Genomic DNA, 144,179 nt, shown 5'->3' on the forward strand with positions numbered 1-144,179 from the left:
TTTTTAACCGTTTTAAGTTTATGGGCGGGTCAACCCACAATCCGACTCAAGTATCCATTTACTCTCACATATATATCCAAACTAACCACAACTCTCGAACCGGCAATCCGGACACTTTAAAAATTAAGCATCATTATATATATATATATATTAGTTAGTTAAAAATTTAAACTTTTATTGTTAAAATGTCTCGCGTTCATCAAATTTGGTGTTGAATTTAAACTATAAAGTGTTGTTAGCCTAGTTGGTTAAAGGGTTATATTTGTTTTGTTAGGTTGCAAGTTCGAAACATACAAATAACATTTTTAAATTTATTTTTAACCGTTTTAAGTTTATGGGCGGGTCAACCCACAATCCGACCCAAGTATCCATTTACTCTCACATATATATCCAAATTAACCACAACTCTCGACCCGGCAATCCGAACACTTTAAAAATTAAGCATCATTATATATATATAGATTAGTTAGTTAAATATTTGAACTTGAATTGTTAAAATGTCTCGCGTTCATTAAATTTGGTGTTGAATCTAAAATATAAAGTGTTGTTAGCCTAGTTGGTTAAAGAGTTATACTTGTTTTGTTAGGTTGCAAGTTCGAAACATATAAATAACATTTTTAAATTTATTTTTAACCGTTTTAAGTTTATGGGCGGGTCAACTCACAATCCGACCCAAGTATCCATTTACTCTCACATATATATTCAAATTAACCACAACTCTCGACCCGACAATCCAGACACTTTAAAAATTAAGCATCATTATATATATATTTGAATATAATGTTTGAAATAGTAATATCAGTTTGAATGCTGAGAACGATCTACTTAAAATTGGGCTTTGTAAATCGAACACTAATCGAGGATGATACACCACTTATTACACAGATTGATTCAAAAAAAGCTCGCTTTCCATGCTGCCTCATGTGAACATCACTCCATGTCTTGTCTTGGTTGTTCAAGAGAAGTTGATGCTAAATAGATTTACACAAATGAGATCTGAACTCACCATCCTAATAAAATAGATGACCTTAAGTAAGCCCAAGTTTTTCGTGTTTGGGAGAAAATGTACAAAAAATATTTCAGGATTTGTATAGTTTGTTTAATTATTGATATGTTTAACTTTATTATCGAGACAGTTGGTAACATAAACAGAGAGTTTTGCAAGTTATTTACATCATATTTTATCCAATGTTTTAAAATACGCGGTTCAACCGCGAAACGGTCGATTAGGCGGTCCGGATTTAACTTCAATACGGTTACCTTTCGAACCGGTCAAAATCCGGTCCGACCGGACGGTTCAACCGGAAAATCAAACCGAATATTTCCGGTTCGTAAGGTTTTATTTTTCCTTTAGAAGGGGCTTTGATCTACAAGTTAAGGAGGTTGAAATCTTCTCAGGCCAGACAGATTGACTTTGAATACGTGTGCCTTCGGTGTCTCTTTCCAGTTGATCCTTGCATTGGGGAACGAGCAGAGGTCTTGAGGACGGAGGATGCAATATTATTGATTTGTGAACGGGGGAGAAACTAGAAAAGGAAACCTTGAAGATGTCATAGAGTGGAAAAGGAGTCGAAGATGTTTCTTCTTTGGCCGCTGAAAATGCTTGAAATTAACATTAATGTATTGGATTCGTTTGGATGATGGCAAGTAATGTGTTCAAATGTTGAGGAACCCATTAAAGAGATAAGGAGCTGGTAGATAGTTCTAGAGCTTTTCATTATTCTAATTTATTATAATCTTATTATAATCGGCCTAACCCTATATTATACGTATCCCTTTATTATATATTAAAACAAGATTTTTTTTTAATAATTTTCTAACGCTTCCTATTTCATTTTATTGATCTATCATTTCATTTTAAATTTGATCAAATTTTATAAAATTCCCATAAAGGTTGCTTCAGATAAAAGTTATGAATATGATCAATTATTAAGTTTAATTAGTATTTATTTAATTATTTTTCAGATGTCTAATGATTATATAATTTGTGTACTAATACATTTAAATTTATTTAAAATTAAAATAAAATTAAAATCCGGTCCAACCGGTGGTTCAACCGGTTCGACCGGTCGGACCGAAGTACTCCCAAAAAACCGGGTTGATGACCGAAACGGTTTTCAAAATCTTGATTTTATCCATGAACCTTGCACTAGAACCATTATCACTATTAAAAAAATATTCTATTTTTATTTTTTTCATTTTTTTGGAATTTTAAGAAAATAACATAAACTCACAATTATACTCTTAAAAAAGACACTATTATATAAGAATATCCTAACATCACCAATGGAGAAAAATGCTAAGAAACACAAATTAATTGCAATCTCATATGTATGATATAAATCATATTATATTTGATATAAATGTTATTAATTAAAGAAAACAAATGGCAATGGTCTGAATCATAAATAAATCTAGGATTTTGGTTGGGGTGGGCTTGAAATTTTTTGTGGTAAATTTAAAAAATAATGAGAAAATTTTGGATAAAATGAGTAGATAAAAGTAAATTTTACCATTTTTTTAATAATTATATAAACAAAAAGTGAATTATTGATTTTTTTTTAAAGAAAATAAGGGGTAATATCATATTTTTACCAAAAAAAATTGGGCTTCAATTATTTTGGGGTGGACCATAAATCCGTCCCTAGTCTGAATTCAATTATTGTTGAGTCCCTACCCAATATACAAAACAAAATTCAATGTTCTAAATAGCTTAATTAAATGAAACTTAAATAAGATACGAAACTATAAAACAAAAATATAATTAAAAAATGGAAAAAATATGGTTATAACTAGGGGTGGCCAAACCTACGGATCGGATCCGACTTGGTATTTCGGATCGGATATTTGACTTTTTTTTCTTCAAAAATTGCGATCCGTATCCGATCCGGTATCCGATCACTATCCGATTCAAAAACACCGGATCGGATCGAATCAGCTAGCCGGATACCCGCTGATCCGATTTTTTTTCATATGCTAGAAAGTTGAAATTGTTCATTAAGAATCTCAAAATTCAACTCATAAGTACAATACATAACAAAAATATAATTCAAATACCAAAATGAAATCAATATTTTTTTAAAACAAAAAAACATTGGTCCACCCAAGTGACTCAACATTTTATAATACTTGTAGGCTGCAATCTTGTAGGAAGTTCCATCTACTTTAGTGGCTTCTTCTTCAGTGAGTCCCAAAATTTATGAGCTTATACTAGACGTAGGATGCTTTAGTGATTTTTGACTTGTAGAAATAGGTGTTTCATTTCTCTCAGACATAGATTTCTCACTCATATTTGTAGATCTTGAATACTAGTAAGATCTACAAGTTACAGTAGCAGAAATGGAAAACATATACTTAAACACTAGGAACTGGAAAACATATACTTAAAGTCTTAAATAGATACTGGAAAACAAATACTTAAACACTACGAAGTAGGAACTGAAAAACAGATCTGGAAATGGAAGAAGCAGCAGAAATGAAAAACAAATTTGCAAGTTACAACAGCATAAATGGAAAACATGTTCTTACACGTTACTGCAGCAGCTCCAAGCCTCCAACTCCAACCTCCAAGCTCCAACTTCAGCAACGTCTAATGATGATTTAAAAAACCGTCTGGAAAATGTGAAGATGAAGAAACCGATCTGAAATGTCTAATAAAAAACCCGTTTGATATGGCTTTGTAAACAGACAGAGAAAGGAAAAGAAAAAGAAAAAGAAAGGTAGAGAGAGATATTTAATTATTTTATAATATTTTGTTTTTAAATTTATTTATTTAATAAATTTTAAATATCATCGGATTTGTTTCGGGTATCCAATTTTTTTGCACGATCCGTATCCGATCCGGAAATCCGGTAAAAATATCGGATCAGATCGATATCCGAATCCGATCCATCGGATACGGATTTTTTCGGATCGGATTGGCCGGATCAACGGATCGGATCTTTCAGATCGGATTTTTTTGCCACCCCTAGTTATAACAAAAACATTCGAATTTAATTGGATAACAGTTTCTTAATGAAAATATGACAAAAGTATTACAAATTCAAAGTCCAAAGATTTAATTTTGCTTAATAGCTACACAAAAAATCAAATTATGTTTGTAAATTCCAATGGGCATGCATGAAAATCTAAAGTAGAACACATGTCCAAGAAAAAGATATTGTTGATAGTAGTAATTCAAATAGAAGGTAGTCGTAAATCAAACTATACATACCTCACACATAATTTTAGAGAACACTAAAAATAATACTAGCACGCTTCTTTAGTTATCAGGATCGTGCTCCTAAACAATATAAAAAAAATAATTATTTTTATATAAGTAAAATTGTGACATCCATAGAGTTAAACACCATTAAAACATGTTTACACAAAATTTTTATTGTCTCAAACTTATGATAACTGCACTTTATCTCATGATTATGTTTGTTGAACATCACATGCCTAACTTTTGAGTTTTTATCATGAGATTTTTCTTTGATCTCGATTAAATCTCAATCATTACCAAAACAAGATGGTACTTCAACATATTTGTAATTCAATAATTGATATATGGTAAATATATAAACATCATCAACAATTAATGTTTTCTCAAAATTTGTGAAGGCTTACCATGACGACAACAAGTATCCTCGATCTTCTCTTTTACCCGCCAATTATCCTCAATCTTTAGATAATTCATCACAAATTCATACAAAGAACTCATTTTATTACCTGCTTTTTTAAAACCATATTTGCAATGTTTTAAAATACGTAGTCCGACCGCCGGTCCAATCGGTCGGACCGTGAAACGGGTGATTAACCGTACCGGTTGCTAGCTTCAATACGTGAACCTTATTAACCGGTCAAAATCCGGTTGGACCGGGCGGTTCGGACGAAAAAATGATCCCAAAATTCCCGGTTGGAAAGATTTTCTCTCTCCAAACAACAAAATTTCAATATGATTATGAATCTTTTTGAGAGATAGAATTCTTATATGTTTGGTTTTCCATTTTCCTCGCCTCTATCAACCAAACCGTGTAAACAATAACCGAATTAAAAGACAGGCATTCAGTTCCTTCGACCACGAATGAAACTTGGGGGTTTGAGGAACATACCGTAGAGGAGACATGACGCGGCGAGTCCAGCAGAGGCGTGAAGTCAACCGTCTCGACAAATCCATCATCTAAATAGGGGCAAACATCAGCAGTGCTGGACGAAATCTAACGAATCTAGTGCATCTGTAGCACTAGTAGGACACCATGGTAGGGTTTGGTCTTAAAACAAAGATCTAAAAAGTGAAACATGTTAGAAAGCAATTATCGTCAACAATTTCAATGGGTAGAGTTTGTGGCGGTAGATAGGGTTTATGGTGAATGAGAGTGTATAGTTGAATTTCAACATTTAATTTATTTAAATTTGGTAAGATACAAGATGTCTTGATGTATATTTGATTTTCCAACTCCTCCTCTTTTGAAATTGCTTTGAATTTTGATTGTTTCAGATCTTGATTGAAATTTGCAATTCATAATTCCCCCTTCATTAGTACTTAGCTTTCGAAGACCATTTGAAAGCAGTTTGTTTCTGCATTTTGTTGTTGGCGCTACTGCCAGCAATCCTTGCCCACGGTTCGAAACAATCAACAACGATTTATCGCATAAACCGGTTTGCCTGTTCAAACCTGAAATTTTATTATCATTTGATCGATAAAGTTTTCTCTTCTTATTCAAATAATAAATAATTTCTGCCTTGATGTATATTTGTACCGAGAAGAAAAGAGAAAGAGAAAGAGAAAGATGTGATAATGTACCCGGTTTGATCGGTAGTTCATCCGGTTAGACCCGTTGAACCGGAATTCATAAAAAAAAACTGGTTTGATCACCGGAACGGTTTTCAAAACCTTGCATATTTGTGACCTCACTCCTTGAAGTAGCCAAAAGTCTCGCACTGAAAGTAACCTATTTTCTCTTAAATTTGTATATTCCATTCAACAAATTATGATTATCCATATTATATTTATCAATCATATATTTTCATTTGATCTCAAATTCATCTTTAGATTTATAATATGTCATGCATTTATGCCACAAACTTTTAAAAGCTAGATCACCATTTAAACTCCCAAAGTGTGAGGGCGCATTTTGATTTATATGTCATTGACATAAACGATGATGTGAATATGAAAAAATTGTCTCAATGAAATTCATTATGGTTTGACATTGATTTGAAAATATTGTTTAAGTTTGTTTGTCATTCATAGAATCAAGAAATGTTCTAGACAACTATTCAAAAGAACTTTCAGTTTCATCTGACATAAATGCCAAGCCAAACAAAACATTTTGCATATGATGATTTATACCAAAAATGGAGCACATATCAAATTATACTTGTTTTTTTCTATATGTTATATCAATCGATAGAACATCACCAAAATATTCATAATCAACCGCACATCTATAGTCCCTAAAAAAAATTCATCATCCTCACATTTCAGTAAAAATAAGTCTTTTTATTCACTTTACTTATAAAATATTGAATAAGTGCAGTAGCATCTCCATTCTCAACTTTCATATGTTTTTTCAACCGACTCAAATGATCATATACATCCTTTCTAATAAAACCTAATTCTTTTGACCCACATGCTTTATTTTCCATAAAAGAAACAACACTAGAGATAAATATTTCAACATTTATCATAACTTCTAGTGTAGACTTTTTTGCATATGATATATTGCGTGCAGATATTAACAAATGAGCTTAATCATGTGCAAACATTTCATGGTTATGCTTTATAAAAATCTACTCACCCTCTTTTTCATTGTAATTTTTAGTTTGGCTCTACAGTTGTCTTCCAATGTATCATTTCTGGGTCCAATGGTTCTAATGACCGATTTTTGATAAATTACAATTTTTTACTATAACTTTTTTTGTCTTTCAAACCTTGACATGAACAATTAAATTCCTATGATTGAAACTCATTAGTACGGGAAAAACATCTTTGATCACCCTTTCTCACATTAAATCCATTGGCATGAGCATATTGACAATATAATTAATAAACATTTTCAAGATTCCGTACCAACTAATAGTTTACTATTCAAAACATCAACAACAGAGTTTTCAGTTTGTCCCTCAATATTTTCTAGAATAGATAAATTTAAGGCTTTTTGACTGTAGCGTCTCTCCAACTCTTCAAGAGACACTAAATTATCTTCCATTTTAAATCAAGAAATCAATTGATTTTATAAAACCATACAAAAATTTAAAGCAAAAGAACCTAAAATAAAATATTTTAATCACATGATAAACAAACTGTAAATCATACCTAACTCAATTTCTTACCAAATAAATATAACTTCATCTCTCAAACAAATCTAATGATATATAAATTAAATAAAATATATAAGCTAAATTTTGAACAAATAAGAATATAATTAGAATAATAAAATAAGTATGTCTGGTTGAACTTTGAGTCATTTGTCTCTCATCTAAGTTTTAACGACCACCTACATATTACATGGCCCTACTTTTTGTTTTACCAATACAATTAGAAACTTTTTAACTTCACATTATTCATAATAAAATATGAACAATCATTTATAATTTCGGTGAAAACCAATTTTCATGGATAAAGAGAAACAAAACAAGGAGGTAGTTCGGATTACCCGAATTAAACCCAACTCAATCTAACCTAAACCAAAATGTCTAGATCATGCAAGGCGATGGAGAGTTTAATAATTCTATTCCCAAGTGATAAGAGATAAAATAGTAGGTAACAAGAATGAATCGAGGATTTCTAATACTTATTGACCTCGAACTTTTAGGAGAAAACTATACGTGGGAGCAGATGGGTAAATGAAACATCAATCTAAAGAATATATATATATATATATATTCTTTAAACATAAATAAGTTTGAGAGGTGAAACCCTAGATATTGACAACAAATAGAGTTACAACTTGAATATGATTTTAGACCAATTTATGCAAATCAACTAAAATGAAGACTTTATAATTAATGCTGCAGATTTGGCAAAAAGATAGGGAAAATGTAATGTAAGCTCTTAGACCACTACTTTATAACCTCAATGAAATCAGTAACAAAATAGACTAACTAGTAATATTTGAGCTTTCTTCTTGGTTGTTTAAGTGCTCCCATAGAAGATCGTCAAGAAAATCAACGGACTACGATTCAAAGAAGGCGGGTGCGGTGGTGATTCGAAGACAATCGACAAAGGATCGGGGGACGACGATTCTAGGTGCAACGACGAAGAAGTCGAATGTAAGTGAAGAGGTGATTCAAAGAAGATCAACAAAGGATTGTGGACGACGATTCTGGTACATCAACGAAAAATCATGAATCCCGATGTAATTTTTCCATCATGGTTAAAAAGTGTACTATGTAAAACTTTAAATCCTAAAATGTATTTATGTCAAACAAAGAAATAAACCATGGTTAATTATTCTTTGGTTTAAGAAAGGTTAATGGTTAGAGATAATATGACACGTGGTAGTGAATGTATGGAGTGTGGGTAGGGGTGGCAATTTGAAACCGCCCGCTGAAACCGAGTCGAACCGAACCAATTGGTATGGTTTTTTCCCGCTTTGACTGGGGATTGGGGAAAACCCGAAATATGTTGATCGGGGTTCGGGGCGGGGATGGTATTTACATGCATCGAGCCGATCCCCGAACCGAACCGATAAAATATAATTATATTTATTTAATAAAAATATATTAATTAATGAAATTATTATTTAATGTCATCGTTACTTTTCTCTTTTTCATTGAAAACCTCTTTATCTTCCTTCCCTCCACACGCTATCTCCAATTTATCTTTTATTTTTTATCTCTCATTTTCCTCATTATCATTTCTTTCTCTCTAAGATTTATTATAATTTTAATTACATCTTCTTTCTTCTACATACATGATTCTCTCTTGAATCGTCAGAGTGTTTTCAATTTGGAGGTTAGTTGAACTCTTTGCTAATATTATTTTGTATATTAATTTACTGTTTTTTACTAATGAATATAAATAATATGACATCACATTTCTTTTTCTTCTGTAGGGTTTTTTCTATATTCGTCTTTGTGTTTCACAATCTTTATTACATATTCTCTCGACTTGACGACAATATTTTTGAGTTTAAGAAGAATGAAGATTTAGTCCATTAGAATTTATGTTATATTTTGAAACATTATTATTATTGAAAGTTTATTTGTTTTGGTATTTAATACTTTAAAAATATTATTATTGAATGTTGTTTTTGTTTGGTATTTAATATTTTGATAATTTATAACTCTAAATATATGAATTATTTTATTTTATTTTTATTTATATTTTAAATTTAAATTGTTATTTGGTTTCGGTGCACCGCGGGAAAACCCCATCCCCGATCGGGGCGGGGATGGTTTATATTTAAAAACCAAGTTGGGAATCGGGGCAGGGATGGTATTGTCATTCACCGAACTGAACCGCCCCATTGACATCCCTAAGTGTGGGCACTACGTATATGGGTAGCATTGAATTAACTCTCCTCTCGGCAGAGTTTCAGCCAGCGCAGGCACATATCTCCCCCTTTTTTCGTTGTTGTTAGCTACGTATATGTTTCCTTTTTCAGTCAATTATTTTTCAGCGCAGGCACATAGCGGCTTGACACGAACTTCACAATACCTATTTGGAAATATTTGATTTCTGACCTACTAGACCAAATCATCCGATACAAGCTATCTGGAAGGACTAAAAGAAATTAAGGATGATAATTTAAAACTTTCCCGAGAAAATCGAACCGAATTGTCCCGTTTGGGACGGTTTTCCCCCCAAAACCGAACGGGGATAGGACGGGGATGGTATTTATGTCCCCCGTCCGACCTTACCCTGATTCTGCCCCGAACACTATAAATATAATTAAATATATTAAATCACTAATATATTTATTTATTCATTATACTTTATAAGAGTCGTAAGTTTATTTTTTTATAATAATATAAAATTTCAATATATATATTATATTAAAAAAATCGTTTATATAATTTTTTTATTTTTTTAAATATTTTATTACCGGTGCCCCGCGGGATTCCCCAAAACCGAAAGAAACCAAACGGGACGGGGATAGTATTAAAAAAATCTCGAAATAAAAACGGTGCAGAGATGATAATTGTTTTTCCCGCTCCAAACCGCCCTATAACCATCTCTAGAAGGAAGTCATTTTAAAAAGAGAAGGGAAAAATAAAAAGCATTCACTAGTTTTGGAGGCTGTTCGAATCTTCAACTCTTATGCAAAAGGACTTAATTTATTGTAGGAACAATTACAACCTCCTTACTTTAATATTTGTAAGTATCATAAAGATCTATTTTTCTCAAGGAAGTAGTTTGTGGATTTTTCTTAGAACTATTGAATAATAAAAAATAACTATCTTTTATGACATTGTTTGTTCCAACTTTAGATCTAATAATACAATATGTTGTAGTTACAGTATATGATAATATTGAGTTAATTTGAATGATTGAGGAATAAAGGAAGAGGAAAGCCCCAATTTCAATTATGTTGCTTCAGATTTTAATTGTGCATGTTTTGTTTCTAAAAATTAATACCCATAAGTCATTCTAAACTAATTAGACATATTTTGACAAGATTTGAGAACATCTAGTGTACCTGAAATAAGACTGGAGTCTTGCTGTTCAAAAATCTTTTTGGTTTGTAGGAAATTTCATTACAAGTATTCTTGTTTGTCAGGATTCCATTTTTTTTTTATCATTATACATTAACATCTTTAGGTCTTTTATATAAAAAAAAATCTATCTTTTCAAAATCACCCATCAATATTTATTTAAATAAATTTTTACCGAACTTATATTATAATAAAAATTAAATAAAAATATACTTTTATTATTTAATTCAAGTATCTATTCTCATAAGCTCTAATCATTTTCTTTATTTTTTTATAATAACCCAAATAGGCAAAGATATAATAAAAAATGTGTTCTTTTTACAATTTTGATATTAGAATAGTTTTGAGATCCTAAATATAACATTTTTCTACAATTTTTTAAATTTGAAATGAAACTCATAATATATTAGAATTCTCATTAAACTATTAAGAATTTTAAATAAGATACTAGTAGCTTATACATTTTTTATTTTTACTCAAATCAATAACCATGTATGATAAATCTTTTAAGTAACATGTTCACCACTTGGATCTGTGGCGCAATGGTAGCGCGTCTGACTCCAGATCAGAAGGTTGCGTGTTCGATTCACGTCAGGTTCAATCCCTTTTGTTTTCGAATAAATACAATTTTCTGGTTTTTTTGAAAACCTAATATTGAGTTCTAAATAAGCCCTACTTTTAAAGAACCAAAGGAAAAGATTGAGTTTAAGAGAGAATCAGTGATTAAGAAAGGAACCCATTATTTCTTTGATGGCAGAGAAGCCCCAGCCAGCGCGAGTTCTGTACTGCGGCGTATGCGGATTACCAGCCGAATACTGTGAATTCGGGTCTGATTTCGAGAAATGCAAACCATGGTTGATTCAACATGCTCCTGAATTATATCCCGATCTTGTTAAAGGTTGAAAACCCATAAATTTATTCAGTTTTTTTTACTTCCTTTCACTTAATCTCTTGATAACAGTTGTGGGTTCATCGCAGATACAAACTCTAATGAAGCTGATAAAGTCTCTGACAAGCTCCAGGCTGCTTCAATCTCTGATGGTATTGTCTCCATTTTCATTTGCTGTAGACTTGGTTGAATCTTGTTCTGGATTTGTGAATATAATCTGTAGAAGTTGTTGGTAACCTTTGTATAAGAAGGTTCCCAAACTGAAGTAGAAATTTATAGGAAGCAACCTGTAACCAGTTTTAGGGTTAGGTATTATGAAGGGTTGAGTTGGAAGGAAATCTAATGCTTGGAGATGCAATTGGTATTGTTGATTAATAATGTGTATACAATAGACTTGTACAAGAATTGATATAGATTCTGTGATTTAGAAAGGGACCCGTTTCTTTGATGGTGGAGAAGCCCCAGCGGCTCGAGTCCTGTACTGCGATGTGTGCTGATTACCAGCAGAGTACTGTGAATTTGGGTCTGATTTCGAGAAATGCATTTTCATTTGCTGTAGACTTGGTAGAATCTTGTTCTGGATTTGTGAATAATCTGTAGAAGTTGTTGTTAACCTTTGTATAAAAAGGTGCCCAAACTGAAGTAAATATTTACCTGTAACCAGTTTTAGGGTTAGATATTATAAGGGGTTGAGTTGGAAGGAAATCTAATGCTTGGAGATGCAATTGGTATTATTGATTGATGATGTGTATACAATGGACTTGTACAAGAATTGATATAGTATAGAAAGTTAGTTTACTATACAACCCTGGACTTGGTTTTGAATCTTTTGGTCTCTGTTACATAACAAAACTCCTCCTGATCTTGTGTTGGTTGCAGGTGCAGGTGCTTCTTCCACTTCCAAGCCTGAAGAAGTAAAACGTCTTCCTGGTGGGAAGATAAAAAAGAAGGTTGTCGTCTGTTATGTGTTTCTAATACTTTTTATTAAGGCGCGATTGCCTTCTATCTTACCTTGCTTGTTAGTTATCAGTTACCGAGAATTAGTTCTCTTGGTCAAATCTCTACAAGGAACTTCTGTCTTATTGATGTATTTTTGCTATTGGATGTTTAATGAGGAACCGAGGAAGACATTCATATTCAAATCATTCCTTTTTTTCTTGCTTCAAACTGAATTTTCGATATTGGAGCAGGCCTGTATGGCAATTCGTGATCTGATCAAATAGTTGAATCTATACCTTTTTTTCTTAAGTACTCTTTCCCAAATTAGTTATCATAGTATACATGTTTCCTATAAAGGTCTGTGCTCGATTTGTTTTCTCACCAAATCATTGAGAATTTCTAAAACCGATGCTTGATAATTCTGTCGTGACATTCCATTCTGAATAAAGCATATTGTTGCAATCTGATTGGTATGGATCTTCCTTTTTTTCTTAACTAATAATCCCAAATTAGTTATCATAGTTGATGTCTCCTTTGAAGGTCTGTGCTCGATTTGTTTTCTCATCAAATCATTGAGGATTTCTAAAACTGATTCTTGATTAATTCTGTTGTGACATTCCTTTCTGAACAAAGCATATTGTTGCAATCTGATTGGTATGGATCTTCCTTTTATGTAGGATAAGCAAGAAGTTATAATTGAAAAGGTTGTACGCAACAAGAGAAAGTGCATTACCACTGTGAAAGGGTTGGAGCTGTTTGGTTAGTCTCACACTGCACTACATGGTTCCTTATATTTGAAGTCATTTGTGAGTTTAAGTTCTTTTTACCATGGCATATTTTGTTTCAGGTGTTAAGCTTAGCGATGCTTCAAAGAAGCTAGGGAAGAAGTTTGCTACTGGAGCCTCTGTTGTTAAGGTGCATTCCGATTTCCAGTGTCTATTTACATACGATAAGTCCTCTTTTATGTGATGTATTATTCTGTTCCAACAATTGTTGCTATGTTTTCTATTAGGGACCAACTGAAAAGGAGCAAATTGATGTTCAAGGAGACATTTCATTCGACATTGTGGACTTCATCACAGATACCTGGCATGATGTAAGTTTAAGTGTTTTCGACATTGTGGATTTGATCAAGTTGTCTTTTGCATGTTCTTACGATATTACCGAATCAAGCCAGATTTTCTTGATAACATTTTTCAAATAAAAACTTAATTATCAAGTGATAAGTTATATTATCAAAGAGGGCCCATGTTTTGAACAACTTAAGTTTTTTTTTTTTTGATGTTTAACTATTTTATGTCTTGTTATCATATGATGCCTTGACACATTAGTATAGTATGATTTTCTTTGAAATTAGAAGCTTACCGTTGTTTTGAATGGGTGGTGTTTCAGGTGCCTGAATCTGCGATTTTCTTTATTGAGGATGGGAAGAAAGTTTCAGCTGTTGACTGATAAATGAGTGGAATGAATAAATTTATGCATCTTACTCTGCCTGTTAAATAACAACATTGATTTTCGGGTTGAGCGTTTTTTTAAAGATTATATGACCTCTTGAGCAATGGCGCGATGTTTTAAGCCGGTTTTCCTTATTATTGCACAGTACCAAATTTATGACCCTAATGTTTAAAGACTTTTTATTTGATTTGAAATCTCATGTATACCAGTCTTGTGAAAACATGCTAGAGAATACAATTTATTTCAGCTGTTTAGGATATTGAAGTCCTATTCTTATCTCACATAGACATCAAAATCCAATTCATAATGAAGATGTCTTATACTTTAATAACATCATCACCCAATTATTGAACATGAGATTATTTGAAAAAGGATTTCATAGTCATATTTCATTGTCATAGACAATTATTTTTTATTTGAATTACTTAATGTGTTGCTAAACCTTCTTTTGTACAATCAACTATTGCTCTCCATGTGTTTTTCCTTCTACCAGACAATATATTTCTCACTTTCATAAATTTATTTGTATTCCTTTTAAATGTTACTTTTAAAACAATATTAATATTTTATATTCTAAATAATTAAGAAATACACTTTTAATATATTAAATTTTTAGGAGTTAATTCACATTCCTTATTAGAAACAATAATTTGTAAATAATATAAAATAATATTTAAAAATAAAAATAATTAAATGAGAATATAGATATTAATAATATAACAAATTGTCAAAACTAATAATATTGACAATTTATTAAGTGTGATTTTAAATACAAACTCGTTAGAGTCACGTAACAATAAGCGATTAAGTAAAACAAAATCGAACCAACCACGCAGTGCCAAAATTCGGTACAAATATATTAGCGGGAGTACTACAAAGTGTCCTTAACTAAAAAATTATAAATAAATGAGTATATTTGGAAACACTTAACCGCAGTGAAGTTAAATCTGAACGAACAAATGTTATTAAATTTGTTCATATATATACTTAATTAAAAAAAATTCATATCATTATTTCATCTAAATTAATATCTCAATAAAATTTAATTTATATATATATATATATATATTTATAAATTACAAAAACAATTGCAAACCCAACTCTGAGCTGGAATTTCGGATTTCCTAAGAAAATGATATTTATAAGAGGGTTTTTAAAAGAAAATGATATTTATAAGAGGGTTTTTAAATGGAAAATCAATTTCTTTTAGACAAATTAAAAACAACAATCAATTTCTTTTACTAGACAAATTAAAAACAACTTAAAGATTAGACAATTTCATCTTTTTCACTTTTATGAATTAGATGAACTAAAACTTGAAAAAATTATCCACGATAAATTAAGAGTATTGTATAGAAAATTTGATTTAACTAAAAACAAAAAAAAGAATTATTGAAAAAATAAAAAAATTACGTCAAATCAAATTTGAATTATGTTTTTTTAATAAAAATAAAATATATTTTGACCTCTCTCAAAACTTATAAAGAGAGATAAAATGATATTTTTTTTTAGGAAAAAAACTCACTTAGACGTATGTACTTGTACAACTAGCTCACTTAAACGTAGGTAATAATAAAAAGTTATTTAAACGTATGTATTATCAAAAATTGGCTCATTTAGCTTCTTTTAATAACCATAATTAACTTTTATTTTTAAATTTATATATTTATTAATTAAATATTAATATATTTTCTCTTTCTTTCCTTTTCATTTATTATTTCATTTATTACTAAACCCTCTATTTTTATCTTTTTTATTATTTTTATGTGAGTATTTATGATTGATTATTTTAATTTTATTATATATATATATATATATATGAGCATTCATCGTTAATTATTTTAACTCTATATTTCTTCTTCTTGTTTAAATATATTTTTTATATTCACAATAATTATTAGTTATTTTAAAATTGTTTGATCCCAATAATTGAATATAACAATGAAAATTCTTTCAACAATAAAAATTCTTCAACACAAAAATAAATTAATTAAGAATTAAGAATTGAATAATAATAACAACTCATTCATCAAACACTAAAATAGTAATAATCAAATATTAGATAAAACAATTCATTTACTACTAATATAAGTCGTGAATAAAAATTAAATAAAAAATTATTATTTTCATTTTTATTTATATTAAACTAAATAAGAAAAAACCCTTTTTCATTTTTATTATATTAAATTAAATAAGAAAAAATCTTTAAAAAAAATATTACAGTAAAACATAAAATTCATAAATAAGTTGTTAAATTTTTAAAAAAAATAAGAATTTAAGAAATATATGAAATAAAAACTAATAAAAAAAGATGAAATGTAAAAGAGAAATTAATATTAAAATAATAAAAAATTTAATAATAAAATAAATTACTTAGTTTAATTGATGAAAAAGAAAGAGAGAGAAAATATATTAATATTTAATTAATAAATATATAAATTTAAAAATAAAAGTTAACCATACTTATTAAAATAGGCTAAATGGGCCAATTTTTGATAGTACATATGTTTAAATGACTTTTTATTAGTACATACGTCTAAGTGAGCTAGCTAGTTGTACAAATACATACGTCTAAGTGAACTTTTTCCATTTTTTTTAAGAAAAATGATAGAGAAAGCGATTCTGGGAGCGACTCCCCATCTGACTGTCACCGTGAAAAAATACCACGGTGGATGGATGATAAAGAGAAATAAAAAAAAAAATTAATAATAATTTATTTTTTATTTTTTTTAATCCCTCTCCCTTTCTTTCTCATTTCGAATCTTTCGTCTTCTTCCCCTTCCTACGATTTCTTCTCCATTTACGAACACTTCTTCCGTGACTTGGAACATTGGCGAGTTCTTCTTCTTTTTTCTGCGACTTTGGAGTTCGACGATTTGTTCTTCCACGACTTTAAACTTCTTCCGTGACTTCGGACTTCAGCGATTTCTTCTTCCTTCCGAGTTTCAAAAATGGTAAACCTAAAATCAATGTCGAACAACAATGTTAGTGAACAACTAAAACCTTAAAATTGTTTTACTTTTAGTTTTCAGGAGAATCAAATTTCTTCAACTACATTCAAGTCCAAGAGTTACGGAAGGTAAGTTCCCGAACATGATCATCTTGTAGTTAGGATTTTTCCGAAATGTCCATGTTCAGGAACTTGATTTAATATTTGGAAACTGTACTTAATTGTGTTTCTGGTTTTTGTATCTAAGTTAGAAATTTTGAGTTATTAGTTTATTAGTTTATAGAAACTGTTAAGGATGAATTCAGAAAAGTTATCAATAATAGTTGTAGAAGATACATGACAAAACTAGAATTTTCATGTTAAGGAACTTGGTTAATATTTTGAGATTGTTTTTATTCTTGTTTCTATTTTCTATTTTTGAGTTAGAAGATTTGAGAACATGGTATAGTAAATACATAAAATAATGGAAATTCAAAAATTGAAAGCTTAGCTTAATTATGTTTAAAGATTAGAAACTTGAGCAATTGGTCCTTAACATGACCATGTACAAGACTAATTGGTACCGAACATCCCAAACATGGGCATGTACAAGACCAATTGGTTCCGAACATCTCGAACATAGGCATGTACACGACTAATTTGTCCAATACATGGCCATGTACAAGACCAATTGGTCCTGAACATCCCGAACATGGCCATGTACAAGACCAATTGGTCCAGTACATGGCCATGTTCGGGATGTCCTAGATCATTGTTCTTGTACATGCCCATGTTTGGGATGTTCAGGACCAATTGGTTTTATACATGGCCATGTACTAGACTATTGGTCTTACATATGACCATGTACTAGACTAATTCGTCTTTATACATGACCATGTACTAGACTAATTGGTCTTATACATGACCATGTACTAGACCAATGGGTCTTGTACATGCATATATTCAGGATGTTCGAGACTAATTGGTCTTGTACATGGCCATGTTAGGGATCAATTGGTCTTGTACATAGCCATGTAAAATACAAATTGATTCCAAACATCCTAAAAATGGCCATGTTCGGGACCATTTAATCTTGTACATGATAAATAAAACTTGAATTTTCAGTTTTAGCACTTTTACAAGACCAATTTGTATTGTACACAACATTTTACGATAATAATTGGTCTTGTATATGGCCATGTACAAAACCAATTTATATCTATATTGAACTGTAATTTCTTTTACATTAAAACATTAACGTTGAAGTTTGTCCCCACAAATATTATATTACAATATACAATATTTTCATACAATTACTACTTTCGTTGAATGTTGTCCTCACAAGTATTATCTTTTGGATATGTTTGAGAAGACAAAAGTGATGTGAAGGATTATTGAGTTGAGACTGGATCATTCCATTATTGTTGTTGTTGCTGTGTTGAATCCTGCACTATTTTTGTCGTTGCCTCATTTCCCTTATTTTGACCCCTTTTGTTCATAACTCTTTCAATTACAGATTATTTACGTTTAGTTGGTGGTCGACCTCTAACCTTTACTCTCACGGGATAGTGGATCAATTGTGTTGGTGCAGAAAGTATATGTGAAGAAGGTGTTGGTACAAAAATGTATTTGTAGAAACTATTGGTGTAGAAGCGTATGTTGTCGAATATGCAATGAACTTTTTCTTCATTTCTTAGACCACTTGAGCCAAAAAAGGTGTATTATGATCAGATTGCAGCTCAATCTGTTAGAGTTTTTACATCATTGGAGTTAGATTGTTATACCGATTTCTTTCAATGTCACTCATATCAGAATCATAAATGTTATTGATAATTTGATAACATTTTTTCAAATTTTTACGCCAGTAGTCCAAGATATAATTAGCCGGCACCATATTCACCTTCAATTTTCTCAAAACCGCCAAAATATGTCTGCATAGGAGTCCTCTGAACACAAATAGTTTATATTGACAGTTTACAGAAGCCCCCGTCTGGTTGAAGTTTACCTTTATATAAATATCTCTCTAATGTTCTCCATCATGACATTGTATGGTCTCCATCACTCCAAATGTAGTTGTTGTCCCATTGTCTTCAAGTATGGAGGTGTCGCAGAACATCAACCATTTTACCTCATTCTGGAAACAACTTAAAAATTTCGTTTGTATATACACTATGAAATTTCTTTTCCAATTAATACTCACTCACAATTGGAATAGTTGAATTATAAGAATGAAAATTCAATTTTTTTTCTTTCTCTATGTTCCTCTTAAGGGCCTTGTCATATTGCTCTACATAGTGTTTTAGGGATATTTTAGAATGAACAAAATCATAAAAAACAACATTCATATATTCACTTCTTCGAGATGTTGACATGTCTGTCTAGAAGTAGCATTTAACATACACAAGAATCTATTTTGTACGTTCTACGTGCAAGCAGTTCAGCCAACTATTGTCTTGCAACTAAAACTCATCTATCATTTTCAGCCAACTATCTACACACTTTTGGATTGTGATTGAGTTATAGACAATGTTCTTGAATGTATTTTTATACTTTTATAATGAGCATGTGCAGACAATTTGGTGGGGAGTTTCTTCATTATTTGTCAAAGACAAAATCGATGATGGGTGTTCAAAAATACATTTTTAATTGCAATGACCATTGATCGACATTGGTTAGTGATTATTGTCTTTGAAGCACGTCCGTTCGTACATGTCAACCATGCATTGAAAAGACAGATAAATGATTCTAAATCCTCACTATACAATAAGCCACATCCTAACAAAATTGATTTTCCATGATGATTAACACCGACAAAAAGAGCAAATGACATATCATAACGGTTTGTCAAATATGTTGTGTCAAATGTGATGACATCCGAGAAGTACTCGTATGCAACCATGCATCTTCCATCAGCCCAAAATACATTATTTATCCGATTTTCCTCGTCCACATCATATACATAAAAAATGTAAACATTTGCTTTGCATTCGGTAAAAATACTATCACAGCACTTTGGCATCACCATTTCATAACCGCAACTACTTAGCTTTTGAAATATAGTTTCTGCAGCTTCTCTCATCAAAAGTCATATTATCATATACACTAGCTTTAACTACAAGTGATTGATATGTTTGTGACAAAGTAATTACAGCTTCGTCGTTTAAATCCAATCTTCTCTTTGCACTTGGATCTAGAACCTTGTGAGGTATAAGATGTCTAGACTTTATAGGACTAAAGATATGGTTATGGTCATGGAAGACACTAGTTATATCAACAACACATTCATTCAAAACTGCAACATTTATCTTAGTCTTACAGTTCATCTTGATGGAAGGTCTGCATTGTAAAATGTTTTTTCCTTTTTAGAACATGCACCACTTTTGGCACAAACGATGGAGAACTACTTTTGTTTGTCATCTGGACCGTTCCTCGCTCCTAGCTTAGAAATGTTAAAACCCTTTGATTAGGCATATTCATTGTAAAATTCGCGAAGCTCATTTTCAGAAGGAAAAGTCATTCCAATACTAGGGATTTGAACATTGTGTATTTCAACTTCGGGATGCATGAATCTAAAGAATACAAAACAAACTGTATTAACAAAAAAAATAGTGACCAATCCATGTTGGCATCCGAAATGGTCTCTAACATGGCCATGTATAAGACCAATTGGTCATGTACATTACCATGTTCGGGACTAATTGGTCTTGTACATGGCAATGTTTGGGACCAATTGGTCTTTTACATGGATATGTACATGACAAATTAGTCTTGTACATGGCCATGTTTGAGATGTTCAGGAGCAATTGGTCTTGTACATGACCATGTACTAGACCAATTAGTCTTGTACATGGCCATATTCGAGATGTTCAGGACTAATTGGTCTTGTACTTGGCCATATTCAGGATGTTCAGGACTAATTGGTCTTGTACATGGCCATGTACTAGACCAATTGGTCTTATACATGGTCATGTTCGGGATGTTCAGGACCAATTGGTCTTGTACATAGCCATGTACTAGACCAATTGGTCTTATACATGGTCATGTTCGAGATGTTGAAGACCAATTGGTCTTATATATGGCTATGTCTTAGAAACAGACCTACAAATAGACTAATATTACTAAACAAACCAATATTACCAATATTTCACTTCGATTTATTAGACATTACACTTCACCTTAAAAGTTTAGACATTACATTACAGTTTAAGTTAAAAATAACATTATAGTTTAGTCCGATGGTCGTCTTTTTTGCGGTCATCTTGTTCGCAATAGTTGTCTTCTTCGCAATGGACTTCACGATGGTCTTCTTCTCAATGGTTCTCTTCATGGTAGCCGTCTCTAGGTCGTCGTCGTCGTCTGCTTCAAAATAGGTTTCTCATTGAGAGAGAAATCTAAAAGTTGTATTTTTAATCTCTTTTCAATAGGAGAAGACTATGATTCGATCATAGTCGGACTATGATTTTATCAAAACTATAAAATAGCGCGCCCTTTTAAATGTTTTTATTTTTTTCTCTTTCATCCATCCACCACTAGTAGAAAAAAGGGTATCAATAAGGGCGAAAATCGTTACGGAAAACCTCATAAGCCGCTACTGATAACTTTCTGTAACGGTGAATAAAACCGTTACCATTCGTTACAGAAATAAGCGTTACTGATACTTCTCTGGTATTAGTAACGGATTTCGAAAACCGTTACTAAAACTCGCCTAACAACAATAACGGTTTTAGCCGATGTTAAACCGTTATAGATAAAGTTACATTAGTAATGGTTTTCTTATGTATAAAACCGTTACTGTTGTTGGGCAAGTTTCAGTAACGGTTTTCGAAAGCCGTTACTGTTGTTGGGCGAGTTTCAGTAACGATTTTCTTATTTGTTATTTGTTAAACTGTTACAGATAAATTTATATTAGTAACATTTTTCGAATGTATAAAACTGTTACTAAATAACATAATCGTTTTATTTATTTATTTGAATATTTTATATTTGTACCTATATAAACAATAATAATAATTATTATTCATTTTGCAAAACCATTAATATATTCCAAAAACCATTATCATCAATCCAAAACAACAATCATCCAAAAACTACAATCATAAATCCACAATTCATCAATCCACAAAAACCATAAATTAACCTACTTCAAAAAGCAATTAAATCATTAACTAATTAGACTTCAAAACTACATAAACTTTAAACTAACCAGAATTCAAGTGGGAGGGGCATCATTTCTAGTGGGAGGGGCAGGGGGACGTGGAAGGAGAGAGTTAACGGGAATCAAGGATAATATGAAGGTCATCTGCTCCCTCATCTCAATCATCTCATCCTGCATTTGTTCAGGCTATTGTATTGATTTTGTGTCTCCCTTTGTGCTTCTTCACGCTCCATTTGACGTTGCCTTTATGCTTCTTCACGCTCCATTTTACGTTCAAATTTCTCCGTGACTGAAGTTTCTCAACTTCACGCTCCTCTCGTATTCTCTACATAATCTTAACAATGTTCCTTTCAATTCAAATAGACCAGATAATACAAAATAAACATTCATCATCTTCAATTTTATACAATTAACAATAGTCTCAAAATACAAAAAGAAAACAGAAAGAATCTGAATTCCAATTCCAATTCCAACCTAAGTCATCTAAGAAATTTCAATTTAGACAGGCAATCTAAACAATTTACCCTAAACAGAAAGAAAATAAGTCACCGGAAGAAAACAAGCAATCTAAACAATTTAGCAATTTCAATTCCAACTACACAATCTAACCTGGATTTGAACAACCTAAACAACTTCAATTAAAATTTAGCAATTTCGCAACCGGACTAACCTAAATTTGAAAGAGAATCGGCGGTAGGGGCAACTTCAAACAGGGCGGCGAAAACTAAAAAAATTGCTAATTTTGAAATAGAAATAATCTTGAAATAGAAAGAAGAGATGAAGAATCGAAAGAAGATGGCTTCGTTAATCTCCCAATCATGCGAAATAATCTTGAAGTTACCTATTTGGCTTCGTTAATCTCTTAGAGGAGAAGATGAAGCAGAACCAGCGGAGAAGAAGAGATTGGCAATGGAAGGACAGCGCTTGATCTCTCAGGCTTGATTTCTCAACGGACGAAGCAGAACCAGCGGCGAAAGAAGAAGAGAACGGAGCGCGGAGAAGAGAGAAGAAAGAAAGAAGGAAAAAAGAAAGAAGACGACGGACTTTCGGATTTTAATAGAGTATTAGTAACGGTTTTAGTATAAACCGTTACTGATGTTCATCTCACAAATTTTAAAGCGAAACCATATCAGTAACGGTTATACTAAAACCGTTAGTGATACATATAGAGAAGATGAAAAGACATGGGACTTATTAGTAACGATTATCCCCAAAACCGTTACCAATAAACTTTCAGTAATGATTTCCCTCTAAAACCGTTACTGATGTTCATCTCTCAAATTTTAAAGTGAATCCATATCAGTAACGGTTATACTAAAACCGTTATTGATACCTATAGAGAAGATGAAAAAACAAGGCACTTATTAGTAACGGTTATCCCCAAAACCGTTACCAATAAACTTTCAGTAACGGTTTTCCCTCTAAAATCGTTACTGATGTTCATCCCACAAATTTTAAAGTGAAGCCATATCAGTAACGGTTATACTAAAACCATTATTGATACCCTTAATTAGAAAAAGACAATTTAAGCCGCTATTATCTGTAACGGTGATTCTCTATATCCATTACTGAAGATTTATAATAGTAACAGTACTATATAGTCGTTATTGATATCTTCAATACAATAACAATTTGTTATAACTGTTACTGATAAAAAAGTATCAGTAAGGGCGTTCGAGCGTTGTTACTAAGCTTTGTTACGGAAGCCTATTTTTTTACTACCGTGGCTTTTTCTTTCAGGTGGCAGTCAGTTGGGGCGTCGCTAGGATTGCTACGCAGCCTCGCCCTCCTTATATTCTCCTTTTTTTAATATTCCTATCATATACGATTATTATTTTTTATTTTAATAGAGGCTTGTATTTATCTTAAAACATTCATCAAATCAACGCTTCTTAATTATATATTTTTTAATATATTATTATTATTTATATTTGTTTAGAGGGGATATGTATTATTGTTTGAATATTAAATTTAACAAATTTAAGAAATTATAAAAAAACAAAATATAAAATTATATAAATATTTAATTTACTAAATAATTTATATTATATATAATTTTGGCTTAAATAAGTTTATTCAAGATAAAATATACAAACACCAAATCCATTTACTTGGAGAAAATAGTAGGATGAATCATGATTTTATTCAACATTATAACATAAATCATAATTTGAGAAGTATAGACTAAACCATAATATTTTGGAATTATCTAAATAATATTAAATCATCTCTTCTCAATCACCATTTGAAAACATAAATTCCATATTTTTTCTTTACTAGTTTTTATTTTTAATTTTTAATCACTGGTGGTACTTAACTTTAATTTAGGATATTATTAATTATTTTATCTAACAATACAATTTAGAATGAATCCTTGAAGGTAAAAATGGTCTCTTAAAACCATGGATTTCAATTTCTAATAAACCAAATTATTTGTCTAAGCAAATGTATACATATTTAAAACTTGTTTGGTTGGAGTATGAATAATTAAATATATATTTTTGATAAAAATATTTATAGGATATTAATATATAATAATATATTTTTTAAAATATATAAAATACTTTAATTAATTAATCGTGTAATGTGATTTATATTAGTGGGTAGATGAAATATGTTTGATTATTGTTATATTTTTTTAAAAAATCAACATAACAATTTTATTAATTAAATTTAAAAAATTTGAAGATTAAATGAAAAATGTGAAATAAATATCATAACTAAATTATAGTATGTCAAAATGACATCATTTAATATAAGTTTCAATACATGACATCATTTTAATTGTTTTTTTATTGATTAATTTATAACAATATATTAGATCATTTGATTTAGCATTTAACACTTACCTAATATTTTTAAAGTAATTTTGCGTAGTAATAAGTTAATGTAAATAAATTATAATTAAACATATTTTGTATTTAAACGAAATTTTCTCTCAAACTTTCTACTTTGACGAATAAATTGAAACCTGATAATAAACTACTTTGACAAATAAATTGAAACCTGATAATAAACTAATAAAGTAAAATGATTAAGCTAAAGTGAATAAACTGAACCGTTATGTATTGACTTGAATCTATTATTTAGTTTTTTCCTATAAGATTTTCGTGTTTAACAAGAGTTCTTCTTCAAATAGAAAAAATAAAGAAAACCAAACAAGACATAATACCTAAGTGGTAGTCAAGTGACTAAGTCGGTCAACGGTTTATTTTGTCGGTGAATGAATTTTCTGTAATAGAAAGAGTTGAACAATAGTCCCACAGTTTCATTGTTTATTATTATTTTAAAAAAGGATTATCTGTTATCCGGTTCAATAAACATTCTTAGTTAAAATTGATTTTTTTTTAATTTAATTTATTTTATTTTATTTTAGTGAATTATTAATTAATAATTTTTCTTTTATCATTTTTCAAAATAATATAAAACTATTGTTCCTAATTCTTATAAAATTTTGTAGTTATGAAAACAACAATAGACTTTTTGTTCCATCTACCACAACTTGTCATATGAGTGCCAAAGAACCATTTGGAATTTGCCTTTCCAACGTTCAAACACATATGCCTTAGTTTTCTTTTGTTTATTTTAAAAATACACGCCAAATTAATTTTTTAATCAATTACTTCAAAACAATCGCATCATTAATTTCATTAACCAAAATATTAAAATGTCTTCTATTTTAAATTATTATTTTTTATTTTATTCATATATATCAATACATTTTAAGTCTTTCTACCAAAAATAATTATCACTTTCTCAAAATCATCCACCATCATTAATTTTTTTCCCTCTAAATTTTAAAAATATCTAGAGAACATATTCATGTTAAGATGTTAAGTGTCTATAAAATATCTATGGCCTTCTTCTCTTTGGATTTTTAAAATAATACATACAAAATTAAACATTATCTAACTCACTTCACATCTATCACATAATTCAAATCATTAATTAAAATACTAAAATATCTATCATTTTAAATTTTTATTTTTATTTTATTTATATATATCAATACATTTTAAGTATTTTTAACAAAAATAATCATTATCTTATCAAAATTATCAACGATCATTATTTTTTTCTCCTTTTAACATTTTTGAAAAAACCTCCATTCGAACCAGGATTATGTTGTTATGTCCAGGTGGATTTACGTACTAATATTATTAGGCCCGTCTTACTAGTTCAAATAGTAACATCCGTTCATCTGTAATCCCAGTTCTCTTCCTTTATTGAAATCGTATTTGTGATTTCAGTTATCTGTCCGTTGATTCGGACGACCTGAGAATTATGAAATTAAAAAAATATATATACTAATTATAATTTTAACAAAATTAAAATATATACATATACTAAATATATAATTATAATATTTACTATATAATTTTTTTCATAATATTAAATTTTATAATATTAATATAATTGAAAAGAAATATATTAATTGATTTATAAGATATATTCATTAGTTAATTGATTAACTAACAATATACTATGCATTTGCACATAAAAGTGTAGATAAGTCAACAAAATCGCTAAAATCAAACCGTATCGTATATACCGGATCGTATATCGGTTTGTCCTCACCATTTAAACCGACCAAATATTAAAAAAATATTATTAAAATAAAATAGAAATAAAAAATAACCTTAAATCGACAATAATAAATAATGTATTATAACTATTATATCATGACACACATTTAAAATAACAATGAAAGAATATCATAAATGTAAAGACTTGTTAATAGACTATCAAAGATATTATTATTTTTATTATTATAGTAAACAATTTAATTTTAAAATTATTCACTATTGTGATGTTTACTAAAAAAAAATTAGTATAATACAATTGTGTTTTAAAAATTATGCTAGTAATTTATGAATTATGTTATCGAATGTTGTTCATAATATTTGTATTTGTTTATATATATATATATATATATATATATATATATATATATATATATATATATATATATATATATATATATATATATATATATATATATATATATATATATATATATATATATATAAATAAATAGGTACAGCCTGTTATATATATAATTACTTATTTTAATAAATTTATCAATATATTAAACGATTAAACCGGTTTAATTTTTTAACAGTTCAAAATAAAACCGACAAACCAACGATTTGAAATTTAGTAAACCGACGTGACTTGAAATTTAGTAAACCGACGTGAACAGTTTGAATGTGCATTTCAATAATAAAAAAAATATCAAACCGAACAACTTACATTATTATTTGCAAATGTTGTTTTATAGGCCTTGGATCTGTGATAATTTTAAAGGGTTGAATATTTTTGTTAGGCTAGCTATTTCATTTATCTGAACTCGGATAAATTTTAAATAAAGTTGTTTGTTTGAGCATATTTCAAATCTTGGCACCGCTTTTAGTTATATTTAAATAATGAATGATTTATTAGGTTAAATGGGTCAATTATTTATGGTGTAGTCTTCTAACTCATATATTAAATATATACTTATTTATTAGTTCATTTAATTTAAATTAATTGATCATATTGCATCAATCATAATATGTCATGTATATTTTGAGTTACCATTTAGTTTTTCATTTAATATCAACCTCAATCAAGAATAATATCTAAAGATGCAAGTGAAATTCAAAAAAAAATTATTTTATTAGTCCTTTTTCGTTTCTCACTTAAATTATTAAATAAAATACTAAAATATTATTTATTTTAAATTATTATTTATTATTATATATATTAATATAACTTAAATCTTTTTATTAAAAATATTATTTACTTTCTCAAAATAATCACCCATCATTATTTTTAAATAATTCAGTTTATAATTTTAACCCAAATTCGAACAAGCTCTTAGTTTATATATTTTTTTTGTTTATTTTTTAAATTTAATTATAATTAAATATTATTTAATCATAATTATCATTAATTACACTCAATTCATTCATTCAAATATTAAAATATTTTTTATTTTAAAATATATATATCTTATTATATATTAATATCCTTAATCATTCAAAAAAAATACTCAAAATCATATGATAAAAACATTTTAAAAACAATTTATCTATTATTCAAAAAAACAAAATTATGCAAGGAGGAGTCACATGACTATCATGAGTCTTGTCAAAGTAAAAAATATAAATAAATAATTGACAGCTCATTATTATTTTGCTGAAATTAGTAAGAGGTACAAACATCGTATCGTACCTACCTACCGTTGCTGAATTTTGTTCATAAATTAATTGAGTAAGATGTGGTTGGATTATTAATTATTATCAAAGAGTCTATATACTATTTAATATTAAAATAATATTTTTTCTATTTTTCTTAATTACCCCTCCTTATTAATTGCAATTTTCTTTTTCTCAAATTTTTATCTTTTATCATATTATTTATTAAATATAATAAATAAAAACAAGATACATTTATAATAAAATAGTAAAATAAATGAAATTAGGTCTTACTACTAAGAATATAATAAAAACAAGATGTATTTATTAAACTAATGTTATAAAAATAAATAAAATGAAAAGAATAATTTTTTATTATAATTTAATATTAAAATATTTAATATTTAAAATATAATTTTAAAATGAAAAAAGGTATTTTAATATTTTTAGAAATTGTTTTAAGTGATTTGATGAATAAAAGGGAATTGATTTGAAAAGTGATTAAATGAAAATTAAAAAAAAAACTTACAAGCCTAACATTATTTTAATATTACAATTAAAACAGTTTCAAAAATTTTAAAAACCCATTTCAAACGTAATTTTATTTTATCAAATCAAACATTGACGAGAAACCATACAAAATATTATTTTCAATTTTAAGTGAGAATGGGACCAAATTCAAAATTTTCTGATCTAAAAATTTTCCCAACAAACTCTTTTTAGCTTTGATCTTTTTGTTTGTATTTTTTTTTGTTGCATCTCAATGTTTTTTTTTTATTATTATTATAGATTACTCTTATTACATACAAATAAAATGAAATAGAACATGATCTTTGCATTTTGATACAAAAGTATAAATTTATTTAATCATATATAAATTAATGTTTAAGATGTACTATTAAATTTAATGTAGAATTAAGTATTATGTAATAATTTATATTCAAATTTTAATTTCAGGATTATTTTTAAACATTAAAATGATATATATTTATATAAAAAAAAAAACAACTCTCAGAATCAAGGCGAGAGATTATAGAACTTTCTTAAAGTTAAGTTCTAATTCATAAGTGGATAATTTTTATTTTTATAAACCAAATTTAATGCTTTTTCATTGATAATAATAAAAGAAATTACAAAATAATAATAATAATTATTATGATTATTGTGCCGTGTGGGCCTGTGGGATTGGTGGGAAGAAAGTAACCGAAGTTTCCTACGTTTTTGAGGAGTGAAATCCTCTGCAATTTGCACCAATAATTTCTAATGTTCCCCATTTTGGTGAATACAATTAGTCAACAATTTGGCTTGTAATTATTATTATTATTATTATTATTTGTTTTGATGGTACGTAAAAAAAATCTCATTTAAGACAAAAATATAATTGGAAAATTGGAAAAATGATATGATTTTTTTTGAAAAAAAATAAAAATTGAGAAATTTAAGGTACTTTCTTGGAAGAAAAAGAGGTACTACATACACACACAAAAAAAAAAAATTATCTTCTAAGAGAATAATGAGATCACCTATTGAGTTCACATTTTTATCGGACCTCAATTTAAACAACATTATTATAATGGTGTTGTGAATGAACCTTGTCGATCGTTTATAGTTGTCAAAAATTCTTCAATTTTGTTACAACCAAATTGTTATATTAAGTTAAAGAAAAAAAAAATAATTAAAAAGAGAAATAATTGATTAAAGAAAAATGTTTTAATTGATTAAAATAAACTTATGCGAATAAAAATAAGTTTAATCAATATGACATAGTTTTATTCACAAATTTCATAAGTGAATAAAATTAAGTTGTGCTAATGTCTATGTGCAGATAGGTTTGAAGAAGCGCGAGTAGACATCTCTCTTGATCAGACGCCTTGGTCTGAAAAAGCGCGAGCAAAACGCCTCACTTCATCAGACGCATTGGTTTGAAGAAGCGCGAGTAGACGTCTCTCTTCATCAGACGTCTTTGTCTGAAAAAGCGTGAGTAGACGCCTTACTTCAGCAGTAGCCTGAAGAAGCGCGAGCAGACGCCTTGCTTCAGCAGCTGCCTGAAGAAGCGCAAACAGACGCCTTACTTCAGCAGCAGTCTGAAGAAGTGTGTGTTGACGCTTTGCTTCAACAGTCGTTTGAAGAAGCAACCGCTTATTTACATAGTTCCTCAGCATAGCGAACATCAGTGTTCGTTATTAGTAGTCTGTCAGTCAGCTTAATATGCCAAAACTGTATAACTTCCATTTACTCAATTATTCCACTAGCCCGCGTTGTACCTTCTAGTACACCACGTTCTACCGAATATTCCACAATATAATCCGGTATGCCACAATCCAACGAATATATTCTTGCGTACGATCTCATTCACCTGGCGTACATTTAACAAAAAATTGACACGTATCTAAGAGGCAAATTCGACCGTTGCTACACTTCAATATAAAAGGAATCAGAGTACAAGGGTGAATCTCTCTGGCTCTTTGGACTTTCTTCTGCATTACGAATTACGAAATTGCTAAGTTGTGTGTTTACGATCTCTCTAAAATTATTCTCTAATTCACTAAGCTAAGCTGAGCTATAATTTATTGTTCTACCTGAGTGTATTTTCATTATTGTAAGTTGAATAGAACGTCGTCTGTTCAATAGTGAGTGATAGTTAGGAGTTCAGAAACAGACAGTTGTTAAGTTCTGTGTTCTGACTGAGTTTGTGTAGTTGCTATACGAATCAAAGTCTTCTATAGAAAATCCTTCTGGAAACAGAAGAAGGGTGACGTATGAATTTTTATCTCCGAACATCCATACCTTCTATAGAAAATCCTTTTGGAAACAGAAGAAGGGTGACGTAAAAGTTTTATCTCCGAACATTCATAAATCACTTGTGTTATTTCATTTTTGCATATTTCTGTCTTGCGTCTGCCACTTCAAATCTAGCAAGCATTTCCGCACTTGAATCCGTTCAAGAGTTTGCGACGTTTTGTGAATAATATAAACAGATTTTCATCTTTAACAAGATTAAAATCGAATTAAAAGTAATGATTAACACAACAATATTCAACCCCTCTTCTATTATTGTCACCGATCTTAATACAAATAATTCATCAAAAATATAATGAGAATAAAAACCACTTATTTAGACCAACTACTTTTGTTGTCTCCAACAAAACCTCATAATCCATTAATCTTTGAGAAGCTTAACATATACAACTAGAGACACATATAATATATACAACCTAATTTATGTAGCCAATTATTTCATATATAATAAAAAAAAATAGTATTATACTCTCTTAGCTTCTATTTATTTATTAATCAAATAGTAAAATAAAATGTTTTCAATAACCATTTGGATCGTGTGGAATATAATTTTTTTTTTGAATGAAGGAGAACTAACATGACACTTCACATTCATGACTCTCGCTTAAACTTAAAACGTTTTCAGGTAGAATCGAACTCGTGACATTTTGTCTCTTAAGCCGACACTTACCACTAGGTTATCGTGTACAATATACTTAGAAGTTAACTTTGTATTATTAATGAAAAAGGTTTTTTCAAAAATTGAACTATAGCCAAAGATGAAAATTATTAATTTAACAAAATGCTCAATTCAAATTTATAGTCACGGAAATAAATTTGTATAAGCTCATATTGTGAACTTTGTTGTCAAACATCATTTTTCTAAACCTAGAACGATTGTTTGATGAGGAGAGCATGGGCAATGTGGTTTGAGTCTTAAAAGGAAATTGTTTCATGAGAAGGTATGGATTGAGTAACAATGAGAATTATAATATCGGTCTTTTTGTAGATAGCAATTAATTCATCTTGAATAAACTTGAAAATTGTATGGTAATAATTATGTTCCAACCAAACGATGAAAGGAAAGACAACAATACAAAACTCTTGATTCTCCCTGGAAGAATCAAGCGCCAACATTCCATAAAAATGTTCTCATTTATGAAGGGAGGATAACACAAGAAAGATTTACCGTCGTCAATTTCCAAACTTGTTCAAATTCTTCTCCTCTTTCAAACAAAAGATACATTCGGGTGGCCAAAAGGACCACTTTACCCTATAATTTAGCATTTTTAATCATTAAAAATTTACATGCCCAATTTATAAAATTAAAATTATTATTTTAATTTATTTTTCAAATAAATAAAATCAAAATAATTCACCCCAATACCAAATCCTAATTAAAATGATTAATTAGATTAATTATTGTGATAATTAATAAAACCTAAATAATTAAGGAAAATGGCCAAATAAAATAAATAAAATTATTTGGGATAAATGTTATACTCTCTTTATCTTAAAATAATTTTAGAAAAAATCAAAGAATTAAAATAAATAATTTAGAATGAAATGAGGTACCCATTTCATCCCCAAAAATTATTTATTTAACTCAATAATATATATATAAAAAACAGATAAATCGACAAAATATTTATCATATTTATGTTTAATATTTTGTGTATTTTAAAAGAAAAAATTAAAGCCAAAAGGGTGAAAGAAAAATCAATTTCAAACATATCCTTAAGGTTTTAAACAATAAAAAAACCGCAATCGGGTGTAGCAGATACTCAGAAAGAAAACTACAGCCGAAACCACATTCATTGGAAAGGCACTGGATTTTCATCTAACGCCTCAGGAGTGCCCGAGTAGCCCGTAGTAGCCGAAGGAGCGCACACTCACGCCTCACAGGATCAGCTAATGCCCGTTAGCTGAAACGCCAACAAAACGCTCAATCGCGGACGAAACGCAACAAAGCGCTAAGGAACGCTCCGCGTTCGTCTAATGCGCCTGAAACGACGTCGTTTCGCCCTGGTTCGTCGTCTTTCTCGCGTTTACCGGAGGATAAGAACAAGTCCCATCATTTGATTTCATAAAGATGGAACTTCGCCTACATTCAATCATTTCGGTTAATTCAAATACTGAAATGATCACCCTACTTCGGTGATCATTTCCCCTACATCCATAGACATTAATCATACATATATCGGCAAGTTGAATGAAGAACATCCAAAATACTATAAATGGATTTTGGTTGATTCGGTCCACTTGAAGCCCTCAACCGACTTCGGGAGGCTATAAATAGCCCCTTCAACAATTATGAAGACAATAGAATCCATCTCCAACTTTAAATCAAATAATTTCAAAAATCCGTCATTGAAGCTTAAAGCTTCTGATTTTTCAAATTTTTTGTGTAAGGCTTTAAAGCTTGGATCCAGGCATCCCAAAAGCTTCCCTAAGGTCTAAGAAGTGTTCTTTAATCCTTTGTATACTTTCAATCATCCTTTGATTAATACTTCCAGTTTGAATTTGAAAATTTTATATTTCAATATTCACAAGTTTGTATATTGTCTGGTTGTTGAATTTTAATATTGGAAATTGATCCTAAGATCATTTTCAAAGTCTGTGTTTATGTTAGAATCAATCAATCAACCTTAAATAGAAAAACCCAAATTTGAATTTTGAAAATCCAAAAATCGAGTTTGTTGTTCTTGGGCTAATCCTTAAGAACAGTTGCCAAAAAGCTTTCCAACATGTTTCTAATGATGTTAGGCAATTATTTTGATCATGTTTGATTAAAATCAAAATTTTCAAAATAATTGAAAATTTTGAGTTCTTAGTTTGGTCCAAATGAACAGTCATTGTTCATATTTTGGTATCAAACAAGTATATGAAGTATAAGAAAGCTATTGGGAAGCTCCTCGCACTTCAAAACAGCTTTAAAACCAAAAACCCGATTTTTGGCCATAAACTATTTTGAATGAATTGATCATCATCTAAGTCGATTGATACATTGAGATGATATTTTAAATGTTCCTGAAAGCTTTGTAAAGCTACCCATGCCCTTGGATCAAATAATCAAAGTCTCCATCAAAATTGCAAAACCTGCAATTTTAATGTTCTTAAGGACCGAGAGGTCCGACCGATGTTTTTCATTGAGGACCGAGAGGTCCGACCGATGTTCTTTATCTAGGACCGAGATGTCCAATCAAGGATTTTTTACATCCGACCGAGAAGTCAGACATAGAACTGAGAGGAGTCTTGCACCCAACCGAGAATTCCTGAATCTAGGACCGATGACTTCCACCTAGGACCGAGGAGTCTCGCACCCAACCGAGAACTCCTAGACCAATGACAAACAATTTCCACCTAGGATCGAGGTATCCGACCGAGAATTCTAGCTAAGGACTAATAAACCTTAAAAACCCAACTAAGGATCCCAAACCCACACCGAGGGGTTTCTAACTTAGAACCAAGGGATTTAAGCTCTCGACCGATAAAATGAACACAGGACCTAGGACACGGGTCGTCATAGGTCTGTTTGGTTCCTCTTTTAAAATTTCAAAATAATTTTATAATTTTGGAACATCAAACCATTTTCTAAAATTCCCGAAAAATTATAAAATGATTTCAAAATATTTTTAGAATATTTTCACACAAAAAAAATATTTTTAACAAAAGACTTATTTAAGTTTATTTTTAAACTCTTATGACTTCTAAACTAATGTTATTTAGATATTTTTTCTCTAGTCGTAATCAGCAACAAGTACCAGCATTTGAATAATAGTTGTTACAATTCTTTAAATATCGCTAAAACATATACATATTTAGGATCGAAAGAATAATCGATTAAAATTAAAACGTTAAAATATTTTATATTAATAATAGATCAAAATAAATATAGCTTTTACTTAATAACATCATGATATAATTTTTTTAATAATAATTTTATTAAAATATTTTATATTTAATTTTTCTAATGATTTTTAAATAACTTTTTTATATATAATTGTTATTTTAAATTTTAATTAATTTATTATAAAATATAAAATAAAAAATTAATTATATAAAAATGATTATATTTTTATTAGTATTTGTAGAGAATCAAATGCTTAGTATTTGCAAAGAATCAAATAATTTGTATATAGGTTTGAATGTTTGAAGATTTAAATGAAACACGATATCTAAAGTGTGAACTTCTACCACATGTACAAAGAGAAATTGTAAAATATGTGGATCACACAATTATATATATATATATATATATATATATATATATATATATATATATATATATATATATATATATATATATATATATATATATATATATATATATATATATATATATATATATATATATATATATATATATATATATATATATAATATCATTTAATGAAAGATTAATGAACTTATAAAATTAGGTAGGGTCATTAGTCATAGGTGGAGATAGAGTTAATAATCGTACCGAAATTTGGGATGTTGGATAAAAAATTTGTACATTATATTTATCAAAATTTGGTAGTGTGGAGGAGTTGGCCCTAAGCTTTTAAACAAAATTTCATTACTAAATTTAAATATATATATAATTTTTATAAAATTGAATATAGAGTAATGATGTGGAGGGAAAAAAATTATATGTAATTATACTAAGTATATATTTCTTTTTATTCTTTACTAACAATTTTGAATCAATTCTCAAATTAATATTGTTTTTTTTTATTTCTCAAACTAATATATTTTAGTGTTTAAACTAAGTTTTTTTTGTATTATTTTTATTTGTTTACATTTAAACTCAATATTAAAATTATAATTTTTATTAAAATATTAAAATTATAATTTTTATAAATTTGATTATTTATATTTTGATATATATATTTAAATTATAATTTTTATCAATTTAATTATTTATGTTTTAAATATAAATCTAGAATCTTTTAGATTATATTTAGATGAAAATGTTAAGCGTTTTAAATTATCTACAATTTCACATCATTACCTACAAATCTTCCATCATATCTTATGATTACATTATAATAGATTAACTATTCATATTATTGTGTAAAAATAATAAATAATATATTTATAATATTATATATATTTGTTTTTATTATTATTTGGGGTTTAGTGAGAATAGAGGAAACACTACGTTGGTTAACTACCATCAAATAAAAAAATATCAAATCCAATCCAATCAGAAAGTTTTAATTTAAAAGGCCAACAATATTATAATTTGTCATTTTACAGAAAATCTTTTAGTACACTCTAATTTTCAGAATATAAAAAGAAATATATTCATGAGCTTTTAAATAAATTATTAAGAAAAAAAAGCTTACTTTCATTCTAATTATTTTATTAATTAAAATATAAATATTTTACTTTAATTAATTTTAAATATAAATAAAATTTAATAATATTTTAACAAAATTTTAGGCGATATTCAAATAAGGGAATGAAATAGGAATGATAATGATGTAGATTGGAAATAAGTATGATTGAAAAAAAAAATATTCAAATAAGTGTTTCGTTATAAGTATTAATTATTCTCTTCCTTATTGGATTTTATAAGAAATAAATTATTAATATTATTTTTGTGGGATCGATTCCTCACCATTTATGAAAACCAAATAACTCATTTTATTTCCTTTCTCCTTCTCATGCTTAAATCAAGATTTTATCAATAACTTTTATATATATATAATTTCAAAAACTCAAACCCAAAATATTTATTATATATTAATACACTTAAATGTTATATTGTATTAAATATTTGTTCATAACCCAATTGAACAAGTTTATATAAATAATTTAAGTAATTTGATTAAGTTTATTTTAATTTATCAATAGGGACAACAACGTGTACATCAGATAGCATTATACCCAATTTTAATATAGTTAGAGATAAGAGATGTTGGAGAATAAGAAATTTATAAATATTGTGTAAGATAATTTTAATATATATATTAAGTTATTTTATATATGAATGGGGTATGGGTTTATAGATCATTATTAATAACTACTTATCTCCTAATCCAAACCGACAGTTTTATATTTTCTTTTTCTATCCTCAACCCAAATTCGAGAATTATTTATTGTGTTTACGAATAAATGTTATTAACTTTCTTAAAATATACTTAAAATAAAATAAATTTATAGCATTAATTTATCTAAATCAACACCAATAAGATAAGGTAAAAATTATAATGTAAAAAATCGTCTTAGCTCAGCAGCTGGTAGAGCGCATAAATTCTAAACATGTGGACGTGGGTTTGATTCTAAACGGCTTGATAACTTTTACCCTACTAAAGTAGTCAAGTGGTAAGAGTTGGCTTAAAAGACCAAAAGGTCACGATTTAATTGCATCTGAAATCGTTTTGAGTTTAAGTCAGAAACACGATAATTGTGACCCGTGGAGTTTTTTTTTAAATTTTAATAAGTTAAATAATAAAATCAGCCCAAACCCATATCCAAGAACAAACTACATTTTGAACCACTTAAAAAAAAAAATTGTTATTATTTCCTCATTAAAATATTAGAAATTAGAAAGCCGAGGAAGGAATAAGAGAAATGTCCCCTAAAATTTGACTATTCAAGAATACCTTTCTTCAATAGACCCGACTATTTCTTCTTTCTTATTTGGCTCCTATTCTGTAAATAAATAAATAAATAAATAAATAAATAAATAAATAAATATATATATATATATATATAAATAGATGAAAATATTATTATTCCTATCAAACTCTCTCTTTCTCTCTGGCATGGATGGTTCTTTGTCTCCAATTCCTGTTCATGATATGATCTTCGATGAATTATATTCACAATCTTTCTTTCAAATGGATGATCAGTAAGAATTATATATAATATTTAATCAAGAATATCATTAATGGGTTTTTAATTAATTAATTAATTGAATTTTCTGTAAATTTGTATAGGTTTTCTTTCATGAACAATATTCATCCATACATGTCTTCCAACCAATCTGTAAGAACAATCTTTAATTTCTTCATTGTGATTAATTATGAATTATGAATTCTGATCAGTTCTTAGTTAATTTACAGATGAATAAATCAATTCCTGATCTTGAAGACCCAGTTTGTCAAAATTGGTCATCTCCATCTTCTTCTTTATTAATGGATGGATCAGATCAAGTTCTGAGACAGATTCCATTGTCATCAACTTTGAATTATGATCATCTTGTTCTTCATGATCAAGCCATTGAAGCTTTTAGACAATCAAGAAATCCTCGATTCCCAAATCCTGAAGAGGAACATCAAGTTATGATGCAGGCTTTTCTTGCTGTTCTTTCTCCCAACCATAATTCTTCATCTTCTTCTCCTTCTCCTTCTTCTTCTCCGGCTCTGTTAATTGCTTCACAAAACAACTGCAGCCCTAGTTCATCAACTGCTTTCAGGTATTATTTGATGTAAATTATAATAATGTATCTACATTAATTAAATTATTATGTTTAAGAGTTATAAAAAAATTGTTATATTTCAAATTAATAATAGTTTTCATTTTATTAACTATTAAGACATTTTAAGACATGAATGGGAAGCGGAGGTTATGAATGTGGGGTTATGCTAGGGTTATTATTCGAGTTTTTGGAAAATTCGTGATTAAGGTGACGAGTTATTATTTTTTTCAGAACATTTGACTTTTCACGACAACGTCTAGATGATGAAATGCACGGTGGTGTCAACGTCGTATCAGCGAGCACTCAATTTCATCACACAATGTCGGAGAGGAGAAGAAGAGAGAAACTCAACGAAAACTTTCAAACACTTCTATCGTTGCTTCCACTTGGTACAAAGGTATTTATCGATAATTGTAGAATTGAAAACAATTACGGGTTTTTAATCCACTAGTTAAAAATAGTTTATAATTTATATTACTAACATTATATTGAATTATATGTTAATTTTGACTTTATTTAATTGTTTTAATAGAAGGATAAGGCTTCGGTACTTTCAACTAGCGTAGATCATTTAACATCATTGAAATCTCAAATATCGGAGCTTACGAGGATAAACCATAATTTGGAGGCGGAAGTACTACTACAACAATCGCATAATTTAAGACAACAAATAGGGCACAAAGAACTAATTATTAAGAATTGTGAAGTAGATATTCGTGTGTCAGACATAGTTGAATCGTCGACATCATCATCGTCGTCAAGATTTGAATCGAGAACGATTGATTTGGAGGTGACAACAAGGAGAGAATGTTGTCTCGTAGATTTGGTGATTCGCATATTAGAGTTGTTGGAACAAACTCCAAACATGAGATTGATGTCTCTCTATACAAAAACATTAACAATTGGATTAAATCCCATTAGTTCCGTAATGGTCAGATTAAACTTAACTAATAAGGTTAGTTTTGTGTTCAAAGAATGAATTTGTGCTAGCTTTTTAAATTCAAATAAAAAAGTAATATTAATTTTAATTTTTTTAAATTTTTTTTTTTCAGCATGGAGAATGGGACAAAGGCTCTTTCCAAGAAGCAGTTAGAAGAGCAGTTGTTGAGATCTAAAGATCAACCTACATGTCAATTTCTTGATTAAAATTATTAATTGATATTTTAATTATCTGAATACTAATTGCAAATTTGAATATCATGTATAGATGTTTTGTGGGACCAACCTTGACTGAAATTCTTGTTTATGACCGTTGGATCAAGGTTGATGATTAATCTACTATTCTTAGTGGCAATTATTTGTTATAAATCTAAATGTTTTATGACTTACACTAGGGGCTCTTGAGGAACTGAGTTTTCAGTTTTTTTATAAAAAAATGATGAAATGAAAGAAAAAACAGTTTTAAAATTATTATGACCAAAATACCCATAATCAAATATGGTTTTTTACTAATATTAATTTTTATTAATATAAAATGAAATATTTAAATAAAGGGTAATTTTGATATTTAAATTGATAAAATGATTGATTAGATAAGTGATATGATTGTTGGATTTTGAGATAAAAATTCGATATATTTCAATAACCAAATACCAAACAACAAACAAGCCTAAGGTTAATTATTAAAATTGACTTAGAAATTAATTAATAGCAACTTGGTTGTAAATAGAACACGTCAATTTATACATTTTTATTTTAAATGATTCTAATTAAACTATGATTATCGAAGTCGCTAGATAGGGGTGAGCCTTCAAACCGACATAAACCGCTCAATTATTCAAATATAATATTTTGGATATATGGTTTTATATGATAAAAAATATTGTATTATGATAATCTATTTAAATAATTGAACCAGCCCGATTTTATTAGAACATGACTATCGGAGTTCGCTAGGTAAGTGTGAGCTTTCAAACCTACATAAACAGTCCAAACTAATCAAATATACAAATCTTATATTTTGGATATAGGATTTTATATGATAAAAATTATTATATTATGATCAAATCTATTTAAATAATTGATTCAAACCTATTTATATACTAATTAAAATTTATAGATATATCAATTTGATCTCAGATTTTATTTAGTAAGAATTTTTTTTAATTTTATTTGATTAAAATTAATTAAATTAGTTTATAAAACTTTTTGAATATTAACCTATCAAAGTACACCATTGAAATTTACAAATTTGTGAAATATTAACCATACAACAAACTCATTGAAATGAAAACCATCACCAACTGGGATTTATCAAAATTAATAAACAAAAATTCATTTAAATATATACTCACTGAAAATAACCTTTACCAAATGGGATTTTTTAATATAATTTGTTTTGTTTACTAAAAAGAATGATCTAATATAATATCCAAACAATACTGTGATGAGATTAAGGATTAGGTTTAAGGATGACTTTTTCATAATCCTTGATTAGGACCATTAAATAATACTAATTAATTATATACAAACATAGATGGAATCAAATGTACTACATTAATTTTTTGACATACAAAAGAAAGTAAATTCATTTTAATCTAAATCAACAAAAAGAAATGCTTACAACTGAACAATCAAAACAACACATTTAATTTGGCCAATCAATATCTCAAAACTTTTCATTTTTACCTAAAAAAACATCATTCATCAGTAGAGAAACAACTATGCAACAGCTGCTGATACGATTTGGTCGTCAGTGGATTCAACGGATTCAACTGAGACGATTTTCTCAGGAACTTCATCATCATCATCAGCCGCATCTGTTTCGGACAAGTTTGCTTTTTCTGACCTGGAATTTATCAATTTCTCCCTAAGATTCATCGTCAGCTCCTCTTTTATGGTTGTGTTATCGGATAGGAATTGTTTCAGATTATCTTTACCACGAACCATCTGCCCATTGATTTTGTAATAGCCTCCTCCTGATTTTTCAATTAACTTGTGCTTGCATCCTAATTCTATGAGCTCAGACTCGCGACATATGCCCTTTCCAAACTCTAGCTCAAATTCAACGTTTCTGAAAGGAGGTGCATGTTTGTTCTTCACAATCTTCACAAGAACCTGACTCCCAACCGTCTGCAGATGCACAATTACAATCTTAGATTGGTTGATAGAGTTTTGGGCTATTAGATCTCTAATGCATGAAATCCCACTAAGCCATCATTTGGACTATTTGAAAAATACATGGGTTTTTGTATCTGGATTGATACTGTCAGACTTTATTAAATTCAAATAAAGTCATTCAAATCATCACCCAAAACACCAAATATTTTGTATTATATACATATATATTTGACAAGGATTTATTCCTAGAGGAGACTAACTTGACCCCACCACCGCCTATATATGTTTATACCCAAAATGTCCTTTTACCCAAATAAACCTACATCAAACAAGATTATTTGGAAATGACGACTTGGTTATTCAAATAACCCTAGAAAAAGGCCCAACTTATATCAAACATAAATGTATGTATCTTAGCCATGAGATTCTACAAGTTCTGTAAAAATGATGGGTTACTGTCTGATTTTGACTTGCCATACAACTCTCTCATGTTTGATTAACTTATGACAAAAGATGTCGTGACTTGGTTTGTAACGATTTTTTAAAAGAAAGCTCGACTTGCACTTGTGGACTAATAAAAAAGAGACTCACTTAAAAAAAGAAAAGAAAAAACAGTTTATCCTTGCTGTCCTCTTGATTCCACTTTCTATTTTCACTATTATTTGATAACCTTAAACATCTTTGAGGCCAACAAAATCCAAATACAAGTCCTTAGAAGGGGAGGTAAAAGGGAACTTTAGAAACATTTAGTTGCAAATAGAAAAGGAAGATTGAGTACCTCTTCTCCCTTCTTGACAAGCCCAATTCTCTTGATGTTCAGGCGCATCGATGCATAGAATTTCAATGCGTTGCCACCACAAGTAACTTCTTGGGGCCCACCAAAGCCGCCAAAAGTTGATAACTTTGCTCTCACCTGATGTGTAAATGTATAAAATGTTATGAACCAAAATTAACAAAACTTGATAGATACATCACAAAAAAAACAACTTAATTACCTGATTAATGAATATCAATACTGTTTGTGATAAAGACAAAGAATGGCTCAACTTGCGAAGTGCCTGGCTCATTAATCGAGCTTGCATTGCCATATGTGCATCACCCATCTCTCCATCAAGTTCTCCTTTAGGCACAAGGGCCGCAACCTACAAGAGGAAGGGATAGCATAAGAGAATGTGTGAGAGAATGGGAAAGAGACTATGTGTGAGAGAATGGGAAAGAGATCAATACGAACACTGTCAACAACCACTACATCAACTGAGCCACTCCTGATTAAGGTATCCACAAGGCTGAGAGCTTGTTCGCCACAATCAGGTTGAGAAAGTAACAAGTTTTCAGTATTTACACCAATAGACTCTGCAAGAGCTGGATCAAGAGCATGCTCCGCATCAACAAAAACACAACAGCCTACATTACAACAATATGAAAATATCAGTAAGATGAAATTTCAAATAAAATGATATACTAGAACTATAAGGCATTAAGTTTACAGAAAAACCTACAAGCATCAAGATGAGAGATCTAGATCCACATCCAGATCAGATATCTCACAGAAACAAATGTTTCAAATTGGAGCCTATTATTTATAATAACATGTGTCCTACATCTGTATAACACAAGCTTTACAAGAAGATTCTTTTCATAAGCAGGAAGTGACTAATAAACCAAGAAATTTGGACAAAAATCCAGCATTTATCGAAATTCGAAAAGTAATACAAACATGTACTTTTTAGTCAAGTCCTTAATACTAGAAATTTAGAAAAAAATTGAACTAGTTTAACAAGTTTACCTCCTTGTTTCTGTGATTCGGCAATCACATGCAAAGCAAGGGTTGTTTTACCAGAAGCCTCTGGACCATAAATCTCCACCACGCGTCCCTGAAACATATGGATGTTAAATACTTTCCTTTTAACACAATAGCATGTTCTTTAGTTTGATACTATCTTAAGTGAAATTAAAAACAAATAAATCACATTATTGAGTTGTAAACATCTATTAGCCAGCTTAGTAATCAAGGCAGGTCAAGAACACTTGGAGAAAGATCATGTGAAATTTTGATTAATTTCACATTTCAGTCATTAACTTATGATAGTCTCAGAGCTATGCATCTACAACCCTCAAAACATCATCCATTGTGTAGAAACAACATGTCTTATCTTCTGTGAGTTGTTATTTACCACAAGGCCATGAGTAGTTCTATGTAATAGTTTAGGCCCACTTAGATATGAAAGTGAGGTTATACATATAAGGAGTAGAGGATAGGGTTGGAAGATTATGTTGAAATTGTAGCTGAAAAATAAACACTAATGCCTCGTCTATTTCATATCGAATATGGAGAATTTCTCCAAGTCTCTCTGGCCTAGGTCATTCCTTTCTCATCTCTTCTTGCATTCTACATCTCCTTCTAACTGTTACACATTTCCATCTACAGCAGACATCTCTTCCAACCAATCACAACATAAATCAACTTTACCTAAAGCAAGCTTGGAAGTTGCAAATATTCTAGTAATAGAATGACAGAGAATTATAAAATAGTATAAAAGAATAAAGTAAGGCTGTTTTGGTATTTTAGTTGATGATACCAGTGATTTGATAGAAAGAAATTATAGATGATGGGTTAAGTGGTTTATTTGAAAAACAAAATAAACTCCATCACACAACCTCATAATATGCAGGGCACCTCATTATATGAATCTTAAATATTTGTTGCATTGCATTACAACATCCAGAATTATTAATTACATAAACCAAACTTTTGCACCATACCTTTGGGAACCCGCCAATTCCAAGTGCTATGTCCAAAGCAAAAGACCCTGTCGATACCACAGGCACTTCTCTAGAAGCAACATCTCGACCCAACCACATGATTGACCCTTTTCCAAATGAGGTGGTTATCTGGTCTAGTGCTTGCTGTAAGGCCAGCTCTTTTTTGGACAAATTTTCATCATTTGAGTCACTTCCACTTGATTTATTTTTCTTTTTACCTTCACAATGGCATAAAAAACCCATTACTCCACTTGAAAATAAGGTCCCAGAAACAGATATTCACTAGAGAAATATATACCAGATGCAAAATAAATAAATGTTAACAATTTCACTTAGTCCTGCACAATATAGCTAAATGCATAATACAAAAACACTGGTGAAATATAAGAACAAGTAGGCAAATTATCAATGTGCAATACTTTCATAAGACTATACATACATACCTTTAGTAGAAAAATTGCATAACTGTGAAGAAGTTGCACAAATAGATTTCTGTATACCCTGCACGTAAATGAGGAAAATTTTAAAATTTGATAAGCACCCACCCAAAAGAACCTCATGAACATACATATTAATCCTTACAGTTACTACATTTACTACTTTTATAAAGATTTTCAGAAACCATGTAGTTAATAACCAAAAAGTTATATCAGCCATCAATATTCAAGTTTCAAATGCACTTGATCAATCTTCTTCAATAGAAGCTAGTATCATTCTCTTTAGATTGAAAAAGCAAGAAAGGGTATTCAAATAGTCACCAGAAAGACTACCTCTGTGAAAAACAGTGAACGTCTGAGAGATAAGGCGCTCTTGAAAAGCCTCGACATCAGAGCAGTGATTGAGAAATGGGTATATCAACTATTAAGCTTGTTTTCCCTTCAACACCATGGAATTTCTGTAGACGAATGCTAGAGAGAAAGAGAGAGGGTATTTGTGTGTTTTAGGGTTTATGGGTTTTTCCTCCTTTTGCGGGTCCTTTCCTTTATACCCATTTCTTATTTACACATTTTCATTCTCATTCAAAATAAGTAACTACCTTCTATAATTATAATTTAAATATTATACATTCAAATAAAAAGATTATAAACATTAAAATACAAATACTAATTTTATCTAATATATATTTATGTTAAAATAATTATATAAAATTTAATAAAAAAATTAAAAATTGTGTCAGGATCTTGATTCGTGTACTTTTATGTGTGCATCGTATGTAATGACGTGTTAGCACGAATATTCAAATTCGTGTTTTGTTTTGCATTCATTCTATAATTATATATTTTGAATTTACGAGGTTATAACTCATAAGTTTAAACTGTTATTTATTAAACTGTTATTTATTATATAATATATGTATTCTTTTTTAATAAATAATATTTAAATTTATTTTATTTTATTTTTATTATTTAATTTAATCAAATTTTAATTATATATACATTTTGAATTTTAGTTTAGAAGCATATTTATTATGAATCCGAAGGAGATATTATATTTATAAAATCAAAATAATTGTTAATGGAAAATCTGATGAGAATGTTGAGAATAACTCAATGGATCTTTGTCGGCTAGTTTGAACTAGGTCTCTTTCTAACCATTATTATTAAACATGAATTGGTAATGAAATGTTTTCTGTTTCCTCATCAGTTTTTATTTTTATTTTTTATATATAAACTAGTAATAAATCAGGAAAACAATAAAGAAAATACACAAATTATATTTTATTTGGAATCATGATAAGATTCTAGTTGAATTTGGATTTGAAAAAAAATAATTTTTAAATTTATTTAAACATTTTTTTAATGTATTTAGATGAGATAATGTTAGTAATAATATGGTTTAATTATATTTATTAAATTTATTTTATCTTGGTTTTTTTAATCTTTTTCAAAAAAAATGTTTGATAAAATAAAATATTTTATTTGAATTTATAATTAGTTTAATTATTAAAATGTTATTTTATATTTAAAATAAAATTTAATATAAAAAATTATTTTAATTTATGAAATAGGTAATTTTAATAATTAAAATGAGGATAATGTGATAAAAAAAATAAAAAGGAGTTATAAGTATTTCGAAATAACCTAGTTTCACATCAACAACAACAAATCTCCCAATTAATTGATTATTTAAAATATGATATTAACATTAAATAATGAATTTGTAACATATAACAATACTATAAGACATGAAGTTATTAATTTTAAAGATATTATTGATCTTTGATTTTATTGACAAAGTTGTTACCTTTGTAAGGCCCTTTTACAACAGCATAAGGAGCCTCATCTTTTATAAATAAATGAATTAAACATACAAAACAATGAAGAAATAAAGTTAGCCACTTCATGTTCTCTACAGGCTAGCTACATTCATACCACGCCAAGTTCAGTTTGGTTCGGTTTAGTTAGACACAGCAAGTGGAGTCCTCGGGCTTGGGAGGCCCATATACGAGATCCTAGGTGAGAGACGAACTTTAGGACTTGGTCTAGGAGAAGGAATTGGGCCGAAATTAGCAAAGGACCCTGGTGAAACTCGTGGCGAGAGGTTAACATGCTCAAGTGCACGGAATTGAAGCTCGGTTGGGTAATCACGAACACAACCGATTCGAGGACCAGCTCCTGTTGACCATTTGCATGACAGACGTTTGGCCAAGCCAAATATTGGGTCGTCTGGCCTAGGTTTATTAGCGATTATCTCCTCTTGAACATCTTCCACCACTTTCGCAATAGTTTTTCTGTCCTTTGACTCAATCGAACTTGCAACTGAAGGATCATCATCGTCTATAGCGCATCTCTGCATTAATTAATGATTAAAACCCAACAAATCCATCAGTTTTAGCCCAAAAACAAACAAATTGATTAGTTTTGCTTATCATATGTTATCTAACCTTTACATTTGTGAGATCAACATTGTGTTCTTCAAGGAAGCTAATGAACTCAAGAAAGTTCTCTTCAGTTGGGTGATAATGACCACTATAAGGCCAAATAGCCTGAAATAAGAAAACCATACTTTAGAATCAACTCGGAAAGGAATATTTATACACACAAAAAACTGTCACAAGTTGGTTTCATACCTCTAGAACACCACCATGAGCAACCATCCTTCCAGCAGCTGTGGTGGCTCCACCGGCTAGGAAACTCGAATGTTGAAACTTCCCTTTGCTCTTCTGACCAACATACAAATTCCTAGACGTGCTTAGGACAAAAATCCATTTGGATTCTTCAGATGTCTCCACAAGAATGCCAGTTTTCTTGTACATAAGTTTTCCATCTTCAACAATCACTTCGTAAGTTTCCCTTTCGTTCTGAAACACCATTGAGCGAAAATGTATCAATATTAAGAACTCGACGAAAATTTTCACCATAATGGTTTAAAGAAGATTCTGACTTACAGGTCCTAGATACTTGATGCATTGCTTATGCAGCTTGGACCTTGGGCATGACTTAACATTTAGTTCCTTCCCATCTCCAATGTCCAACCTTCATTTTCAAAGAACACGAAAAACTTTGAGAAAATATGATCGATTGATGATGAAATAAAGGGTTGTTTGAATTGCTTACCAATAGAAGAACGGTTGAGCGCTCTGACTTTCGAACCATAAATCATAATACAAGTGCAAATTGTGTCCATATCGATGGCGTGGGTCAATCTGCGTGTGAAACAAACAAGAGTTCATTTTTTTGAAAATGACTATTGATCTTTTCTTTAGACTAACATAGTTTTTCAATTGAAAAACTTACAGCTTCAAGCCAATGCTGAAGAGCTAGCTTTTGAGCTTTGTCATCTTTGCATAATCCTTTACCCACCTTGGAAGCTTTTATCCTAGCCCTTGTCCATTTCGAAACAGCAGTTTCATGCTTTTCACCGTCGAAAAATGAAACAGAATTGCGCTTTAACTCTGCAAAGTCCAAAGCTTTCCACCTGAAAAAGAACAAACTTGTTACAAACCATAATCATAGATCAATCTGAATGAAACCCAAAAATTGTAAAGTTTAACACAAACATACCAAAGCTCCTCAACCACAACTGCACAATCAGCAAGGGTTCTCCTAGTTCGATAACTCTTATACACTTTCTGAACCTTAACCGCAGCATCATCAAGCTCGCGAACAGGTTTTGGCGATAAGAATATCGATAGTTTCGTAAGGGAAATTGAAGAATCATCATTATCTTCATTCCTGGGAACTAATACAGGGCTGGCCGAATACCTTGTATCTTGAACTAAACTCTTGAATGAAGGACTTCGTTCCATAATATCAACACTTACAGGTTTGCACCCACTTAAGTTAATAGAATTCTTAGGTTTTGTCACACCTGGTTCTGATTTCTTAAAGCTATCAGTTCTCAATGTCATCGGTCCTGACATGACACAAAATTTAAAAAGAACAGACATGTTAATAAACCATAGAAATCCTATAGAGACATAACATCAAACACTTTCAAGGCATATAAACAAGTCATTTTCTTTTTCTTTACCTGAACTGAGAATTCGATTCGATTTGATTTGATTCCTCTAAATGAATACAATTAAAGAAGAAATTAGTACAAAGCAAGATGTCTCATTCTCACCTCATTCCCATCTCTTTTATACCCATTTCAATGAGTGTCCTAAAGATTACAGTCTCAAATGGACTGGAATTCCAAATGAGCAGCCTTGGAATGAGAAAAAAAAATCTCTCTTTCCAGGAAACAGAGATGTGAAATTGAAATTCAAAAAGATGGGTTTCGTTCAAACTTTTTGATAAATTCAAAGATTGAAATATATCAGAAGTTCCCTTTTGGAAAAACAATAACCTTTGTTTGTATGCACTAACCAAACAAGTGAGATAGATATATACAGAAGAGGGAGAAAGATATGGTCAAAGAAGGTAAGCTTATGAAGCTTTTACTGCTGCTGTCTAAGATCTTCAAAGGGTCAACCAGTTTCTCTCTCTAGGGTTTTTAATTAATTAGTTAGGGATTGTTTATTTACGTTTAGCATAATAATCTGTTATGTGAAATTGTAATTAAGTTTAATTGAATAGGTTAAGTATAAGTTTAAGTTGAATATAAGCATACGTGGTTGAATTGAATTTTTTTTGGTTTAACCGGTAGTGGACAGAAATGGTATCTGTGTCTTCCTCCGATATTACATTGATTATGTTTCGAACACTAAATAAAATTAAATATAGACATGACATTTTTGCCCCACCGTGCAGGTACCCGAAGAAAACGAACCGATCAGTTTGAATAATTTATTTGATTTTTGGTTCCGAGTAATTTTTAATCGGAACCGATCTGTTCTAGTTTGATTTTTCTGAAATTTAACTCATCTAGTTTTATTGTAATATGTCTCTATTTTTTTTTGTATAATCCATTTCAATTTTTTCCCGTTTATTTTATTTTCTATTTGTAACACTGGTCTATTTTTTATCATGAAAATGTGGTAGAATGAAAGAAAAAAAATATCATTTGGAGAAAGAGAAGGAAGATGAGACGGTAGATGATTAGAATAGAGTTAATTAGTTTTTAACTATTAATATTTGTTTAATTTACTTTTATTTTATTTTTATTTTATTTTTGTATAAATATTATTTATTTTTTTATAATATAATTTAGGACGGTTTTTTTTTAATTAATATAATATTTTATATTCTTTTATTAATTTTTTTTAAATCTTAAAAAAATTTGATTTTTTTTGTATGTATTATTAATATTTTAAAATTAAGTTAAAAAATTTAAATTTCGTTAAATTGTTTCAAATTATATTTAACTAATAAAAATATGTTAAAAAAGTAAAAATATATTAAAGTAGTTAAATGATTAAAAAAAATCGTTTTAAAAAATCAGGTCCGGTTTGGTTCCGGGTACCCATCGGTTCCGAACCGATATTTCGGGTAATTTAAATACCCGATTTTTTGGGGCAAATTTGGGTCTGGTTCGGGTCCCCGAAACCCGAACATTTGCCATGCCTAATTAAATATATAAAATTTTTAATATATTTATTTATTTATTATATTTTTATAATAATTTTGAGTTGAATCAAACTTAGCATTAATTAATACGCGCCTAAATATAGTTGGTTCTCATCTACTGCTCTCATCTACTGCCAGACAAAAGCCCTAAAATCAAGAAAATATTAAATAAAAACATCATTTTTATCATTCAAACTTCAATATTTCATTTACTATGTATAAATAATGTGAATAAAGTATATTATTAATACATGTCCCCATTTTGCATCAGCACTTCTCCATGTTGATTATAAATAAATAAAGTCAATTTTTTCACTATCAAGGGGAGTTTTTATAATTATTATTTTATTTATTTATTTTTGGTTAGATGTTGTTAAATTTAGTGACTTATTAGTTGATTAAAATTATTATGATGAAAGTGTCAAAATCTTCTATAAAGCAAAAAATTGTGTGCTACAAATATTGTATATCATTAGAATTTTTACATTTTCTTTTTTAAATTGAAGAATTTTGTTAAACATCAGGCAACAAACGAAATTAGGAAAATTTTAATAAAAAAATATGTTTATTCGATCTACCATAAAACAAATAAAAATTGAATCAACGAGCATTTTGCTAATTAATTAAAAGAAGAAGGTTGACGTCGTAATATATATTTTTTATTTAAATAACTCAAACAAAACAAATCAATTTAGAATAACACAATATATAAAATGCAATAACTTAAGTACTAAATTAGAATCTTCCTACTTAGATCTTTAAAAAATGGCTCTCAATTATTGTAAGCTTGTTTATTTTATGAAGGTGTGCTATAATACAAAAATCATTACCATTATTTTATTTCTCTTGTATTTGTTGTATTACAATTTTTTTAATATATACCAAGTTAAAATGACAGCATAACTACCCCTTATTTAATATTTATAACTATCATTTGATTCTCTGTTTTCATTAGTGAATTAATTATAAATATATTGCTGTACAAATGGACCAGAAAAGGTACAAAGTCAACAAGAAGACTTATCACCATTTAGAGATTGTTTTATCTGTTTTTTTTAGGATTTACATGTTTTAAAAAATATATTGTTTGATAAAAAAAAATTTATTTAGAATTTTTGAATAATAAATTATCAAATGTCTTTTTATATTTAAAAAAACATAAAAAAAAAATTAAAAAAATCCCAAAATCGAACTAGCACTAATAACAAATGAGAAAACCAATAATTAAATCTTTATATGCCACTAAATATAATAAATAAATCAAATTTCTAAACTAATCTACGTATGAATGGAGTTTAGGTTATGCAAAAAACAAAAACAAAAAAAAAAAATTGGAGTTTATGATATTCAATGCACGTACTCTACCACTAGGCCACGTTTGGTCAAATAAATAAATAAATGTATGTGATGTGTACATATTTCATGTGCATACTACCATACTATATTTTTTCATTATACTGATTTCTTAAATGATATTTCAATTTTGATGGCATAACATATATACATATTTCTTTATTAATTAAGCTCTAATTAATATAAAGTTAAAATAAAGGTGAAGCAGTGCATAATTGTAAAGATTATACTAGCTATATTGAATATATATTTTTAATAAATATAAAGGTTATGGAAAGCATGTATAGCACTAAATTCAATATAAATATATATAAGTTTGTATTTTCCCATGTTTTGTGTTATTTTTTATAAATTTATCTCATCTATGTTGTTAATTACATTTATTAACCGACAAAAAAAAAATCCTCAATCTCAACAACTTTAGTCTTTAAGAAAACAAATGTTTTATTAAATGGTTCATGTTAATAAAGAATGATGAGATTGGTTTAAACACAATTATACAAATATGATTTGATAAAAAATAAAAAAAAATTACAAAAATAAAAATACAAACACACCGCCCAACAAATTATCGAGTTTATTGATATTCGAGAAAGACAATTAGCTCCTTCGTTGAATTCACTGCTTTTTTTAAAAAATCTCAAAAAAAGTCAGAATAATAACATTATAAATTATATACATTTAACTTAACGATTATGAGGATTGAATGTTCCACCATTTCTTTTATAGCCCACAAAAAAAAAGTCAAAATAATTATCCAAAATTCTAGTCAAATACCAAACTTGCCCGAATTTCAAGACAAAGACTTATGTTTTAAAGTTTTTGATTGTGCCACTGTTTTATATGTATTTCGGACTATTAAGAAAACACAATTCTTAACCTAGGTCGTTTCAATCCAAATTTTTTAATAACTAAACAAATACTTGAAAATCATTCAATTGAACCAGACATGCTTCATAGGAGGGTCTGCATAAAGACAATGTAAAAGTGGGTGAGTTTAATAAAATCGAATATAATGCAATTATCAATTTTCTTGTAGTACATGCATGGTTAAGAGCCAAAACTAACTAACCCTAAATTTAATGGTTTGGCTCGTGTAAAAGGGAAATTAGGAATAGTCAAAAACACGTAAGGACGTATTTCTCAACTTTTTTGACCCTCTAAAAAAAGTCCAAATACTGTATGAAGATTTACTTTAATTTTAAAAATTAATAAATAAATAGCTGAGCGGAATTCTATTTATGACTGCTATGAAAGTGGATACCTATTCATATTAAACTCAAAAGGATATTCAATTGTGCATTTTCTTCATATATATATATTTTTAAAAGATTATGCACTAATTGGCATGTTATAACTAACATTAATAAGCAGGTTATTAAAATTTGGGCAATTATTATTTTTCGAGTTTTGATGATTGCATTAATCTTATCGTTGTAAAAAATTAAGGCGCATATAAGATTATAATGGAGTCAAATAGGTCTACCTTAGTGCAATATATGTGTGGTACAAACAGAAACACAAGTAATTCTAATTTAAAATGTTTTAAGTTTTAAAAAATAAGTATCCAAAATCGTGATATATACTACCTCCCTAAATTCAAATAATAATAATAACTAAGTAAATTTTAACTAGGGTCAGAAAATAATTAAATATATTTTTTTTAATTTATTATTAAGTTATTTTTTTTATAAAATGGTATATGTGTGAAGATTTAAGAGGATGAGTTCTCTCGATTCACGGGTCTTCTAGTTTTTCTTTTTTTTATTAGTACATAGTCTTTTACTTCGTGGTTTTGAGCTATTATTTTATTTATAGTAAGCACATTTATTTGTGATATTTTTAAATGATTTTTGAATTCTATTTCTGTAATGACTTGTAACAACTTATGTCATAATTTATATGAAATATTTTTTAATTAATTTTTCACATTTGGTTGCTATTTCGTGATTAAGTGGATGAATACTTGAAATTTGTTTTATACTTAAAAAATAATAAATGTTTTGAAAATTTCAATGATACATGCATTGTTGTAAGTGAAACTATAAAATAGTCTTTTTAATATATTTTAGATTATTTTACATGTGTTTAGTGTTTTTTAATCGAACAATGTTGAACCATGTGAGAATTTTTGAACTCAAAAGTTATAGAATGAAAGGATAAATACCATTTCATAGATCCAAAAGTATATACATTTTTATTTTATCATAATATATATATATATATATTATAAATAAACTTACAATTAAGTATACTAGTTAGTTCATTTAAATCACATAAAAAGAGTCTTACTTACAGAGTTTTTTTTATTTTATTTTTTATTAAAAGAGAACTAACATGACACCCCCACAAGTATGATCCATACTTAAACTCAAAGCGCTTCCAGATAAAATCGAACCAAGACATTTTGGTCTCTTAAGTCGCATCTTATCACTGAGCTATCTTGGTGGAGCAATAATGTCTTATATTTAAAGTTTAAACAATAGATTCTACAAGTTTAAAAAAATATATATTATTATTATAAGTATTGAATGGAACAAATAAAATTAGGAGTGATTGCTGATCAAATTGGGTAGTTTTTTTATTTATTTATAATTTTAAATGTGTTTATATTATGTTAGTTATATTAAATCAAGAAAATGCATTCGATAATAGATAATAGATAATAGATAATAGATAATAGATAATAGATAATATATAATATATAATATATAATATATAATATATAATATATGGATCGGAGGTATCGGATTTGTTTAATAAATTCTATGATATACTAGCATTTATCCCGTGCATTTGCACGATTAATAATATAAAAAACCGTGAAAAAAATTACGGATAACATTTTTAATTTTATTTTTAATCGTTTTAAGTTTATGGGTGGGTCAACCCACATTCCGACCCAAGTATCCATTAACTCAACATCATTATATATATATATATATATATATATATATATATTAGTTAGTTAAAAAATGAATTTATATTAATGTTAAAACGTCTCGCGTTCATCAAATTTGGTGTTGAATTTAAAATATAAAGTCTTAGTAGCCTAGTTGGTAAAAGGTTGTACTTGTTTTTGTTAGGTTGCAAGTTCGAAACATACCTCTAGCATATTTTATTTTATTTATAACCATTTTAAATTTAAAGGCGGGTCAACCCACAATCCGACCCAAGTATCCAAATTAACCACAGCTCTCGACCCGACAATCCGGACACTTTAAAAAGTAAACATCATTATATATATAGATTAGTTAGTTAAAAAGTTGAACTTATATTAATATTAAAACGTCCCGCGTTTATCAAATTTGGTGATGAATGTAAAATTTAAAGTCTTTGTAGCCTAGTTGGTTAAAGAGTTGTACTTGTTTTGTTAGGTTGCAAGTTTGAAACATACCTCTAACATCTTTAATTTTACTTTTAACCTTTTTAAATTTAAAGACGGGTCAACCCACAATCCGACCCAAGTATTCAAATTAACCACAGCTCTCGACCCGGCAATCCGGAAACTTTAAAAATTAAACATCATTATATATATATATATATATAGATTAGTTAGTTAAAAAGTTGAACTTATATTAATATTAAAACGTCCCGCGTTTATCAAATTTGGTGATGAATTTAAAATATAAAGTCTTTGTAGCCTAGTTGGTTAAAGAGTTGTATTTGTTTTTGTTAGGTTGCAAGTTCGAAACATACCTCTAGCATTTTTTATTTTATTTATAACTGTTTTAAATTTAAAGGCGGGTCAACCCACAATCCGACCCAAGTATCCAAATTAACCACAGCTCTCGACCTACAATCCGGACACTTTAAAAAGTAAACATCATTATATATATATAGATTAGTTAGTTAAAAAGTTGAACTTATATTAATATTAAAACGTCCCGCGTTTATCAAATTTGGTGATGAATTTAAAATATAAAGTCTTTGTAGCCTAGTTGGTTAAAGAGTTGTACTTGTTTTGTTAGGTTGCAAATTCGAAACATACCTCTAGCATCTTTAATTTTATTTTTAACCGTTTTAAATTTAAAGGCGGGTCAACCCACAATCCGACCCAAGTATCCAAATTAACCACAGCTCTCGACCCGGCAATCTGGACACTTTAAATTAAGCATCACTGTATATATATAGATATTGATCTATACATCTAATCCTTCATATTTAATCATTTCGTAAACTAATTGTATTCAACTTTTATATTAATTTAAACAAATTAACTATAAAACTCCAAAATAATAACTAATTTAAACATATTTATTAAACATAGACAAAAGATAATATTGTCAATAATATATTTAGTGTGGATGAGTTTGATTCAATTATTAGAATAAACTACATATTTATAATATATCGATTTTTTACTTGTCAAAATCATATGTCTGATAAATCAAATTTTTTTTGTTGGGTTTATATTATTAAGTTGGTATAATAGTTTTACTTTACTATTCGAACGGTTTTTAATATTCAGCCTAAATTTCAATAGTCAAACTATGTTAAATGCACAAATTGAAGTTTAAGATCATATTTTAAAATATTTATCATTATAAACTAAAAGATTAAAAAAATAGTAAAAGTCATTAATTTACAAGACTCTCACGTGCCCTGTTGCAGTAGGCCAATTATAAGATAAGCTAAAATAATATTAATTATTGATTTTTGTACGGATTCATATTTATTGACTCAACTTTCAAGTTATGAAAATATCTATTCAACTTTTCTACTCTTTTTTAATAAAAAAATTTATAGTAAGAAGTTTCCACCAGGATCTACAAGGGTTTGGGTTTGAATGAGGTCTCTTGCACATTAGTCTAAATAAATATTTCAACACAAATATTTATTTATATCATTTTAAATTAGTGTTATTATTTTTTGATTTTTCAATATGCAAATTATAAAAATCTGATAATGTGTTAGGTATGATTGGTCTTCTTCTATTTTCATGCTGCAAATTAGGAATACATGAATTTTCTTTTTCAAAACATTTTCAAATGTAAATATATGTGAACTTGTTACAACTCTTTATCCAATCTAACAATCTGGTTGATTACGAATAACTAGAATAGTTTGCTTAAATATTGATAATAATTTTATGACAAATTATTTTAACTTTGTATTTCAAATAATTTGTTTGCGTGCTATAAATAAATAAATACGTCGTTTTAACAACGATAAAAATATTTACACTTAAAAATATAGATAAAAAACCGATATATTTTACCATGTACCATATTACAAACAAAATCAAATCGAATAAAGAAACGGAATTATAGTTAAAAACATAACTAAGATCAACATAATATAAATCACAATGCACAAAACAACATACAATATTCAAATCAATTTATAGTTTCAGATTTTTTTATAAAAAATTATATTTGAACACTCATTTTGAAAAAAAAAAAAAAAAATCTTTCTTCACTCAAACTCACACCCAATTTGTCTTTTCTGTTATTCCAACCAAAGACAAGTGCATTAAACAGATTATGGACAACTTCTTGTATCATTTATATTCCATCCACATTCTAAGACCCACTTAATTTTATATATTTCCTTACATCAATTTCAAATTAATTAGGTTGTTATGTAACATGTTATTTCTTGTACAATTAATGCTAACAAAAAATATATGTTTGCAAAAGAAAAATTCTAATAGATGGAGCCGATCAAAGTTGAATCTATTTTATTTGATTTTTATAGTAAAAATGTGATATTATTCGTAATGTTTTAATTTTTTTTCAATTTAATTTAATATTTGCTTATCTAATTTTAAAAAATGAAAAAATTCAAATTCATTCACTCATTTTATCTATAATTTTTATTTTATTTATTTAAGCCCGCACAAAAAAATTTGAAGTACACCCCAAGTCTAATTTTCTGGATCTGTCATTAAGTCGGTGAACGTTCCATTCTCTAAATTATACCAACCACGTTTTAAAACACAAACTAAAGTCCAATTCACTATAGATTCTTTTGATGAAACAAATTATTAAAGAGTTGTTATAAAAAATTATGGTCATTTTGTACTAGATGGTCATGAAGTTTTCCTAATTTTATTTTAGAATTTCAAATAGTTCTCTTGTGATGAGTCAGCAAATTGAGCTATCCATAAATAACAACATTAATTTTTTCAACAAGTCACTTTTAATGCAGTTTGATGATGAAATTTCTTTTTCTTTTCTCTTTTGTTATGTTCTATAGATGTAGATAGAATGTTGAGTTATGGAGCCTACACTTATAATAAATTCTACATTATTAATTAGAGTTTATTGGGTTTATCTTTTTTGGTTTTGAGCTTGGGCCTGACCAAAGTTATTTAGGTTTATTACCTGAATGTTTACCCTATAAATATGTAATTATTAAGGGTTTACATTTGGAGAGACAGAATTCTTGAGAGATAAAGTGTGAGGCAAAAACTCTGTATTCATTCTTCTTCTTCATAGTAAATCTGGTGGTGGCTGAAGTGGATGTAGCTCAATTTGAGTGAACCACTATAAATCTGTGTGTTCTTGTGTTCTTCTTTCTTGTGTTTTTACAGATTGTTTTCAAACAGGTCGGATTTGGGAGATACAAATCCTAACAACTGGTATTAGAGCAACTAGGCTAGATCTGAGCATTGGGAACAATGGCAAGTGAGAACAGTATAGGACATGGGATTGGAAGATTTGATGGAACAGATTATGCCTTCTGGAGAATGCAGATTGAAGATTATCTCTATGGAAAGAAGCTTCATGTTCCTTTGAGTGAGAAACCAGAGAAGATGGATGAAGCTGAATGGAAACTCCTTGATAGACAGGTTTTGAGAGTTGTCCGATTGACGCTAGCCAAGACAGTTGCTCACAATGTAGCAAAGGAGAAGACCATCATGGGTCTGATGAAAGCTCTTTCTGATATGTATGAGAAACCATCTGCTAACAACAAGGTACACTTAATGAAAAGACTTTTTTACTTAAGAATGGTTGATGGTACTTCTGTCACTACTCATTTGAATGAATTCAATACAATTGTGAATCAATTGCTATCTGTTGAGATTGATTTTGGGGATGAAGTTAGTGACCTGATTTTGTTAGCATCTCTACCAAATAGTTGGGAACCTATGAGGGCAGCAATTAGTAATTCAGTTGGAAATGCTAAACTGAAATTTGTTGAAGTTAGAGATCGTATTCTTGCTGAAGAGGTTCGTAAAATTGATTCTGGTGAAACATTCAAAGGTTCTGCTCTGAATGTGGAAAACAGGGGAAGAGGTAATGATAGAAATTTCAACCGAGGTAAGAGCATATCTATGTCAAGGAGCAGGAGGAGTCAGTCCAAGTCTGGGCGGACATTTGAGTGTTGGAATTGCGGTAAACAGGGTCATTTAAAGAGGAACTGCAAAACACCGAAGAAAAATGGTGATGATAAAAATGATGCAGCCAACGTTGTTACAGAATCTGTCACTGATGCGTTACTTCTGTCTGTTGATAGCCCGATAGATTCATGGGTTTTGGACTCGGGAGCGTCTTTCCACACCACTGCCCACAAAGAATTAATGGAGAATTATATGGCTGGAAACTGTGGGAAAGATTATCTCGCAGATGGTGAGCCATTGGATATTGTTGGCATGGGGGACATCAAATTGAAGATGGCAAATGGTTGTGTTTGGAAGATTAATAAGGTGAGACACATTCCAGGTTGCGCAATCTAATTTTTGTTACACAACTTGATGAAGAAGGTCACAATTTCAGTTGTGGAAATGGTGCATGGAAGGTGACTAAAGGAGCAATTGTTGTTGCTCGAGGTCACAAAACTGGAACGTTATACACGACTTCAACTTGCAGAGAAACAATTGCTGCTGTAATTGATGACTCGAAGAACAGTGAGCTATGGCATTGCAGGTTGGGCCATATGAGCGAAAAAGGGATGAAAATTATTTTGAAGAATGGACAGATTCCAGAACTGAAGTCTGTTGAACATCAGTTATGTGAAAACTGCATTCTTGAAAAACATAAACGAGTCAGTTTCTTAAAAACTGGGAAGGAGCTCAAGAAAGAAAGACTAAGTTGGTACACACTGATGTGTGGGGACCTGCACCTGTTTCTTCTATTGGCGGATCATACTACTATGTGACTTTTATAGATGATTCAACAAGAAAAGTATGGGTTTACTTTATGAAGCACAAGTCTGAAGTATTTGCTATTTTCAAGAAGTGGAAGGCTTTGGTTGAAAATGAAACAAATCAGAAAGTTAAGTGCTTGAGATCCGACAACGGAGGTGAATATATCAATTCAGATTTCAAAGAGTATTGTGCTGAGAATGAGATTAGTATGGTGAAGACTGTTCCCCGAACGCCTCAAGAGAATGGAGTAGCTAAAAGAATGAATCGAACATTGAACGAGCGTGCTAGAAGCATGAGATTGCATGCAGGGCTGCCTAAAACCTTCTGGGCAGAAGCTATTAATACTGCTGCCTATTTGATAAACAGGGGACCCTCTGTTCCTCTTGAATTCAGAATTCCTGAAGAAGCTTGGAGCAATAAAAAGGTAAATCTTTCTTATTTGAAAGTGTTTGGTTGTTTATCATATGTTCATATTAATGAATGTGATAGGAGCAAGCTTGATCCAAAGTCTAATAAATGTTTTTTTATTGGTTATGGTGATATCGAGTTTGGTTATCATTTCTGGGATAATCAAAATCGGAAGATCATTCGTAGTAGAAATGTTATCTTCAATGAACAGGTTCTCTACAAAGATTGTGTTGGGAAGACATCAGATGGTGATTCCAAGTTGGAAGAGACTAGTACAGCCGATTTGAGACAATTTTCAGCTGAATATATACCGGTTGTCGAAGAAGAACAATGTGTTGTTCAAGATGAAATCGTTGAGAACGTGGCCCCAGAGGTAAATCAGCAAACATCGGTTATACAGTTGAGAAGATCGTCAAGAAATCGAAGACCAGTTGAGAGATGGTCTCCATCTCTGAACTATATCTTGTTGACAGATAGAGGTGAACCTGAATATTATGAAGAAGCAAAACAGTGTGATGAATCGGTTAAGTGGGAGTCTGCAATGAAGGATTTGGGTGCTGCAAAACAAATCCTTGGGATGAGAATTTTCAGGGATGAAGAAGTTCTCAAGCTTTCACAAGAAGAATATGTGAAGAAAGTTCTTAGCAGGTTCAACTTGTATGATGCAAAACCAGTTACTACCCTCTTAGCTAGTCACTTCAGACTATCTAAAGATCATTCGCCTTCAACAGAGGAGGAGAAAAATTACATGGCAACTGTTCCGTATGCCTCTGTCATTGGTTGTATTATGTATGCGATGGTTTGCACAAGACCAGACATAGCACATGCAGTGGGAGTTGTTAGCAGATTCATGAGCAATCCGGGTAGACAACATTGGGAAGCAGTAAAGTGGATACTACGATACTTAAGAGGAAGTACGGGTCTCGCTTTATGTTTTTGAAAGTCTAATATGGGTTTAGAAGGATATGTTGATGCTGACAATGGTGGTGATGTTGATAGTAGGAAGAGCACAACAAGGTACATTTATACTCTGGGAGGTACTGCAATCAGTTGGGTATCAAAATTGCAGAAGATTGTTGCTTTTTCTAGTTGTGAAGCAGAGTATGTTGCTGTGACAGAAACTGCTAAGGAGATGATGTGGTTACAACCCTTTTTGCGAGAATTGGGTCAAGACTACGAGGGAAGTGTGTTGCGATGCGACAGTCAGAGTGTCATTCATTTGGCAAAGAATCCTATTTATCATGGCAGGACGAAGCATATACAAGTTCGTTATCATTTCATCCGGTCAACTTTAGAAGATGGAGTATTAGCTCTTGAGAAGATTCCCGGGAGTGAGAATCCAGCTGATATGTTGACGAAAACTGTGACAAATGAGAAACTGAAGTTGTGTGCAACTTCAGTTGGTCTTCTTCGTTAAGAAACCGAATGGAAAGCCACTACCGATCGAGAGATGATGAAGTTAGTCTCCAAGTGGGAGATTGTTGAGTTATGGAGCCTACACTTATAATAAACTCTACATTGTTAATTAGAGTTTATTGGGTTTATCTTTTTTGTTTTTGGGCTTGGGCCTGACCAAAGTTATTTAGGTTTATTACCTGAATGTTTACCCTATAAATATGTAATTATTAAGGGTTTACATTTGGAGAGACATAATTCTAGAGAGATAAAGTGTGAGGCAAAAACTCTGTATTCCTTCTTCTTCTTCATAGTAAATCTGGTGGTGGCTGAAGTGGATGTAGCTCAATTTGAGTGAACCACTGTAAATCTGTGTGTTCTTGTGTTCTTCTTTCTTGTGTTTTTACATATTGTTTTCAAACAGGTCGAATTTGGGAGATACAAATCCTAACATGGAATTCCTTGCCAATTATTGAATATCTTCTAATTGTCTATTAATGATTAGATCTGGCTGGCCAATAGACTTAAATGTCCTAAATCATCATTATTGTTCTCTCTATTGAGATTTGTATTTCATTATATTCATGATTTGCCCATATGTTTTTCACTTAATGTCACTTCTTAATTTATTAATATTTAGTTTAGTTTGTATTGCAAAAAAAATACACACACAAAATTACAATTGGAGCTGGTTTGATATTGGGTTATTTGGATTTTTTTTATTGGATATTTTTTATACATATTATTTAATAAAAAATAGATTATTTAAGTTTTAATAATATAAATAAATCAATGAGCTCTTGTATGGTATTGAATATTACATGGGATCCCTATTACCAATTTGATTATGTGCCTTTCATACGATAATAATTAAAAAACAAATTACTTTTTTATCCCTAGTTTGAGAGGGGGCACATAGACACTTTAGTATCTCATTTGTGCCCTCCAAGGGAGGGAATCTTTAAAAAAAAAAAATACTAAAAATATAATTACTTTTTTTTTTGAATAAAAAATATAATTACTTTGGTAACAGAGATCTCATTTGGTGGTTCAATAGTTGAGACTCAATTTATATTATTAATAGGATTTTTTTCTTCATTTTTTTTGTTTCATATCTCAATAATGTAATATAGTATCATTTGGCTTTCATAATTGATATCAAATGTTAATAATGGTTTGTTGAACATCATAAACTCTTGTCCAATATTAAATTTAATTTGATTAGTGAAACAACACCACACAAACTCGATTATCAATAGTTGTCCAAAAGCCAAATATGATATTATTGTCCAAACTATTATTATAACCTAGATGTTGATATCAACTTTATTAATTTATTAAATAGCATGTTATGCTGCTACTTTTCTTACACTGTTTTTTCATAGTTTATTTTTAAATAATTTCATTTTTCATAAATGTCCAACCATGTTTATGTGAAATGTGATGAGGGTTCTCTGTAATTTTTCTTCATATTATCATATACATATATATATTTATATATGACTATATACTAATTTAAGGTTAGTCTAGTTTGGCCAAAAGGTTAAATAGGGAGAGACTTAAAGATTTTGCACTCAATGTATGCATGATTTGAACTCTCATAGCCAATCATTCATCTTAAATAATGATTATCTATTTTAATGGTTAAAGAATTATGAAAAAAAAGGCAAAATTTAACATGAAAAAGAGTTCAAATATAGACATAATTTGCACAAAAATGACTCAAATTACATTAATACAACTCAAGTGTCTGGGCTCATTTTGGGGGTTAGACACACTTTTCGGTAACTTATAAGGGCATTACAATTGAAACGAATTTTGTCTAATATATATTAAATATCTCAAGTTTCATTCGTACGCTATGAATTTAGTAGAGTCATAAGTTGTTAGGTTATGCTATTTTCATCCAGAGAATACATTCTGAGTTCGATTCCTAGTAAAAATGCTTTGAATGAAATCAGAATGTCATGACGGTAGAGTATCATACTAGCTCTTCATAATTAAATAAAAATGAAAAATAACTATTTATAAAAATATTAAAAATAATAAGAGCTCAGTCGATCAAACTATAAATCCTCCACTAGTTCCTTTGATATCTGTATTTTTTTTTTACATTTTTTTCTTAATAAACCTGTTTGATTAGATTTAAAAAAAAATAGTTTTTTACTACTTAAGGACAAAAATACTATAACATTTTTTCTCTTTATAATGATAAATAAATAAAGAGTAATTTTAATATTTTGATATATAAAAATAATAATTAGATATACAAAGTGATAGATAAAATTCTTTAAAAAAACAAAAAAAACCCCAAGATCAAACATCGGTTTGGACATTATGTATAATTTTAGTTGGCTTTTGGTTGGATGGATTACTGTTTTTTTTATAAATATTTTGTTTTTATTTACACAGCTACAACCCAATTAAAGAAGAGACAGGTCAGGGCTCAGCCCAATCCGAATTTTTGTTTTAGGGTACAAATTTGATAATATCGTTAATTTCTTAAAAATTTTAATATAATTTACTGTTTATTTATTTAATTATAAAAAATAATAAATTTTATCTTTATTCACTCATTTTTTAAGAATTTTTTCGTTATTATTTAAAACATATCTTAGTTTTTGTTAAAATTCACCCAAACCCTAAATACTAAATCCATCTCTAAATTAAAGATATATATATATATATATATATATATTTATATAGGTAAGAAACAATAATATATCTACTATTGGATAGAAGAGCAATAAATAATAAAAAATGTGACACCTATGAATTATGTAACTGGTATAAGCCAAATCTAGATATTTAAGAGTTGTTTAGCACATGGGAAAACAACATATATGCTAAAATACCTAAAAATTAAGGTATTTCATTTCAGATGGTCCGTCAAATAATTAAATAAATAATGTACTGAGTTCTTATAAAAAAAAAACTTTATTATAAGTTATTCATTCCATTTCATTACATCATATTCATTACACACAACAAGATATTTATCAAAAAAAACTCCACATAAATTATCTCAATTGATCATAACTTTACCCACCTAGAAGAATTAAAATTTTATAAATTAAACCCCATTTCTCATCTAACATATGAAATCAAGATGGGAAAAAGAGGGAACCTTGGAACCTTTTATCTTAGCTCTAGTTCATTTTGAAACAGCAGTTTCAGCTTGGACCTTGGACCTTGGGCATGACTTAACATTTAGTTCCTTCCCATCTCCAATGTCCAACCTTCATTTTCAAAGAACACGAAAAACTTTGAGAAATTATGATCGATTGACGATGGAATAAAGAGTTATTTGAATTGCTTACCAATAGAAGAACGGTTGAGCGCTCTGACTTTTGAATCATAAATCATAATACAAGTGCAAATTGTGTCCATATCGATGGCGAGGGTCAATCTGCGTGATAAACAAACATGAGTTCACTTTTTTGAAAATAATTATAGATCTTTTTCTTTAGACTAGCATAGTTTTTTCAATTGGAAAACTTACATCTTCAAGCCAATGCTGAAGAGCTAGCTTTTGAACTTTGTCATCTTTGCATAATCCTTTACCCATCTTGGAAGCTTTTATCCTATCCCTAGCCCTAGTCCATTTCGAAACAGCAGTTTCATGCTTTTCACCATCGAAAAATGAAACTGAATTGCGCTTTAACTCTGCAAAGTCCAAAGCTTTCCACCTAAAATAGAACAAACTTGTTACAAACCATAATCATAGATCAATCTGAAAGAAACCTCTTTGTAAGGTTTAACACAAACATACCAGAGCTCTTCAATCACAACTGCACAATCAGCAAGGTTTCTCCTCGTGCGATAACCCTTATACACTTTCTGAACCTTAACCGCCGCATCATCAAGCTCGCGAACAGGTTTTGTCGATAAGAATATTGACAGTTTCGTAAGGGAAATTGAAGAATCATCATTATCTTCATTCCTGGGAACTAATACAGGGCTGTCCGAATACATTGTGTCTTGAACTAAACTCTTGAATGAAGGACTTTGTTCCATAATGTCAACACTTACAGGTTTGCAGCCACTTCCTGACTTGACACAGAATTTAAACAGAAACAGACATATAAGTTACATGTTAAATCATATAAATCCTATAGAGACATAAGGTCAAACACCTTCAAGGCATATAAACAAGTCTTTTTCTTTACCTGAACTGATCGATTCGATTTGATTCTTCTAAATGAATACAATTAAAGAAGAGTTAATACAAACACATGTCTCATCATCATCATCCCTTTAATACCCATCTCATTGAGTGTCCTATAGATTAGTCTCATTGGATCTTTAGAAAATGGACTGGAATTCAAAATTAGCAACCTTTGAATGAAAATCCCTCTTTCTATGAAACTGAGGTGTGAAATTGAAATTCAAAAAGATGGGTTTTCGATAAATACAAAGATTGAAATATCAGAACCTCCCTTTTGGAATAGCAATAAAATATATTTTTTTTGTCTTTACTAACCAAACAACTTGTGAGATATATATACAGAAGATGGAGAAAGATGGTCAAAAGTTACTAATTGACTAATTGGTATTTTAGAATAGAATTTGGGTCAATTTTGTTAGAGAATTGAAACTGCTTCAACTAATTTGTATATTTTAAAAAAATATATTTAATTTAAAACACAAATATATTATAATTCATAGTATATACATATAGTTACGTGATTATAAAGTTATTTAAAAAATAAATACAAAATTTATCTCTATTTAATTTTTTTTGTAAGATACTCAGACAAATTACAATGCGTAAATCTCAAAAGCAATAATATTTCTACTAGATAAAAACATGACAAATTAAATAAAAAAAATATTTCTACTAGATAAAGAAGATTCTATTTTAAAAACAATTTTAAAGAAATAAAAATAATAAAATAAGATTATAGACATTTTTTTTCTATTTCAGAAAAGTTTTAAGTAGTTAAAATTGTGATAAATTGAATATTTCAAAATTGAGCTCCATTTTATAAAATAAATCAAATTCCTATTCTCAAATCACAAATGTCAACAAGTAGTTCCTTATATAACTACTCCATCTACTTTGCTGGATCAATAGACAAAAACCCTAAAATCAAGCAAATATTAAATAAATATACCATGTTTATCATTCAACGGTCAATATTTCATTCATTACTTAAAAGTAATGTGATGAAAGTATATTATTCATATATGTTGATTATAAACAAATAAGGTCAAATTTGAAAATTTTTTTTTTTTTTTTTAAATAGAGGTTACTATTTGATCCAATTAATATTTGGGGTTCGAACTTGAATATTTTTGTTAGATAATTCTCGAACTTTGAACTTTGAATTGTATCGTATGATTATTCGTTTACTTATTTTAACCGACAAACAAATGTATATTTGTTTTCTTATTTTAACATATTAATTTTATTTTTCTTAATTAATGACCATATTTGTAAAAACAAAATATTATTTTTTTCAATTATTCTCGTACATTACACCATCTTTAAAAGCATTTAAATTGTATTTGAATCGACATGAAAGTCCAACTATATTGCACTTTCACAAAAAAATCGTTATGTTTTTCGCGCTAAAATAGATTATTATTGTTATACAGTTTAAATTATCTATGGGGTATTAGGCATCAGTTTTAAACACTTATATCTTAAAAAAAATATACTTAATTTAAAACACAAAAACGTTCAAATTGAGGTAGGAATACAAAATATGTCTTATGAAATTTAAAATATATATATATATATATATATATATATATATATATATATATATAACGAATCAATTTGATAAAAATTAAGTTTTTTTTGTCTCACTCAATTAGTTTTATAATGATAAAATAGAATGAAAATTAAACTGTCTTATTAATATTCATGCAACTTTTTGTATTGGATTTTATCATCTAGTATTGGTCCTTAATTATTTGTTTTTATTTTTTACTATATTTTACTATTTTTTTCATTTAAAAAGTCATAATAACTCATAATTGACCTCACTTATTATTTGTTTTCAATTACAGTTATACCTCTTACAATGATATTTCAACTTTGATGGCATAACATATATAAAAATCTCTTTATTAATTAATCTAAGATTTTGATCAAGAACTTTCTAAGGATGAAATGGAATCATAATTATAAAAATGTAAAATTAAAAAAAATGATGTATAAACCTATATGATTGACAATTATAATTCACCCTATTGTTTCAAATTTGAATTGTCTTTGTTGGGATAATTTTTTTTCCAATTTACACTGATCGAAGATTGTATTTGTCTTATCTTTACGATTTCACTATAATTTTGATTCAAACAATAATAAATACAATTAAATATATAAAATCACTAATTTATTTATTTATTTTTCATATTTTATAAGTATTTTAAAATTTTTTTATAATAATATAAAATTTCATATATTATAATATATTATTAAAAATTCGTTTATTTAATTTTATCAAAAGAAAAATATAAGAATATAGTATAGCGGTATCTTAAAAAAAAAAAAATCACAAAATCGAACTCCCTAAAATCGAAGCAAGTGTGGAAAGTTCCTCTGTCCATATCCATCCATTATCATCCCTACCAATATCCATTAATTATACCCTATTTAATTGGAATTCAAATTTTAATTAAATATATAGAATACTTTTTCATAAATCTAAAGGTTTAGTCATTGTTGACATACTTATGGCCTTAAAGTCAATATAAATAACCTTGTATTTCTCTAATTTTTGTGTGTTTTATATTTTTATTCGTCACACCTTGGTTGTTTATTTCATTTATTAACAAAAATAAATATATAAAAAAATAGTTTTCTCAACTGCTTTAGTTTTAAAAAAATGAATATATTAGACTGCTATGAAAAGTGGATACCTACTCATATTAGACTTTTTAGGTCATACATTTGTACTTATATATTCATGATTTGCCCATATTGTTTTCACTATTAATGTCACTTCTTAATTTATTAAATTATGAATTTTTAGTTTGTATTACAAAAAAAAATACATAAAATTTACCATTGAGCTTGTTTGATGTTGGCTTATTTGGATTTTTTATTAGGTATGAAAAATAAATTATTTAAGTTTTTAATTAATTGAATTACAATAATTTTTCTTATATATTTAAAATTTAAATTTTATAATAATAAAATAAATTAAATGCTTGTCCTATATTAAATTTAATTTGATTAGTTAGACAACAACACAATAACTCGATTATCAATAGTGGTCCAAAAGCCAAATATGATTTATTGTCTAGACTATTATAACCTAGATGTTGATATAACCTTTATTAATTTATTAAATAACATGTTAGGCTGCTACTTTTCTTACACTTATTTTCATAAGTTTATTTTTAAATAATTTCTTTTTTCATAAATGTCCCACCATGTTTATGTGAATTATGATAAGGGTTCTCTGTAATTTTATTTTATTTTTGCAAATTATTAGTGTACATTTATAATATATAATTAAGGATAATTTAATATTTGTTGTCTTTATAATAATGTTAGATAAGTTTTAACAATTAGCTGGTTTGCCCGAGAGGTTAAGGGGGAAGACTTAAGATCTTCTGCATTCAATATGCGCATGGGTTCGAACCCCATAGCCAGCATTAATTTTTTTGTAAAAATAATTTTTTAACTTATACATCCAAACAGGTTTTATCCCAAAATTGACATTTATATGTTTAAAGAATTATGGAGAAATAAATAGTACTAAAAATTTAACCTACAAAGAGTTCATATATAGACATAATTTTGCTCAAATTACACTTGAAAAAACCCATTAGAAATGAGAGTTAAAAACAAAAAATTGTTGTTTTCGATAAGGATAAGCTTAAATAGTATATCTATTAAGTTAAAAAACTATTGGGTAGAAGAGCAATAAATAATTAAACATGTGACAGATATGAATTATGTAACTAATATAAGCCAAATCTAGATATTTAAGAGTTGTTTAGCACATGGGAAAACAACATATATGCTAAACTACCTAAAAAATTGGGTTAAAAGTAGCATGTACTTTTATATGCTATTTGAAATATAAAATAGTTATGTTTTAAATGTATATTGAAACATAAAAATAGTTGATGTTTCATATAATATTTTATCTCCTCGTAACTTCACATTTGTCTATAATCTCGACTCATTCGCAATTTATTTTAAAACGATGTTCAAAACCATTAGAGACACATTCTAAGAAGAAAGCGTGTATAGGGGGAGAATAATCTTTCTCGCTCCGGTGTTGAATATGACCGACAACAAGCGAGACAAAAAGTGTGATTTTGTCAGGTAAAACAAAAGTTGTAATTATGCATCTCTTGATCGTGATCTTATTAGACATGAGTTTGTGAAAAAGTTTTTGATTTATTTCATTAAAATCAAATAATTAAATAAATAATGTATTGGGTTCTTATAAAAGATAAACATCTTTGATATTTAATATCTTATTTCCACAACTTTAATAGTAATATTGAATGATAAAATAATCTAAGTTATTCATTCCATTGCATTATATCATGTTGATTACTTGCAACAAGATATTTATCAAAAACTTCACCACATAAATTATTATAAAGAATCTCGATATATGTTAGAGGCGAGAATTTCGCATTTTAAATCGATTTTATTGGTGAGAAATTCCGAATGGTAAAAACTCAAACGTGACATTCCCGCATGCACAAATGAAAGCTTAAAAGTTAGGCATAGAAAAAGCCAATGCTCGATTTGACACACAAGACACGCACTTCAATTGTTTGTTTGATGATCAATTCTTTTATATAAAAAAATAATCATATCACTTATTATTATGATTATTTTTTTATCATTTAAAAACTCATTTTATTAATATTTATTTAGATTATATATTTAAAATAAAAAATATTATAATAATTAAACTCATTATACTTATGAATAATATTTTTTCATCAAATAAAGATCCAACATCAAACAAGCTCTTAGAAACAAAAGTTTAGAACTACTATTAATAATTTATTGAGATCTACCTTATTTTTAGAACTATTCTATTTGCTCAACAACTCAATTTTATTTTCTCCTCTTTATTTATTATCTTTTATTACATTTTGTTTAATTAAAAAAATATTTATTATTTTCTTAAAGTCTATACAAAATGATAGGAGTGGCAGTGGTTTAAATATAACGATACAAACAATACAAAAACTCGAGTATTCATAATGTCACCAAACACCTCTGAAACATAACGAGATTAACCATTTATAAGCAACAATCTAATAATAAGTCAAAAATGTTCACCAACGAACAAATATAACATAAAATTTAGCGTTAACGAGCTCAAAGATAATCAATAACATCGACGAGTTCACCGAATGCCTTCACTAATTTTTTAAAAGAGATTTCACAATTCTCATAATAATAACGTTGTGGAGTAAACATCAGTCAATCGCTACCACTGAAAGTCATATGGTTCCTTTTGAACCAAATAGTCCAATAAAAAATAATCGGGATATAGACTCGTCGACTCAATCTAACTGAGCTCGTGATTTCTATTCAAACATCCCAATAACTAACGATTGACTCAAACATCACTCACTCAATGTCAATTATAGTCCAAAATAAGCTCCAAATTGCAGCGACTTTTTTGCAATGCAAAAACAAATTAGGTACCATCTCCACATATTTGAAACACATTTTGTAGTGACTAACCATAATACACATTTTTTCATTAATCTATCATTCATTAAGATTTTTCATGCTTGACATTCTATAAAAAAAAATGAAATATTTGGAGGGAATTTAGAATCACACAACCATAAGAAGTCATATGGGGCAATCTCCACAAATAATGTGTAACAATGACTAACTTGAAGTAATTCATATATTGTCAACATAAATATCACGTAAAGAAGGAATCAACACACATTGTGCCCCACTAAGAAAAACATCATTTCATGTAAGATTACATATCTATAATTAAGTATTCTCGTTATATATTTTTACTCACGAAACTATTCAAAACGTTGTTCGAACATGTCATTGACCAAAGCATTCTACAAATCGCGGTGTTGAGAATGACAATGCAAGACTTTTAACACTGCACCAAACATCGTCCCAAAAGTTGTTTGATGAGTCGTCGCCAACGTACTGATAATTTGCACTGCACACGAAAATACTTCCACGTATTAGAGATGTCTCTCCAAACACTATAATCAACTAGTCGGAGGATAACTTTGGTGAATCATCCAAACCAATCTTTCGATATTTGTATCTAATCATATGAGTTAATAAACAATTAGACTCCGAAAAAAATCTATTTCACTGTCTTAACAAAAGTAGCTTTGTTAAATGAATCTAAATCATTGATTTTCAAGTCTTGTTGATCCTTAATTCTCTTCATTTTAGCTCAACTCACCAAATGATCAAACAAAGACTCAAAAATTTTCTAAAGAAATTTGTACCTAATTTTTTTTCTCCTCTAGTACACACCCTGAAAATAGAAAAACAAAAACATCATAAAAGTGAGTGAGTGTATGTATTCTAGATGATGAGGACTCTTTTCGAAATCATATTTGTAGTATGAAATCTATCAATAATTATTTTTAAAAAATGAATATTTGCCTTGGGGTTGGGAAAAAAGGAGTGGGGTTTGATTGGACGAAGAGAAGCTAGAAATTGCCACATCGACATGATTCGATTAGATACAATGGACCCACTAAAATTGAGACACGTATCCAATATCTCAGCTGACCATTTTGTCAGACTTGGCGCGAAATTTATGGCCACATGTCTCCATCTTCTAGAGAGAGACTAATATCTTGTTTGATGCCAAATAAATCACTCAACCTATCCAAATATATCAAGTTAATAATTTTATTTTTAATTTAAAAATATAAATAATTCACTTTTTCATCTAAATTGATAATTTTGGTTTTAAAATAGTTTTTTTATATTAAAATTTTAAGTTTATAAAAATATTTTAATATGTTTAATTGAAAGATGTGAAGTGATAATCTTTTAAAATAAAATAATTCAAGATCAAACAAACTTTTAAGATTATTTAAATTATTTTAAAAGAATTCCGTGTATTTGAGTTATTAGGTAATAGGATCACAGTTAATATATTCTTTATTTTTTTTTAAATAATATTTTTATATTAAGAATAATAAAAATCGTTTAAGTAGAAGCACACAAAAGATGACATAAAAAGTAGGTTATTGAACTCGTAAATTTTCGAGAAAACGATTAACTACACAACAACCGACTCCACTGACTTTTCGGAATGAATCTAAAAAAACGTCGTACTAATAACATTATAAATTATACGAATCACACTACTACGATTATTAAAAGTTAACGATATCTCTCAAACTAAATAGTCCATCAGAAAATAATTAAAATGATAACCCAAATATGTAAGTCTACCATATGAGTCGTATCAATCTGAATTTCCCAATAATTACCCAAAGATTGAGGCATCACTTAGTGAATTACAGTATTATTCCAAAAAAAAACTCCAAATATTAATCACCCTCAACAATATAAAAATAAGTAAGTTGTTGATTCAACTTTCCCGTAACACATACGTAGGGTCAACCCTATAATAAGCCTACGGGCTAAGACAGCCCACTCCCAGGGGCAACCCATTTAATTAAAGTAACTAGGATTTTAGTTAAATTTATTAGTTTTTTTAACATAATAGTGTGTAGTCTAGTGGTTTAAGATGAGAAGAAGACATTTTATTTAGTTATGAGTTCAATTCTCATCAAAAATACATTAAAGCATAAAAAAATCACGTTTTTCTATCCGGGGATGAGGCAACCCAATTCTCAGGGCTGACACTTACTTACCATAATACAACATTTTTTTCTTACACATATAAGTCATAAATATATTGGATGAAATTTTTGACTCTCAAAGTTTCTCCCAACAAAAATTATATAGAATTATCTTATTGAACAAATTATAACAATTTCTCAAATCGAAATTATCCATTTTTTGCCAATGCATAACGACTTGTTCAAACGAAGACACTTGTTTGCGTACTACCAAAAGTAAACTCTATTATGAGAATAATTCTTCATAATATTTAATCTTTTTTATATATAATTCGGTTAGCAAAATCACTAGACCGGTGATCAAACATTGATGAAAATTTTAAACTAGTTCTATAAATTCAATTAATGAATGAAAATTAGAATGTGGGTAATAAAATCAAATCAAATTCATATGAAATTCAAACATGAATTAAAATGTGAAATTTGACCCAAATGTATAATTTAAATCAATTAATTTAAATTAATTGATCTTAGATTCCTTGATTACCAATTAAAGAAATGTTGTTAATTTGTAGTGTAACTTACATAAGTGTGTTATTATTATTATTTGTTATAATAATTTAATATTATTATTAACAAATTGTAAAACCATGTAATGTTGTTATTGAATTGTAGTGCCTTAATTATTTTGGCAAACAATTACTCTATAATTAAGAGAAAAACATTAAGGTAATGAAGTGGTAAACAATGTCAACCGTTGGATCAATTAATGATTTTATTTAATGGTTTAACTTTTCAACAATATAAACCACTTATCTATACTTTCAAACCACTTATCCTTGATTATTTTTCACTCTAGAATTCCGAAATCCCTCTTCTTGTTTTGTGAGTGTCTTCGAGTTCTCCGCTCGATATTTTTTGTTAAAACCGGTGATAGTTCAGGAACTTTATCAAGTTCGCTGCGTAGTAATTTCAGTGTTAAATCACTATTAGATTCGTTGTACATTGGGAGACAATCATCTGTGATAAGCTCCAGCACAAGGGGAGACTGTGGAACTGTTTTAAGGAAAATGTGCTAAGCAAATGTCTCGAATCAACATTGTATTTGATAATTTTGTTCATTTTTATATTTTATTTATTTATAACATCATTATATATATATATTCTGTTTATTTAAAGACAATATATGTAACAAACATTTCCCTAATTTAGACATTTTTATATATATCAATGGAAGCAAGTTTATGATAAGCGTAGTTAGGGATGTCAATAATGCGGATTAGGACGGGGAATGCGTTTATCATACCTACCTCCCCATTTTACCGTTATACAATGTTCTCAAAAAAACATTTTATTTTGATAAAATTATATAAACAGATTTTTTAATATTATATATATTGTAATATATTGAAAATTTATACTATTTAAAATAAATAAATTTAAAATTTGTATAAAATGTGAATAATAAATAAATATAGTATTGATATTATATAATTAATTATATTTATTAGTGTTCGTGACAAATTAGAGGTGAAATCAAGGCGGGAGAAACAAATAACATCCCCACTATACATCGTTATATAATATTCTAAAAAAAATATATTTTTTTATAAAATTATATAAACAGATTTTTTAATATTATATATATTATAATATATTAATTTATATTATATTATATTACATAAATAAATTTAAAACTTCTTATAAAATATGAATAATAAATAAATATAGTGATGATATTATATAATTAATTGTGTTTAGGAATGTTTCTTGATAGATTATAGGAAAAATAAATAACACCCCACCATGCACCTTTTACAATATTCCCCAAAAATTAATATTTTCTTATAAAATTATATAAATAATTTTTTTAATATTATATATATTATAGTATAGTGATTTATATTATATTACAAAAATAAACTTAAAACTCTTATAAAATATGAATAATAAATAAATATAGTGATGATATTATATAATTAATTGTGATTATTAGTGTTCGTGACAGATTAGAGATGAGAACGGGACAAGAAACAAATAACATTCTCACCCATCTCTAGTCAATTACCGAGGAAAATGAGACAATTCAAAATAGAAAATCGGGAGGGAAATTATAATTGTAATCCATAGTTGCCGTTAGACTTTTGACATTATACAAAATATCATCCAAAAATTAATAAAAGATCTTTGCATAAATAATTTTAATTGTACACAGAACTTTTCACATAGAATAATTGCCCATACACCCTTTTGGATAAACAATCAATATATTAACATTTCTTATATTTAAAAACATCAGAAATATGAAAGATAATTAAATAATTAATTGATTAAAATAAATAATTTATTAAATTAAATTCAAATAATCAAAATCAAATAAGATATTAGACAAAATAATTAAAATATATATATTTTGAATAATTATTGAAAAATAAAATAAATAATAATTTGATTTTTTTATAAAATAATTTATTAAAATGTTATTTTATATTAAAAAAATCATTTTAATAAAAATAAAAAAAGAACTTTAAAAAAATAAAGATAAACAAGACCTGTAAGAGAGAGATGGGTAGATAGATATTATCGAGGTCAATGAAAAAACGTATCAGATACAAGAATCGAAAATAATACATCTTCAATCCTAAAAACGACACCGTTTTACCCTGCAGAAATGAGTCACCGTTCTCAGTAGCACATGAAGGTGACACGTTTCTCGCCGTGACCACCCTCAGATCTGAATGAAATCCTCGTGGCGCCGATCCGATTAGCTTGGTAGGTCCCACAAAGAAGAAAAAATGATATTTCACCGAAAGAAACATCTAACGTGGTCTTATTCTGATCGTCTTCCGCCACGTGTTTGCTCTGATCGGGACCCATATCACCAACGGAGACGGAAATGTAAAAGGAGGAAAGTTCATTCACGGAAAAAAATACCTTCTTCACTCCCATCGGACTCTTCTCTTTTTAGGGTCGACGATTCTTCTTTCTTTCCTCTGTCTCTCACTTGAAATAATTACAGTGTTCTTTGGGTGTAAGCAACTTTACCTGACCCAGCTTGCGTCTTCTCTTTCTCTTCATGAATTTCTCTACAAATTGGAATCGGGTTTGGAGAACAGGAGGTTAAAGAAGTGAAATTTACGAGATCCAGGTGATACCCATCATTTCTCTTTGATTGATATTTTATTTTAGGGCTTATAGATTTCTGGGTCGATGGAAGAAATGTCAACGGCAATCTCTGTTCCATCTTTCATGTTGAGTAATCTAATCTACGATGATTCAGTACTATTAGCAAATCAAATGGAAATTAGAGGACTTGAGCTGATAGTTAAAACGGCCAATTTATTTTCAGACCCAATACCCTTGACTGGTTGTGAAAACAACGATGATGATGCTAGTCTTGTGAAAATGATGATAGTTGAAGAAACTAGGGAAGAAGAAATTGAAGCTAATTTTGAAAGAAACGAGAAGAAGGCTGAGATTGCTCAACTCATTGATTGTCGAAAACCTAGAAAGCTCTCTCTTTGGGGATTTTCTTCTATATGTGGGAAAAGGTCGGAGATGGAAGATACTGTTGCTGTCCTACCTGGGTTTTTGAAGTTTCCTAAGATGCTTCCAACTAATGAAACAACAACGGGTCATTTCTTTGGTGTTTATGATGGACATGGTGGTTTTCAGGTAATCAATTTACTTGAACCATGTTTTACAATTTAGATTGGTTTGAGAATAAATTCTGATTATGTTTTTTTGTTCATGGGTTTTTCAGGTTGCTAACTATTGTCGGGATCGGTTCCATGTGGCATTAGCGGAGGAGATGGAAATATCGTGGAAAAATGGTTGTGTTGATTGGGAACAACAATGGGAGAAAACATTCTTTAACTGCTTTGTTAAGGTTAATGCAGAGGTTGTGCCTATTGCTCCGGATGCTGTTGGGTCAACTGCTGTTGTTGCTGTTGTCAGTTCGTCGCACATAATTGTCGCGAATTGTGGAGATTCGAGGGCTGTTTTGTATCGCGGAAGAGAAGCTGTTCCATTGTCTGTTGACCATAAAGTAGGATTACATCGAACTTTACTCTCGAATTGGGCCCATTTGGAAACACTTATTGGGTCTGGATGATAAATGTTTGTTTATGACTAAGTTTTGTTTCCAAAGGTGATCTATGTCCAGACCTAGATTTTGTTTCCAAATTGGCCTATTAGTATTTACTTTGGAGATAGATTTTGTTTCCAAAAGAAAATGTCTGAATTTGTATATGACTAAGTTTTATTTCTAAACCTGATCTAGATCCAGACACAGAATTGGGCCCTTATTTACTTAGGAGATAGATCCTTTGGGTATTTATTGATCCACCCGCCATTTCCCTTTCAGCCAAATAGCGAAGATGAGGAAGCTAGAAAAGAAAATGTCTGAATTTGTTTATGACTCAAGATTTATTGCCAAATGTGATATTGATCCAGACCTATCAATTGTTTTCAAATTGGCCTTAGAAATAGATTCTTTGGGTATTTATTTATTGATCCACCCGACCATTTTCGTTTCAGCCAAATAGAGAAGATGAGCGTGCTCGGATCGAAGCTGCAGGAGGGAAAGTGATCGATTGGAATGGTTATCGTGTATCAGCTGTTCTTGGAATGTCAAGATCCATAGGTGAGAGTTTGTTTGTTTTCTTTTTGAAAATGGTCTGGATATAAAGACTCAAACCCATTATCTCAAGGACATGATAGTTTGTTTGTTTGTTTTCTATTTGAAAATGGTTTGGATACAGAGGACTCAAACCCATGATCTTAAGGACATGATAGCTTGTTTTCTTTTTTGAAAATGGTCTGGATATAAAAGACTGAAACCTGTGATCTTAAGAACATGATTATTTGGTTCTTTGTTTTCTTTTCTAAAATGGTCTTGATAAGAAAGACTTGAACCCATGATCTCAAGGACATAAGAGTTTTTATGTTTTCTTTTTGAAAATGGTTTGGATATGAAATATTTGAATCAATGATCTTAAGGACACGAGAGTTTGTTTGTTTGTTTTCCTTTTGCAAATGGTCTGGATATGAAAGACTAAATCGATGATATTTGAGGACATGAGATTTTTCTTTTTGAAAATGGTCTGGATATGTATGACTCGAATCCATGATCTTAAGGACATGACTTAAATATGATGGAAAGATGAAAACATATTGAAATGGTCTTCAATATGTTTGTTATGTTAATATTTTGTCTGATCATATGATGGAAAGATATGAAAACATATTGAAAATGGTCTTCAATATGTTTGTTATGTTAATATTTTGTCTGATCATATGATGGAAAGATATGAAAACATATTGAAAATGGTCTTCAATATGTTTGTTATGTTAATATTTTGTCTGATAATATGATTGAAAGATGTCTTGTTGATTGTTGTTGTTGTTGTAATACAGGGGACAGATACTTGGACCCATATGTGATTCCTGATCCAGAAATAAAGTTTGTGAAGAGAACGAAAGAAGACGAATGTCTTATATTAGCCAGCGATGGTTTATGGGACGTGATATCGAACGAAGAGGCGTGTCAAGCGGCGAGAAAACGAATACTATTATGGCACAAGAAGAATGGTGATGCAGCTAAGTTAGAAGGAGTTGGAGAAGAAGGAGAAAGAGCTGATCCAGCTGCTGAAGATGCAGCTGATTATCTTTCTAGACTTGCTCTTCATAGAGGAAGCAATGATAATATATCTGTTATTGTACTAGACTTGAAAGCTCATAGAAAGTTGAAGAAGAAGACATCAACTTGAATTGGGTTGTGACTGGTGATGGGTTTATGGTTTTAATTTTGTTCTTTTGTTTCTTTTGTGGGATGTAACAGAACATTGTTAATTAGAATTCTGGTCTGTCTATATATAGCATGAGAGCTGTTTCCAATTATAAGAAAGTCTCATCATTAAATGATTGAGATGGAAAATGAAATATATATCAGATTTGGAGATTGTTTTCATGACAGAAAAAATTGGTACTTATCATGGCTTTGCAAATTGTTTGCTTAATCAGTAGTCATGGCAGATATGCCAACAAAGATGTATGTTTTTTATTTAAGTAAATATTTTATGAATACAACATCATCTTGAATGTGACAAGAAAAGATGTTACTTATAGTTTTTGTTTCACAACATGGTGTTTTGGTTTTACTATTATAAGTTTCAGATTAGAAGATTCAATTCAGGGTTTGGGTAATTTTTTTGTAAAATCTATATATTTTTTAAATATCTTATTAAGATATTATTTAGATGAAATGATCATGTACACATTTTGGTGGGGAGGTATAAGAAAAAAATGACAGCTTTTCCACTCCTACTATTTTTCATATAAAAAAAGTTTTCTCTCTATTTTTGTATATAAATGAAGGGATAGAGGAGATCACCAAGAAATGATCTGAATTTCTGTATTGATTTATTTGAGATGGTTCCTTTTAATCGTAATCAAAGATGTTTTTTTGTCTCTCATTTTTTTCGAACAATTCAAAGAACTTAATGAATCAAACTTTTAGCTTTTGTGTAACTGGATTGCCCAACAGCTCTGACGCAGAGGACCCTGAGAAACCGTCCACGGATCCTTTAGTAGGTGATAGGGCATAAACGTCCCACTGATCCTTTAGTAGGTGATAGGGCATAAACGTCCCGTTTAATTCTAGCTCAAAGTGTTTTTAAACAGGTCCAATAAGATCTTAAGCTTGCAACAAAAAAAGATATTTAATTCTAGCTCAAAGTGTTTTTAAACAGGTCCAATAAGATCTTAAGCTTGCAACAAAAAAGATATTACTTTGTAGGTTTTGTTTCACACATGTTGGTGTTTTTGTTTCACATTTATTTATAAGATAAGATATAAACTTGTTAGGAGTTTTCGTTTTATAGTTGCAAAGTCTATTTTATTTGTAGGTTTTGTTTCATACACGTTGGTGTTTTTGTTTCACATTTATAAGGTAAGATATAAATTTGTTAGGGGTTTTTGTTTTATAGTTGTAAAGTCTACTTTATTTGTAAGTTTTGTTTCACACATGTTGGTGTTTATGTTTCACATTTATAAGATATGACATAAATTTGTTAGGGTTTCTTTTTATAATTGCAAAGTCTACTTTATTTGTAGGTTTTGTTTCACACATGTTGGTGTTGGTGTTTCACATTTATAATGTAAGATATAAATTTGTTAAAGATTTTTGTTTTATAAATACAAGTCTATTTAATTTGAGTGATTTTAAAAAAAAGAAAGATCACAAGTTCATCTTTCATTTAAAACGTTTGAATAGAAAATAGAAATCATGATTACAGAGGATATGTTACATTAACATTTCCAATCAGGATTTGAGTTTAAATGAAAATTTACATTTTATTTTATGTAAATATGTATGTTTTTTTTATTTATGTAAATATTTTATGAATACAATAAGATCTTTAACATGCATTGAGAAATTATGTTAGTTTGTAGTTTTTATTTCATAATTATATGTACAATGAAAAATCTAACATGATGTTTTTCTTTCACAATTATAAGATATACTTTATTTACAACTCTAAACTCAAATTTGAGTTAAAATTTTCATTCTAATATTAATTTAGATATACTAAAACTCATACCAATGAAAGCATGAATTATTAATGTTCTATGAGTCTTCATTTAGATTAAATAATATTATAAAATATATTTTAATTATTTATTTATATATTAATTAATTAATTTTTTTTTTTATGAATTTTCTAAATAATTATTGTTTACTTCATTCATTTAATATAATTAGTCTTTATATTAATATTCAAAGATTTTATAAACAAATTGGTCCTATGGTCTAGCGGTTAGGACATTGGACTCTGAATCCAGTAACCCGAGTTCAATTCTCGGTAGGACCTATTTCTTTTTGTAAAATATCAAATAAATTTTCAAACTTTTGGACACAAATTACATTTCTACAATTTTTCAAGGACTATTATAGATAAACGTTTCCTCGTCTTAAAAAAAAAAAAATCTCGTCTTTCTTATACATTGCTAGGGTTTTACTATATAAACATACATTCCTGCCGCCGTTTGAGCCTCTGAGAGAGAAGCTGCAAACGCTGGTCGACATTTCTCCTTTCTTCGTGTAAGTGATCGATTGTTTTTTTTCATCCAATTCATTTGCTTTATTGAATTCAATCCTTCTAGCAAAGTATATTATGTGGGTTCATTTGATTTCATGTTTTTCGTTCGTAAATTTGATGTCTTTTTGTGGGTTTTTTATGGATCTGTTAATTCTGAAAGCACTGTGTAGAAATCTCTCAGTTTGGTATACTTTGTTCTTGTTATTCTAGCAAAGTAGACCCATTGAATTGAAAACACTTGCCTCATTTTTGTGGGTGTTGAATCTGGTATTTGGTTTGGAATATGAGTTGAGAAATGGAACTCATCTGTGTAGTTTGCTTGTTTCATATAGTATGATCAAAATCATTGAAACTTAGTGTTCTTGATATTCTAGCAAAGTAGGGTTATTGAATTGATATCACTTGCTTCATTTTCTGTGATATTGAATCTGGTATTTGGTTTGGAATATGAGTGGAGATATGAAACTCGTCTGTGTAGCTTTCTTGTTTCATATAGTATGATCAAAAAACTAAAAATTTAGTGTTCTTGATATTCTAGCAATGTAGACTCATTGAATTGATATCACTTGCCTGATTTTCTGTGAGTATTGAATCTGGTATTTGGTTTGGAATATGAGTTCTGAAATGAAACTCATCTGTCTAGCTTGCTTCTTCTTCATTTGTCATATTCTCATTTGAAGGTGTTGTATTTGATTTGCCTATAGGTGCTTTTTATTTGAATGATTTTACAATAGGGTTAATCCTTTTTCTCTTTTCTATGTTGTAGTTTCATTCCTTAAGGTAAGTTATGGTGAAGCATAATAATGTTATCCCAAATGGACACTTCAAGAAGCATTGGCAGAACTATGTGAGGACCTGGTTTAATCAGCCAGCTCGTAAAACAAGAAGAAGAACTGGTTAGTTGTTTATGGTGTTTCTTATTCATGGAAAAGTTATTTTTGTTAACAATTTTGGACCATTTTTCATTTTGTTTCAGCTAGACAAAAGAAGGCTGTGAAGATTTTCCCTAGACCTACTGCTGGTTCCCTCCGTCCTATAGTTCATGGTCAGACATTGAAGTACAACATGAAACTAAGGCAAGGAAGAGGATTTTCTCTTGAGGAACTTAAGGTTTGTTTTATAATAATTTGAAATTCTTCTGTTTGTTTCTTCAAACATGGGATTTAGTAGTTCGATGAATGTTGGATACCGTTTCTTTGACTAATTGGTGTTTATATATGCTTCTAACAGGCAGCTGGTGTTCCTGCAAAGCTTGCTCCAACCATTGGCATATCTGTTGATCACCGTCGCAGAAACCGCTCTCTGGAATCTCTCCAGGCTAATGTTCAGAGGCTGAAAACTTACAAGGCCAAGTTGGTTGTTTTCCCAAGGAGATCTGGAAAATCCAAGGTATATCTAGTTTACTTGTGACAAATCTTGATCATAAGCAAATTTTTGTTTAAATTTAGTTTCCAAACAACAATACCTGATTCTCTGCTCTTATGTAGGCTGGTGACTCTACTCCTGAGGAGTTGGCCACAGCCACTCAAGTCCAAGGTTCTTACTTGGCTATCACACGTGAAAAGCCAACTGTGGAGTTCGTTAAGGTGACTGATGAGATGAAATCATTCAAGGCGTTTGATAAGCTGAGACTCGAGAGGACGAACAAACGTCATCTTGGTGCTAGGTTGAAGAGAGCTGCCGAGGCTGAGAAAGAAGAGAAGAAGTAAGAATCCATATCTATTAGACAAATTTCCGCAATTGGTCTACTTTTGGGAGTTGTGATTTTGCTTGTTAGACAAAGTTTACTTTATTGGTACATTCAGTTTCAACAAATACTTTCAAACTATTTATGTTTAATTTTACTTTTATCTAAGACATGGTTGTCAAAGATGATGGTTAGTAGCAGTATTAATTATGGTTTATTAATATTTTGATTATGTTTTTGCCCATTTGAACTTATGAAACCAAATATTTTTAGGTTGAAATGTCATCATATTTTAAACAATTTATTTGAGAATATTTAAATAAACTTAGATTTAGTCTACAAGATGTTGACAATTCATATCTATAGTATTTTTATTTATAAAATAAGTAATCATGATTTGGTTTTATAACTATATCTTTAATATGTATTTGTTAAACTAAACTTATTTACATGTTTATACACTTCATTATTTGTCATTTTTAATATTGGTGGGATTTCATATTTTTAATAAAAACTTATATATTATAAATTTGTTTTAGTTCTATGTTATTTTTATTTTTATATATAATTAATTTCAGATACAATAATAAACAAATTATATTATGAAATATTATAATTATAAAATTAATTATGACTTTATTTATTTAAATAAGTATAATTCTTTTGAGTTTGCTTTTTATAAAATCGAAATAATTTATATAGTCTTACCATTTTAAGATTAGTAAAAGTTTAACTAATTTAATGGTAAGATTAGTAAAAGTTTAACTAATTTAAAAGTGTCTAATCTAAGGTAAGAGTTAAATAGATATTTTAATTTTTGTGTATGTTTTTATTTACAAATTAGTATTGTGCAATCAAATGGATAGGTTTGTGTATTTTAATTCAAGTTTATAATAAAAATATTTAAAAGATGATAATAAAAAATAAAAAATATTTAAATGATAAATAAATATTTATAATAATGTATTAAAATTTATTTAGTCTTCAATACAACTTAATATATATATTATTTATTTGCGACATTATAAGTTGGAATTCCTTAGGAAGATTGAATTTCGGACATCATCTCTCAACCTTTATTATTTAAAAGTTTATATTATTAAAGTGATGTAAAACTAGGTTCCTAACTATCATTTTAATACAATTTTTCTTTATATTCTAACATGTTATCAGAGCTAAAATTCTCTTCTTTTAGCCACAAAATTTAGTCTTTCACTATTTTTATCGATGATATTTTAACCATGGATGGAGGGTTCTAATAAATCTTTAATAATTATTATTATATAATTTTTAATAATAGTTTTTTTTCTTTCAAATAATTTTGTTGAGGTTTTTTTATCTGCATGATATTTATGAATAAATAAATAAAAAATTTATGTTACTAATTTAACTTATTATTTATGTCGTATTTATAAATAAATATATAAAAGATCTACGTCACTAATTTAACTACCAATTTAGTAAATTGAGAGTTTTAATTATCGAATTATAGATAATCGATATTTAAAATTCTTAATTCACTGAAATTCGATAATTTGATATTTTATTTATTTATTTATTTATAAATTAAACGTAGATAATAAATTAACAACGTTTAAAATTGTTACGACAAATTTTTGTAATAAATTAACTACGTCCAAAATTACAATAAAAGAGTCCCAATTTCACAACTGGGTCATTATTTATTATCCTATGTAAATTGACTATGGCCCTGTTTGTTTGATGTAATGGTTATTGTATTTTCTTTTAGGCCTTGTTCTGTTGTGGGTTTTTTAAAAAACTAAGAGAGAGAAAGATTGGATGATGGGTGATGATTTTGAGAAAGTAATGATTATTTTTTGTAAAAAGACTTAAAGGGTATTGATATATATAAATAAAATAAAAAATAATAATTTAAAATAGAGGGTATTTTTGTATTTTAGTTAATGATATGAGTGATGTGATTGGTGAGAAGTGATTGATTGGAAAATGAAATTTATATGGGTTTTTCAAATAACCCAAAGAGAACAAGGCCTATATTACAAAACAATGAGTCCAAATTCAGATATATTTTGAGGCCTTTGAAATAATTTGAAATAAGATAACCTTATCATAAACAAGCAATTGGAGAGAGTGCCACATTGGATGAGAATTTAGAGTATCACAAATTTCCACCTATCACAAATTTCCACCTATCATCTATTCCCTTATCCAACCCTCAAATCCCTTACCTAAAGACATAACCTTTTCTCTCATTAAACCATTTTACTATACAGACACAATCTTCAGGAAGAAGAAGAAAATCAATAATGGCATCTACTTCCATAGTTATGGCAGCAATGCCAATTACTTCCTCCACCCAGTCAAGACCCAACACCTTATTCTTCAAACCCTTACCAGTGAAGACAAAAGCAACAACAGGAAGGAATTTTGCAGTTGCAGCAGCAAAAGCTTCAATGAAAGAGAAGGTAGTGACTGGATTGACAGCGGCTGCACTGACTGCATCAATGGTGATTCCAGAAGTAGCTGAGGCTGCAAGTGGGTCTGGGTTTTCTCCTTCTCTGAATAATTTCTTGCTGAGTATAGCAGCTGGAGGAATTGTTCTTGCTGGGATTGTTGGTGCTATCATTGGTGTTTCTAACTTTGATCCTGTTAAGAGGACTTAATATGTTCTTTGTTGTACTTATATCAGTTCAATTCTATGAATTCCAGCTTTGATTATAAATGGTTGAATATGATTCTTCTTGATGTTTGTTTTTGCCACTATTTGGAGATCTCTACTAAATTGATTAATAAGGTTTTATGCCACCATTATTTAGGTAATATGTATTTGAGTTTACTTTCAAGAGAATTTTAATCTAGATCAATGAGCAACTATTAAACTTTGAATGTTCCATCTACCAAAACATCATAAAATGGGCTCTTTATAAAATTGAGTATTTTTGAGCTTGGAGGATGGTAATTCCTTTACAATTTCATATTAATCTTCTTTTTGTTAGACCCACATGGAACTTGTTATATAGTAACACATGGGATGACTTTCAATTAAGGATAACAATTAGAATGCAATGAACTAGTTTCAATTTGAATTTGAGAGATTTTTTTCTAATTTGGCCAGTATTTGAGCTGCCACGTTTTGTTTTGTTGACTGGGGATAGTATTTGAGTTTCCCGTTTTTTTAAGGACGGTTTTATCCAATTTGATCATAGTTGATTGGGATGATATTTGTATTTTCTGATATCAACACTATTAAGCCGGTTTAGAAATAAATATAGAACATTCCTAATATATATATTTTTTATATTCTACTTGAATTTCTAAATTAATATTTTATAATAATATAAATTTTTAATATAATACACTATATTTTATATTATTTTATATAATTTTATTATAATTTATTTTAAACTTCTATTAGAGTAACATATTGGGGTAATTTAATGGACAAAAATCGAGATTAAATGTCACGAATTTAATTTTCCACTTTAGTCTAAGTGAGAGGTGATGAGAGTAAGACCGTGCTATACCGATGGTATACCCTATTGTCGCCATCCATACTTCCTTTAGTCATGTGGATCGTTTTTAATAACAAGAGACATTTGGTTAGGTTAGGGTGCTCCAGAGCTACTTAATGATAGTTGTGATTAGTCAAATCCAACAAAATACCAAATAGTTAATTTAAATCAAGGCAGTCTTAGTTGGGAACATTAATTTATAATTATATTTCTAAATACATGTTAGTTGTTTAAAAGGAAGAACATGCACCAGTTCTAGATGATACAATTGATGAACTAGAGTCAAAATCCAACCCACATCTCAATTTTAGAAGCATAATCTGTAACAGAAATGATATTCAAGAGAAAAAGGAAGAAAACAAAGCAAACCAACATAATCATTTGATGTTTATCATGTTCTTGAAGCCTTTTTGAACCTTCTGCATCCAATCCAAGAGCTTCCATGAAACTAGACATAATTTTGAAGGTCATTTCTTTTATAGCCAATACACAGAACCAATTGCATTTCATCTAATCATATTACTAATTCCTTCCATTATGTATAGATTGAGCAGTTGAGATCAGGTGAGTAAGTACGCCCGCATACTGAATTGCTGTATGTTCCGAAGTATATCGATCTGCAAGGTTATAATCTGCAAAGTTTGAAGGAGCATGCATAAAGTGACCCGGCATAGATCTTCTTGACAATGTTTCTTGCAATATTTCAGAGAAATCTTCCATTACTAACTGAGATTGATCAAGCGATGAAAGTGGAAGATACTCTACCTACAAAAAACACAACTCTTTCTTAAGCAAAACTCCTCCAAACTAACAAAATTTTGTTTTAAAAGATGAATTTTGAGTGTTCTACATCCATAATAACTCCTCTTAAACTTTCAGCATTTGCAGGCACAACTTTGCCCACTCTAATCATAAAGTCACCGAGTTTATACTGAAAACCCTGCACAAATTGATTAATTTAGGAAATGAGAACCACAATTAGCATTACTATGAACAAAAGAAACTCATATATCAAACCTCAGAAATGAATTGAACCCTAGTTTTGTAAGACTGAAGTTTCTCCATTATAGTTTGAATAGTCTGTTCAGCTTCAAGAATCAATTTTTGTCCCCTAAGAATGAAGTAATATTTATTGGGTTGTTCAGGCAAAGCAATACCCAATAAATCACGGGGAAGATCACCAAGTGCTGGTTCAACTAATCAACAATCAGAAGAAACAAATCAACTAAACTATTGCAGTATAATAAACATGATCTTCTTCTTCTTCTTTTTCTTACTATGGAATGAATACCTTTGAGGATGGGTCTGTAAATGGTGAGAGTGGCTTTCCATCTGCCTTCTTTGACGCCATTGATGCTCTCAATGCATTGACTGATTTCATTTATGACTTGGCTATTCACAGTTGATCCGGCGTTGGGTACCCAGTAGAAAACCCTAATTAGATATTTGGAATGTTAAAAGTGTAGAATTGATGAAACTTAGAAAGGAATATGAATATTGAAAAAGATTTATCATTGAAACTTACCATTTGACCGGCATCCTGAGAGAGAGAGAGAGGCGGCGCCGGTGGATTACTAGTGGCTGATGATGTTTTCAGGCGAGAAATGAGACTGATGTTGTTTAAGGTTCTTGTTTTATTGATTTTAGTTTTTCTAAATTAAATTCATGCCCTTTATCTTTTTGGTTTCATAATTTCTCTCCCTAAGTATCTATCATTTAGATCTTAGCTATTTTTGAGAAATGGAAACAATATTTTAATAATTCAATAAAGGAAATTGAAAGATTGAATTTTTTTTGATTAAGTAATAAAAATAGACTAGAAACGTCACCAATGTAGCATAGTAATAAGAGTCGGCTTAAGAGATTAAAAGATTACAAATTCGATTTCATCTGAAGATAAAAATATAATATTTTTTTCATAATTCTACGATGCAAAAGCCTTCTTTCAATTTGATTGCTAGATTACATGATAATTATGAGTTTTGTAAAGAGGGTCATAACAATATTAAAGAACTTATGTTTAATTACTTTGGAAACATTTTTAAATTGAAAAGTGAAAGAAATATTGAACAGGAGATAATTTTAAAATTTGTGGACGATAAGTTGAATTTGAAATTTGGATAAAACTCAGGAGGATATGGAAATTGAGAAAGTTGTTTGTGGAATTAACGCAACTGATGTAACTGGACTAGACAACTTTATAAGTATATTTTTTCACGATTTTTGAGATGTCATTAAAATTTTAAAATATAGGTTGATTAAAAAAATCTTCAGAAAATTAATGATCTCAGATGAACTGAGTCAAACCATTACTTCATTGAAATGAATCGTTTTCAAATTGGTGTACACACTTCAAACCAAATAGTTTTTTAAGGTAACAAATGGATTTGTCTGTCCGAAAGATAACTTAAAACCAATTGTGATTCAACCATTTATAAAAACAACCAAAGATGTTTTTGTGGCATCAGTGATTTGTAATAGGGATGGTAATTAAAAATTGTTCAATGGTGGTAACAGCAGATCAGATTTTCTCGCTTTGACCGGGATCAGGGTAAAATCGAAAAATGTTTACCGAAGATCGACCAAAAATGATAATTATCTGCCCGATCCCTGTACTGAATGCATAAAATTTATAATAATCATATTCTTAAGTATAAGTACATAGTACAAATTATATAGGTATAAGTTATATGGTGTTATAAGTTATACGAGGTATTAAGATGTATATATTATATATGTTATATGTGTTTGGGTTGATATATAAAAGATGTATAAATTGTATATAATTTATAATTTTGTGTTTGTTTAGTGGTATAAAAAAATTTAAAAAATAATAAAAGACTTTTTTACCCTTTATTTATATAAACTATTTTAATTATTATTTTAATATTTATCTTATTTAGTTTTTATTAATTATATTTAAATTAATAAAATAATATATTAATGAATAAAAATAATATTTATTTATCGTATAAATGTTTTAAAATTAATAATATTATTATATATTATATATTTGTTTTATTCTTATTCTTAATTTTTTTAAAGAATTCGTACCAATAAAATTTAATTATCGAAATATAAAATATGATCATGATTTTTCCGAAAATAAAATTTTATTAACACTTTTCAAATTGGGTTTTAGGTATATTTTCTACATTTTAATGTACTTAAAATGCAACTTAGTGGAAATTTTTTAATATAAGTAATCTCATCAAATGAAACAAAACGTAATCTTTTGTTATTGTACCTAACTTGTTTTCATGTGCTTCAACTGTTTCGATTTATTAACAAACAAAAAAAAACATTTGCTCTTTTGCGATACTATCTATTTTGTTCATATGCAACTAAGTTAATTACCACAAACTCTCGTCACCATCCTTTAATGACTGCAGTATGAGGTATTCCACTGTACTTCATTTCTATAAGAATGTTTTTGAGAACTTTCTGAACCAATTCTTACAGCTTTTCCCTTGAACTAATTTCAGCGACTTCTCCCTTATCTACTTTCCTCTCAACATCATCTTCATCAATCTCTCCATTCGATTAAGAACACCTATCCACATATTTGCAAAAACTTGAACTACCACAAATCCTCTAGAAATTGCAGTACTGTAAGAACTGTATCAACATATTAATTTCACCAACAATATTGAGATGTTGTCATATCACTGTAATCTTTCCAAAACTGTTCTTCCACAATTTTTAATAATTAATTTAAATATCACCGGATCAAAACAATCCAACATACCTCTCCCTAAAGAGATGAATCACATCTGTTCTAATCTTCATCCTGGATTTTCACCTTAGGTTAAAGAAGAAGAAATGGATAATTAAGGAAAGAAGAGAGATAATAAAACATAAAAATGAGAGAGTATGTTGAGAAAAGCAATTTATATGTAAGGTTAAAAAAGGAAAGAAAGAATTAACAAACTTTATACTTACTCATATCAGTTATAATATTATACTGAGTTTGTTGTATAAATTACACTGAATATAAAACTATAGATAGATAATTTTATAACCACACAATCAATTAAATTTATTATGGTAGGATTTAATACGTGGTACAAATTATAAAGGTATAAGGTGTATAGATGTATAAATTATATAGAGTAGTATAAGTTGCATAAGTTTTTAATGTTTGGTATAAATTATAAGAAATGGTATAAGTTGTACGTGATTTATAATTTTGTGTTTGTTATATAGTATAAGAATGTAGTATAAGTTTATAAATATGAATTTAAAATAATAATAATTATTATTTATATTAATTGTATTAAAAATAATATTGTTTATTTTTATAAATTATTATTGTTATTATTTAATAATTAATATAAATTTTAATTAAATTATAAAAAATTAATTATAATATAAACTGTAAATTATATTTATTTAATTTGAATATTATTAATAAATTTAATAAAACAAACTTAAAATAAAATTAATATATAAAATAAACAATATTATTTATTAAAAGTAAATATATAAAATAATAATTAATAAAATTATGTTATAAAAATAAATATATATATTTTAATTAAAATATTAAACTATTTAAAAATATATATATTAAAAATAATTATGTATAATAATAATATTAAAACTAAATAAAATATTTAATATATTATATAATCATAAGTTATATATAATATTAGTAAAGGATATAATGATAAATTAAAAACTAAATTATATAAGAAAAATGTTATATAAGAAAAATGTTTTACTTAGGTGTAATAGTTATAATTTTATATCAAATATGAGGTATAAATTATATAGAGATATAAATTTATACTAATAGTAAAATCCTAACCAACACGGTATAAAAACATTATTGATATAGTTTATATATACCATTAGTGTTATACTCTTTATTATACTTCCAACTAAACGAGGCTAACTATAATAATTTTATTCAAATTTAACATTAATTTTATTTTTTTAAAAGAAAAAGATAACGTATTCAATAAAATAAAATCATATCTTTTGAATATATGAAAGATAAATAAAAATGTTAATCATAAACCTATTACCTATATATAATAATTATAACTATTATAGGTAATCATTACTTTTTTTATTTAGAAAAATTATTTATAAAAAAAAATTCATCTTCTTTCTTTTATCTATTATTTATTTCCTTAACTCTATTTTTCTATAATTTTCTCTTTTATATTCTCTCACTAATCATAAGATTTATTTTTTTATTTATGAATATCAAGCTTAAGCTTTGGTTAAACAAATACCAAATTTTAGATTATCTTCAACTAGATGTGATAACAATAAGTTTAGCTAGAAGTAGATGACTTAATAACATGTGAAAAGTTTGTAACCCTAATGTTGAACTACTCAAATGTATCAAATTCATGAGAATAATTTGGATTTAGTTAAATATGAATTATAATCTTTTTAAAAAAAATATATCAATATTGGTTTGTTGTTCACTAAAATGTCTAATAATTTAACAGTAATAACATTTTCAGAAAAATAAAGAAAAATTTCCGTGAGTAGTCTCCACCTAAAAAACTAATATACTAATAATAATAAAATTTATGTTATAAATTTTACCTAACTCCCTACTTTTTTATTTGTTTTATTTATCCAATTTTAAAAAATAAGCAAAACTTACATTGATCTATCCCAAAAAAATTCAAGTTCACCCTATTTTTTTTTTCAAATTCACTGTAACTTCAATTTCTAAATTCGTCATTGACCATGAAGTTACATATTCGATTAGTTTTTGGGATGATAGTTGATGTAGTATAAACAAATCTAGTTATGACGTATCTTTAAGTTACTTTATTGTTATAGGTAAAAAGGTAAAAATTAATGACATTTTGATCATCAGTCTAGTGTTTCGTTAATCAAATTATATATAAAAAAAGATTAAACAAGAATTTTTCTAATAATAGAGTTTTGTTTCTAGTATGACACAACTTCTCAACAAAACGTGTTACGAGTTGAAAAAACATTGATAATTTTCATTTGAACATTGTTATAATTTTGTTACTAAGATGATTCTATATGATTTTTGTTGAGAGAAGTTTTGAGAGTCAAATTATTTTTTCAATATCTCGTCATTTGATAAACATTGTTATTGTGGAATTCTTACTGATGATAATAATGTTATATTATCATAAATTTTGTTGTATTTGTCGTACTGATGTTAAGTCGACGACTCGACTATTTTTACAAACGGGTGGTTTGTGTCTGATTTTTTTTTATGAAGTATGACTAATATTCACTAAGGTGGTTTATAACTAGTCTGTGGTTTTTGTTGGACGACTCATATGGTAGACTTACATATTTGGGTAATCATCCGATTTTTTTTCTAGACTATCTAGTTGTTAAAAAATCGTCGAGTTTTCAATAATCGTAGTTATCTGATGCGTATAATTTATAATGTAACGTTTTTTGAGATTCGTTTCAAAAAATCGGTAGAGTCGATCGGAAAGTTAATCATTCTTCTCGAAGATTTACAAGCGCGATAATTTGTTATTTAACGTGTTTGTATCATTTTTTTTGGAAAATGTCTGTTTGTATCATTTTTTTATTATCATGTTTTGAGACTTTTTTATTTTATTTTCTTATATCATGTTTTTCATTGTGTTTAAACAATTTTTATATTAAAAAAAAACAAAAAAAATCAAAGTCCTCTATATGTCATATATATTATTTCAATATTCTTTCAATCAAAATACTAAATTATATTTCCAATTTCATTCAATTTTTTTCACTTAGTAACTTAATCTTTTATAATTTCAAACTCAACAAAATGGGGTTATTTAAATAATTCAAATCCAAATTGAAGGCCAAGGTTTGTTTGTGACCTTAAAAAAGAGAATTCAAACTATTTGAATGATACTCAAAGTCTGTCCTGTTTCTCCATACTCTTTGTCGAACGAAATGAATGAAGTAGGTAGGTTGGTAGGTTAGAGATCAATTCTTATGGTCCAGATGCAATGGTTTTCTAAGCATGTAACTACAAACATTATGATTTAAGGCCTTGTTTGTCTCTTTGCCAGTTGCTACAGTCTCATCCTGAGTTTCTTTCTTTCCTATTTTAATTTCATGACTTCTATCTGTACCCCTACTTCCATCCCATAACTGCGTGGCCCCCTCCATACGAATGGTGGGTCAGTCTTTGTCCACAAGTTTCCATTATGAGCATGACCAGTCAAGGACCCATATGGGTTATGGTTCAAACCAACTTTAGGTCAAAGAATTTTCCTAACTGCATAATTTATATGTGATATAAGAAAGATTTTGGAATAGAAGTGACCCTTAATTGTATGTGCTTTTGGGGAGTAGAAACTCTCTGAGTAAGTTAAAGAATTTGCAAAAGTTATTCAGTGATGGGACCTCCACTCTTCCAAGTTCCACCACCTGATCAATTTTGCATTAAAGCAGACTAGACTAAACTATAGACTGTCTGCCAAAGAACTTGCTTCAGCCTTCAGATCATGTTAAAAGCCAACATCAATTGGATAAAAGAGATCCCATAATCAAATTATTCTTTATAGCAAGTTAAAAAGCTGGGGCTGGGGAAGAACACAAAAAGAAAGGGAACCACTTGACATTCTTCAACAAAATAATAAGCATACATATCATTACACACATACACACACACAATGATGAAAAAACACCCCCTTTTGGCTCTTTGACTAGAAGTAGTAGAGATTTGTTCTTGTTAATGATTGATTGTGGGGGATAGAGTTGATCAAGAATCCTTGTTTTTGGGACATTCATCAAAGAAACTGTGCATTATCTTCTTCTGAGGTTTATCCTCAATATGGGTAGCTAGATGATTATCATTGAGACCTTGATACCCATATTGTAAGGAAGAAGAGTAAGGTTGTTTCAAATGTGTTGTTGAAGAATGACCCATTTTAAGTTGCCAATGATCATCAGGGTTAAAACTTAAATACCTTCTTATTCTCCCAGAAGCTTCAAAAAACAAACCATCATCTTCTTTCATTCCACCATATGCTTCATTATTATACCTGTCTGGATTTGAACAAAGACCAAAATCCAAAAGCATAGGACCAGTACTACTAGTGTTGTCTTGACATAAAGAAAGTCCAATATCCCTTGGTGATCTTGAGGTTGATGAGTGTTCAAAATATTGACCATGATGATCAGATACCATTGACAGAGGAAGGAAGCTGGTTTGGGGTTTGTTGATTGATGGTTTTATAATGGCTTCCACAGGCTTTCTTGAACGGTTTCTACCTCTGTGCATGTGTCTTTCACAGTATTTTGAATCAGGGTATGCTTCTTTTGAACATCTCCACTTTTTCCCATCTGTTCTTCTACATCTACCAGGTTCTGGATCAATCTTCCTAACAGAACCCATCTGGAAACTGTTCCATCCAACTAACATATACAAGAATTCAAGATTTCATTCATCATGAAATAACTCAATATAAAAGAAGAAGAACAAGAAGAAGAAAAGAAAGCTTACCATGTTGAGGAAGTGAAGAAGAAGAATCCAAACTGGTTTTGACAGAGAAGAGTAGATCAGGTGGAATAGGTATTCCAGAGATAATGTATTTGTAAATAAGAGCTTGATGTTCAAGCTCTTGCCATTGAATTGCAGTGAAAGGGAACCTGTAAGTGTAACTAATACCTCCATTCATTCTGCTCTTCTTGTTGTTCTTGTTTGAAGTTTGAAGGGTATAATAACACTAATTTTAGGGACCATTTGATGTTGCAGAATCTTCTGTACCCATATGGATAAAACTAATGGTTTTGAAACATATTAGTGCTGCTTTGCTGCACTCTGTATGTGTCAGACTGTCAGTAGTGGGTACTGTACTGATATTATGACTGCACGTCTCTGTTGCATCTCTGCTGGCAGCTCTTGTCTCTGCCATGTATACGGAAACCCATAAACTTCAAGACCCAGTTTGATTTTCTGTTTTCATCTTAAACTTTGTAAATGATAATCAAATCCGTGACTTTAATATCTTAGACACAACATTATGCTTTTTCAGAAAAACCCAAAAAAATCCAGCATCAAACAAGGCAAAAGAAATAGTGGGGATGGATTAGACAAAAGAAATCTGTCATAGATTATTACTGTTTTATATTTATATATATATATATATATATATATATATATATAGTTACAGTTGTTGCAGCTTTTTCTATTGCCATTGCTTTCACTTTTTGGAAGGAAGTGTTTTTTTCTTTCATAACCAGTAAACCCTAATTTTTTTTTTTACCTTACCTTTATTAAATCTACTGCAAGAGCCAAGATGAATATATGATAGTGGTAGTTAAATTTTGAAGTCATTATAATTTAGGGTTTGTGAAAGACTGTTTTTTTAACCTTGTGGGTTTTTACAGAGGAATCGTTTTAGTTAAGTTTACTGCTATCATTGTCTTGTCAGGAATTCCATGTTCTGTTGTTGGTTTTTTGTTTTAGTCTAAATAATCTAAATATTAAATTATTTTTACTTTAAAATAATAAGGTTATTTTAGTTGTTTTATTCAATTTTTTATATTAAACAATATTATTTTAAAATAAACAGTTTATTATTAAGAAAATTAGTATTTATTAAGAATTCACTTTTGGTTATTGAAACAAAAGAGATGGGCCCTGGGCAGACTGCAGAGTATTTTATGGGATGGGCTTTTGCAATAAATTTGTTTACTTTGGGCTAAAATATTAAGAGTAGAAGCCCAAGTAAATAGCAGAAGTTTGGTTTAAAAAAAAATAAAAAAAATGGAGAAATATTAGGGCTTGTTTGATAAATGGGTTTTTGAGATAAAACCTTCCCAAAACCCAACCATCACATCATAATCTAATCCAATTAATTATTAAATAAAAATATAAATATAAAGAGTAATTTGGTAAAAGAATAAATAAAAATTTAATTTTATCCTACTTTTAATCAAATAAGGATTTAAAAAAAAAAATTCAAACAAAACCAAAAAAACTAATTTCTCAAACAAAGCTATTAGACTCTTATCAAAGAAGTGTAACTATTCAATCTTCTTTTATATTAGTTTTTCTAATAAACTTGATTGATTGAGGGATAGAGACAGAAAACAAAGAGCTCAAATAAAAAAACAAATAAAATGATCAGAGGACAAAGAAAAATATTCCTTTTATGATCTAGTTTTCTTTTTTTATTTAAAAAAACATTTTATATATATTCTTTTGAAATTTGTGTTTATAAAATAAATAAATAAAGAAGATAAGAATCTTAGGCCTTGTTTGGCCAAAGTTTTTATTTTAATATTTACAAAATTAATTTTTTAATTAATCATTTTTCACCAATTATATCATTCATTTCATTAACCAAAATATTAAAATGCTCTCTATTTTAAATTATTATTTTTATTTTATTTTTATATATTAATACTTTTTAAATTTTGTTATCAAAAAATAATAATTATTTTTTTAAAATCATCACCCATCATTCAATTTCTCCGCCTCTTGATTTTTAAAAAATTTACTACTTATTCCTTAGTTTAATACTTAGAGGTGAAGATTAAAGCTCATAAGATATTAATTTTTTATATTTGTTTTAAGTATTTAATTACTTAATTTATCAATTAAATATATTTATTTTATTATAAAATTTTAAATTTTGTTTGAAATATATAATACATCAATAAATTAAAATTTGAAATTACTTAATCTTATCTGATTAATTTTTTTTTCTGAAAAAACATTCTAACAAAAGCTATTTGGGAAAATTGAAATTAGTTAATAAATACCTTAAGTGATCCTCAACACCATTTAAAACACACAGTAAATTTAATTTTGATTTTATTTAAAAATTATAACTAATAATAGTTTGTATATATTTTTTTATATATTTTTATTACAAGCTTGGTTAAAATCTTGAAGGAGGAGAGATTAAAACACACAATAAATTTGATGTTGATTTTATTTAAAAAGTATAACTAATAATAATTTATTTTATATTTTATTACAAATTTTGTAAAAATCTAGAAGGAGAAGAGGAAATTTGACGAAAGGATAATAATGGACGGTTTTTAAGAAATGACCTAAGTTTGATAAATATGTGAAAAATGACATTTTCAGTGTGTAAAGACGAAAATATCATGCCGTGTGCGTTCGTTCGTGACGCGACAAAACCCTTATTATTTATTATAAATTTCCATTTTTTTTTTCATTTTTTTCTTCTCCATTCTCTCTTTTCTCGCTCTTATCTACCTTCTCTCTAAACCCTAAGCGACGACTAATCAAACCCGTTCTAATATCATATGATTAATTATGTTCTTATTTCCATTATAGCTGAATTGAATGTTTTTGTGTTTAATTGAACAGATTCGCGAAGGTTGGTCGCTTGATAGTTGGTCGCGATGGTCAATCGCGTCTCGCGACGGCACGCTCGTCTAGCAATGGTCCATTGCGTCTCGCGAAGACACGCTTATCTCACGATGGTCGGTTGTGTCTTGCGATGGTGCCTCGCGATGGAAGGCGAAGAGGCACGCATTTCTACACGTGCCAAACTCTATTTATAAGTATGCATGACACGCCCCTTGGGTTATAAAATATTTCATATTTCTTCACTCCGTCGCGTCTCGTCTCTCTCTAGCCTCTGCTCATCTTCACTATTGCATGCCTCGACGACTTTTCCGACTCGTCTTCTCGTTCCTTCATCGTCTTCATTAATCAGATTATTTTTAATTTTTGGTTTATGGTTTTGTTTAGGGTTTAGCCAAAGTTGGTTGCGTCTCACGACGGTTAGTTTTAGTTTTTGTATTTGTTGTTAAAGGTTTTCACCAACATTGTTGTTGTTCCTTTTGAAGATGGAAGAAACCACCATTCCTGATTTTCCTAGTAGGATTTCTTAGAAATATGCCCTCAGCCTTAAGAAGATAGCTAACAAGTTAGATAAAATGGATCTTATGGAGAGGACTCTAAATACCTAATTCAAATATTTATTTAGAACCCTGGGCGTGCTATTCTCAGGAACAATAGTCCATCAAATTCTGTTTAGGAAGGTAAGCTCAAACTCGAAGCAGATGAAGTTCAAGGTGAATGGGAAGAAACTGTATTTTGGTATGAAAGAATTTGCCATGGTGACAGGCCTTAACTTCGGTAGATTCTCTGTGGTGAATGAAGATGAAGAATGCCGATGTTGTCCACCTTTGTTAATTAAATATTTTCACGGGAAAATGATGATTAAAATGATCGAATTTGAGCCAACTTTTCTTTCATGCTCTAATAAGGAAGATGAGGCTGGTATACTTGATTTGCCAGTAACTCTTTACATTTGACCCAAGAATGATTGTATTTGTCAAAATCCTTTACATGGTGGAAGACGTTGAAGCTTTTCTCCGATTTCTTTAGGGAAATGTGTTCTTTAAAGCCACCCTGAAGGTGTGACATGAAACATCTTAGGTCTATATATCTTGCCAAGAAGGAGGCGGGAGGGAATAATGATTCTTTTGCTTATAACGTTTATGAGTTTTCACTAGTATTTCAAGTGTGAACCTATGATGTCATCAAAAGCTTTATCCTTAAATTCTCCAGAAGGAAGGAGCTTGATGAGCCTTTACGCCCAATGATAATATTCTATTATTCAAATAGGAAGAACATCATTCCAGAGATAAAGTCTTCCCTTCAGAGCACAGTGATGATTAAGATGGAAGAGTCCTCCATGGAGAAGAGCTTGTACAGTGGATAGACTTTGAACAAATAGACAATTTTTTTGATGATTTATTTGAGGGTTTTTCAGATGGGGGAGGAAGAGAAAGGTTGAAGATGTAGAACTTACTCCCAAACTTGCCAACAGGAAGAGAAAGACTGAAGATGAAGATGTAGATACTACTCTCAAACCTACCAAGAGGAAGAGAAAGCTTGAATATGATGTAGAATCTACTCCCAAACATGCTCCCAAACCTTCCAACAGGAGGAAACCTGCCAAGAGTCTTACTCCTCCCCGTAGTTCCCTTAGTCCCCCCATCGCGATGTCAACACCTACATCACCACCTGCACTTGTTGTTGGATGTAAATGTGATCAGCTGAAGGAGGATGTCAAAGAGATGAAAATAGACATAATGGTCATCAAAGAGAATCAACATAATCACCATCTTTAGTTGAAACAGATGGTTCTTAGTATGGTTGACCATATGGTCAACCATCTGACCAACTAGATGGCCATATTATTAGCCAAACTAGATAAGGAGGAGGAGAAGAAGAGGAATAAGGAGATGAAGGATGAGGTAGAAAATGAGGAGAAGAAGGATGAGGATAAAATTTTTGATAAGGACGTACCATCGTGAGATGCAACCATACTATTGAAATGCAATTGTTCATTATAAATGGTATGGTCGCGTCTCACGATGACACGCTCGTGTTGCGACGACACCATTGAAGTCATGCAATTGTTCATCTTCAATGGTGTCATCGCGAGACGAGCGCACCATTGAGTATCGCGACCATACCATTTGTGACGCGACTGACCAAAATGTTTTTCAATTTTGTAGTAGAAGGAGATAGAGTTAAAAATAAAGGTTGATGATGAAAAGGTTGGTGATGAGAAGGTTGGTGATGAGAAGGTTGATGATGAGAAGGTTGATGATGAGAAGGTTAATGATGAGAATAAGGATGAGAAGGTTGATGAGGAAAAGGTTGATGATGAGAATAAGGATGAGAATGTTGATGAGGAGATGAAGGAGAAAGAGAATGAGGAGAAGAATGAGAATGATAATGAAATGATGCTCATCCAATTTGTGCGACAGAAGAATAAGCAAGAGAAGGAGAAGGTGAAGGAGAAGAAGCATATGATGAAGCAAGAGGAGGAGGATGAGAAAGAGAAGGAGAAAGATGAGAAGGTAAAGAAACAAAAATAAGAGAAGATGAATCAGATGCAAGAGGAGGAGGATGATTTGAAAGAATTCATTACTCCTCCTAAAAAATAACATTTGAGCGAAATAAGAATAATAGGAACAAGAAGCCTAAGAATGATGCCTTGTACACCAACCCTTCGGGAAAATAGATAATGTCAAATGATACTTTAACGGTCAATCCCTTTCTCAAATTTGAAGAACATATGCTGACTAAATTGCAAAATGGATGAAAAATTCAAAAACTGACAAAGAAAAAAAGAATGTCAATAATTGTCTTGCAGACAAGGTATTCTTTACTAGAATTCTGAAAAGGCCCAAGTGGCTCTAAGATGAGGTAAGTCGTGCAATTAATCTTCAATGTTATGATCAATATTATGATCACGTTACGCAAGCACACTCGTCTCGCAACGGCACGCCCGTCTCGCGACGACACGCTTGTCTCGCGATCAAACCATTGAAGCCATGCAATTATTCATTATAAATAGTTTAAATGTATATTTAATGTTTTTTATTTGTGCATGAAATTGAATCTAGCTGCTTTCTTTTGAGAAAACGAATTTCCCTATATCCAAAGACATCGAAAAAATTTCACAATTACGGATTGTATGCTCAGATGTAGGTTCAAACTACAGTACCCAAAGTTTATTGTAGATCCTGACAATTATGACATTGAAGAATTTATGGAGTACTACTAGGGTTCTGAAGATAGATATATGGTTGAATGGAAAGAAGTTGATGATATATATGTCCTATTTAACCTCGGTAACCTACACTAGGTACTGTGCGTGTGCGTCTACAAGAGTGGCATATCGACGTGTATGATTGCGATTCCATAGTTTATAAGGATATTGATTTATTCATGAAACCAATGTGTGAAATTTTTCCGTATATATTTTATAAAGCAATGGCTCCTCCTAAAAAAGTAAGGTTTTCTTTGCTTTCTTTAAAAGCTATGAAATACGAAAGACTTCCACACCCACAAGTCCCCCAAAGCATCAAAAAGTGGAGTATGTGTTGTCTTTTTACTTATGTATCTGGAGTACTTGACTGTTAACCTAGGTATAGAACATGTGACCTTAGATAACATGGTTTTTTGAAGAAAGAAGTGGGTAGTCAGATTATTCCATCAAATTTTAGAGCCACAAGTGTATTCTGTAATCCCACGTTGATGTAATGTTAATATTTTTGTAATCCCATTAATTTTATCAAACATTTATTCTTTATTCTGTAATCCAAAGTTGATGTAATGTTAATATTTTTGTGAAGTCACATAATAACATCATTAAATAAACCAAATCAACAACACAACGCACAAGAATAAAACATATTACAATAAGGCAATTAGTTCCTCAATTTTCCTAGCCGGATCAAAAAAAATTGATGACTTTTTTTGCCACTGCAAGTGAAAACATATTGAATTAGAAAGCTTAGTAACAAATCAATACCATTGCAATGTAAAACTTTTAGAAAGAATTGATAATAGAAAGCAATGTTTGAACATAATGGTATGGTACAAGGATATGGTATGGTATGGTATGGTTGCGTGACGCGACGACACTTCAAGACTGAATTGAGTATAATTTCATTGTTAAGTACCCTTCATTGCTTGCAATACATTCAAGACTGAATTGTGATTGTATCAGTCAAGACTGAGTTGCAGTAAGGAAGGATATTTAACATAGGAAGATACTTTCAAGTGAAAACATTCATTTCGTATATGCGTAATAGATATTAATTGAGGAAATTCAAGACTGAATTGTTGTAAGAAAACTTCATGTCTGAATTGCAGTAAGGAAGGATACTGAATTGAGTATCCTTCTTTTCCTGTAATTCAAACTTGAAGATAACTTTCAATGTAAAATCATTTCGTGTATGTGTAATAAATACTTCACCTCTATTTATAAAGAAAAGAAACATAAAAAGAAGTGTAACTTTAACTTTAAACTTTAACTTTAAATTTAAATTTACATAACATAAAAAGAAGTGCAATTATTCATTAGGTTGCGTTTCGCGATGATCGGTTGCGTCTCGCGATGGCACGCTCGTCTCGCGACCATACAATTGAAATGCAACTGTTCATTGTAAATGGTATGATCGCGTCTCGCGATGGTCGGTTGCGTCTCGTGACGAAACTCACGTCTCGCGACGAAACTCACGTCTCGCGACGAAACTCACGTCTCGCGACCATACCATTGAAATGCAATTGTTCATTATAAATGGTATGGTCGCGTCTCGCGATGGTCGGTTGCGTCTTGTGATAGCACGTACGTCTTGTAACCATACCATTGAAATGCAATTGTTCATTATAAATGATATGATCGCATCTCGCTATGGTCGGTTGTGTCTCGCGACGACACATTCGTCTCACCACCATACGATTGAGAGTGTTTGAATTAAATCCATTTGATAATCATCACTTAATTTAAGAGAGTGTTTTCATTTGATATTAATATGAAAAATAAAAACAACTTACATACTAGGTACTTGAAATTATTTAAACACTTAATTAACTCATGATAGATTATATTGATTCTAGATGTTTCAATATGTTAATTAATAGTGATGAGCTACTTGATGAGATAAAATTTGTACTTGGGTAGATAGAACAGGTGAAGACAATTCAAGAGAAACTGAATCTAAATCCATATAAAGGAGTCAAATTTTCCATATCTTGTACAGTTTTTTACAACAACCCATAAGTCTATTTTGTAAATCAACTATACTCTCAACTTATATAATCAAATAATGAACCATAACATAACACACACTAGTTGATTTTATACCAATCTCAAACCACCAAGTCAGACACTATCAAAATCTGAAGCAATCAATAGCCAATGATCATATCACCCACTATAGATCTAAAACATACCAAAGAATACTAGTAACTATACCATGCTATCAAGAAACAAACAACAAACAATGTATTTTAGAATAGAACGAAAGTATACCAGTAACGGCCTCCATCGTGCTCATGGTTGTGTCGTTATGTCCGAAATGAGCAACAAAGACTCCATCACCTCAATTGTTTATGGTTGACTTCGCCGTTGTGTGTCGTTATGTCCGTCGTTGGGGTTTCGTCTTTTCTATTCGTTGTTCGCCGTTTAGGGTTTAAAGAGAAGGAGGATAAGACCGAGAAGAGAGAGAATGGGGAAGAACGAAATGATAAAAAAAATGGGAAAATTATAATAAATATTAAGGGCATTATGGACTTTTCACGGGCCATACGTCGCGTTAAACGACGAATAAATCGTATGACGCGAAGAAGTATTTTTATCCAAAATTATCATTTTTGCAATGTTTGTTAGGCCGGGTCATTTCCTAAAACCGCCCACCATTAGGGTCATTTCATTAATTTTTCTAAGAGAAGAAGTAAACTTAAAAATATAATATTATTGATTTTTTTTTTTTAAATTGTATCATTCCTTAATCCTTATATAATAGTTTTAAAAATAACAAACTAATTAATATTTTATTAACAAAAGTAACTAACTATTAAAATTATTGAGTTAAACTAACTAATTAATAAATTATTAAATTGTTTTTATTATTTTTTATATATTTGTTTATTTTTAGATATTAAGATTTTTTATGAATATTTTTTTATAAAAATACTTGATAAAAAATAGATTATTAAAATGGTTTTAAATCTTAAATTAAAAAAAATTAAGACATTTTAATATTTAATTATTATTTCAGTATCTAAACTTTTAGATAAAATAATTCAGTAAAAATTCTATAAATAATACATTTGACGATCAAAATTTATTAATTAAAAGAGTTATTAATTAATCGATAAATTAATAATTAATATTTTATTAATTTATATATTAATTAATATTTTATTAATTTACAGTAAAATATTTAGTTTACAAACACCTTTAAGCTTCCACTTAACTATTGTATACAATGCATGTACTATATTAAATGAATGACCCAATTTGAAAGAAACTTTCAATCTCCCACCTTATTATGTTTATCTATATAAATAATATCAAAATACTGTAGGTTAACACAAACAAATCATACACACAACATGGCTTCCCATCTTAAAGGTGTGAAAAAAAACAATGACAGATGAGATTCGAAGAGCATTATGCAAGCACAACAAGGATAATCCAAGTCTCACTCAAAAGCAATTGCAAGAATGAGTTCATAGTAACTATGGTTTGCAGGTGAGTTAAGCGACAATATCGAATACAATTAAGCGGTCTTTAGAGTATCTCTCATTTGCTCCCGAAAGAGGCGATGTTATTGAAAGCGTTATTTGAATTAATAAAGATGATATCAATGAAGAAGATGATGGAAGTTCTACAATGGAGCCCTTTTCGTGAAACGAAACTATTAAAACGACAATCACATTGAACAATTTCTTGTTGAACTATGAGAAAACAACACCAGAAGTTCTTACCATGCTAAGGAAAATTAGAGACGACATTCAAGGGGAAATTGATTTCAACAAAAAAACAAAAGACAATTGAGTCATTTTTCAAAAAACTTTCATAAATTATTCATTTAATATGCTATATATAAGGAATTATTAATTTATATTTTACATGAGGTGTAAAGAAATTATCAAAAATGTATTATCTTATAAATTTAGCGAATTTTTAATTTAACACCCTATCCCCGAGTCGAACCGCCCAAAAATATTATCTTAGAGAGTTTATTAAATAATCGAGTTTATACTGTATTGTCATAAAAAAAATTGGTTAAAAAATTCAAATAAAAATATAAAAATTAAGGCCTCATTTGATTCAGCCTCGTAATAAATTTCTATAGTAATTTTCATAATAAATTCACGCAAAAATTATATTCAAACACATTTTGCTTTTGAACTCACTTTTCTTTCTAACTCCCTCATTGCTTTTAAAGCTTATAATTTCAGCGTTTTTCTCTCTTATCATTTTTAACTCCCTCATTGCATTTTTTAAACTTATAATTTCAGCGTTTTTTAAAATTTTTAAATATTTTTTTTATGCATTCTCACTCATCTATTTCAATCTTTTTTAATCATTTTATTCATTTTCTCTCATCTATTTCTAATCATTTTATTCATTTTCTCTTATTTATTAATCTATTTTTAATATTTTTTATATTTATATAAAATTATTATAATAATAAAATATTTATTTAAATATATTTTAATTTATTATTTATAATATATAATATATTTATTAATTAAACAAAAAAATAGACTGTATTTATTAAAATTTATAATTATAGTTTAGAAATCAAATTAACTTTAATTGATTATCCAAAATACCAATTACAATTAAGATAATCAAAAGTGAACTGTTAATAGGAAAAGAGTAAGAGAACTCAAAAAATAATTAATAATAGAGAGGAAAATGTGAAAAGATAAAAAGATAAAAAGATATATAATAATAAGTTATTTTTTATTGACTTATATGACCATCTAATAGGTACATACAATACAAAGAGATTAAGTATACCGGACAAACTTATTCTTTATGGATCTATCCCTCAATGAGATTTTTACTATGCAGACTTTCTCTTTGAATCACATGGTCATCTCTTCTTTCTATGCTCTTATTCTTCTAGAGTGTAGAGTATGTTGCAATCTATTTTAAGCATAAACAAACTGGTCTGGTCTAAGGGCATCTCCAACCCTACTGCAAACTGGGTTTGCAGTAGCCCATTCTCCTCCAACCGGCCTCCAAATCCTCCGCCAAAATGAAGTTCTGGCATATCTAGAGGAAGAAGCCAAAATGAAGTTCCGGCATATCTAGAGGAAGAAGACGCCATATATGGCGGAAGACCTGCAATTATCCAAAATATGTGAAAAGGTCCTGGTACTTTTTTATTTTAATTAAAATTTTCTTTAAGTTTTCTTTTATATTAAACATTTATTTAATTATATATATTTATAATCTTTTTGTATTTATTTATAATTTATTTAAGTATTTAATAATTTTATTTATTTATATTATAAATTTATAATTATAAATAATATTGATAAAAAAATTAACAATTTTCAAAAAAATATAAAATAATAATAATTCGTTATATGTTATAAAATTTAAAAAACACACTTAAATTACTAAAACAATACTTAAAAATAAAAATTACAATAATAAAAATTACAACATAAATAATACAATAATTAAAATTACAACATAAATAATACAATAATTAAAATTACAACATAAATAATACAATAATTAATAATCTGATAAATTAGCATCACTTCCTCCAAGATTATTGAAATATCCTGAAAATGTACCCGTCGCGAATGGATCTGGTTGATCTTGATTTTGAGCTCTTTTTTCCATTATTCGTGCTTGTTCAGCCTCAATAAATGTTCGAAGCTGTGGATCTCTTATTTTACTCGAATCTTTCAATAAAATTTTATTTTCTTCCTTAATCTCTTTCAATGCATTATGATATTGCATTTGTTCATTTATCCTTCTTAGTTCTTCAACCATTCAAATTGAAACGGAAACGCTTTCACCGGAGGTCGAAATGGTGATAGATGAAAATACTCGATTTCAAGATTTTATTTCTCGATATGGAAAAATTAGAAACAGAGAAGCTCACATAGAACTTCGTAATGCATTAATTGATCATCTGTGGGAGGAGTACACCAATTCCGAGAATTGATATCATTTTTATTATTTGTACTTGTGTAAGTTCTTTTTTAATAATATTTAATTTAATATAATTTTTATTTTATAATTTTTGTTTGTTTAAAATATTATAAAATTATATTTATGTGTATGAATTATTAATTTATAAAAAAAATTCATAAATAAATGAGAAAAGATTGGGGTTAAATTTATAAAGTTGATAAATATATAGATAATATTAGTAAAGTTAAAAAGTTGGTGTAAAAAAGAATATTCTGAGAATATTCTTTTGAGTTTGGAAATGAGTTTTTGGGTTGGAGATGAATTACGTTTGATGTGACGTTTACTGCATTTTGGAGATGAAAATGGGGGTGAGGGTTGAAGATGGTCTAACTCAACCTTTCCAGGTCCTTTGATTTTAGTGCTTCGACCCGAAGATATAGCTTAACGCTAGTTCAGTGGATAAGACGGCTGTGCTCCAGCTCACTCAAGAATGGGACGGCAATAGTCCGCCGACATATTTTTTGAAAAATTAAAAATAAAAATGAAGACAAAAGGTGAATTTTTAAATAAAATAGAATAAGAGACTGGAAATTGTAAAATATTATTAAATATTTTTATATATATCTATATATTTTTTTATATCATATATATATATATAATTTATTTAAAATTATATATTTATAAAAATTAATATATTCATATCATTTATTTTAAAATATATTAATTTTTAATTTAAATTATTTATTAATATTTAAAATTATATATTAACAAAAATTTATAAAAAATATTATATTAATATAATTTATTTTCAAATATAATATTTTTTAATTTAAATCATTTATTAATAATTAAATAATATTATTTATTAATAATTAAATAATATTATAAATATAAAAAATAAATAAACTAAGCATAAATCTAAATCGTTCAAACTTATCAATTAAATAAGCTGAGATAATATTAAATATACATATGAATAGCTATCTACTTTTGATTTAGATTATATAGGCTTAGTTTATTAAAAGAGTTTATATAATGTAAACAAAATTTATTGAAAAAAATATAACTCGGTTTAAGCATAATATATATTTTTTTAAAATGATGGTTTCACTTCTCTTCTAAAGTGTGAATTAGTGTAGGTTAAGCACATAACCGCAAACATATTTAACTAATCGCAAAACTTATCCACGATGAATTTGAACCAATAACCTAATAAACCTTCTATTTCTAAATCATACTTATAATTTATTATAAATAAATTTTCAAAGGACCAGAACCCAACAAATAAATTTAAATTATCTTTTTTTCTGCAATATAAATAAATTTATTCAACTGTATGTAATAATTCCTCGTGCTATACATTATTTAATTATTGATTGATTTTATTAATATTTTCCTCTTAATAAAAAAAAAGTATTCCTACGAAATAAATAACGTGCGCAATATCTTTTTTTATATTGGAGTCGTCTCCTACCCGGACGATGGTCCTCCCTCGCCGTCCACTTTCCTCTTCTTTCACACCTTCATTATAATAAATACCCTCATCTCTCTCTCTTTCTTTCTTCATTCTCCCACCAAATTCTCCGATCTATCTAATCATGGCAGATTCTTCACTGAAGGGAGGAATTACTGAACAAAAAACCCTTTTCTCTCCTTACAAGATGAGCAATTTCAATCTCTCACACAGGTAATAATAATTTGTATAATTTTTCAAATAATCTCAGATCAGGTTTTGATTTTGGTGTACTTGAAATTACAGGGTGGTTCTGGCGCCAATGACTAGGTGCAGGGCAATTAATGGGATTCCTGGACAGGGTTTGGTTGATTATTATACTCAAAGGGCTACCGACGGCGGATTTCTCATCACAGAAGGGACTCTTGTTTCTGATAACGCCGGCGGGTATGACGTCATTGTCGTTAATTATTACTACTTAGAACATCACTATTACTAGTGGTGGGATCATCAGATTCATCACCACTTATTTTACTTTTTTTTTATGGATGGTAGGACCATCTCTTTTGATGGGATTATGACACTATTCAACTTTAATTAACAAAAATATATGTCTATTTATTAAGATAGATATTTTGTTATATAAAATTTTAGTGATTACATTATGGGCCTTGTTCTCTTTGTGTTTTTAAAAAAATCCATCCCAAATCAATTTTCCAATCAATCACTTCTCAACAATCACATCACTCATTTCATTAATCAAAATACTAAAATACTCTCTATTTTAAATTATTATTTTTTATTTTATTCATATATATCAATACCCTTTAAGTCTTTTTACCAAAAATAATCATTATCTCCTCAAAATCATCACCAATCATTACATCTTTTCCTCTCTAGGTTTTTTAAAAAACCCCAATCCGAACAAGGCCTTGATTATATTTATTGTTTTTACTTGCTTGTAAATATAGGTTTATTAGGTATATTTTATGTTAGGTTAATTAAATATAATAATTTGTATTAACAGTAAAAAAAATTAATTTAGTTGGCTTAATATTTTATTTTATTTTTGTTAATATTTAACTAAATATTAGAACAACTTAGTTGAATTAGAGTATTTCGGTAAGTCTTCAAAATGGAATCGTGTCGAAAAGAATTTTTATCCAAATATTAGTTGGACAAGTATTAGCGGACGATCTATATATAGGTTCGTGATGCATTGGTACCCGAAATCAAGATATTGGTATTGGACTTATTAATCGATTAATAAGTCTTGAGAATTAGGGTGCCCGGAGTGAAATTTTTCATTAAGTAGTTATATTTTTTTTAATGTTTTATTGAATAAATATAATGAGTGTGTATTATTTTAAACCAGATTAATATAATTTAGTTGGTTAAATGTTTTGTTAACTTATATAGTGATGTAGAGATTAAACTTTGTTGATGTTTTTATTTTTCTGATTTTGGGTGTCGTCCTGAGGGGTAACTGGCCTTATCTTAGGGTTAGCCTTAATCGACCACGAGACTAGCACATGTTGACCATTACTCTAAACAAATGCACATGTTGAATCACTCTAGAGGGTGGCCCTAGTTGACCTTCTAACTAGCATTACCCTGAGTCCCACCATTACTCTATACAAATGTACATGTTGAATCACTCTAGAGGGTGGCCTTGGTCCCTAGGGCAACCTCTTAACTAGCATTACCCTAAGTCTGACTATTACTCTATACAAATGCACATGTTGAATCACTCTAGATACACCACGACCCACTTAAGTATAGGGCTAATTGTTCATATATTAATCTATATTTTATAATCCAAATTTAACAAGATTATTTAAATAACTAGAATATAAAGGTTTCTTTGAAATTTCACTCTATCCCACCAACCATATCTAAGGAATTTTGTAGGTTTCCTCATTGTCCTGGGATTTACAACAAGGAACAAGTGGAGGCATGGAAGACCGTGGTAGATGCGGTCCATGCCAAAGGCTCGGTCTTATTCTGTCAACTCTGGCACGTCGGCCGAGCTTCTCATTATGGTACTTCAATTCTTCGATATCGAACTTGCATTCAAAACTCGTTTTGTTTCATGAACTTTTAGAATGGTGTCATATTAATGTATTGATAATTTTATAACTTAACAAGAGTCGATCAATGGAAATTTATCATTTTTCAGTGTATCAACCTAATGGGGGTTCTCCAATATCGTCTACAACCACACCCATATCAAACCGATGGAGAATTTTGATGCCTGATGGATCACACGGCAAGTATCCCGAGCCACGAGCATTGGCCACACACGAGGTCCCGGATATTGTCAATCTCTATAGACAGGCTGCCCTCAACGCCAATGAAGCTGGTTATTACTATAATTCAGACACATTTTTATTTGTTTTGGTTGATGAATTAAATGATTTGAACAAAAAATTTACCAAATTTACAGGATTTGATGGAATTGAAATCCACGGGGCTCATGGCTACCTCATTGACCAATTCATCAAGAATGGAATCAACAACCGAACCGACGAATATGGTGGCTCGATAGAAAACCGATGCAAGTTCCTTATTCAGGTCATCCGAGCTGTCATATCTGCTGTGGGTCCTAACCGTGTTGGTGTTCGTATATCCCCAGCCATTGATCACCTTGACGCAATGGATTCCGACCCTCAGGGCTTAGGCCTGTCGGTTATCGAAAGACTGAACGATATCCAAACCAATGTGGGCTCGAAGCTTGCATACCTCCACGTGACTCAACCGAGATACACTGCTTATGGCCAAACCGAGGCAGGAAAACATGGTAGTGAAGACGAGGAAGCGCGTTTGATGAGGACGTGGAGACGGGCTTATAATGGCACGTTTATTTGTAGCGGAGGGTTTACGAGAGAGCTTGCATTGAAGGCCGTGGAAGATGGCGATGCTGATTTGGTTTCTTTTGGTAGGCTTTTTATCTCCAACCCTGATCTCGTCGAGAGATTGAAGATAAATGCGCCTTTGACTAGGTACAATAGGCGCACGTTCTATACTCATGATCCTGTTGTTGGCTATACCGATTATAGTTTTCTTAACCCGAAAGGGTTATCGCGTCTCTAAATCAGGATTAGACGCAAATTATCAATATTATGTGTAAAACTCAATGAGCTTGTATTTTTTTTCTTTTGAAAAATGTCAGTATGAGAGTGTTTAAGCTCGAAAAAAGCATTACAAAAAAGAGTGTCTAAAGCAGGGAACAAAGGATAATGTATGTATTAGACGCAAATTATTGATATTATGTAAAATTCAATGACCTCGTAGTTTTTTCTTTTGAAAATTCGATAAAAATATTACAAAAAGAGTGTCTAAAGTAGGGTATGATACCATATCTTTTTTATAATGGAAATTCACCCTAACTCGATTTTTATTTTACTAACCGATTCAAAAAATGACAAAATAAGTGTTTAAGTAGGGATCACAAGTACTCTATAGCAAGGGAGTGTAGTACTTATTCCCGAACCCCGAATTTTCATTTACTAACTAATCTCGAATCCAATAGGCATCTCAATTTGTATCACATCCCTTATTCGGGCCTCTAAAGTGTCATCAAACAAAGTCCATCCACATATTAACCATTTGACAAAAATAATGAAAACAATCTTTAAAAATTGAATTAACAAACTTATATGAAATGATGATCATCAACCAACAAGAATCACACAAAACAAAACCAAAGATTCATCAAAGGCCACAAAAGCAGTGACTACTACTACAAATACCATAAAACACATAAACTAGTTGTAATTTCTATGCTTCAAATTCATTCTTCACCCAATTCTTCCCATACTTAACCTTCATCTTCTCATCAAGCTCCCTATTCTTAATCTCGGCCATCTTGGCCACACTCTCAACTGACTCCGCCTGAACCCTAGCAATCCTACGGCTCCTCTTCAACTCAGTCGCCTCTCTATCAGCTTCCAACCCTTCATACTCTCTAACCCAACAACTCTGCACAATGCAACTCAACATCAAGACAATAACTTGCAATCCAAATGCAGCCACCAAAACGCCACATTCAAGTCTCACAAGCAATTTCGCTTCTCTTGGGTCTCTGGGTGATTTGAGTAATGAAAGACTCGATTTTTCTTTGGTGAAAAGGGATAATATGCCAAGAAGCTGGCCGGCAGATGAAGCAATGAGGAGAGAAATGTGGGTTACGAAACAGAAACTGGTGAGATGGGAATAGAAACCCAGGAAGGAAGATAGAAGTGAAAGAGAGGAGACTGTTAGAAATGCATAGCCGAATGAAGTTGGAGGCCATTTAAGGAGGATTATTGGGGCTAGGGAGGATGCTGAGAGGATGAAGAGAGTGAAATTTAGACATGAAAGGAGAAGATTTGCGAATGAACATGATTTTCTAACCTTGTAAGATGCCATATCTCAGTTGGAGAAAGAAAGATTTAGTTTTTCTTTGGAAGGAAGAGAATTTTGAGTGATTTTTGTTGTTGGGGAGATGGAATTTGAATGTTATGTTATAGGGTAGGAGGAGGGATTTGGCCGTTGAGGGTACACGTTGGCAACGGCTATGTTGGAGATGAGGGCCCCACTTTTGGGGAAAATCCAAATTTGATTTAGAGTTTTTGGATGTTTTATGACTTTTGAGAAAATTGAAAATGAAATTTGAAAACTTTGATATTAAATAATGGCCCCATTTGTGTTTCTTTCTGTTGGACATTTACTGTTGATGAATGTTTATATTTGCTCCATTTTGAAAATATTTGAAGATAAATTATCAAAATATAGATTCATATATAAATAAAAATAATTAAATGGGTACATTATGGACAGATGAGAATATATGTTTTAATAGGATAAAAACTTTTATTTATATATATATATATATATATTTAAATCTCACTTTTCGTCTTTAATAAATAAGATTTTCTATCCAATAATTATATATATATATATATATATATATTTAAATCTCACTTTTCGTCTTTAATAAATAAAATTTTCTATATAAATTATTGGAGGCATAGGGTGAGATATTTACAATTTGAACCAATTTATTTACTATTTTTAACCATTTGACTCAAAAAGTTTTGCACAAAAGTCAGCATTCTGCTTGCGATATGAAATTCTTTTTTTTTTATCGACAATTTTTCAGTCAAAAACGAAAACTTTGATTTAATCTCATTTGGATTCATATAATAAAACAATTATACGTGTTCAACCAACGAAATGAACCAAAACATAAGTTAAATAAACGAAAAGAAAGCAATATCGGCTAGCGATATGAAATCCCTTCTTTTTCAGTTAGCTATATGTCAATACTCTTCTATGGATAATTTTCCAGTCAAAAAATGAAATTTTTGATTGAATATCATTTGGGATTCATATGATAAAACAATTATACGAGTTTAATCAGCGAATTGAACCAAAACATAAGTTAAATAAGCGAAAAGAAAGCGAAGTTCAATGGATTACAAGTCTTTGTATCCAATCTTACTTCATCATCATGACTAAATAAAATACACGCAGATAAGATAGTAGCAAACAAATAGTTTGCATCAAAACCAGCTTAAATCATAATGTAGAGATTAAATAAACCATTAATGTAGTTAGCAACATAACATTTAATGGTGTCATGTCATGTCCAGTTCTAGTATATGTTGTGTATGAAGAAAAAGAGAGGAAAAAATAGAACAATCCATTACTTCAGAGTTCATACATACCAAAAGTAACTTAGAATGTTATCTTTATACCGTAAATATGCCCTCGATTCGATCAAGAGATGCTTGCAGCCGACCTGAGTTCATGTTGAACAACGGGTCACCTGTACCCACAGCCCTGCCAAAATAAAAGTAAAAAATCACTAAATTAGATAGAGGAAAACGAAAGATATAAAGATCTGTATTGAACTCGGTCCACTCGAGTTGCTTGAAACTCCATTACTACTTAGGTCATAACTCTGTTCAATTCGCGAAATATAGATCAATGAAATGGTTTTATCCTTTCAGAAAAACAAAAACTAAACAGAGGTAAGAAAAATATGCAGAATCAATGAGCTTGCCCTGTGATTTCTGGAAGAACATAGTCTGCCCTCCATCCAAACCGAAAATCAATGCCAGGGCACAAGCCGAGTGTCGTCTTGTTTCTGATACGAGAAACACCATCTCCTCCCAAACAAGTTGTAAGCTTCCATTTCCAACCTGTAGCATTGAGCTGAAAACTATGTCCAACACCAACCTGCAATTTCCCATTCAAAAAAAGATGCCAATTTTCAAACTAATTGCCTATACCATGACACCCAACTTCAATAACATATAGTATTATCATCGAACCTGAAGATTTAGGAATTTCGTTATAGGAATCTTCTTTGAAAGAAGGCGTACATCTTTTTGAAGTGGCTCATATATCAACTTCCATTTACGTTCATAAGACAATGGCTTCAACACCAACTTAGCATGATAATCATTCATTTCAGCATTGTAGAACTACACCACAAAAAATCATAGGTACCCAGTTCACATTTTTGTATCATTAACCTAATTTTATCCTAATCATTCAAATCCAATCCAAACAAAAATCCACTATCTATTGAGCAAACAGATGAAAACAGTTCTATAAAGAAAACCTAATTTGGAAGATAGAAAGTAGCTATAGATAAAGGGTGACCTCTAGATTTATTCCAACACGAAAAGTTTCAATCTCTTTACGGAATTTGATGAACAATTCGGAGGGAATCAAATTGATGTTGTAGAGGTCATCCCAGGAGCTCGGTTCTTCACTGCTTGAACCGGCATAGTCCATTTTTGAAACGGAAAAAGCACTGGCGTCGATTGAGCGATACTTACAGAGGAATTTTGCTTCTTCTAATTCATGTTTAATTCTTCTTGGAGGAGAGAATCGGTCGTGAAGAAGAGACTCTCACTGAACTAGAACTGGGATTTTTGGGGTAGGGATTTGGACACTCGGTTGAACCGTTCGATAATTATTTTGTCTGTCCTTCATATTTTTATAAAATAATAAATAGGTACCCTAACTTTTTCCTCTCTATTTTATGTTTAAATTATATAAAAAAAACTTTTTCCTCTCTATTTTATGTTTAAATTATATAAAAAAAATTGAATTTGAAAAGTTTGATTGTGATTGGTAGAATTATTCAGATTAAGTTTGATTGTGTTATTTAAATTAGGGGTAAAATTATAATTTCTTTTGGTGTATCGAAAATACATACAATAACGAAAAATATTAAAAATACTGATTTTTTATTTATACCGAACAAAATGGTAAAGTGTGGTATCGATACCGAAATTAACGGCACTATAAATGTAAGAATTCTTAGAGTTGGTGTAGATTTAAAAAAATAAAGATAAAATTATAGATAAAATGAGTGAATTAATATTTAAAATAAATTAAATAAACAAATTAAAAAATGAGTGGTAATGTCAAATTTCTTCCCACCTAAGCCTTTTAGTAGATTAGTCTTTGATAAATAATATGTGTAAATTAACAAAATATATAATACTTATAAATAATTAATTTTTATTTCAAAAATTAGATACACTTCCAGATTAACTTTTCAGAAAAAAATCAAGAATCAATCTTAATATATATTTTTTTCTTTTTTGAAAAGAGATTATCTCCAACCTTAATAGATTTATATATATATATTTATATATTTAGTGTTAATTTAATTTTTAAAAATTAAATCAAAATATAATTAAACTTTAATATTATTCGGTACGAACGTTATAATACTGACGTTACTTGTATCATACCGAGATTTCGGTATATTGAAATAATAGTATAATAATAATATGATTTTTCTGTAAATAAACTTGGTACTAAACTGTGGCTAAAAATTAATATTATATTTTATATAAATGTAATATTTGTTTATATTTTATAATATAAATGATATAGTTTTAGGATTAGAAAAGCTTATTTAAACTTTCATGTTTGTAATACATTTAGTAAATATTTAAAAACAATAAAAATAGAATTAATAATTCAGTATTAACCTATGGAGATAACTCTAGTGACAAAAATGATTGCTTATCAAAATTCAAAATTCAATTCTCATTAAACCGTCTTAAATTTAACTTATATCTTTAAGAAAAAAAGAATTAATGACAAGTGTTACAATATACATTTATATTTGAAGACGATTTAAAATTACAGTTGTCACACAAATTGATCAAAGATCAATTTAATAAAATTTGTAGTTAGAGATTTGAGAGTGAATCTATGCGAAGAAGACGATCTATCGATTCTATCAAAATAAGACATTACTTATGGATCTTTAGATATCAAATTAAGTTTTGAACCTCAACTTCCTGAAATTTCATCAGAATTGTATACTACTCTTATACTAATGATTTATAGTTAAATAGAGTTTCAATTCCAACTCGTACACCAACTATGACTCAAATACCTAACCTTAACACCCATAATCCAAACAGAACCCTAACCAAACAATTATAAAAAAGAAATACAACAATCATCCTCTTTTTATATATACATCCATCAGATCATTCAGGCCTAAATATTATCTCAACCATTTTTACTGTAAGGGAAACTTATTTCGGATGGAATCTAAGTATTAGGCTTGCTCTTTAAGCGAAAAATTAAGATAGACTTTATTGATACTTCATATCAAGAACCAAAAGATTAAGAAGATGCAAACTAGTGGAGTATTGTTGATGCCTTAGTTATGACTTGGATTATAAATACAATAGACGCAATAATTGGAAGAATATTTCAATCCAAGAAAACCAGTCGTGATCTGTGGCTTGAGATCAAGTCCATATATGAAGAAAATAATTGTCCGATAGGTAAAACCTTCAAAAAGATATTAGCTTCGTCCAACAAGGTGATCTTGACTGAATAATATTATTCTAAGGTGAGATTGTTGTGGGATGAGATGATGGGGTTAAAACATCTAAGAAGACGCAAATATAAAGGAATTCGACTTAATTATAATGGATGTTTTCTTGAAAATTTTGAAGCAGAAATGCTTCAAGAAGATGAAGAACTTAAGCTTCTTCAATTTATGATAGGGCTTGATAATAAATACAAGTATGTCAAATATCAAATTCACATTCAAGATCCATGTCCAAACGCTTACAAATTCTTTACAATGTTTCAAAATATTAAAAAAAGACCAAACAGAAAAGGCCTTTTCAAGAATCTGCAACTGTGATAAAAGAAGAAGGTGAAAGAGTTTATTATCCTCCAAACAAGAACAAGAGTGCAAGCTGCACTCATTATGGAGGCAAAGTCCACATGAAGGATGTTTGCTTTAAGTTGATTGAATATTCGGAATGGTAGAAACAACCAAAAATAATGTGATCAAGAAAAGACTATCAACTTCTATTCATGCCACTGAAAAAAGATGATTTTCATGAACTTTCCATGGATAAATACAAAATGTATAAATAGTTCTTAAATAACACGAGAGATTTCAAGAATAAGGCAAATTGATCTTCTTCATCTGTAGGTAAGTTTCATAACTATACTCATAATTCATTTGAATATGATTTCAGCATTAATTAACCAACAAACATATAATATGTGACTTATTAATTTAATTGCATTTTTGTCACATATATATAATAATAGGAATGTATTTTCATATATAAGACAATTTGATTAACTTAGAATTATGTACTTAGCTGATAGATTAAGTAGGAACATAACTGAAATAGGAACATTTAAATTTCTTAATTGTTTAAAACTAAAAGATTTATTATATGCATCATCTTTTAGATATTGTTTAATTGCAATTTCAGAACTTATAAAGGATAACAAAATAAACGGTATTTTTTCAAAATCTGATTGTTTTTTTTGGAAAATTTCAAAATCTAATATTTATTTGCAGGACCTTGTGTAACAACTCTGACTCCTAATTTAATTAGACCGAGTGCAAGATGTTTTAAAACTTACATACATAAGCGGAAAAACAAAAACTTTTGCGGAAGAGTTATAAATATATAAGTGGCATTACAAAACTCTGCCCTTTAAAAACAGACACGGTCCTTTACATCAAAAACAATTAAAAGATGGTCCAATATTACAAAAACAATGGTCTTTTAAGTGCTAGACCCTAAAAGTGCATTGAACTTCATTTTGTTCCTCCTCCCACACACACATCTCCCCTGCACCCTGCCCACCCTCCAAGCCTCCCTTAATTGAGTCAACAAAAACCTATGGTTGTGTACCTACACCACACAAGCATAGTGAGTCTAAAGACCCAACAAACATTTTAAAAGAGAATATAAAAAGACAAGTAAAAGTTGCTTTGTATTGATGTGCTGACTTGTAAAATAATTTATAAAAGTGTTGGAATAGAAACATCTTGAGCACATAATGGCCCTTTACAATTCTAAGTTGATCCTGAAAGTTAGGAATCCGGTTTGAGCACATAGTTAGAAAGGCATTCTTCGGAGTCTATCCCTAAAGTCCACAACCTGGTTAGACATTTGTCTATGTGGGTAGGATCTTCTAGAGCTCGTCCTAGAAGTCCAGTCTTAATAGAACCTCAACACATATTTTGGAATCAGACTACCAGAGCTCAACCTGGCTAGCCTTCTGCCCAGTCCATATCTCATTGTTCACAAAAAAACGTTTCATACACCTTTGAAAAACATATCTTACCTTTGAAAACAGATCATACCTTTGAAAACAGAATATACTTTGCAAAAACAGATTATATAAACAAGTGTGGGTTTCTAAAGATGAGTTGAGAAAAGAGCTTGCCTTAGATGATCTTTCTTCTATGTTATGATCTTGCTTCTAAAGGGTGCTATGATCTTACTCCTAAAGTGTGCCATTGATTTTCTTAGTAGAGAGAAGGGGGAAAAAGATAAAGTGAATGAAGGAATGCCATATATATAGTACTTAATAAGGCAGGTCACCTACTTGTCATTGGCATGGGTTAATCAAAAAGGGCTGGTCACCTACTTATCATCAGCTGTGTTTAATAATAAAATAATAAAAGGGCTGGTCACCTACTTGTCATCAGCTGAGTTTAATAATAAAATAATAAAAGGGCTGGTCACCTGCTTGTCATTGACATGTGTTAATCAAAAAGGGTTGGTCACCTGCTTGTCATCAGTTGGGTTTAATAATAATATAATAAAAGGGCTGGTCACCTACTTGTCATTGACACGGGTTAATCAAAAAGGGCTGGTCAATTGCTTGTCATCAGCTGGATTTAATAATAAAATAATAAAAGGACTGGTCACATGCTTATCATTGGCATGGGTTAATCAAAAAGGGTTGGTCACCTGCTTGTCATCAACTTGTTGAATAAGTATGGGTTTGAAGAATGAGGTGGCATAAGCATGAGGTGTCATAAGTATGAGTTGGAAGCATGAGGTGGCGTAAGCATGAGGTGGCATAAGTATGGGTTAGAAAAATATAATCAGTCGGACCCCCACGGTCGGACTCCTCGGTCGAACCTCCTCGGTCGGACCCTTTGGTCGTGACATAGATTATTCCTCGGCCCTAACACAAATTTGTCTCGACCCGGAAATAGATTTGCCTTGGCCCGGACACAGATTTGCCTCGGCCCATAGTTTTGGCCAGGACCGAAGTTACTCGGTCTGAAATGAAATTTTGGGTGTGACAACTAGATCCTACTTAAAAGAATTTCGACCCTGAAATTAAAACATACCGAATTAATCGGGATACTTCTTTTGCATGTCTTCGTCTATTTCCCAAGTGGCTTCATCTTGTTCTAGAGAACCTTCACCATGCTGATTTCTTTATTTCGCATCCTCCTGATCTGCCTTGAAATTATTTCTGTTGGGACCCCTTCATAAGTCAAGTCTGATGTCCATTGCATTACAACATGATGGATGATATGGGTCGGGTTTGGAATATATTTCTTTAGATTGGAAACATGAAAAACGTTGTGGACTGTATCAAGATTTGGGGGCAGGGCAAGTCTGTAAGAAACATCACCTATTTCCTCCAGAATTTCAAAGGGGCCAAGGTACCTTGGGTTCAACTTGCCCTTTTTCCCAAATCTGATGATACCTTTGCAAGGGGAGACCTTTAAGAAAACGTGGTCACCCTTATTGAAAGTTAGATCTCGTCACTTCTTGTCAGCATAGCTTTTCTGCCTACTTTGAGCTGCAAGCAGCCTCTCCCGGATCTTGCCCACCAGGGCCACGATGTTGGATACGATTTCTGGCCTAATCATAATTCTCTCGCCTGCCTCGTCCCAATGTAGTGGTGTCCTGCACTTCTTCCCATAGAATGATTCAAAGGGCGCCATTCCAATGGAAGATTGGAAATTGTTGTTGTAGGCGAACTCAATCAAAGGCAGCCTGGGTTCCCAATTGCCTCCAAAGTCAATAAGACAAGCCCGCAATAGATCCTCAAGTGTTTGGATCACACGTTTAGATTGGTCGTCGGTTTGAGGATGAAAGGCTGTGCTGAAGGACAGCTTCGTTCCTAGACCCTTGTGAAGACTCTCCTATAAATGAGAAATGAAACGTGGGTCTCGGTCTGAAACTATCCTTGTTGGTATGCCATGTATTCGAATTATCTCTTGTAGGTACAACTCCACATATTGAGTCATTGAAAAGGTGGTGCGAATTGTCAGAAAATGAGCTGACTTGGTGAGACGGTCCACTATGACCCAAATGGCATTCATCTTTCGCAAGGTCTTGGGCAAACCGACTACAAAATCCATAGCAATGTCTTCCCATTTCCAAACTGGAATTGGCAAAGGACATAGCAGCCCAAAAGGTCTTTGGTGCTCAATCTTGACTTGCTTGCAGGTTAAGCACTCACTTACAAATTTCATGATATCCTTCTTCATTCCTGACCACCAATATAAAGTCTGCAGATCTTTGAACATTTTGGTGCTTCTTGGATGCACTAAGTAGGGTGTTGAATGTGCCTCAGCCATAACTTCTTGCCTTAAGGAGTCCACATATGGTACCCACAGCCTGCTTTTGTGATACACCAGATTGTTTTTAGTTGAGTACAATGAGGTGCCTTTCTTCTCGTCTCTTTGCCTCCATGTGGTCAGCTGGGGATCTTGAGCCTGCCCCAACCGAATTCTTTCAAGTATGTCCGGAACTATTGCTAAGGTCACCAGAATACACTCTTGTTGTTGCTCTAACACCACCAGGTTCAGCCTCTCGAATTCCAGAATCAGGTTTGGTTGAGTAGTAAGTTGATTAAGGGTGCTTGATTTTCGGCTAAGTGCATCAGCTACAACGTTGGCCTTCCCTGGTTGATAATTTATTTCGCAGTCATAGTCTTTAACTAGCTCCAGCCATCGCCTCTACCTCATGTTGAAATATTTTTGGGTGAACAAGTACTTAAGACTTTGGTGATCGGTGAAGATTTGACACCTTTTTCCATAGAGATAATGGCGCCATATCTTCAAGGCAAACACCACAGCTACTAACTCCAGGTCGTGAGTGGGGTAATTCCTCTCATGGATCTTCAATTGCCTAGATGCATAAGCCACTACCTTCCCATTCTACATTAGCACAGCACCTAAGCCATTCTTGGAAGCATCTGTGCACACAATAAAGTTGTCCACCTCGACTGGAATTGTAAGAACATGGGCAGATATCAAGCTTCTTTTCAACTCTTCAAAGCTGTTGGTACATTGATCAGACCATACAAACTTTTCATCTTTGCGCGTCAAGGTTGTAAGGGTAAAGCTATTTTGGAGAAGCCTTTGATGAACCTTCGGTAATAGCTAACCAGACCTAGAAAACTTCTGATTTCAGTTACACTTGCTGATGCTGCCCAGTCCTTCACTACTTCAACTTTAGTTGGATCAACCTCAATGCCTTTGGCCGAAACAATGTGGCCCAAGAATGCAATTTCCCTCAGCCATAACTCACACTTGCTTAATTTTGCAAAGAGATGATGTTTAGATAAAATCTGCAAAATTAAAGCCAAGTGTTGTTGGTGCTCTTCCTCTATTTTGGAGTAGATCAAGATGTCATCAATGAAGACCACCACAAACTGATATAAATAGGGGTGGAAGACCCTATTCATTAATTCCATAAATACTGCTGATGCATTTGTCAACCCGAAAGGCATTACTAAAAACTCATAGTGCCCATAACGAGTTCTGAATGCTGTCTTCTTTATGTCTTCCTCCTTGACCCGGATTTGATGATAGTCGGATCTTAGATTGATCTTGAACAAGACTAAAGCCCCTTTGAGTTGGTCGAACAGGTCGTCGATCCTTGGTAAAGGATACTTGTTTTTGATTGTTACCTTGTTGAGCTCCCTATAGTCGATGCATAATCGTCTTGACCCATCCTTCTTCTTCACTAGCAGAACTGGTGCACCCCAAGGTGACACACTTGGGCGAATGAACCCTTTGCTCAAATAATCTTCCAGCTGGTCCTTCAACTCTTTCATTTCGGTGGGTGCTAAATGATAAGGTACTTTGGAGATTAGAATACTACCAACCTTAATCATTATGCTGAACTCCACTTCTCTAACTGGTGGCAGCCTAGAAACATCAGCAAGAAACACGCCTGGATACTCCCTTACCACCAAGATATCTTCTAACTTTGGTTGCTGCTCATTCAACATAACATGAGCAGTAGCCAACACACTTGGAACTTCTATTTGAGGCAATTATTGAGCTTGGAACAGAAAGGCCTTCCCATCATAATCATTTAGTGCCACAAACTTCTTTTTACAATTAATTTGAGCCTCATGACGGAGTAGCCAGTCCATTCCTAAATAACATCAAATCCAGACATCTTCACCACCACAAGATCCACAAACATCTTGTGATTTTGGAGCTGAGTTTCACAAGCTATAACAAACTTATTAGTTTTAAGACTAGGTCCTGATGGTAAAGATATTTTATAAACAGCCATGGACTCAACTGGTTTCAAGCCAGCTTGTTGCACAAAGCATGCAGAAATAAAAGAATTTGTTGCTCCAGTATCTATCAAGGTATTGGCTAATTTATCAGCGATTAATAAATTACCTATGATAATAGTGGAATTCAGATTCACCTCCTTTTGGTTCATTGAATAGACCCTTCTTGGAATGACCTTCTTCAATTGTAGGCAATCACGCTTATAATGCTCATATTTCTTACATAAGAAACAAACGTTGGAACTCTGCAGACACGACCCCGTATGAACGATCTCACAAAGATTACTAAGGGAAGCTGGCAGGTTGGCATGGTTTGCTGGTCTTGTATATTGTGCCCTTCTTTGCTTCTGTTGCTGTTGTTGTTGTTGAGGGCGTCAGATGTTCCTTGACTGCTGTTGATTAGCATTGCTATTATAATTTTGCTGATAGGGTCGTTTTGACGCTGACCCTAGAGAATCCCTCCCTTGATAGCTAGATCGCTTGGCCTGAGCCTTTCTAACTATGTCTTGGCTATCTTTTTCCGCCATTAGTGCCCTATCAATAGTTTCCCTCATGGTTGCAGCATTGCTCAACCTCACATCTCGGCGAATAGTTGCATTGAGCCCTTCTAGAAAATGGTTCAGCTCTAAGTCAGCATTTCCAGTTATCATTGGTACAAAATACTTACCCCACTCAAACTTCTTAACATAGTCAGCAACACTTACATTCCCCTGGCGGATTTCCAGAAACTCCCTGGCCAACTTGTTTCTAGTGCTTAATGTGAAGTACTTGCCATAAAATACAGCCTTGACTTCTTCCCAGGTTGCTGCATTAAGGTCGAGGGTGGACTTGACTCCTTGCCACCAGATTCTTGCATCGTCCTTGAACATGAAAGTTGCACACCTTAGTTTGTTCGAGTTGCTGCATTGCATAAACTCAAAAATTGTCTCCATTGATTGCATTCACTCCTCAACTACCATTGGATTAGTACTTCCTTTAAAGTCTGCTGGTTTGAAGCTCATGAATTGTTTGTATGCTGGGGGTTGATTGCCTCCCTCATGTGTGTTGCTAGCATGGTTCAGATTAGTCCCGTTAGCTTGGAACATTTATCGCATCTGCTCGTTTTGGATTCGGTTTTGGTCCCTCATCTGCTCATTTTGTATCTGATTTTGATCCCTCAAGGCATCAACCAAGCCGGATAAGAAGTTGTTCTGGCCATTCTCTTCAGATGGGGTAGATGCATTGGCTCTTGTTCCTCTTCTCATGATTCTAATGGAAACAAAGCTATACAACTTATTATTAGTTTAATAATTTATTTAAACAGTTTAATAACTTGAAGGTGAGTCCTTGGAGTTGCAGTTGCAGGAGTATCTGTGTGAAAGTACAAAGGTTCGCAACCATTGCTCTGATACCAACTGTAACAACTCCGACTCCTAATTTAATTAGACCGAGTGCATGATGTTTTAAAACTTACATACATAAGAGGAAAAACAAAAACTTTTGCGGAAGAGTTATAAATATATAAGTGGCATTACAAAACTCGGCCCTTTAAAAACAGACACGATCCTTTACATCAAAAACAATTAAAAGATAGTCCAATATTACAAAAACAGTGGTCTTTTAAGTGCTAGACCCTAAAAGTGCATTGAACTTCATTTTGTTCTTCCTCCCACACACACATCTCCCCTGCACCCTTCCCACCCTCCAAGCCTCCCTTAATTGAGTCAATAAAAATCTATGGTTGTGTATCTACACCACACAAGCATAGTGAGTCTAAAGACCCAACAAGTATTTTAAAAGAGAATATAAAAAGACAAGTAAAAGCTGCTTTGTATTGATGTGCTGACTTGTAAAACAATTTATAAAAGTGTTGGAACAAAAACATCTTGAGCACATAATGGCCCTTTACAATTCAGAGATGATCCTAAAAGTTAGGAATCCAGTTTGAGCACATAGTTGGAAGGGCACTCTTCGAAGTCTATCCCTAAAGTCTACAACCTGGTTAGACACTTGTCTATATGGGTAGGATCTTCTAGAGCTCGTCCCAGAAGTCCAGTCCCAATAGAACCTCAACACATATTTTGGATTCAGACTACCAGAGCTCAACTTGACTAGCCTTCTGCCCAGATCCGTTTAGTCCATATCTCATTGTTCACAAAAAAACGTATCATACCTTTGAAAAACAGATCTTACATTTGAAAACAGATCATACCTTTGAAAACAGATCATACTTTGCAAAAATAGATTATATAAACAAGTGTGGGTTTCTAAAGATGAGTTGAGAAAAGAGCTTGCCTTAGATGATCTTGTTTCTATGTTATGATCTTGCTTCTAAAGGGTGTTATTATTCTTCTCCTAAAGTGTGCCTTTGGTTTTCTTAGTAGAGAGAATGAAGAAAAAGATAAAGTGAATGAAGGGATGCTATATATATAGTACTTAATAAGGCTGGTCACCTGCTTGTCATTGGCATGAGTTAGACAAAAAGGATTGGTCACCTGCTTGTCATCAGCTGGGTTTAATAATAAAATAATAAAAGGGCTGGTCACCTGTTTGTCATTGCCATGGGTTAATCAAAAAAGGCTGGTCACCTGCTTGTCATCAGTTGGGTTTAATAATAAAATAATAAAAGGCTGGTCACCTGCTTGTCATTGACATGGGTTTATCAAAAAGGGATGGTTACCTGCTTGTCATCAGCTGAGTTTAATAATAAAATAATAAAAGGGCTGGTCACCTGCTTATCATCAGCTGAGTTTAATAATAAAATAATAAAAGGACTGGTCACCTGTTTGTCATTGGCATGGGTTAATCAAAAAGGGCTGGTCACCTGTTTATCATCAGCTTGTTGAATAAGTATAAGTTTGAAGTATGAGGTGACATAAGTATGTTTTGGAAGCATGAGGTGCCATAAGTATGTGTTAGAAAAATATAATCAGTTAGACTCCTCGGTCGAACCTCCTTGGTCGGACCCCTCGGTCTGACCCCCTCGGTCGGACCCCTCGGTCTTACCCCCTCGGTCGGACCCTTCGGTCGTGACATAGATTATTCCTCAGCTCTAACACAGATTTGTCTCGGCCCAGACACAGATTTGCCTCGGCTTGGACACAGATTTGCCCCGGCCCATGGTTTTGGCCAGGACCGAAGTTACTCGGCTTGAAATGAAATTTTGGGTGTGACACCTTGAGACAAGGTTCAAAGCAAATATGGAAAAGAGAATGAAGAATCTGTACTTCATTGAAGACAGTTCAATTTTTAATAAAAATCATAAATTTGCCGTTCATAATTATTTAAATGTTGTTGTTTATGATTCATTTATTTTACAAACGATTAGGATATCCTGCTTTTAATGTTCTAAAAAGTGTATTTCATATTGTTATGAATAAAACTTTTCATTGTTCAACATGTCCTATTGCTAAAATGTAAAAAATTCCTTTCATTCAAAACGTTTCTAAAACATCAAAGATGTTTGAACTTATTCATATTGATATTTGGGGTCCATATCGAGAGGAATCAATTCTTAACACACCTTTTATGCTTACTATTATTGATGATTACTCTCGATGTACTTGAATTTTTTTATGACAAATAAGTATTTGTGTTTGAAAACTTCTTAATTTTTTATGTTGGTTAAAAATCAATATGACACAACTATTAAAACAATTAGATCAGACAATGAAACTAAGTTTTTAAATAAAAAATGTTCTAAAATGTTTAATTTTCTTAGAAATTATTCATCAAACAACTTATGCTTACTCACCTCAACAAAATGGCGTTGTGGAGAGAAAACACAAACATTTACTTTAAGTTACAAAGGTCATTAATGATTGATTCTAATTTAGATTCTAAGTTTTGGCTTATTCATTATTGAATGTAACTCATCTAATAAATAGAATTCTCACTAACATTTTAAATGGAAAAATTTAATTAAAATTTTATCATAAAAAAATAGATTTGAACTATTTTAAAGTTTTTGGTTATTTGTGTTATTCTGCAAATGTTTATTAAAACAAATTAAAGTTTTTGAAAAGAGCCAATAAATGTGTTTTCATTGGATAACTTTCAAATAAAAAAATCTTGAAGCTTAACAATCCTATTTCAGTTATGTTCCTACTTGATCCATCAACTAAGTACATAATTTTAGATTCATCAAGTTGTCTTATATATGAAAATGTATTCCAATTATTGCATATATGACAAGATGTTCCTGAATCAATAAACCAATTATCTGACATGTTTGTTTGTTCATTAATGTTGAAATAATATTCAAATGAATTAAGTATATAGTTAGAAAACTTATCGAAGAATATCTATTTGCCTTTTTCTTGACATCTTTCAGTATCTTCAAAATTGTTTATACATTTTGTATTTATCCATGGAAAGTTCTTGAAAATAATATTTTGTCTGTAGTGACATGAACAAAAGTTGATGGTCTTTTTTTGATCGCATTATATTTGGTTGTTTCCACAATTCCGGATATTCAATCAACTTAAAGCTGTCATCCTTCATGTGGCATTTGTCTCCACAATGAGTGCAGTTTGCACTCTTGTTCTTGTTTGGAGGATGATAAACTCTTTCACCTTCTTCTTTTATCACCATTACAGATTCTTAAAACAAACTTTTCTGTTTGACATCTTTTCAACATTCTGAAGCATTGTAAATGATTTGTAAACGTTTGGCCATGGATCTTGCATGAGAATTTGATCTTTGACATACTCGTATTTATCGTCAAACCCATCAAAAATAGAAAAAGTTTAAGTTCATCATCATCTTGAAGTATTTATGCTTCAAGAAAGCATCCATCACAATTAAGTCGAATTCATTTACATTTGCATCTTCTTAAAGGTTTTAACCCATCATCTCATCCCACGCCAATCTCACTTTAGAATAGTATTCTTCTAAGTAAAAGTTACCTTGTTGGACAAAATTAATATCCTTTTAAAGATGTACCTCCTCAGACCATTGTTTTCTTCATATATGGACTTGATTTCATGGCACAAATCACAAATAGTTTTTTTGGATTGAAATAATTTTCAAATTCTTGCCTTCTATGGTATTTATAATCTAAGCCCTAACTAAGGCATCAACAATACTCCACTGATTTGCATCTCTTAATCTTTTAGTTCTGGATATGAACCATCAATAAAGTTTATCTTAATTTTTGTTTGAAAAAAAAGCTTAATACTTAGATTCATCCGAAATAAGTTTCCCTTCCAGTAAAAATGATTGATGTAATATTTAGGCCTGTATGATTTGATGGATGTATAACAAGAAAATCATTGTTGTATTTTCTTTTTGTAATTATTTGGTTAGGGTTCTGGTTTAGATTATGAGTGTTAGGGTTAGAGATTTGAGTCATAGTTGGTGTACGAGCTGGAATCGAAACTCTATTTGACTCTAAAACCATCGACATAAGAGTAGTATACAATTATGTTGGAATTTCAAGAAGTTGAGGTTCAACTTACTTTGATATTTGAAGATCTAGAAGCCATGTCTTACTTTGATAGAATTGATAGATCGTCTTTTTCTTCGCATAGATTTGCTCTAATACCATGAAGAAGAACGATTTGATGCTTATATGTACCAAGTTAGTGAAACTGAGCGAATCAAATCTTTTGCAAGACCTATAACTGGAGATTTAAGAGTGAAGAGAGTAGAGAATGAAGAAATTGGAAAAAAATGAAAATAATTCGATTGAGAATTTCTAATTATTCAGCCACTATTTATACGGTCCCAATTAAATAAACTATTATCTCTAGTATAAATAAGTTTTTAAACTTATAATCCTCGTAATATTAGAATGAAAGCTAATTAATTTAACTAATCAATACCAAAATAAATAATGCAGTTAATTAATTGTCTTAAACAAAAATTTTAAAGTTAATTAACTCCCTAACAAATTTACTCAATTCTTATGAATTTTGTTAAACAATGTTTTGAATCAATCGCCTTTTCCGATTGTAATACATTTTCATAATCATTCTTATAGACATCACCCTATTCTCATAATCATATTTTTAGTAACTTTGTAAATTCTGATAATACAACATACCAATGTTTATCTTTAATAAGACTTACTATAAGTTTTTTTTTATTATTTATCCAATACATTACTTGTATCCTACCGAGATTTCGATATATCGAATTAACGATATAATAATAATATGATTTTTCCTATATCAAAACTTTCGATATATTATGCGATACGATAAAAAATTACGGTATATCGTACCGTACCGACACAACGTTAATTTCGGGTCACCTTAAACTAAATAAATTCATTATTAATTTTTTTCTTTGATAAGAATTAAAAAACTTCATTCACAGATTCAATAACGGCAAAGAGATTGGGGATAGTTACAAAATTTTACTGCAGTATATTCACAACTCTCCATTATCATCATCATCACCGACGCAAAGTCATATTCAATCGAAAAGTAAGCTACAGATATCGATTCTTAACTGTCGATGATCTCCATTTCAGTCGAACCAAATCTTCTTTAGCAGACCAGGCATCGTCTTTGCCTTGTCTGCTATTCATTCAATCCGCTGCTGAGAGATCTAAGTCTCTCTGATGCTTCTGTTTCAAACTTCCAGGTATTTTTCGCTTTAGCTACAGTTATCTGTATATCTCCATTGTTGTATGCATGCCTAGCTTACCTCGAAGTAGTATTCAGTCTCGTGTTTGCTCTCAGTATTCTCATAATCGTATAGCTAAGTTTCTACGAAGTCGTGGACTTGATCTGCCTTGTTGAATTCGTAATGGTTATGTTGACGTGTTTTAATGGCTTAGATGAAGCTGATTAATCAGTTTTTTTGATTTGCTATATGATGATATTTCTGAATATCCATGGGAGTGAGAATTGGAAGAGCATTTTCAGGTGGAGAATTGGAATCATATTCTGTGTTGACTTGATCCATATGTTTTTGACAGTTTGGGTGATCTGGTTTAGTCATGTAGAAATATAGTCAATGTTTATCATCATTTAACAGGAAGAGTGGAGATCGTTAAAGTATTGGCGAATTTTGTATGTTCATCTCCATTAATGTATGCATGCCTAGCTTACCTCTAAGTAGTCTTCAGTCTCGTGTTTGGTCTTAGCATTCTCATAACCGCATTGCCAAGTTTCTACGAAGTCGTGGACTTGATCTTCCTTGTTGATCCTAATTTATTTGGTTTGTAGAATTTTCGTAATGGTTATGTCGACGTGTTTTAATGCCTTAGATGAAGCTGATTAATCAGTTTTTTTGCTCTATGATGATATTTCTTAATATCCATGGAAGGGGGAATTGGAAGAGCATTTTCAGGTGCTCAGTCCTAGTTATTTCGAAGAAGAATCATATTCTGTGTTGACTTGATCCAGACTTGATCCATAAGTCTTTGACAGTTAGGGTGATCTGGTTTAGTCAAGTAGAAATATAGTCAATGTTCATCATCATTTAACAGGAAGAGTTGAGGTCGTTAAAGTATTGACAAATTTTGTATGTTGATCTGGTTTAGGATGTGATTATGGACTTTAATAATTGTGTCAAAGATCCAGTTATAAAAGCTAATACTAGTTACCAATTTTTACAGCTAGTAATTTGCAGGCAGATGAATGTATAGTGGCATATCAGAGACTTTATCTGGATTGTTTAGTAATCAAGGATGAAAGGAGGCTTCTATGGTCTTAAAAGAAGACAGATTTCCCTTTTTCTCTTAGCACTTGCATGTACAACCCTTGTAATTTGGGCATGCAACAAAACATCCTTCCTTAGCACCATTATTCCCTCTCAGAGTGGCCTGTTTCAGCTTTCTCCAGGTCTGCTTCTTTCTTCTTCATGATTTCTGTATTATTTAGTATATTCCCTAGCTGCATGGTCTTAATTGTAGCTTCTTATCACATGTTCTCATCCTCATGCCTTATGGCTTACTTCACGCGTGTGAAAGAGATGTTGATACCTAATTTATCCTCCAGAATCACATAATACCTCTGTTGTGGACAAAGAAACGGAAATTGGTCTATTGAAAAGCCCTTATGATGCATCATATAAGAATGGGGAGTTATTTGAGTCAGAGAAGAAAACTTCACAATTGAAAGATAAAAAGCCTTTTGATGCTCCAGATGCAATAAACCCTGCAATAAGTCCATCCATTGAAGAGAAAGGTAATCGAACATTGCAGTAATTTATGCATTTTTTAAAAATCCAAATCGCCGCTGTTATTTATCCTAAACCACAGCTAAATTGAACACTTTAAGAGTGATTTGGCTATTAAAGAATGCCAGGTCCTATATAAGGTAAACCTGTAACACATTCACTAAAACCACTTAAACATCTAGCATCCTACAACATTCATTTCAATAGAGTATGTCTCTCATAAGGATGCTTTAGTCTTTCTCATTATTTAACTTATTTGTTATTATTGATTTACGGGTATCCCAACACTTTAGGTTATTCTTTTAGCCAAGTTATATTGAGATGACTTCAACCATCTGCTTCCTCCTGACAGGGTCATTACACAAAGATAATGCAGGATCCATTAACATATTTAAAGACAGAGAAAATATGAACTCGACGTCTGCAGGAAACAAAGGTAAGCATGTTGTATTTTTCTATATCCTTGCTTTTCTTCTTGCAAGGTTTCATTACAGGTCTCTAATAACTTCCATGTGCTAAAAAATATCCCTTTTTCTATGGTGTGCTCTTTATATGATGTGACAAGTACGGGCTTATCTATCTCATTGTAGGCTGCTTATCTTAATTTTATCTGAATATAGCCTGTGTTGAATTCTAGATAGAAGCTAATACATTTAAGAATGGTCTCTTGGAGCAAGGGGTATTAGTGTTGTGTTATAAGTTATTTTCTTCCCATATCTGTATAAATCAGAACAGTGTACCAATTCCAGTTTATGGAGAAAATAGCTTCCCAAATTTTATTTGGCTAGGTTTGGATGGGCATAATTGAAATTGGAGTTATAAATTCAAGCTCTATAAGAATCAGAATTGAATTAAAATTCAATTCTTATGTTTGGAGAAATAATAGAATTACAATTACGAAGTAGAAGGGTGCAAGTGAAACTTAAAAAATCATATACATTTCAATTCTAATCCTTATTTTAAATTACCAAACAAACAATGAATCTGGAATTGGCTCTTCAATTCCAATTTCAAATCCACCCTAACCAAGCATCATAGCCATTAAGATTTAAAGGAAAACTAGGATGATCAGTAAACATGTTCTCCATTAGGCTATGTATTGTATTATATAAATAGGCCATCTCTCATAAAGATTTGTAAAGATTAAGAACAGTACATGATTAACAACATATACATCAGTCATTACTCATAACAAGTCACTGATGATCAATATCTCCTTATAGTGAAATCCGTATTATAGATACCATAATCCATTTGATTATACTTTGATTTATGATATTAAGTGTGTATGATTTCTATTCCAGCATGTAACTATGCAATAGGAAAGTGGGTCTTTGACGACAATCACCCTCTTTATTCTGGTTCTGGTTGCAAGCAGTGGTTGTCTGGAATGTGGGCTTGTCATTTGAATCAAAGGACTGATTTTGCTTATGAGAAGTTAAAGTGGCAGCCTAAAAATTGCCAAATGGAAGAATTTACTGCACCCAAATTTTTGGAAAGGTACCATTTATTTTAATTGTTTCATTCCTAAGAATCATTTTATTTAAACAATACAGTAATAAATGTTACATGAACACAAGAAATAAAACTATTAATTCTAGTAGTATTTTGTTAGATCACAATCACATCCGAAAATTGTAAAATGTGTGAAAAGTTGTCAATGTGCGACAAATAATATTTTTCTTGGTTGACTCTAGGATGCGGCACAAAACTTTGGCCTTCATTGGTGATTCTTTAGGCCGACAGCAATTCCAGTCTATGATGTGTATGGCATCAGCCGGTCAGGAGATGCCTGATGTTGTTAATGTCGGTTGGGAGTACGGTCTAGTCAAGGCCCGAGGTGCTAAAAGGCCTGATGGATGGGCATATAGATTCCCTACCACAAACACCACCATTCTCTATTACTGGTCAGCTAGTCTATGCGACTTAGAACCACTCGATCCAACAAATCCTCAAACCGAATACGCAATGCACCTCGATAGACCTCCATCATTCTTGAGCCGTTACATAGAAAGATTTCATGTTGTGGTTCTCAACACTGGTCACCACTGGAACAGAGGAAAACTTACTGCTAACCGTTGGATCATGCACATCGGCGGTTCACCTAGCTTCGTCAATAAGATTGATGACATGGACGGTGCAAAAAACTTTACTATTTACAGTATTGTGAATTGGGTAAATACACAACTTCCAAAATACCCGGGTATGAAAGCATTTTATAGGTCTATATCTCCAAGACACTTCTTGAATGGAGATTGGAACACTGGAGGAACATGTGACAATATTACCCCTCTTTCTAATGGGAAAGAGGTGTTTAAGGAGGTATCTGATGACCCTTTTCCTGCTGGGGCAGTTAAGGGCAAAAATGTCAAATTCTTGGATGTAACCGCCATTTCGAAGCTTAGGGATGAAGGTCATGTATCGCGGTATAGTATCAGACCTACACCGGGAATGCAGGATTGTCTACACTGGTGCTTACCTGGTGTTCCCGATACTTGGAACGAAATCCTTTTCGCCCAAATATAGTTCAAGATATGATTTACATGATTTTTTTTTTTTTGCTTCCAATAGAGGATTTGATTATAGTTTACAAAAGAAATATAATAGATAAATTTTTTCTTCTTATTTTTTGAAAAATAAAGCTATCACAACCTGTTATAATAGTAGTCCCACCTAAATATTGGTTATTTTGAATTAAAGGGTATATAACACATTAATGAGTTTCTAGGTATATATAAATAAAAAGGATGTCCTTTTCTTTTTAACACAACATTAGACCTCTTTAATATATTGTTTTCAATGAGAATACAACCACCTTAAACAAAAGATAACATTAAAATAACAAATATTTAAAAAATAATAATTATAGAATATAAGGTATATTTCTTGAGATTATTTGTATAAAGTAATAATTAGTAATTAGTAATTGTATCTTAAATAAAATAAAGTTATATTAAAGTAATTGTCAAATTGAGGTTTATTATTAGTATCCATTTAAACTTCATCTTTTTTTACACACTTCATAATTTGAGACTCCTTATAATTAAAGTTATATAAAAATAAAGTTTTATTTTAACGATTTTAAAACTGTTAATTTATTATAAACGTGACATTTATAAATAAATAAAGATCAATATTAATAATTTAGCTACCGAATTTCAGCGAATTAAGAATTTTGACTACCGATTCTCTAAAATTTGGTAGTTAAAATTTTTAATTCGTTAAAATTCGGTATTTAAATTAGTGATGTAAACACTAAAAATTTACACACTAATTTATAAAATTAAAATAATTATTTTGATTTATTTTTAAATAAATAAAATCAAAATAATTATCTGCGTGGTCAAAACCCAATTAATTAGATTAATTATTGTGATAAATAAAGTCTAATTAATTTAAAAAAAATGGTCAAAACAATAGAAATAATATTATTTGAGATAAATGTTGTAGTCATTTATTTTAAAATAATTTTAAAAAAATTAAGAATTAAAATAAGTAATTTAAGATGAAATGAAGTATCCATTTTATGTCTTAAAATTATTTATTTAACCTAAAAACATAAAAAATAAAAAAATAAAAGAAAAATCAATTCCAAATAAATAAATTCAATTTTTTAATATTTTGTGTATTTAAAAAGATCAAAATTAAAGTCATAAGGGTAAAAGAAAAATCAATTTCAAATAAACCCTTAAGGTTTTAAATAAAAAAATAAAATTTGCGATCTAGTGTGGCCGAAATTATGATAATCGACTGCAACAAGAAGCAGAAGCAGGCCGCGTAGCCCGTTGTAGCGAAAGGACGCGCACACGCGAGGCACCAGATCAACTAATTGAATGTTAACCCTGTTAGTCAAAACGCTAACGGAACGCCTAAACGTTGACGAACCGCTGACGGAACGCTAAAACGCACATGAAATGACGTCGTTTCATGCGCCACATTCGTCTCCAACGCGTCGCCGAAGGGACCCATCTTTGATTTTCCTTTTTGGAACTCCCTCGTTAGTTAACCGTTTCAGCTTATTTAAAGTCTGAAATGATCACCCTACAATGGTGATCATTTATCCTACAAGAATATGGATGATTCATCCATATTCATGCCAACTTGGAAAACAACAAAAATACCATAAATGGATTTTGGCCGATTCAATCCAATTCATGCCTCAACCGATCTTGGGCAGCTATAAATAGCCCCCTTAGTCGATCCAAGGCAAGAGATCCACTCTCCACATTCCAATCATCGATTTTTCAAAAATTTGCCATTAAAGCTTCAAACTTTTAGATTTTTTGAAAACTTTGGATAAGACCTTAAAGCTTGGATCTGAGCATTCCAACAGTTTCCCTAAGGTCTAAGGAGTGTTATCTAATCCTTTGTAAGGTTTTAATGACCCTCTAATTCATATTTACAGTTTGTATTTGAAATTTTATATTTCAAATTGCATAAGCTTATATGCTTTCTATTTATTGTGTTTTATGGTTGAATATTGATCCTATGATCATTTAGAAACTATCTAGATAAGATAGAACCGACAAATCGGTCTTAAAAACAAAAACTTAAATTTGAATGTTTAAAATTCAAAAATCGGGTTTGTTGTTCTTGGGCCAATTCTATTGAATTACAACCCAAAAAGTATCCCAACATGATTGTAATGATGTTGAACAATTGTTTGGATCATGTTTGATCGAAACAAATTTTTTTAAAATAAATGAAATATTTGAGTTCTTGATTTGGTCAAAACGAACCACTAGTGTTCTTATTTTAGTATCAATCAAGTATATGAGATATAAGGAAGCTATTGGGTAACTCATTTCCCTCCAAACAACTTTAAAATAAAAAACTCTAATTTTGATCATAAACTATTTTGAACGATTTGATCATCATGTTCTTGGGAGCTTTATGAAGCTATCCAAACCCTTGGATCAAATAATCCAAACTAAAAAAATGAATTTAAAAAAAATGAACTTTAGTGTTCTTAAGGACCGAGGCTTGTTAGCCTAAGACTAAGAGATCCGACCGAGGATCCTCGGTCCGGACCAAGCCCTAAGATCGAGAAGTTCAAACCTAGGATTAAGACCTAAGACCGAGGATTTCAATTGAACCGAGAGGTCCGACCGATGTTCTTGAGTTAAGACCGAGAGGTCCAACCAATGATTTTAATCCAGGATCAAGAGGTCAAACCCATGACTAAGAGGTCCAACTTAGGACCGATTATCCTTGAACCTAGGGCCGATGAACTTAGCCTAGAGCTAACACATCACCAGTGAGTTTATACACCCAGACCGATGAGCTTAGCCCAAAGCTAACCTAGGACTGGTGGGTTTATACACCCAGACCGATGAACTTAACTTAGGGCTAACTCATGACCGATGAGTTTATACACATAGACCGATAATTTCAGTCAAGGACGAAGAGTCCTTAGCACCTAGACCGAGAGACTTGGGTACTCCGATCGAAGATCTTGAGCCTTGACCGATAGGCTTCTCGACCCAAACCGAAGTTTTTTTACACCCGACCCATAAAAATGGACCCCAAGGCCTTAGGACATGTTTAATTCCACTTTTCAAAACCCAATATTATTTTTGTAATTTGGGACCTCAAACCATTTTCTAAAAATCCCAAAAAATTAGAAAATGAGTTCAAAATATTTTTGGAATATTTTTAAAAAAAGGTTTTGACTAAGGCATGTTTGGTGTTTATTTCTAAACCCTAACACCCTTAAAAATGACTAATATTCTTCAGGTATAATCCTCCATAGTTATCATCAACAACATGTACCAGTATTTAAATATTTTTATTTTAATATTTTAAATAACGCTAAAACCCATAGGCATGATTATGATCGGAAGAATAATTGGTTAAAACTCAAATGTTATTCAACCGATTTTCAAAAACCAACTTTATAAGTATAGACCGTTTTTTAAACGGGTACAGATGATGAAGTACGAAAGCCCTTAAAAATGACTAATATTTTAAAGGTGCAATTCTCCCTAGTTATCATCAACAAAAAATATCAGCCTTTAAATATTGTTATTTCAATATTTTAAATAACGCTAAAACTCAGAAACATGACTAGGACCGAAAAAATAATTTGTTAAAACTCAAACGTTATACAACAGATTTTCAAAAGTCAACTTTATAAGTAGAGACCGTTTTTAAGCGGGTACAAAGGATGAAGCGCGAAAACCTTTTTCGAGTATCACCTAACTACGGACTAAAAGAAACTCCGGCCAATACGTTTGTACACATGTGTCAACTTTTATTGATTTTCAAAAATTAATTGGCGACTCTGTTTCAAATAAATAATCTTTTAAATTAATTATATTTAATTAATTTAAAATAACGAATTTCTAAAATCAAATTGTGATTTGATTACCGCAAATCCCTAAATTATTAAAACTTGAACCCTAAAATTAATAATTTTTTAATTAATTTCAAAAATTGTTAGGGATCACTTAAAAATCTTTTAAATAATGTTTTATTTAAAAGAAAATTCTTGACACACAAACCGATGTTGAAAATTTTCGAACCACGAGCTATTTTACAAAATCTTATACCGAAAAGTTTTTCTAAGGGTTACAAGTGATATTAAATTTCATATTTATTTATAAATGTCACGTAAATAATAAATTAAATGCGTTTGTATTCGTTAAGATAAAACTTTATTTTTTGTATAATTTTAATAAAAAAAAAATCTTAAATTATGAGTTTGAAACCAGACTTCCGAAATCCACCCAATAAAAGCCTCCATTTGACCGTTTCGAACTTTAATATTATATAAAAAATAATAATTTGAAAAATACTTCTTTTAAGTATATTTATTCAACCTAGCCTTGATGAAATCCTAGTTTAATTACTTCTTTTAAATATATTACTTCCTTACCCAATCCGGGTCCCAAAATGAGATCCAGAATAATATTTTAACCTAAACTTTAATTATCCTACTGTTAGTTGAGTAATTGACACTACATTATTCAGTTTTTCAGTTTTAAGCTTAAAAAACAAGAAATGTTAATCAATGATTAAAGATTAGTAAAATTACATAACCTACTAAGATATTAAGAGACAACATATTCTTAATGGTTTGATTAGTAATAATATGTAAATCTTAATATTTTTAAAATTTTAAAGTGTTCATTTTATATAAAAAATTACTTGAGTTACTTAGTTAATTCTTATTATATAATTGTTTTAATTATATATATATATATCTAATTATTAATATTATGTAATTATATTCATAATTTAAATTTTATTTATGTAAATTTTATGACAAAATATGTTTATTGAGTGTTAAAAATTTAAGATTAAAAATAAATACATTTTTATCCTTTTAATAAAAATGACAATAGTATATATGCTATATAAGTTCATGACTGAACTAAAATATTTATCTATATCTATAAATATTAATTTAAAAAATATATATACATATATAAATAAATAATAAATAAAAAATATATTTTAACCATATTTTTAAAATAAATATAATAATAGATAGAAATATCATAAAATTAAGTGAGAAAAAAATAAATTAATGAAAATTAATGTTCACTTTGAAATATGAAAATCCATATAGATTTTCAAAATATTTTATTATATATATATATATATTATAAATTATTATTTATTTAATTATATATTTAGAATATTAAATATTATTTTACAAATATAAATACTAATTTAAAAAATATTATGTATATATAAATACTAATTAAATTTAAAAATTATATAATAATATACAAATGATTAAATCTAAATATTTTTTCAATTTATAATATATATTATAAATCTCTATTTTAAAATAGAGAAGTGATAAATAAAGAAATTTTAGAAGAAAGAATGATATGGTTGAAAAAATATGAAGAAAGAGAAATGTGAAATAAATTATTATATTTTTTTAATAAATTATACACCACTTCAATCTCTGCCATAATCATTTCTTTTTAAAATATGAATATGCAATACCACGTTTAAATTATTTTATTAAAAAATCAAAAAATCTAATTAACTTAGCTGTCATTATTCAAAAAAATCCAATGAGTAAATTGGCGTTTAAGCTAGTTTGGTCAAATATTAAATGTTAATTGATCCATACGTTAAAATGAGAAATTTAATCCATAATATAAAAGTTATTGACTTGATGGTTGTTTTATTTAATGTTTATTGCAAGCGTACCAAACTAAACTTTATATTAATTAATCCAATTTTATAAAACGAAATAACATATTAATATGATGCTAGCTAGAACTAATAACTTGACCAAAATATTTAGCTTGAGTCTCTTATATATTAAAACATTAATATTTGCTTCAATTAAAAAGTGTAACTGTAACTCAAATTAATTATATCTAATTAAGTTAATAATATTTATAGTATTTAAAATTTAAAAAAAAATAAAACTCACATTTAATAGTTTGAACTAATTTTGTGTCACTTTTGTTCACATTTAATTTAATGTTTGAACTTATTTTTCTTATAATTAATTACTAAATTTATATAAAAGTATAATACTTTAGTTAACACTTATACCATTATTATGGTTTGTTTTTATAATGTCTGTATATATATTAAAAATGAAAAAGATCGCTTAATTACAACGACAAAGTACAAAATAAAAAAAATAAATAAGAAAAAACGGTACTCAATAAGTTATCGAGTTCTTAAATTTTTAAAATTAACGATTAACTTTCCGACAAATTTTACTGACTTTCCTAAAAATATCTTAAAGAACGTCAATAATAATATTATGATTGATACGCATCTGACAACTACGATTATTGAAAGATCAATTATTTCTTTCTAACTAGATAGCCCACAAAAAAATAATTGGGATGGTAAAGTACTAGGTCTGTCATTTCTGTATCAATCTAAACTTCCTAGTAACTACCCAAAAGCTCGTGCATCACCCAATGAATAACCATAATAAAATATTTTTTCATGCATATATCATCCGTAAGAATTACACATTGAATAACGCTTCATCCAATGAACAAGATCTTGGATTGAATCTTTAATTCCCAAAGTTTTTCCCAACAAAAATTATATTAAATTATTTTAGCAAATAATTTATAGCAATGTCCCACATGATAACTATCTATATCTTGTCAATGCATAACGCTTTATTCAGATAGGAACACTTGCGTGCGTACTACCAAAATTAAAACTCTATTTCTATTATTATTATTATTATTATTATTATTATTATTATTATTATTATTATTATTATTATTATGTCACCCATCTTTGAATAATTAGTTTGATTAAAGTTGTATTTTTAGTTTAATAATGTGCTGTTTAGTAAAACTGTTTTTTTAATTAAATTAATTAAAATTTGGTTTAATTATATTCAAAATTATTGGTTAATTAAATTTGATGATCCAAGTCATATCCACTTTTAAACCTTTATTAGTTTCTTATTTAATATTTATTGCCTATGTTATATTATAGTCAATACATTTTAAAAAATGGTTAATCTATTATATAGAAAGAGAGAATGCAAATTAAAATAATTAACCATAATATAATATAGGCAATAGAGATTAATCATGAATACATTGTTGATTTTTTAATATTTTGTTTTTTCTAACATCAAGTTTTATTTGATTTATATCTTCAACTTTGAATTAAAATAATTCAGCAATATATAGTTTGAAAAGCATTTAAAACTATCAAATATCACGTAGGGAGTAAATAAGGATTAGGACTCAATAGTGTAAATAATCAAATAATGTGTCAATTTTTTAATGAAAAACATTTCTCAAGTAAGATTGAAATATATATATTGACTTTTAATAAGTTAGTACAATTGTAATATCGATATAATTTAACTTAGTGCTCTTTAATGAAAAATTAAACTTAAATTTTTTGTTTTTTTTATATATCAAATATTCTATTCACTTTAGCTATTATGTTTGATTTGTGTTTATTAATTGTGATTTTGTGAGATGATTGGATGTATTTGGAATTTGTTTCAATGAATTTGGTGAAACTTATTTTTTTCTACTTTACTTGGTTTTTTCATTTTAACAATATATATATATATATATCAAGTTAAATACATCAAATAATATTAGTTAATAACTAAATTCAATGAGTTATGATGAAAAACTTGTTTAATAGACAACATTTCCATGTTTAAGAAAATATATACATTGTTTACATTTGTTAGAAATTGTATGTATGGCAATATATTAATAATAAAATAAAATGATAAATATATAGTTTAAAAAATGTAAATGTATTACAAGTTTTTTATATATATATATCCCTATCTTGAAATAATAAATTAAAGTAGAAAAAACATAGAATAAAGTGTCATGGATTGACAAAAATAAGTATTAACTAGTTTTAAAATTTACTTGTTTTGAGTTGAAATATAATGCTCATAATTACCCGTCATAACCTAACAATAACAAATGAAAACATAGTTTTAAATTAAAATTAGAAGTATCATCTTATTTGTAAATCTTTTCATATAAATATTATATATTTAATGAAAAAAAATCTTTATAACAATTTTTAACAAAAGTGAGAAATCTTTTCCTTAATGTTCTTGGCCCACCCCTTCTACTTAATTAATGATGTTGACTCAAATTGAGGGCTATAAATAGCCTCTTACTTGTATAATATCTCATATTGTATCAAATCTCAAATAAAAAAAATGAAGCCTTTAGCCACTTCATTTATTATACGTGTTCTTGCCTTACTTTCATTATCTTCCACTACTATTTATGCAAATACCTTTCAAAATTTCGTTGAATGTATTTCACATAATTCATCAAAATCTTCCTCATTTTCCAATATTATCTACGAGTCGAATAACCCTTCGTACTTATCTATATTGAACTTCTCCATCAGCAACTTGCGATTCACCTTGTCCTCTACTCCGAAGCCCCTCATCATTCTAACACCCTTGAACGAATCTCAAATTCCTTCGATCATTTCTTGTTCTAAAAATCATGGGATGCAAATACGAATTAGGAGTGGAGGGCATGATTACGAGGGTAGCTCTTATGTTTCTCAAGTCCCTTTCATAGTTCTCGACCTTGTTAACCTTCGATCCATTGAAGTTGACCTTGAGAGTAACACTGCTTGGGTCCAATCGGGTGCAACCATTGGAGAACTTTATTATAGTATAGCCAATAAAAGTAGAACCCTCGCATTTCCAGCTGGAGTTTGTCCCACTATTGGTGTTGGTGGACATTTTAGTGGGGGAGGATATGGAATGATGCTACGTAAATATGGACTTTCTGCTGATAACGTAATTGACGCACGAATTATTGATGCAAATGGAAATATCTTGGATAGAAAATCAATGGGCAATGATCTATTTTGGGCTATAAGAGGTGGTGGAGTAGGAAATTTTGGTGTCATTCTTGCATGGAAAGTAAACCTAGTTATGGTCCCATCTAAAGTCACAGTTTTCACCGTTCCGAAAACCTTAGAACAAAACGCTACAAATCTTGTTTATCGGTGGCAATCTATTGCAAGCGTGTTTCCAAAAGAACTATACGTTAGAATCTCAATCACGACGAAAAAGTCTAGTAAGAAAGGAAAGTCGACAATATTAGAAGCCTCGTTCATTGCCTTGTACCTCGGAGGAGTTGATGACCTCAATCATGTAATGCATAAAAGCTTCCCCGAGCTTGGATTGACTAAAGATAATTGTATCGAGATGAGTTGGATCGAATCCATCCTTTATTTCTATGGTTTTAGTGGGAAACCACTCGAGATTTTACTTAATAGAAGTAAATCAAATTTACATTATTTCAAAGCAAAATCAGATTACTTGCAAAAGCCAATCCCCATATCTGGATTAGAAAGAATGTGGGATATGTTCTTCGAGGAAGGTGCTGACGACTCTGAACTTATCTTTAGCCCATACGGTGGAAAAATGGACGAAATCTTGTATTCGTCGATTCCCTTCCCACATAGGGAAGGGAACTTGTACCAAATTCAATACTTGACGAGATGGAATGACGCGAGCACAATCGTGGCCAATAAACATATGAATTGGATACAGAGGCTTTACAAATATATGGAACGTTATGTTTCAAATAATCCAAGAAGTACATATGTTTTATATCGAGATCTCGACATTGGAACAAACATGAAACAAAACACAAGCTATAAAGAAGCCAGCGTTTGGGGGTTGAAGTATTTCAAAAATAACTTTAAGAGGCTAGTAGATGTGAAGACTAAGGTTGACCCAACAAACTTCTTTTGGAATGAGCAAAGTATTCCGATAAAAAGAGACTTGATATTGTTCTTGTAAATTTTCCGCAATATAAGAAAAAATATATGATATCTAATAATAAAATAAAGATACAAAAGAATAATGCATGTTTGAGTTCTATTGTTATTTTTTATAATTCTAATTTGAATTCTAATTTGTTATTTTGTGAGCCTTACCTTTCAGGTTTGTATGATTGAATTATTTAGTTTATGTAGGGATCAAGTCGAGCTCAAACCAGTTTGAGTTCGACTCGATTAAGTATTTATTAGCTCGATTCGAACGAGTTTAAAAATTTAAGTCGATACTATTTATCTACAAACTCGGTTCGACTTGAAAACTTGAACTAAAATTAAATTTTCAAATATTTGTGAAAAAATATTTATTTTAAATTTAAGGTTTTAATATTAAAATAAAAAAACTTATTATTTATTATCGACAAATCATCGAGCAAGTTTTTACGAGCTCGAGCTCGAGCTCGACTCAAATATTAAACGAGTCGGCTCGAGCTCGACTCGAACTTGATTGAGATCAAACTAATAAAATTGAACTTTGACCGAGCAACTCGCGAGCGATTCACAAACAGCATTGGCTAGCATTAAATGTGAAAGAAATATCATAAAACCATATTCAACACTTTTTGAACATAT

General features: G+C 29.9%; 16 protein-coding genes and 3 non-coding genes across 21 annotated transcripts; 12 read left to right on the forward strand and 7 right to left on the reverse strand.

Annotated features, from left to right (window-relative positions):
* The first annotated feature begins 11,172 nt into the window (after nucleotides 1–11,172).
* Nucleotides 11,173–11,244, forward strand: TRNAW-CCA. Its single transcript has one exon. It is a non-coding gene; the product is annotated as a tRNA-Trp (tRNA).
* Nucleotides 11,245–11,348: 104 nt separating this feature from the next.
* Nucleotides 11,349–14,114, forward strand: LOC124941909 (translation machinery-associated protein 22). Its single transcript, XM_047482289.1, has 7 exons — nucleotides 11,349–11,542; nucleotides 11,623–11,685; nucleotides 12,413–12,483; nucleotides 13,150–13,231; nucleotides 13,320–13,387; nucleotides 13,485–13,568; nucleotides 13,865–14,114. The coding sequence occupies exons 1-7, from the start codon at nucleotides 11,395–11,397 to the stop codon at nucleotides 13,922–13,924; spliced, it is 576 nt and encodes a 191-aa protein (XP_047338245.1). The 5' UTR covers nucleotides 11,349–11,394; the 3' UTR covers nucleotides 13,925–14,114.
* A 23,612-nt stretch (nucleotides 14,115–37,726) lies between these two features.
* Nucleotides 37,727–39,497, forward strand: LOC124943156 (putative transcription factor bHLH041). The gene is made up of 6 exons (XM_047483707.1): nucleotides 37,727–37,812; nucleotides 37,901–37,949; nucleotides 38,027–38,379; nucleotides 38,614–38,779; nucleotides 38,915–39,337; nucleotides 39,435–39,497. Exons 1-6 carry the CDS (start codon nucleotides 37,727–37,729, stop codon nucleotides 39,495–39,497), a joined length of 1,140 nt encoding a protein of 379 aa, XP_047339663.1.
* A 1,301-nt stretch (nucleotides 39,498–40,798) lies between these two features.
* On the reverse strand, nucleotides 40,799–45,162 carry LOC124941473 (DNA repair protein recA homolog 3, mitochondrial). Of its 3 annotated transcripts, none has more exons than XM_047481809.1 (8): nucleotides 44,964–45,162; nucleotides 44,649–44,706; nucleotides 44,206–44,423; nucleotides 43,229–43,316; nucleotides 42,686–42,846; nucleotides 42,438–42,584; nucleotides 42,221–42,355; nucleotides 40,799–41,454 (listed from the first exon to the last, which is right to left on the reverse strand). In XM_047481809.1, the coding sequence occupies exons 1-8, from the start codon at nucleotides 45,030–45,032 to the stop codon at nucleotides 41,044–41,046; spliced, it is 1,287 nt and encodes a 428-aa protein (XP_047337765.1). In that variant the 5' UTR covers nucleotides 45,033–45,162; the 3' UTR covers nucleotides 40,799–41,043. The 3 variants fall into 3 exon arrangements, with proteins under 3 accessions (XP_047337765.1, XP_047337763.1, XP_047337764.1); XM_047481807.1 differs by having other exon boundaries at nucleotides 42,674–42,846; XM_047481808.1 differs by having other exon boundaries at nucleotides 42,674–42,846; nucleotides 44,976–45,161.
* A 1,231-nt stretch (nucleotides 45,163–46,393) lies between these two features.
* LOC124941549 (IQ domain-containing protein IQM4-like) lies at nucleotides 46,394–49,035 on the reverse strand. Its single transcript, XM_047481888.1, has 8 exons — nucleotides 48,772–49,035; nucleotides 48,210–48,561; nucleotides 47,943–48,123; nucleotides 47,763–47,851; nucleotides 47,594–47,681; nucleotides 47,276–47,506; nucleotides 47,090–47,191; nucleotides 46,394–46,995 (listed from the first exon to the last, which is right to left on the reverse strand). Exons 2-8 carry the CDS (start codon nucleotides 48,554–48,556, stop codon nucleotides 46,603–46,605), a joined length of 1,431 nt encoding a protein of 476 aa, XP_047337844.1. The 5' UTR covers nucleotides 48,557–48,561; nucleotides 48,772–49,035; the 3' UTR covers nucleotides 46,394–46,602.
* A 15,409-nt stretch (nucleotides 49,036–64,444) lies between these two features.
* On the reverse strand, nucleotides 64,445–65,467 carry LOC124944071 (IQ domain-containing protein IQM4-like). The gene is made up of 3 exons (XM_047484531.1): nucleotides 65,180–65,467; nucleotides 64,728–65,096; nucleotides 64,445–64,646 (listed from the first exon to the last, which is right to left on the reverse strand). The coding sequence occupies exons 1-2, from the start codon at nucleotides 65,422–65,424 to the stop codon at nucleotides 64,874–64,876; spliced, it is 468 nt and encodes a 155-aa protein (XP_047340487.1). The 5' UTR covers nucleotides 65,425–65,467; the 3' UTR covers nucleotides 64,445–64,646; nucleotides 64,728–64,873.
* A 3,470-nt stretch (nucleotides 65,468–68,937) lies between these two features.
* On the forward strand, nucleotides 68,938–69,021 carry TRNAL-UAA. The gene has a single exon. It is a non-coding gene; the product is annotated as a tRNA-Leu (tRNA).
* Nucleotides 69,022–76,121: 7,100 nt separating this feature from the next.
* On the forward strand, nucleotides 76,122–79,132 carry LOC124941469 (protein phosphatase 2C 53-like). The gene is made up of 4 exons (XM_047481803.1): nucleotides 76,122–76,836; nucleotides 76,925–77,209; nucleotides 77,701–77,806; nucleotides 78,580–79,132. Exons 1-4 carry the CDS (start codon nucleotides 76,372–76,374, stop codon nucleotides 78,930–78,932), a joined length of 1,209 nt encoding a protein of 402 aa, XP_047337759.1. The 5' UTR covers nucleotides 76,122–76,371; the 3' UTR covers nucleotides 78,933–79,132.
* A 1,831-nt stretch (nucleotides 79,133–80,963) lies between these two features.
* On the forward strand, nucleotides 80,964–81,035 carry TRNAQ-CUG. Its single transcript has one exon. It is a non-coding gene; the product is annotated as a tRNA-Gln (tRNA).
* A 101-nt stretch (nucleotides 81,036–81,136) lies between these two features.
* On the forward strand, nucleotides 81,137–83,128 carry LOC124941621 (60S ribosomal protein L13-1-like). Its single transcript, XM_047481966.1, has 5 exons — nucleotides 81,137–81,265; nucleotides 82,030–82,159; nucleotides 82,240–82,373; nucleotides 82,494–82,652; nucleotides 82,751–83,128. Exons 2-5 carry the CDS (start codon nucleotides 82,051–82,053, stop codon nucleotides 82,970–82,972), a joined length of 624 nt encoding a protein of 207 aa, XP_047337922.1. The 5' UTR covers nucleotides 81,137–81,265; nucleotides 82,030–82,050; the 3' UTR covers nucleotides 82,973–83,128.
* Nucleotides 83,129–85,163: 2,035 nt separating this feature from the next.
* Nucleotides 85,164–85,677, forward strand: LOC124942095. The gene has a single exon (XM_047482512.1). The coding sequence runs from the start codon at nucleotides 85,239–85,241 to the stop codon at nucleotides 85,593–85,595; it is 357 nt and encodes a 118-aa protein (XP_047338468.1). The 5' UTR covers nucleotides 85,164–85,238; the 3' UTR covers nucleotides 85,596–85,677.
* Nucleotides 85,678–86,731: 1,054 nt separating this feature from the next.
* LOC124942217 (mediator of RNA polymerase II transcription subunit 20a) lies at nucleotides 86,732–88,097 on the reverse strand. Its single transcript, XM_047482675.1, has 5 exons — nucleotides 87,970–88,097; nucleotides 87,736–87,878; nucleotides 87,462–87,640; nucleotides 87,295–87,384; nucleotides 86,732–87,209 (listed from the first exon to the last, which is right to left on the reverse strand). The coding sequence occupies exons 1-5, from the start codon at nucleotides 87,981–87,983 to the stop codon at nucleotides 86,967–86,969; spliced, it is 669 nt and encodes a 222-aa protein (XP_047338631.1). The 5' UTR covers nucleotides 87,984–88,097; the 3' UTR covers nucleotides 86,732–86,966.
* A 5,725-nt stretch (nucleotides 88,098–93,822) lies between these two features.
* On the reverse strand, nucleotides 93,823–95,437 carry LOC124942641 (growth-regulating factor 5-like). The gene is made up of 2 exons (XM_047483181.1): nucleotides 94,906–95,437; nucleotides 93,823–94,817 (listed from the first exon to the last, which is right to left on the reverse strand). The coding sequence occupies exons 1-2, from the start codon at nucleotides 95,078–95,080 to the stop codon at nucleotides 94,162–94,164; spliced, it is 831 nt and encodes a 276-aa protein (XP_047339137.1). The 5' UTR covers nucleotides 95,081–95,437; the 3' UTR covers nucleotides 93,823–94,161.
* Nucleotides 95,438–99,584: 4,147 nt separating this feature from the next.
* LOC124943157 (cilia- and flagella-associated protein 251-like) lies at nucleotides 99,585–100,283 on the forward strand. The gene is made up of 2 exons (XM_047483708.1): nucleotides 99,585–99,701; nucleotides 99,921–100,283. Exons 1-2 carry the CDS (start codon nucleotides 99,585–99,587, stop codon nucleotides 100,281–100,283), a joined length of 480 nt encoding a protein of 159 aa, XP_047339664.1.
* An 8,088-nt stretch (nucleotides 100,284–108,371) lies between these two features.
* Nucleotides 108,372–111,619, forward strand: LOC124941455 (12-oxophytodienoate reductase 3). The gene is made up of 5 exons (XM_047481788.1): nucleotides 108,372–108,560; nucleotides 108,633–108,773; nucleotides 110,238–110,368; nucleotides 110,506–110,688; nucleotides 110,773–111,619. The coding sequence occupies exons 1-5, from the start codon at nucleotides 108,472–108,474 to the stop codon at nucleotides 111,417–111,419; spliced, it is 1,191 nt and encodes a 396-aa protein (XP_047337744.1). The 5' UTR covers nucleotides 108,372–108,471; the 3' UTR covers nucleotides 111,420–111,619.
* A 329-nt stretch (nucleotides 111,620–111,948) lies between these two features.
* LOC124942550 lies at nucleotides 111,949–112,819 on the reverse strand. Its single transcript, XM_047483076.1, has one exon. It carries the CDS (start codon nucleotides 112,734–112,736, stop codon nucleotides 112,107–112,109), a length of 630 nt encoding a protein of 209 aa, XP_047339032.1. The 5' UTR covers nucleotides 112,737–112,819; the 3' UTR covers nucleotides 111,949–112,106.
* A 1,027-nt stretch (nucleotides 112,820–113,846) lies between these two features.
* On the reverse strand, nucleotides 113,847–115,259 carry LOC124942196. The gene is made up of 4 exons (XM_047482653.1): nucleotides 114,981–115,259; nucleotides 114,647–114,799; nucleotides 114,376–114,551; nucleotides 113,847–114,152 (listed from the first exon to the last, which is right to left on the reverse strand). The coding sequence occupies exons 1-4, from the start codon at nucleotides 115,113–115,115 to the stop codon at nucleotides 114,062–114,064; spliced, it is 555 nt and encodes a 184-aa protein (XP_047338609.1). The 5' UTR covers nucleotides 115,116–115,259; the 3' UTR covers nucleotides 113,847–114,061.
* A 14,322-nt stretch (nucleotides 115,260–129,581) lies between these two features.
* Nucleotides 129,582–133,922, forward strand: LOC124941499 (protein trichome birefringence-like 14). Its single transcript, XM_047481839.1, has 6 exons — nucleotides 129,582–129,758; nucleotides 130,738–130,963; nucleotides 131,120–131,308; nucleotides 131,653–131,736; nucleotides 132,605–132,800; nucleotides 132,998–133,922. Exons 2-6 carry the CDS (start codon nucleotides 130,810–130,812, stop codon nucleotides 133,824–133,826), a joined length of 1,452 nt encoding a protein of 483 aa, XP_047337795.1. The 5' UTR covers nucleotides 129,582–129,758; nucleotides 130,738–130,809; the 3' UTR covers nucleotides 133,827–133,922.
* Nucleotides 133,923–141,957: 8,035 nt separating this feature from the next.
* Nucleotides 141,958–143,571, forward strand: LOC124943158 (berberine bridge enzyme-like 18). Its single transcript, XM_047483709.1, has one exon. It carries the CDS (start codon nucleotides 141,958–141,960, stop codon nucleotides 143,569–143,571), a length of 1,614 nt encoding a protein of 537 aa, XP_047339665.1.
* The last annotated feature ends 608 nt before the right edge of the window (nucleotides 143,572–144,179 follow it).

The sequence above is a fragment of the Impatiens glandulifera genome, chromosome 6 (assembly GCF_907164915.1).
Source record: "Impatiens glandulifera chromosome 6, dImpGla2.1, whole genome shotgun sequence".
NCBI lineage: Eukaryota > Viridiplantae > Streptophyta > Magnoliopsida > Ericales > Balsaminaceae > Impatiens > Impatiens glandulifera.

Coding starts and splice junctions, on each gene's coding strand:
- LOC124942217 (XM_047482675.1), bottom strand. Junction 87,641..87,735: donor TTACAGACCCATCCTCAAAG/GTATTCATTCCA, acceptor ATTGTTGATTAG/TTGAACCAGCACTTGGTGAT. Junction 87,385..87,461: donor GGGTTCAATTCATTTCTGAG/GTTTGATATATG, acceptor CAATTTGTGCAG/GGTTTTCAGTATAAACTCGG.
- LOC124942196 (XM_047482653.1), bottom strand. CDS start 115,115: ATGGACTATGCCGGTTCAAGCAGTGAAGAACCGAGCTCCTGGGATGAC. Junction 114,552..114,646: donor CGAAATTCCTAAATCTTCAG/GTTCGATGATAA, acceptor GGGAAATTGCAG/GTTGGTGTTGGACATAGTTT. Junction 114,153..114,375: donor GTTCTTCCAGAAATCACAGG/GCAAGCTCATTG, acceptor TTATTTTGGCAG/GGCTGTGGGTACAGGTGACC.
- LOC124941455 (XM_047481788.1), top strand. CDS start 108,472: ATGGCAGATTCTTCACTGAAGGGAGGAATTACTGAACAAAAAACCCTT. Junction 108,561..108,632: donor AATTTCAATCTCTCACACAG/GTAATAATAATT, acceptor TTGAAATTACAG/GGTGGTTCTGGCGCCAATGA. Junction 108,774..110,237: donor GTTTCTGATAACGCCGGCGG/GTATGACGTCAT, acceptor GGAATTTTGTAG/GTTTCCTCATTGTCCTGGGA.
- LOC124942641 (XM_047483181.1), bottom strand. CDS start 95,080: ATGAATGGAGGTATTAGTTACACTTACAGGTTCCCTTTCACTGCAATT. Junction 94,818..94,905: donor TTCTTCACTTCCTCAACATG/GTAAGCTTTCTT, acceptor TGTATATGTTAG/TTGGATGGAACAGTTTCCAG.
- LOC124941549 (XM_047481888.1), bottom strand. CDS start 48,556: ATGACATTGAGAACTGATAGCTTTAAGAAATCAGAACCAGGTGTGACA. Junction 47,682..47,762: donor GCTCAACCGTTCTTCTATTG/GTAAGCAATTCA, acceptor TTGAAAATGAAG/GTTGGACATTGGAGATGGGA. Junction 47,507..47,593: donor GCATCAAGTATCTAGGACCT/GTAAGTCAGAAT, acceptor ATGGTGTTTCAG/AACGAAAGGGAAACTTACGA.
- LOC124943157 (XM_047483708.1), top strand. CDS start 99,585: ATGGCCATATTATTAGCCAAACTAGATAAGGAGGAGGAGAAGAAGAGG. Junction 99,702..99,920: donor ATAAAATTTTTGATAAGGAC/GTACCATCGTGA, acceptor ATTTTGTAGTAG/AAGGAGATAGAGTTAAAAAT.
- LOC124943158 (XM_047483709.1), top strand. CDS start 141,958: ATGAAGCCTTTAGCCACTTCATTTATTATACGTGTTCTTGCCTTACTT.
- LOC124941909 (XM_047482289.1), top strand. CDS start 11,395: ATGGCAGAGAAGCCCCAGCCAGCGCGAGTTCTGTACTGCGGCGTATGC. Junction 12,484..13,149: donor GTGGGAAGATAAAAAAGAAG/GTTGTCGTCTGT, acceptor CCTTTTATGTAG/GATAAGCAAGAAGTTATAAT. Junction 13,232..13,319: donor GAAAGGGTTGGAGCTGTTTG/GTTAGTCTCACA, acceptor ATTTTGTTTCAG/GTGTTAAGCTTAGCGATGCT.
- LOC124943156 (XM_047483707.1), top strand. CDS start 37,727: ATGGATGGTTCTTTGTCTCCAATTCCTGTTCATGATATGATCTTCGAT. Junction 37,813..37,900: donor TTCTTTCAAATGGATGATCA/GTAAGAATTATA, acceptor AAATTTGTATAG/GTTTTCTTTCATGAACAATA. Junction 38,780..38,914: donor TGCTTCCACTTGGTACAAAG/GTATTTATCGAT, acceptor TTGTTTTAATAG/AAGGATAAGGCTTCGGTACT.
- LOC124941469 (XM_047481803.1), top strand. CDS start 76,372: ATGGAAGAAATGTCAACGGCAATCTCTGTTCCATCTTTCATGTTGAGT. Junction 76,837..76,924: donor ATGGACATGGTGGTTTTCAG/GTAATCAATTTA, acceptor TGGGTTTTTCAG/GTTGCTAACTATTGTCGGGA. Junction 77,210..77,700: donor CATTGTCTGTTGACCATAAA/GTAGGATTACAT, acceptor TTTTCGTTTCAG/CCAAATAGAGAAGATGAGCG.
- LOC124941473 (XM_047481807.1), bottom strand. CDS start 45,032: ATGTCGAGGCTTTTCAAGAGCGCCTTATCTCTCAGACGTTCACTGTTT. Junction 43,317..44,205: donor GAATTGGCGGGTTCCCAAAG/GTATGGTGCAAA, acceptor CATATGTTTCAG/GGACGCGTGGTGGAGATTTA. Junction 42,847..43,228: donor CGAATCACAGAAACAAGGAG/GTAAACTTGTTA, acceptor GTTGTAATGTAG/GCTGTTGTGTTTTTGTTGAT.
- LOC124942550 (XM_047483076.1), bottom strand. CDS start 112,736: ATGGCATCTTACAAGGTTAGAAAATCATGTTCATTCGCAAATCTTCTC.
- LOC124941499 (XM_047481839.1), top strand. CDS start 130,810: ATGAAAGGAGGCTTCTATGGTCTTAAAAGAAGACAGATTTCCCTTTTT. Junction 131,309..131,652: donor TCCATCCATTGAAGAGAAAG/GTAATCGAACAT, acceptor TCCTCCTGACAG/GGTCATTACACAAAGATAAT. Junction 131,737..132,604: donor GACGTCTGCAGGAAACAAAG/GTAAGCATGTTG, acceptor TTTCTATTCCAG/CATGTAACTATGCAATAGGA.
- LOC124942095 (XM_047482512.1), top strand. CDS start 85,239: ATGGCATCTACTTCCATAGTTATGGCAGCAATGCCAATTACTTCCTCC.
- LOC124944071 (XM_047484531.1), bottom strand. CDS start 65,424: ATGGAACAAAGTCCTTCATTCAAGAGTTTAGTTCAAGACACAATGTAT. Junction 65,097..65,179: donor GTTGTGATTGAAGAGCTCTG/GTATGTTTGTGT, acceptor GTTCTATTTTAG/GTGGAAAGCTTTGGACTTTG.
- LOC124941621 (XM_047481966.1), top strand. CDS start 82,051: ATGGTGAAGCATAATAATGTTATCCCAAATGGACACTTCAAGAAGCAT. Junction 82,160..82,239: donor TAAAACAAGAAGAAGAACTG/GTTAGTTGTTTA, acceptor ATTTTGTTTCAG/CTAGACAAAAGAAGGCTGTG. Junction 82,374..82,493: donor TTTCTCTTGAGGAACTTAAG/GTTTGTTTTATA, acceptor TGCTTCTAACAG/GCAGCTGGTGTTCCTGCAAA.